This window comes from Rhinoderma darwinii, chromosome 4 (assembly GCF_050947455.1).
Source record: "Rhinoderma darwinii isolate aRhiDar2 chromosome 4, aRhiDar2.hap1, whole genome shotgun sequence".
In the NCBI taxonomy this organism is placed as follows: domain Eukaryota; kingdom Metazoa; phylum Chordata; class Amphibia; order Anura; family Rhinodermatidae; genus Rhinoderma; species Rhinoderma darwinii.
The window spans coordinates 155,350,932-155,495,110 of NC_134690.1; the positions used below are offsets into that span (position 1 = coordinate 155,350,932).

At 41.3% G+C, this 144,179-nt stretch overlaps 1 protein-coding gene across 4 annotated transcripts; it reads right to left on the reverse strand.

The window, feature by feature from the left end:
- Window positions 1-7,859: 7,859 nt before the first annotated feature.
- OPA1 (OPA1 mitochondrial dynamin like GTPase) lies at window positions 7,860-118,734 on the reverse strand. Of its 4 annotated transcripts, XM_075861755.1 has the most exons (31): window positions 118,615-118,734; window positions 115,769-116,075; window positions 114,749-114,845; window positions 110,002-110,109; window positions 108,158-108,211; window positions 104,863-104,936; window positions 100,083-100,193; window positions 97,323-97,376; window positions 94,532-94,636; window positions 92,468-92,554; window positions 92,071-92,184; window positions 90,900-90,980; window positions 88,718-88,792; window positions 88,538-88,609; window positions 88,363-88,462; window positions 80,806-80,936; window positions 80,647-80,719; window positions 79,298-79,370; window positions 73,442-73,557; window positions 72,203-72,267; window positions 67,605-67,681; window positions 58,162-58,327; window positions 57,835-57,987; window positions 57,174-57,282; window positions 56,923-57,002; window positions 55,554-55,694; window positions 45,519-45,635; window positions 42,154-42,247; window positions 40,804-40,914; window positions 10,954-11,027; window positions 7,860-10,845 (listed from the first exon to the last, which is right to left on the reverse strand). In XM_075861755.1, the coding sequence occupies exons 1-30, from the start codon at window positions 118,629-118,631 to the stop codon at window positions 10,963-10,965; spliced, it is 3,027 nt and encodes a 1,008-aa protein (XP_075717870.1). In that variant the 5' UTR covers window positions 118,632-118,734; the 3' UTR covers window positions 7,860-10,845; window positions 10,954-10,962. The 4 variants fall into 4 exon arrangements, with proteins under 4 accessions (XP_075717870.1, XP_075717871.1, XP_075717872.1 ...); XM_075861756.1 differs by lacking the exon at window positions 108,158-108,211; XM_075861757.1 differs by lacking the exon at window positions 100,083-100,193.
- Between the last annotated feature and the right edge of the window lie 25,445 nt (window positions 118,735-144,179).

Genomic DNA, 144,179 nt, shown 5'->3' on the forward strand with positions numbered 1-144,179 from the left:
GGGACACTATCTACAGGGGCTTCTATGTAGGGCACTATCTACAGAGGCTCTATGGGGGTCACTATCTACAGGAGGCTATGGGGGCACTATCTACAGGGGGCACGGTATGTGTGTGGGACACAGTGTATGGTACTAATATAATCAGGGATACAGTGTATGGCGCTATTATAGTTAGAGTTGCAGTGTATGGCGCTTTAGTATATTTAGAGGTGTTGAGAATTTTAACTTCGTTTATAGGTGCAGAAATGTTTTCTAAGTGAGAAGCTGAAGACATCTGAGCGGAAAACTGCAGAAATGGGTCATGGCCGGTAGAAATCCATCATAGAGGTCTGGACCAGAGGGAGAAGAAAAGAACTAGAATCTGAGACGTCACCGGTGAGTCACTTAATGTAAATGTTTATTCTGCTTCTAATCAGTACTGTAGTCACTGTATGATCTGCAGCGCGATGATGGGTGGTATGATTTTTTTTTTGTGAAACAGCATCTCCCAGCATATTCTCACCATTGTTCGGGCCATGCTGGGAGCTGTAGTTTTACGCCGCACAAACTTGTACAGCAGGTGTTGCAGTGAATTGAGCTGTATTTGTTCTGGTGTTGTATATATGTACTTATCTTGGTTCTGATGCTGTATATACGTATGAGATTGGTTTTGGTGCTGTATATATGTAATAAGCTGGGTTCTGGGGATATATTTTTTGTACGAAGCTTGGTTCTAGTGCTGTATTTATGTACTGAGGTTGGTTCTGGTGCTGTATTTAGGTACTGAGCTTTGTTCTGGTGCTGTATATATGTCAGAGCTTGGTTCTATTGCTGTATTTATGTACTGGGCTTGGTTTTGGTACTGTATATATGTCAGCGCTTGGTTCTGGATCTGTAATTATATAGGATATATTTATAATAAAAAAATTGCACAGCAGATAGAATTGTTCTCAATTCATTGTATATTTAATGGGAATCTGTTAGGTAGTTTTAACACCTTGAACCACCACCATGCGGTAATACATGACCTGACAATATTCCCCTGTATGTTTTTTTCAGATGCAGCAATCCTGAAGAATCACATAGTCCTGCCTCCAAACCTACCTTTCAATTTTTGAGTGAGATCTCCCTGGCTGATACAACTTTCTCGGATGCGCCATTGCCTTGAGGCACTATACACAAGGGGGGGGCTCTGTGGCACTATACACAGAGGGGGGCTGTGTGGCACTATACACAAGGGGGAGCTGTATGGTACTATACACATGGGGGAACTGTATGGCACTATTTACAACGGGGAGGGCTGTGGCTCTATCTACAGCGGGCTGAGTGTGGCACAATCTACAGGGGTCTACTAAGGGGGGCTGTGTGGCACTATATACGAGGAGGGCTGTGTGGCACTATATACAGTGGGAGCTGTATAGCGCTATATACAGTAGGGGCTTTATGGCGATATCTACAGGGGGGCTTTATGGTACTATCTACAAGGGGGAGTTGGGGCGCTATCTAAAAATGGGGCGTGACACTGTCTATAGGGGGAATATATAGCACTGTCTACAGGGGGCTGTATGGCTCATTCTACAGGGGGCACTACTTATAAGGAGGGCTGCTTGTGGCACACAGGCAGGGGGCCCGGCCAAGAGTTTGCTATGGGGCCCAGTCTTTCCTAGTTATGCCCCTGGTAGTACGCTTAGGCCATGCAGGTTGCTAACAGCGCAAGCAACATGCGTCCTGGCGTTATCCTGTTGTAAAACGGCTTCTGGGACACTTTGGCAAAATGGCCACATCACTGGTTCCACGACCAAATCAATGCAATGCCGAGCTGTTAGTGTACCTTAAATGAAGACTAGAGGGGCCCGGCTACCATAATCTTGGGAGTAGGACCGGTGTGACATTCCCTTCTGAAGGCATGGTGTTGCCAACGGGGTGGTCTACAGACTAATCTCCAGCTATCATTGCATCCGAGACAAGAGCGGGACTCATCGTAGAAGAGGATGGACCTCCATTACAGCCTCCATTGCCGTCTTGCTGTGCACTATGATAGACTTTGAGAGTGATGGCGTGTGTCAATGGAACACCCGTAGCTGGACGTCTGGCTCGTAGCACAATGTCGTGAAAACGCCTTCTGATAGTTTGTATTGACACTGGTTGCCACCCTATGCTTGGGATATGACATCCAATTTCACTTGCAGTGCAGAATTGATCACTACGTGCCATTCTTCAAATCAGATGATTGGTCCGTGCAGAGTTTCGCCTCCACGCACCTCTTGCTGTCATACCCATTTGTTATTGCTGTCCCAACCTCCGGGACATGCAATGTTGAACAGTGCTGACATCTTGGCCTAGGCACATAGCGAGTTGCCGGAGTGATAACCCATGGTCTCTTAGTTCAAGGATTCTGTCCCTCTCAGTTTGCAACAAGTCATCAACAACTGTCACGTCGACAAACATCGCACAATCACAATTTTGGCAGTTCATGTGGCTAAAAAACGTTGTTTCAATCTGGCTTTTATGCCCCTCCCATCTGCATCAGATTGGAGCTAGGTGCTTGAAAATGTGATCTTTTGCAGATCTCAGAAACACCTGCTACTTACTTGATTTGCATAATCTTAGGGCTTGCCCTTCTTGGTGTTAAAATGTCATCGTTGAGGAGTGTATGATAAAAATTTCCTGAAATCCATTTACTGCCGAAGAGGCATGTGCATTTCTTTTCTCCGAAACGGTGTCGGCAAGTGATGATGACATTCCGTTATTCCTGTTATTATCCTACGAAGAAGACATACCTCCAAGAAGGTGCCCCAGGACAACTACATTTGAAGCCCCCTAGACAAGTAACCCCATATAGACCCCCCATCTGAAAATTATCAGCCTTAGATCCCAGTGTACACGGGCAGCTTAGGGATCAAGTCTGATACAGCAGGGCACAGTGAGATACACTTTATTAAGTATTATTTCACTGATGATTTTATTGAACTAATGTTATCCCAGACAAAATTGTGTGCCCAGAAGTTTACTGCCCAAAATTCCACATCATTTTATGCCCCAATGGTGGACCCCCGCAGATGCAGTAGAGATGGGCAAATTCTGGAGCCTGAGATTGAATACGATTCTTTTAAAGAAGCTATACATTAGGTCCTACTGGAGCCCGGATATCTTGTACCACACCCTAATGTAGCACATGGTCATGTCTAGGACCTGTTTAGAGACAATACTTAGGTTCCTGCATTATAACGATAATGAGCAGTGCCCATTCCAAGTTGACCGTTTGTTTAAAATTGGGCCCCTTATAGACCATTTCCGTTCCAAGTTTGCTCAAGCATACACTCCCTCCCCCCCCCCCACCCCCACCGAGAGGTGAAATTCTATAGATGAATCCCTGGTACATTTCATAAGGCTTAGTTTCACGCCAGTACCTGCCGAATAAGAGAGCAAGGTATGGAGTGAAGAGGTACAAGCTGTGCGAGAGTACGTCAGGGTACAGAAACACATTTAGGATATATGAAGGACACCAGAATTGCTAAGAGTTACTGGGAAAATAGTGTGGGATTTGGTGCACCCACTGCTGGACCAGGGTTACCATCTCTACATGGATAATTTTAATACTAACTTACCACTGTTCAAGTTCCTCGTTTCCAGAAGTACTGCGGCACGTAGCACTGTAAGAAAAAAAACCAGAGAGGCCTCTCTAAGACGCTGCTTGGGCAAGTACTAAGAAAGGCCAAGAGCAGGGCAGCATGCAGCGACAACGTATTGTGTGTCAAGTAAAAGGACAAGAGGGATGTCTTTAAATGGAGCACAGAACATGGCGACAGCAGCACCCCCGTCCCAGTACGAGGTACTAGTATAGAAAAACCCAAGCCAAACTGTATTCTGGGATATAAGAGGCACATGGGAGGGGTTGACCTGCTGGACCAAGTGCTGAAACTGTACAGCATCATGTGGAAATCGAGTGTGTGGTAGAGGAAACTGGCTGGGCACATCAGGTGAATAATGTTTACCTGCTTCATCGATGTGCAGGCCAGAGGGGAAACTTTCTGAAATCTCAAGAGGTGCTTATCAAGGCCCTAATCTTTGGAGGCAGTACTTATGAAAGTGAAGCCACAAACATTGTACCAGGGCAACATTTTTCCAGGGAAGTTCTCCAAACTGAAAAAAAGGAAACAGTCAGAAACAGTACAGAGTATGTTCCAAGAGTGGAATAAGAAAGGACACTATTTATCAGTGTGACAACTGCCCCGAAAAATTAGAACTTTGTATGAAAGATGGATTTAGAATTTATCACACGTCTTTAATATTAATTTTCTTGAACCACTTTTATTTACCCTCATGTAATCTGCACAGTTTATATCCCTCTGTATCACCAAAGCAGGCCCAAAATGTTGCACGCCAGTCTTTTCTTTCTGAGCCCTTTCATGTGCCAACAGGTAACTGCCAGATGTAGGGTATTGCAATACCCGATAGAGCCCAAATAACAATTCATGGGGTGTGCATCTTCGGTAGCACAAGCTAGGCAAAACATATTTGGCTCTGAAATAGTATATCTGTGAAAAATTTGCAATTTTAATTCTACACCATCAGCTGAGCATTAGCTTTGGGACAACACCTGTGGGATTAAAATGCTCACTACATTACTACATAATTGCCACCATGGGTGTAGTTTACAAAATAGGGTCGCTTCTTGGGGGTTTCCACTGTACTGGTACCTCAGGGGCTTTGCAAATGCAACATGTTATCAAAACTATTCCAGAAAAATCTGCGAAATGATGCGCCTTCCCTAATGAGCCATGCCTGCCCAAAAAGCAGTTCATGACCACATATGGAATATTATAGTGTTCAGAAGAAATTTCCTAACAATTTTTGGTGTGCTTTTTCTCCTGAATTCCTTGTGGAAATAAAAAAAATTACATTTCACAGCCCAATTCTAATAAAATCTTTGAAATTACCCATGGGGTCAAAGCACTCTATACCCGTAATGTCTGTGAGGGGTGTAGTTTGCCAAACTGGGTAATTTTCAGGGTGTTTCTTTTGTTCTTGTACCTGAAGGCCTTTTAAACATGAAATGGTATGTAATGGCAGCTGCCATTTACTCACTTCTCCACGGCATCTTCTGGTAGAAGCATTCCAAAATTATTACCACAAAAATTGGTTTGTCAGACTTGAAAACTAGGTAGGCGTCCTTAAATCCAAAATAGGCTGTGTCATTGAGGAGTTGTCCTATAGGTTGTGAGGCGGAGCCTCCATGGATCAAACTTGTTTTCCAGCATATCCCAAAGATGCTTGATCGGATTGAGATCTTGGCAATTTGGAGGCCAAATCAATGAACTCTTTGTCAAGCCATTCCTGAACATTTATCGCGGTGTGGAAGGGTGCATTATCCTGCTGAAAGACGCCGCTGCCATTAGGGAGTGCAGTTGCCATGAAGGGTTGTGCTTGGTCTGCAACAATGTTTACGTGGGTAGTATGTGTCAAAGGAACATCCGTATGAATGCCAGGACCCAAGCTTTTTCAGTAGACAATCACACTGCCTCTGCCGGCTTGCAATCTCTTCCCCAGGTAAAGCTTGGTTGACACTGTGTTTTTGTCCTCGTTTAATGCAGAGGTGTAGTTATGTTATTGTATATGCGTACTGAGGATGCAGATACAATTGAATGTGGTAGTTGCTAGCATCGGGCCTCCGTACGAGAGCGTCAAGACTAACACGAGAGAAAGACAGACATGGGGAGGGGTGCCGCAAGAATGGAAAAGCCCAAGAGGATGGGACTGCCGCAGAGCAGTATACAGGGAGCTGATCAGCAGCGATCAGCTGTTTTGATAGGACTGCCCTGCGGCGCCAACCCCCACCCTACATCGTTGTAGCGCCCAGGGCACAACATAGCAGTTGCCGCACCCCTCCTAACCTACATCTTAGTTGCCCCACCTGCCGCCCCCTAGCCACGCCAGAATGTGTACTCCAGGATCATCTCCTGACTTATACGTCAGAGGCTGTGACGGATGCCGAACATTGGCATCCATCACCCATAGACTATAACGGAATCCTTTTAACAGACACATTGTGAGCTTTGTTTCATGACATATCCGTTAAACGGATGCCACCATAGCCTTGGTGGCCATAGGCTACAGTAACATCCGGTTAATGGATATGTATTAAAAAAAACATTGAAAAGCCCATGCTATATCCGTTAAACGGATGCCTGAAACTCATGTACAACGTTGGTCAACATCACCTATGGGCTAATATATTATCTGCTAAAATGGATAATTTTTCTTACAAGATACTAGATGAGGAATAGTGTGGTCTACTACTCTATTTCATACTACTTTGTGTGCCGTATATTTACAAATAAGCCACAAAGAGGCCTCTATGGACACTCTTTCCTGTCGGGAACTTTTCCAACATACACTCTAAACGGAGGACAAAAACGCAGTGTGAACCCAGCTTAAGCAACGCTCACACACATGGCTATCCACATGGACAATATGATTCATCCAACTAGACCAGCTTCTTCCACGGTTCCAAGGTCCAGTTCTGATGGTCACATGTTGTAGGTGCTTTCAACAGTAGACAGGGGTAAACATGGACCTTGACTGGTCTGTGGGTATGCAGCAGACTGCGATGTACTGTGTGTGTGTTATGACACCTTTCTATCATAGCCATAATTGAAGCAACCCTCCAGTACAAATTAATGTATAGTACGCATGCCTGGCACACTGTTTTTGAAAGCTGCTGCTGCTGCCTCCTTCGTTCTTAAACCCTGTTTGCTGGTCCGCATAATGGCCGGCAGTCTCATACTACCCTATGCATAGCCTGCTTAGGAAGTCTAAAACTGTCACTCGGATGACATCAGTGCAGTGTATATTCTGTCCTTGTCTTCCCTTCCAACAGCGACAGTTTCAAAAAGGAAAGAAAATGTTATACTTACTTCAAGATGCTTGTTGCGGATGTCCTGTTGAAGTCTTCCTCCTCTCCTCTCTCTGGTGATGTAGCTGGAACCCCTCGAAGATGTGCAGGGGAAGACACAGATGGGATGGACAAAGCGCTGACATCATCAGCGATGGTCCATTAGAAAATAGGGTAGAGTACCTTAGATGATCTAAGAAAGTTGTGCATAGGGTAGTCTGATACTCTGGCCGCCATTTTGTGGACAAGGAAGTGGAGTTCCAGATCGGCAGCAGCAGCTTTGCAAAGGAGGGCACCAAGTGTACTAACCCCTGCACACCAGCAACACCCTAAAATACCTGCTGTTTTAGAGATGCTATGACCACAGTCTAGCCATCACAGTTTGGCACTTGTGTAATTCTCCAAGATCCTTACACTTGTTCATTTTTCCTGCTTCCAACACATCAACTTCGAGAACTGACCATTCACTTTCTGCCTCATATATATCCCACCCGATAACCAATGTTATTCACTTCACCTGTTAGTGGTTTTCTGGGCCTGGATTTTTAAAGGAATGGAAAGATGTATGGATTGGGACTGCCATTCCCTCTTTCTCCAGTACAGGTTTTCTGAGTTGTCCTCAGAAATCTCAGATGAGAGCGTTGAGTGGGACATCAAATCTCTGTAGTTATTGAAGACTAAGCGTATGTTTACTTAAGTCATTTTTTTGGGGGATGTTTTGCAGCAAAATGAGAGCTGTTTTTTGTCCAAACCGTTGTGTTATTGCCACGAATACGGTGGACAATTTTTAGTTTGGACCAAATAAAGCACCTGTGAGCCTGTGAAATGTCATTGCCAACCACGCCCTACACACACCGATCTCAACAAAAGACACACACATTTAAACAATCTCTTTAACACACATCCCAATATTTAATCTAATAGGTGAACAGTGTGTAGATTATTAGACTAAAGACATTTATACAGAGTAAAACATAAAACACTGTCAAAATTTTTTTTTTATTTGCTTTCCGACAAATTACAATAGCATTTAATAAATATCTGGGGGTTCTTCTAATACATCATGCTGTATACATATGTTATGTTTCGCTCAAGACAAATTTATTACAACATTTATTTCATCCAGGAAACAACTGTGAAACATAGTAAAGCCGCCATTTTATTTGAGGCGCTAGAATATTTAATGATTGTGTTAAGACTTACGGAACTCCCTAACTAAAGGGTAACTAAACTTTCAAAAAACTTCTGTCATGCGATAGTGACATGTCAGAAGTCTTGATCAGTGGGGGTCCAAGCACTGAGACCCCCACCGATTGTTAAAGTGAAGCGGCATAAGCACTTGGGTGAGTGCTAAGCCGCTCTGTTTCTAAAGGGCTTTTCTCGGAAAGCCGAGAAATTGGTACACGGACTCAACAGAAAGTCTATGAGCCCGTACACCAACTGCTCGGCTACAGGAGAAAAGCTGATCAGAAACAAAGCGGCTCAGCGCTCACCCGAGCGGTTCTGCTGCTTCGTTTTGGCTATCGGTGGTGGTCTGAGTGCTCAGACCCATATCAAAACATGTCAGAAGTCTTTTGAAAGATTAGTTACTCTTTAATAATATTTTAGTTGCAGTTTACTAAGCAGCTGCCAAATATTTTTGGGCAAGGGATTTTGTGCTTCATTGCCAAAGTTAGTTTTTTTTCTTATTCTTTTAGTTTTACATAAATAAAAAAACAGCAGGGTTCCAGTTGATACATTTGACTCAATGACTTCTAAACATTGGAGAGTACTTCATGAAAAGACGTCCAGGACACGATAGTTTGCAGCACCAGGGATTCCAACTCACAAGGCCTGCACTTGGTTTGGGGAATTGGGAAGGGTTGTCCATAATAGCATTGCACCTCGTCCTGAGTGCTATCAAAGGGGCATCATTTTATGAAAGTGAAGGATTCCTTTATTTTTTTAAAACAATCTGCTTAGTAATGCAAGGGACGGACTGGTCTGCTGCCAAGCTGCTTTTTCCACTCTTCTGTATGCTTGACTGCTGAATTGTGTGGAAATATAATGGTGTCAAGTAAAACATTACCTGACAAAGCATTACAAGGGTGGTCAGGAAGAGAAGCAACAAGGAGGCATGGCAGTCAAACTGCCATATTCAATAGGTTTTTGTAAAAACCTATTTAGCCGAAGACCAACTTAAATGGGGAAAATAGTCACAGATAGTATACTTGAATCTAAAGAGAGGTGTTGGTTAATATGACATTTTTGATAGACTGTAAATGCTGTAGTCATTCATAAACAGGCAATTCTGCTTCTTTGGGTGCCAAATCTGTTCTTCTGAAAATGCGGACGATTCAACAAGGAACACTTTAGTTAACAGATGAACTGAATATCCAAAAATTCTAATAAAGAAACGTGTGACATATTTCAGGTTCTACTTAAAAAACATAAATAGCAAGAGTCTTGAAGACGCATGTTGTAAAAGTCCATGTGTTTAAAAAGTGTTAGGATATCAATTACTGTAAAAATGTCATTCAAATGTGTCCAATAAAGCTGTAAAAAATAAAAAAGCAAAAAAATTCAGAGAAAAAACAAAAAAGTGTTCAATAATAACTTAAGAAATTGTTATGGTAGGAATGGGTTAAAAGAGAGTTGTCCCAGACACCACAAGTAGTTTTCTCATGTACCCTCAGACCGTAGGGTATTTACAAATTAGGAAAGAAGGAAGGTGGGGTATGTTTTTTATTAGAGGAGTATGTGAAATGACTGTTGCTGTCCGCAATGAATAGTATACAGCGGCAGTCCACAACTGGCGGACCACAGTCCGAATTCCAACCAGGGAACGCCAGCTGCCCAAACTCTGCAGACATAATTTGTTGGAAGAGGCCAGCATCAGAATATTGTGTATGGTGGCGGTGCCTGAAAGTGAAGAGGACCCGGGAACACAAAGTATATGTTTTTCTTTTTTTTGTGGTCTTGGGTCTGAATTAGTTTAGGGGGCTGGTCTTGAGTCTGAATGAATTTTAAAGGCTGATCTGGGGTATGAAATAATTTCAGTGGTCTAGTTAATTTAAGGGTCTAGTCTAGTTTCACAACTAACAAATAATAATAAATCTCATTGATGCAAATCGTTCAATAAAGTTTGCGAAACGTTAACAAAATGGCATCCTTACAGTTGGTGTTCAGCTTGGACCTTTACCTGACCGCAGACCCAGGGAAGCAGACCCTTATGGTCTACATTCTGTATGTGACGGCAGTTTATATTTTATTCCGAATAATATACTCATAGGTCATTTGAGGTTTTAAGTATCTGTGACATGATTGAAACATATTTCATGTGTTTCTTTACCTAAATAAATTATTGATTTTTTTCTCCTTAAGTTTTTAAACTTATTGTTGGTAATGGAGATGACATAAGTGCTCTATAGGAAAAAAAAAAAAAAAAAAAAGAATAGAAAAACAGAATTTTGGCAAATTTTGCCCTAAACACATTTAATTTGTTCTTGCTATAAACAAGTGCAGGGGAGTACAACTTCGTACCCAATAAATTAAGCTGAACATTCAATCTCTCAGCATAGCTGAAGCTTTCAATTCATTCTGAGAATAGAATTACTTTTGCTGCTGAGGGTATTTCATATGAAAGCAGAGTTACCATAAACATGCAGACTGTATGATGGAAGGAAAAGTATGTTATTAGTGCTAAATATGTATAATACAAATGATAAAATGATGAGTTATGCCCCAGATTTCTTGCTTGAGTAAAAATGTGATCAAGGTACAGCACAAATACAGAACAGCAGCAACAGGTAGACCTCTCTATAAACACATGACATGTCTTCAAGTAACCAGTCATGAATAAAAACCCAAGACACGGCTTCCTTCTCATCCTGAAGCAATGTCTAATATAGGAGACATCACTTCAGAAGTTTGATTAATGCCGTCAATTCATGAATACCAAGATAGATGTTTCTCTTCTGAAAATTCATAATCTAAAAGGGAAGAGATATTTAAAAAAAATGTTAAACCGGAAATGAGCAGCACAACAATTTAATAAAGTATGAAACAAGCCAAAGTGGTAACGTTGGGGGGCAGGTTACCTATTCAAGCTACTTTTCTTGATGAAGGGCTTCAATAAAGGCTTCAAGTTTTTCCTGAATTTCTCGTACTTTTTCTACAGGTGGAATAAAAAAATAAAAAAAAAACATTAAAAACGGGATTCCCAAATTTTCTAAAGAAATATTCTCACCATGGATTTCAGTACGGAAAAGTTATATCATTTTATGAATTATGTTTAAGGTCCATAAGAAAATCTCTCTGCTTCTCCGAGGACAGAGACTATTAGAATTGTTTGCTGTCAAATACGTTTCATCACATGTAATACAAAATATTTGACAGTTCTGTAAAAAGGAAAAAGTCTTTTTGAAGTGGATTTTTCAGCACATTTAAGGTCCTTGGGGCTTAAACATGTGCAAAGAACAAGGGTTAAGTTTCCCTAAAATCACGTATCAGAACAGCACCTGTTCCCATACGTTACAGCACGGATGACTATCAACAATCACTAATCCTTGACTTCTCTTTTAACATAATATCCTTAATCTCCACATCAGGGGTGGAAATTCATACCAGTCAATCCAAACATAGGGTAACCCTAAAGATTTAGATTGGGAATCAAAGATCTAAACAATCCAATATTAAACCTCAATGGCACTTCAAAGACTAAAGAGCCCAAAGCACAAAAAGAAATCCTCTGGTTACAGCCAAAAATACGTGAATCTCAGTAAAATATAAAGATCGTCATAAACAACGTTAACCATGAGATTATTTCAGAACGGTGAACATTTTTAAATGTAGAGAGATATTGGCATGTTTTTTGCTTTGTTGTTACGGTCGCTTGACACCAGGAAATGTATCCATATTTGTTATCACTTTTGAATTACAGGGGTACCTATAGACAGTTAGCCACTATAGTCTATATATTGCCATGCACAAATACACAAAAAATAATCCTACAAAAAATGTGCTGGATAGGCAAGGAGTAACAAAAGAACAACTGTTTATTATTTCATAGTAAAAAAAACAATCTAAAATATATTAAAATGAAGAGATTCTCATAGGATAGGGCAGACAGTGAGCTGGCTGTGCATGTTATAAATAAAGTGCAGATATTCTTACTAGGATAAGAGAGTATCTACATCACATAACAACAAAGCACTCAATGAGAAGAATATTCACCTTCAAAAATATATACCGTATTTTTCGGACTATAAGACGCACCTAGGTTTTAGACAACAAAAAAAGAAAAAACTATTGGTTAAAAAAAAAAAAAAGTGTTCAGTTTCACCACATTTTGAGAGCCATAACTTATATGTTTCCATTGTTTGAGCGGTGTGAGGGCTTATTTTTTTGCAGGACAAGCTGTAGTTTTTATTACCACCATTTTTTTGGTATATACGATTTTTTTATCACTTTTTATTTCATTCTTTTTAGCGCTATGGTGACCAATAGACAACGATTCTGGGGTTTTAAATTATTTATTTTTTTACGCTGTTCACCGAGTCCAATAATGCTATATTGTAATAGTTTCAGACGCAGCGATACCAATTTTTTTATTTTTACATTGTGCTTAGGGAAAAATGGTTAAAGGTTTTTTTTCTTAACTTTTAAAGAAAATGTACACGCCTGAAAATTTATCTAACGTTTTATTTTTTTTACACATTTTATTAGTTCCCCCACGGGACTTGAACCAGCGATCATTAGATCGCTGGTACAATACACTGCAATACATGGATGAGTTACGAAAATAGTGTAACTCGCTGAGCTACGCTGTTTCTGTATCTCCCATAGTAGTGAATGGCAGTTACAGAATCAGCGTAGCATGCTACATGGTTTCCGTAACTACTATTCAGTTCTATGGGAGTTACGGAAACTGCATAGCTCAGCAAGTTACGCTGCTTGCGTAAGTCGACCATGTAACTAGGAAGCGGCCGGAAAACAGCGGAGTCGGGTGAGATAGATGCGGGTCCCAGAGGTGGGACCCACATCTATCTGACATTTATGACATATCCTGTGGATATGTCATAAATGTCTTTCATGGAAAAACCACTATAAATGCCGTGGTTGCTATTGACTGCGGCATTTAACTAGTTAAACGGCCAGGAACAGCGCCATCACTGTTCCTAGCCTTTAGTGCAGCGTGTCAGAAGCAGACACCTGCAGTGTATGGAGCGGGCTCAGCGTGAGCCCGCTCCATACATCATCACCTCCCCGCTTCATGATGTGGCACATCACGGGTCGGGAAGGCGTTAAGTAAGTCCCTTGACTGCCGACTATAAGACGCAAGATTTAATCTTGATAAAAACTGCGTCTTATAGTCCGAAAAATACGGGGTATATATATATATATATATATATATATATTTTAAAAAAAGAGACTCTTGATATAGCACAACACGAGGTAATGTATACAAACTAGACTAATGCCCGCAAACCACACAACACACGTTTCTTCTAAGCCGCTTCCAAGGGGGTATTACTATTAGTAATTAGTTTGGTGCGGCTGACTCAAATACTGGCCTGAAATATAGATATCAGTGGGCGGGGCACACAAATAAGCCCCTCCCAGGCTGGGAAAATGTAGAAACAATGACACTTGGAGGCTGACTGACAGAAAACATGAGGGTTTTATACATATCATTATCCAAACCACATCATCACTTGTGTCCTATTAGTGCCCTGCAGGGGGGTCGTTGTCATTGTAAAATGATGTCATCATGTTTGGACATATTTCCTATTCTGATTACCGAGCGGCTCATGACAGCACTGCTCTATTGTTATGACAGCATAGGCTTCAGGACGCCAGGGGATCTCTGTAATGGCATCATTTAAGTAAGTGAAACTTTGGGGACTTGTAGAGCTCAATCACGGATCATCAAGCTGAATGTTTTTTAGTTTTTGACTGGTGTAACCCTTTTTCGCAACAAGAAAAACTACAATATATGTCAGGTTCAGACTACGCCAGATTTCAAACACTGCATCAATTGATCTTCAGACACTTACAAATAGTCAGTCACTTGTTTCTTGAATAAAGAGCCCTTTGCTATTGTATTCAAACTTACACAATGCTATCCAAATAGAAGGAATGGAGAAGCAATAAACGGTCCCTTTCTGTACTGTGTAGGTCTTTTCGGTTATGTTGGTACATCCTGTACCTAGTCAACTTCCTATAGTAATGACAGAAAATATCTATTGCCTAATAGATCTGCACCTGAACACACATGAAAATAAAAAGCCGCCGAAGCTCCTACAAAACTATTTATTACTTCTGCTATTTAGACAGGCTAAACAGAAGAGATAAATAACGTGAAAAATTCCAGTTTAGGGGATGTAGATGAAAGAACAATGACACATCAGACTGGTGAGCAAACGTCCTATACATGCAGAAGCACCAGGTCTTCTTGCTAAAAGAGGAAGATGGATACCACCCACATGATAGCAAACAGCAGCTGGCAGGTGCGCTTATCTTATACTGGCGGAACCATGAATAGTTCTGAAACCCACGCATGAGATACAGAACCATAAGGGTGTAGGCCACCGGCACTGAATAAAGAGAAGCACCATAATATATACTGTAAACACTTGCTATGATCTACTTACAGTATAATCACTAGTAATAAACTGCTGTACAGAGATCATCCCCTGCAGATTGGTAGGAGCCCATCTCACTTCTGTGGTGGTCTAAGTGGTGACTGGAAACTGAAGATTATCAGGAAAAATCTCCCACTGCTGAAAAAGCATTAGCCGATGCTGGGACATGTAGTCCACATCACAAGTGCTGAACATTTGTGCTTATAATGTGGCTAACACAAGCTAACAATTTGATCTCTAACTTTTTTTCCCCTCTGTGTGGTTGGCTTTTAAAAAAGGCAACCTGTAAGCACGTTGATGCTGCCCTCACCATGGGCTGCATAATACAGAAACAGGCAATCTGATTACACAAAACTATGTTTTACTCTAAAGCACTGCAGTGTTTTAGAAAATACATCGTTTTAAAAAGTGCCAAGCTCAGGGAGAAGTGTCCATTAGGTGGCTCCCCTCCGACTTCTCCCAGCCCGACTCAGTTTGATTGGCAGGTCTCGCTCTAAAACACAAGTAGGGACAAGTTTTGTGTAATCAGGGCACCTGTCACTATTATCATGCTGCCCGTGGTTAGGGCATGAATGTGCTGACAGGTTCCCTTTAAACTATTATACAGTGAAACCTCTTTAAGACGACCACCCAAAACTGCATAGTATATGATGGATCTCCAAATCTGTCAAATAAATCTGTAGATTCATTGCATTACTTTTTTAGCAGTGATCCTAATAACTTACAATTCTCATGGTTGACACTGGAGACGCTCCACAAGCTTGTTTAAAGCGCATCTGTCATCAGTCTATGCTCCACTCGTGAATACCATAGACTCATAATGGAGTCCCCTCCACTGCACGATTTAATCGTTCCTATTAGCTAAACGGCAGTATATTTTTTTTGTGCCCTGTTATAGGGCAGCATAGTCTGTTGACAGGTCCACTTTAATAATTTAGCTAATCTCCTATAACGCAGTAGGACAGCTAAGTTTTCCGCCATCAGATTTATGTACAGTACAGTCCCTGGTGTAAAGAAAACACTTCTCTAGCATTGACCGTTTTTCAACAAAATTGTTGGTAAATGAAAAAAAGATGACGACGCTTTCAAGAATGCAAATCAACAGAGCTAGGGACGTCCTAACACTGATCCTACGAGGACTACTGAGAAGGAACTCCGATCTGAAGCCTGCAGAACTATGAATAGAGCTCTGGACTATAATACAGGCTGTAGTTCAAATGCCTGGCCACCTGCAGCTTTATGATGCGACAACCCCTTTAACCCCTTCAGGACTGAGCCTGTTTTGGCCTTCAGGACGAAGCCGATTTTTCAAATCTGACATGTGTCACTTTATGTGGTAATAACTCCGGAATGCTTTTACCTATCCAAGCGATTCTGAGATTGTTTTCTCGTGACATATTGTACTTTATGTTAGTGAAAAAATTTGGTTGATAAATTCAATATTTATTTGTAAAAAACACCAAGATTTGGAGAAAATTTGCAAAAATTAGCATTTTTCTCAATTTAAATGTATCTGCTTGTGAAACAGATAGTAATACCACACAAAATAGTCACTAGTTAACATCACCCATATGTCTACTTTATGTTTGCATCGTTTTTTGAACATTGTTTTATTTTTCTAGGACGTTACAAGACTTAGAACTTTAGCAGCGATTTCTCATATTTTCAAGAAAATTTCAAAAGGTGATTTTTACAAGGACCAGTTCAGTTCTGAAGTGGCTTTGAGGACCTTATATATTAGAAAGTCCCCATAAATCACCCCATTTTGAAAACTGGACCCCTCAAAGTATTCAAAACAGCATTCAGAAAGTGTATTAACCCTTTAGGCGTTTCACAGGAATTAAAGCAAAGTAGAGGTGAAAGTTACAAATTTCATTTTTTTTTTACAAAATTCATTTGTAATAAAAAAATTTCTATACCACAGGAGGTTTTACCCGAGAAATTTAACTTATTATTTATTGCCCAGATTCTGCAGTTTTTAGAAATACCCCACATGTGGCCCTAGTGCGGTCATGGACTGAAACACCGGCCTCAGAAGCAAAGGAGCACCTAGTGGATTTTGGGGCCTCCTTTTTTTTAGCATATATTTTAGGTACCATGTCAGGTTTGAAGAGGTCTTGTGGGGCCAAAACAATAAAGACCCCCAAAAGTGACCTCATTTTGGAAACTACACCCCTCAGGGAATTTATCTAGGGGTATAATTAGCATTTTGAACCCACAGTTTTTTTTGCTAAATTTATTTGAATTAGTTTGTGAAGGTGAAAATCTACTTTTTTTCTGAAAAAACGTAGAAATTTGTAATTTTTTCAAGGAATAAAAGAGAAAAAACACCCCAACATATGTAAAGCAATTTCTCCTGATTATAGCAATACCCCATATGTGGTAATAAACTGCTGTTTGGACCCACAGCAGGACTCAGAAGGGAAGGAGCACCATTTGGATTTTGAAATTCTGATTTTGCTGGTATAGTTTTCAGTGCCATGTCGCGTTTGAATTGCACTGGAGGGAACAAAATAGTGGAATCCCCCGGAAAGTGACCCCATTTTGGAAACTACACTCATCAAGGAATTTTTCTAGGGGTAAAGTTAGCATTTTGACCACACGGTTGTTTTGCTGAATTCATTGGAATTATTCTGTAAAGGTAAAAATCGACTTTTTCTGAAAAAAGGTAGCCATTTTTAATTTTTACAAGGAATAAAGGCGAAAAAGCACCCAAACATTTCTAAAACCATTTCTCCCGATTACGTAAATACGCCATATGTGGTAATAAAGTGCTGTTTGGACCCACAGCGGGGCTTAGAAGGCAAGGAGCGCTATTTGGCTTTGGGAGCTCAAATTTAGCTGAAATGGTTTTTGGGTGCCATGTTGCATTTGCAAAGCCCCTGAGAGGCCAAACAGTGGAACCCCCCAAAAGTGGAAATTACACCACTTAAAGAATCTATCTAGGGGTATAGTGGGCATTTAGACCCCACAAGTCTTTTGCAGGATTTATTAGAATTGGGCCATGAAAATGAATATCAACATTTCTTCCACTAAAATGTTGCATTTTTTTCAATTTTACAAAGGATAAAGGGGGTAAAAGCTGCCCAACATTTGTAAAGCAATTTCTCCCGAGTACGGCTATACCCCACGTGTGGTCATAAATGGTTTTTCATTAGAAAGTAATTAACCCTTTCTGGACTGATCCATTTTTTTCTTTTCATTTTTAGTTTTTTCCTCCCCGCGTTCGAAGAGCCACAACTTTTTTATTTTTCAGTCAATAGAGCGGTATGAGGGCTTATTTATTGAGGGACGAGCGGTCGTTTTTATTGGTACCATTTTTTGGTACATACAACTTTTTGAGCACTTTTTATTACATTTTTAGCTAGAGCGAAGGTGACCAAAAAAACAGCGATTTTGCCGTTTTAAATTCTTTATTTTTCACGTGAGATGCTCCATACATCACCCCCCACACTAAGACATGCTATGTTGTGGTGCGCGAAGGGGTTAATGCGCAGCGCATGGTGCGGAGTGAAAATTAAAATTTTCCACTCATATGCCACTTTAGTGCACTATATGTTATGCCCAGTTTGTGCCACTGAAGACAAATACCTCATAAAATATTAACCGGGTTCTCCCGGGTATGGCGATGCCATATCTGTGGACGTAAACTGGTGTTTGGGCACGCTGCAGGGCTCAGAAGGGAGGGAGCGTCATTTGGCTTTTGGGGCGCAGATGTAGCTTGGTAGTTGTTCTGTTTGGGGTTTTACTGGTGTTTCAGTTTGTAATGTGGGGGCATATGTAATCTGTGCGGGGTACATCAGGGTACATGTTATCTGTGCGGGGTACATCAGGGTACATGTTATCTGTGCGGGGTACATCAGGGTATAATAAGAGGGTATAATAATGCAGTAAATAAATAATAATCCGCAGATATGTGACCGGTGTCGCACTGGTAAATGGCGCCCAATCTTATCTGCTTTTGGAACACTCCGCACATTTTGCATCGCCATATTCTGAGAGCCAGAACGGTTTTATTTTTTCTCCACCGGAGCTGTGTGAGGGTTTATTCTTTGCGGGACAATCTGTAGTTTTCATTGGTACCATTTTGGGGTACCAGAAATTTTTTTGATCACGTTTTATTCCATTTTTTGGCAAGCAAGGTGACCAAAAACCATCAATTCTGACAATGTTTTTTATTCGTTTTTTTATGGCCTTCACCCTGGGCTATAAATGACCATTATACTTTATTCTGCGGGTCGATACGATTACAGCGATACCAGATGTATATAATTTTGTTATGTTTTGCAGCGTTTGTGCAATAAAATCACTTATTTATAAAATAAATACATTTTTGTGTCACCATATTCTGAGAGCCATAACGTTTTTATTTTTCAGTCAAAAAAGCGATGTAAGGGCTTGTTTTTTGCGGGACGGGATGTAGTTTGTATTGGTACCATTTTGGCGTACGTGCGACTTTTTGATCACTTTTTATTGTATATTTTGGGAGGGTTGGTAACCAAAAAATTGTGATTCGGGCACTGTTTTTTTTTTTTTTTTTTTTTTGCGGTGTTCACCGTGCGGGAAAAATAATATTACAGTTTTATAGTTGGGGTCGTTACGAACGCGGCGATACCAAATATGTGTACTTTTTTTAACGTGTTAATTTTTTTCCTATAATAAAAGACTTATTATAGGAAAAAAAGCATTCTTTGTTTATGTCACTTCTAACTTTTATTTTTACACTTTTTAAAAACATTTTTATTATCTTTTTTTTACTTTTTTTACTTGTCCCACTAGGGGACACTTAGACTGGCAGCTCTGATCGCTGCTGGAACACATTACACTACACACGTAGTGTAATGTGTTCTAACTGTCATTGTGACGTGACTGTCACACTGACAGGAAGCAGAGGAGGAACGGCCGGGGGCTGATCCTCCGAGGCTTCCGTACATGGCAACCCGGAGGTCATTGTCTGGCCTCTGGTTGCCATGATAAGGATCGCCAGCCCCCGCAAATACATGTGGGGGGCTGCCGATCCGCTGTAAACCTCTTCGATGTGGTGATCGCAATCGACCACCGCATCGAAGGGGTTAATTGCCGATTTCAGCGGCGACAGGCCGCTGATCGGCAACGGGGAGAGCAGGGCTGACACCCTGCACAGTTAACCGCCGCTGCGGTGTAGCGCCGCGCGGCGGTTAACTGTTAAAGCGCGGACGTAACTGTACGCCAAGGTGCGCAAAGTTACTGCTCACCTGGACGTACAGTTACGTCCAGGTGCGGGAAGGGGTTAAACAAAAAACATACAGCAGTCATAATAAAATAAATAAACATTGAATTGGCAAGTGGGGCCACATACACACAGAGGTCCTTCTCAATGAAATAGAATATCAAAAAGTTAATTTCAGTAATTCAATTCAAAAAGTGAAACTCATATTATATAGATTCATTATACACAGTGATCTATTTAGAGCATTTTTAACCCCTTCCAGTTGTAAACAACTTTCAGATTTTCATTTTCGTTTTTTCTTCCCCACAATCCAAAAGCCATAACTTTTTTATTTTTCCGTCCATATAGTCCTACAACGGCTTGATTTTTGCGGGACAAGTTGTAGTTTTTCGTAGGGCCATTTATTGTGCCATATAATGTATTAGGACACGGGGAAAAAATTTATTTGTGGGGTAGTAGAAAATGAAAAAAACCCAGCGATTCCGCCATTGTTTTTTTGCGCTTCCTTTTTACAGGATTCACTGTGCAATTAAAACATGTTAACTTTATTCTGAGGAGCAATACGATTATGGCAATACCAAATATATAGATTTTTCTATGTTTTACTGCTTTTACAAGGAAAAAACTAAGTGTAAAAATTTAAATTTATTTTGTGTTGCCATAACAGTTATTTTTCGGTCGACTGAGCGGTATGAGGGCTTATTTTTTTGCGGGACAAGCTGTAGTTTTTAATGCTACCATTTTGGGGTACATGCGAGGTTTTGATCAGTTTTTATTCAATTTTTTGTGGGAGATGAGGGGACCAAAAAATAGCGATTCTGGCGTTTACATTTTTATATATTTTTTATGGCGTACACTGTGCGGATTAAATAACGATATATTGCAATAGTTCAGACTTTTACGGATGCGGCGATACCAGTTATGTTCATTTATTAAAATTATTTTTACAATGCTCTAGGGGGAAAATGGGAAAAGTTTTTTTTTTTTAACTTGTAATATTTTTAAACAACTTTCTTTTTCCAATTCTTACTTTTTTTTTTTATTAGTCCCCCTAGGGGACTTCAACCAGCGATCGTAAGTCGAGAGCCCGCTCCATACTTCCCCTACCCGGTTATGACATAGCCATATGTCAAATGACGGGAAGGGGTTAATGTTGAAGTTTATGATAACAGTTAATGAAAACCTAACATTTAGTCTTTTAGAAAATTAGAATATTGGGTAAAAGTTGAAGATTGTAGACTCATGGTGTCACACTCTAATCAGCTAATCAACGCAAAACACCTGCAAAGGTTTCCTAAGCCTTTAAAAATGGTCCAACAGTCTAGTTCAGTAAGCTACACAATCATGGGGAACACCGCTGACTTGACAGTTCTCCAGAAGACAGTCATTGACACCTTCCACAAGGAGGGTAAGCCACAAAAGGACGTTGCTAAAGAAGCTGGCTGTTCACAGAGTGCTGTGTCCAAGCATATTAATGGAAAGTCGAGAGGGAGGAAAAAGTGTGGTAGAAAAAGGTGCACAAGTAACAGGGATAACTGCAGCCTTGAAAGGATTGTCAAGAAAAGGCCATTCAAGAATCTGTGGGAGATTCACAAGGAGTGGACTGCGGCTGGAGTCAGTGCTTCAAGAGCCACCACACACAGACGTATCCAGGACATGGGCTACAATTGTTGCATTCCTTGTGTCAAGCCACTCATGACCCAGAGACATCAGGGGGGTCTTACCTGGGCTAAGGAGAAAAAGTACGGGTCTGTTGCACAGAGTTCCAAATTCCTGTTTACAGATGAAAGAGAATTTTGCATTTCATTTGGAAATCAAGGTCCCAGAGTATGGAGGAAGAGTAGAGGCATCAATCCAAGTTGTTTGCGGTCCAGTGTGAAGTTTCCACAGTTAGTGATGGTTTGGGGAGCCATGTCATCTGCTGGTGTTGGTCCACTATGTTATGTCAAGTCCAAAGTCAACGCAGCCGTCCACCAGGAAATTTTAGAGCACTTCATGCTACCCTCTGCTGACAAGCTTTATGGAGATGCAGATTTCACTGCCAAAAGTACCAATACCTGGTTTAATAACCACAGTATCACTGTGCTTGATTGGCCAGCAAATTCGCCTGACCTAAACCCCATAGAGAATCTATGGGGTATTGTCAAGAGGAAGATGTGAGACACCAGACTCAACAATGCAGACGGGCTGAAGGCCGCTACCAAAGCAACCTGGGTTTCCATAACACCTCAGCAGTGCCACAGGCTGATCGCCTCCATGCCACGCCACATTGATGAAGTAACTCATGCAAAAGGAGTCCCGACCAAGTATTGAGGGCATATACTGTACATACTTTTCACTAGGACGACATTTCGGTTTCAAAAAGAATTTTTGAAATTGGGCTTATATAATATTCTAATTTTCTGAGAGACAAAATATTGGGTTTTCATTAACTGTTAGCTATACTCATCAGCATTAAAAGAAAATAAAAAATGTTGGAAATAGATCACTCTGTGTGTAATGAATCTATAGAATAAATTAGTTTAACTTTTTGAATTGAATTACTGAAATAAAATTAACTTATTGATAATATTCTAATTCACTGAGAAGGACCTGTAGACCACCAGTAAATACAAAAACAGATAAAATGAAACATTTAGTGTTTAACTGGTTGCCGACACAGGACGAGTATGCTCGTCCTGAGCGGCGAGCACTTCGCTCATTAGGACGAGCATACTCGTCCTGTGTGACAGCCGTCCCTGCGCGCGTCTGTGCGCGCGATCGAGAGCGGGGCAACGGCTGTAATACACAGCCACAGCCCCGCTCTGACAGCGGAGAGGAGAGAAACATCTTCTCTCCGCTGTTAACCCTTTGAACGCCGCGATGACAGCTGATCGCGGCGTTCAAAGAGAGGGGACTGCACATTGATCGCGTCACAGAAAATAACTGTGACTCGATCAAAGCCCACAACTAGTATGGCCAGACAGCCCAGGGTCCAGTGAAGGACCCCAGGGCAGTCTGAACATATTTCCTGTTAGGGCATACTGAGGTATGCCCTAACAACTGCCTGTGTACAATCAGTACACAGGCTAATGTACTGGCATATAGATCTATGCCAGTACATTGCAGTTACAAAATAAAAGTCAAAATCATAAATCCCTTTATAGGATTAAAAAAAAAAAAAAAGTTAAATGAATGTAAAAAAAAAAATAATGGTAAATAAATAAATAAAAAGTAAATAAAATACACAGAAACACAAATTTTTTATAATAAATCAACTTTTTAAAATATAAGTCCCAAAACATGAAATAATATAGACATATTTGGTATCACCACGACCGTAACAACCTGTACAACAAATGTATGACATTATTTATGATGATCGGGGTATGGTGTAAAAAAAATAAATATTAAAACTGCTGCGCAACTGCTTTTTTTCTGCATTTTAATCTAATTACAAATTTATAGAAATTAAACGATAATGTATTTGTACCAAAAAATGGTACCTACATAAAGTACAACTCGTCCCGCAAAAAACAAACAAAGTCTCATACAACTACGTCGTACAGAAAATAAAAGCGTTATGAGCGTCGGGATGCAAAGAGGGAAATGTAAAAAAAAATGCTCTGTCCTCAAGGCCAAAATTGGCCGTGTCCTAAAGGGGTTAATGACCAGTTAAATATTATCCAGAACATTACAGTGCTGAGAACTTAGGTATCAAGAAAGAAAAGAAACCACCCAGGTTGCAGTCAATGAGACAGAGCGTCAATTATCACCTGGAAGGAAAGATTTATAAAGAGGAGGGCATCTACTGTTCTCTAAGTAAAGTATACCAGATGGGGAGCGAATGGACAGTCAGCAGGTCAAGAAAACACAGCACAGAAGTCCTTGTCTCAAGCATGCATGTTCACATCACAAGAAAAGGGGTCAAGATGGTAACAGCATGGCTAGGTGCTGGAGAGAAGCTTTCTTCCACACTAATAGCTGCACTGCTCTATCTTTACAGACAATGACCACATCGCACACTGCTACTAAACGGCTATAAGTATTTGTCTCCTTTGTGTCTTTAGTGCCCACTCCAGGGAAACACCAACTATGGTCAAATTGGGGCCATTTATATGGTCTGTCCACAGAAATAACGGTCAACACAATTATTCATATTTTCCACTTTTTAAATACTCCCCAATTAAAAGGAACCATTCAGTGACGGAAAAAAGAATGGGCAAAAGGGGCAATTGCCATGGAGCTTCTACTACCCCTCTCCTATCACAAGTAGCCTGGTTTAGACTGGGATCCTCTGTTAAGCAGCCAACAAACATCCTCACAGGGCTTGTCTGGTTTAATAAACCCATTTTCAAATATCCTATTAGGGAAGGAGTTAATAGAGGGGACCCTCCGTTCAGGAACTGCCTCTATTCTTCAGAGCAGAGAGTGACCTCAAAGAGTCTCCTGATCTGGAGGACCCAGCACATCTAAGGTTACATGGACAAGCTACTGATATCAACAGGTACGGTGTACATCCTAATTTCCCCAGTGGTAGAGCTGTGGTGGAATTGAACACTTGCTGCCGGATACGCCCACAAATTACAGCTGATCACGGAGGGTCATAGCGGCAGGACGCCTTAAGACCAGGGTATCCTCCTAGCAAAAATCAGACACTTTGATTGCTCACAGTGACCTTTTTCAACTAATTATGGGACTCCTGAAGTCAATTGGTTTGACCAAGTCTTATTTTAGGGGTTTCATAGCAAAGGGACTGAAATACATATCCACTCACAACTGTTCCGTCCAAAGTTTTTTTTTTCATTTTATTGTTACAAACTATTTTGTCAGGTCCATTGCATAAAATTTCATTTAAAATCTATTTTAATTCCAGATTGTAATGCAACACAAAACAGGTAAAACACAGAGGGTGAATACTTTTGCAAGGCACTGTATAAATCTAGCTATAGTTTCTCATTTTCATTTGTGAAGCCAGCAATGTGTCAGGTTGGGAATGACCTTTAATGTGAAGGAGATGGTCTGAAGAGAAAGAAACATGGATACCAGCTAGAAAACACATGTTATATATAACATGCATTCCCCGGCCAGCTGACACCCTGTGCTTACAATCCTTAAGATCCTATTACACAGTCCGACGAGGACTGTGTAGACGAGCGACGATCAACGAGACAGATATGGGGACGAGCGGTCGTTACTCCGATCGCTCGTCCCCATACATTTCTATCATGTTGGCAGCATGTCCCCCTGTTTACACGGGGAGATGTGCTGCCGACAACGATAACATTTTAGGCAGCTAAAACAATAATCAGCCGATGAACAAGCGTTTGCTCATTCATTGGCTGATCGTTGACCTTTTTACACTGGCCAATTATCAGGAACGAGCGTTCTGTGAATGCCCGTTTGCCCGATAATTGGCCAGTGAAAAAGGAGTCACAAGCTGGTCGTCAATTGTAACGTGTCAGAATGAGCAGTTTTCTTGCGCTACCAGCATGTATTATGACTAGTGACATGTCAGAAGTTCTGATTGGTGGGGGTCCGAGCACTGAGACCCCCACCAATCGCTAAAACAAGGCGGCAGAAGCGCTCGTGTGAGCGCTCAGCCGCTTCGTATCTGTTCGGCTTTTGCCGGAAAGCCGATGTATCGGAGTACGGGCTCATAGACTTTCTATTGAGCACATACACCACTGCAACGATTTCCGGAAAAGGCCGAACAGAAACAAGGCGGCTGAGTGCCCACACGAGCGCTTCTGCTGCTTCGTTTTAGCGATTTGGTGAGGGTCCGAGTGCTCGGACCTCCACCAGTCAGAATGGACAACATAGAATTGGTCAACATAGAATGGACACAACTTTTTCTTACATTAAAGTAAAGCCCCACTTAGTGATGTTTTTTTTTATTGAACTCATGACTATTTGACAAATAAGGTTATGATTAAAATCACTCCTTTTACAAGAGTCAGCAATTTAGATGTATTTCTGCAGCACAGAGGAAGTTCACACTTTCTGTGGTTGCCTTGCAGAGATTGTCAGCACAATAGCAGGCACGGTTTACAGCATTCTGTATGGTCAGTGCAATGCTGAATGACATTGTGACATTCCTCAATGACGCCTCTGTCTGCACTGCATTGTCAGACAACAGCCCGCCATAAAAAGACCTTCAGGTAATAAGCACGTTAGATAACCCAAGTGACAACAATGTCAAGACACCATTGAGGGAGGCGCCACTCCACTACACACACCAAGGAATATGCATTATGTACACCAATTCCGACAACAGGCATCGGATACTATAAGGCCGGGTTCCCACGGGTCGGATACGATGCATAAAAATCACGCAATGTGTCCTACCTGGAACCCGCAGTACATTCCGTCTGAAAAACAGCACCACATTGTGGTGCGGTTATTTAACAGAATTTCCGCTCCTGAAGACAGTGGTTCATTCTTACCCCCTCGGTCTTCTCTGCGTGTAGTCCGGCCCCCTATGATGACGTTGCAGACCATGTGACACTTCAGCCTGTGATTGGCTGCAGCGGTCACTTGGGATGAAACGTCATCCCAGGAGGCCAGACTGCAGGAAGGAGGAGAGTGTTCTGGGTTAGTATGATTTTTTTTTTTTTTTGCCTTCAGTAGTTGCAATTATCGCTGCATAATCGCTGCGAATACGCCACAAAAGCCACAACACTTGACTTACTGTTATGGGATTTGCATCCCCATGGAATTCAATGCGGGAAAACCCGCAACGGGAAATCAACTAAAACGCAGCATAAATGGACATGCTGAGGAATTTAATTCCGCACTGAAGGTCAGTTTATTAACGTTTACACTGAGGTTTTTTTCCCGCAGCGTGGGCATGAGATTTTCTAAATCTCACCCACTTTGCTGCTACTGTAAATGCTGCCGAATTTCCACACAGCATTCAGTTGCGGAAACTCCGCAGCGTTTATGCTATGTGGGAACCCAGCCTAAGGCTACGTTCGTTCACACAGGGCGGATACGCTGCATAAAAAAGATACACAGCCCATCCGTCCTCGCGGACGCAAGGAATTCTGGTGCAGTTTTTCAGCTGGAATGTCCACTGCGGAAAACTATGTAAAAAACAAAACAAATAAAAAACCCACATACTTACCTATGACGTCCTGCATACCAGCCTCCAGGGATGACGTTTCATCTGAGAAGACCGCTGCAGCCTGTGATTGACTGCAGCAGTCACATGTGATTAAAGGTCATCCCAGGAGGCCGGCCTGGACAAAGAAGCACAGAATTCTGGGTAAGTATAAGATTTTTTTCTTTCTGAGTTGCGTCTTTTGCGACAGAATCGTACATTTTCCGCCGCAAAAAACTCAACATCTGCTATTTGTTGCAGGTTTTTATCTCCCCATTGATATAAGGGTAATGCTTCCTGGGAAAAATATGCAAAATAGCTCTCTATGTCCAAATTTGCCCAAAAACCGCAAACTGATTACGACGAGTGAATCCAGCCTAGGCTCTGCAGTCTTCAACATAGTGGTCAGATCTATTATAAACTGAAGCCATGACTAATGTGAACACAGCTTAAATGATGGTGTAGTCATGCACTGAACAAGCCATGGAATTGCTACGTGCACCATTGGGTATCAAGGACTGGACAAGGTTTTCCATAAAAATATTATAATTACAGCTAGGATATTATCTGCTTATCATTACAAGCAATGTGTGAAGTAATAGTGATTTTCCAACATATCAGTATGAACATTTGACACTATATTGACATGGTCGATCTGTTTGATGGTAAATTGGTCCATAAGTAGTAAAAGATATAGCACCTGCTCTTGGACTGTATTGTCTAGTCCGCTATTGTTCATGCAGCAATGCACATAAAGGATATCTGAAAGTGATGAAGTGGCTTTACCCAAGGAAAACAATTCCTATAGCTGCAGATATCTTGCAATGGATGCCCCTTTTGTGCTCGAATAATGAAACATATTAGAATGCTGGTCTTATCTGGGGCAAACTGTGGCATGTACTGCCAGCTTTACCCTCATTGACAGGGGTTAACAGAATGAATGAAATAGGGAAACCTGGGCCGCTCATAGTTCATTTTCAGCATTAAGATTTTGTGTTTAACATCGCTCAGCAACAGCTGATAAGTTGTGAACTGCCTCTTAAGATACAGTAAAAGTTGCTTTTAAAATAAAGGAAGGGAGAGAAAGAAAGAAGAAAAATGAACGAACATGTCTGAACAAGTGTGCCGTGCGCTCTGAATGGAGAGCTGATCGTACAAGACAAGGGCTGCTGCCTGGGTGATGTCAAGGCATCCGCTAGGAGGGAATGGTAAACAGAGGCAGGAGGTGAGCCACGCTGCTCTCCCACAGCCTGCTGATCCCTCAATTCAGGCCCTAGCTCAATGCTGCCATCTTGTGCACTGAAGCGGAACACGGCGATACAATTATTGCTAACAGTAATAAAGCAAATATTACACACAGGCTCTAGTCATTTCATGTAGAAATACTAGGATAAACCAAAAAGTGCACACAACCGTCTGCAGAATGCAAACTTTTCTTTACATAGATAAAAGGGCATTATCTGTCATTACCACATTTAAGTGAAAACCTCAGAACAAAATCGAGATAGCGGAATTAAAGGGGGATAAACGTCTGACCAGCCCTCCAATTTCGGTGGGATTGGCAAACAATCTAAAGGCCCTATTATACCGGCCCATTTTGGCCGATGCTCCGATCAACGAGCCATTGTTAATGAGCGCTCGTTTGCTCCTGTCACAAGGAGCTGTGTATGGGGAAGAGCGCTCGTTACTCAGATCGCTCGTCCCCATACATTATCATCATGCCGGCAGCGCCTCTCACTGTTTACACAGGGAGATGTGCTGCCGACGATAATATTTCACTTTTTTAAAACTATACAATCAGCAGATAATTGAGCGTTTGCTTGTCCATCTGCCGATAGCTCCCCTGTTTACTCAGGGCAATTATTGGCAACGAGATTTCTATGAACGATCGTTTGCCCGATAATTGCCCAATGTAAAACCCCGTTTATGTGAATGGGACAATCTTAACTGTCCACCATCTTCTGCTGTCGAAGGTTTGAGTCTATTGGATTTCAACATGTCCGATCTTTTGTTTCCAAGGAAGATAAGCAGATTCAAGACATATCTTACCCTCTTCTGATTGAATTAAACATGCGTGCTCAGCTCCCAGCCAGGAGAGATTGCGGTCGGCTGAACACGAAAACAGTCGCACACAGCTTCTCCTGGCAACAGTGCCTGGTCGCCGGAGGATCCAGAAACCAGATCCCAGGGGCATAGCTAAAAGCTAAATGATAGCAATTTAAATGACAGCAAGCGTGATCTGGAGTAATTGACACACATTAACGTTACCGAAGTGTCGGGAGTGTTTAATAGACATCGTGTCCTGGTTACTCTCAAGACACTTCTGTAACGTTAATGTGGGTGTAAGTGACAGCACACGCTGTGCTGAGTACAAATGGAATGAATGGAGAGAAGTGTATGACGCTGATTGATTACTGATTGGTCTACGTCATACACTTCTCTCCACAACACCCACTTGGTCAAAAGTAAAAACACACCCAGTTGGGCATTAAGAAAGTAATTAGCATAAAGCTAAAATAGGTCATAACTTTAGTGAAAATTGATTGTTTTTCAAAATAAAAACCACTGCTGTTCTCTACATTCCAGCGCCGATCAGATTATGTAGGAGATAGGGCATTTATAATCTGGTGACAGAGCCTCTTTAAAGAGGCTCTGTCACCAGATTTTGCAGCCCCTATCTGCTATTGCAGCAGATCGGCGCTGCAATGTAGATTACAGTAACGTTTTTATTTTTAAAAAACGAGCATTTTTGGCCAAGTTATGACCATTTTTGTATTTATGCAAATGAGGCTTGCAAAAGTACAACTGGGCGTGTTGAAAAGTAAAAGTACAACTGGGCGTGTATTATGTGCGTACATCGGGGCGTGTTTACTACTTTTACTAGCTGGGCGTTGTGTATAGAAGTATCATCCACTTCTCTTCACAACGCCCAGCTTCTGGCAGTGCAGCACTGTGACGTCACTCACAGGTCCTGCATCGTGTAGGCACCAGAGGCTACACTTGATTCTGCAGCAGCATCAGCATTTGCAGGTAAGTAGCTACATCGACTTACCTGCAAACGCCGATGCTGCTGCAGAATCATCTGTAGCCTCTGGTGCCGATGTGTCCTCGCTCGTCTGACACGATGCAGGACCTGTGAGTGACGTCACAGCGTGATCTCTCGAGAACACGGCTGTGTCTGCACTGCCAGAAGCTGGGCGTTCTGAAGAGAAGTGGTTAATACTTCTCATCAGAACGCCCAGCTAGTAAAAGTATTAAAAACGCCCCGATGTACGCACATAATACACGCCCAGTTGTACTTTTACTTTTCAACACGCCCAGTTGTACTTTTGCGAGCCTCATTTGCATAAATACGAAAATGGTCATAACTTGGCCAAAAATGCTCGTTTTTTAAAAATAAAAACGTTACTGTAATCTACATTGCAGCGCCGATCTGCTGCAATAGCAGATAGGGGTTGCAAAATCTGGTGACAGAGCCTCTTTAACTCCTCTTTTCTACTCCGGTTTTGTAACTCCACTTGATCTACAAACCACTTGTTTAGCAAGCCAAAACGGAGCAAGATCTACAGAGGCCTGAGGGCTAATTTATACCACCTGGGAGCAGTTAACCCCTCCCCCTAGTCAGCTGCACAGCAGGACAGAAGCGAAGAAGGAAAAAAGGGGTTTTAAATTGTGTCAGTTTTGCAAACTTTTTAGCAAGCACTCAATTCATATATCACACACAAGAACACAGCAAGTCAATCCAGTTTTGTAACTCCACTTAATATACAAACCACTTGTTTAGCAAGCCCCAACCAGAGCAGAAAAGAAAAAAAAATATATCATGTCTGTGTGATACACGCTTTGATACTGCGTATGATTCAGCGTTTCAACCGCTTTTTTTTCTAACTACAGCCAAGAAGAAGACAATGCCTCTATACATGTGACCATTATTATTGCAAAACCATCGAGCAATGGCCTTTACACACAGCGATTTGCAGATCACAATATCAAAATTGTATCACTCATGAAATAGTCGTCTGGGAGTCCTTACGTATTGAGAAAATAGTGATCGAATGTTAAATTTGTGAAAAAATGACAGGTCGTATACTCGAACAGGAAATAAACAAGTGTAGCAATAAACGAGCAAAGGGATTGTTTCAATTAGGGAAACAATTTGTCGGAGCCCCTTTGGCAAACCTGTGTTGTGTGAACATGGCCTCAGTCCACATGCAAATGCTGCGTGGGTTTTTAGAAGATCCACGGCTAAAACATGGATTTCTGCCGCAGGCTAGCCACTGAATCAGTACATGGATTAGTCCCATTGCAATTCAATGGAGTTACTCTGCTGCTTTTCAGCGTGGAAACCGCGGCAAGAATGAGCATGCTGAGGATTTTAAAATCTGCAGCACGTTCATTGTTCTGCGCAGATATTTTACGGAGTGTGTGAATGGGATATAAAATACACTATTCACATGCATTGCCAGTGGAATGTTACAGGATTTTGTCATGATTTAGAAGCGTTATCCGCACCTAAATCCTGGAAGAACCTGAACATGGCCTTAAAATGCTTTGCTTTCATTCAGTATTATTGCTAATTTTAACATATCAATAAGCATAGGCAGTATTTTTATTTTATAAGTAGACCGGGTCTAGGTGACATTAGTTGGGTGACAGAACACTCCATGAGGCGAAGGGCGCACATGGCAAAAACATTCTGCTGCATATATGGTCTTAAAGAGGCTCTGTCACCAGATTTTCAAACCCCTATCTCGTATTGCAGCAGATCGGCGCTGCAATGTAGATTACAGTAACATTTTGTTTTTTTCAAAAACGAGCATTTTTGGCCAAGTTATGACCATTTTTATATTTATGCAAATGAACCTTTCTTAAGTACAACTGGGCGTGTTTAAAGTAAAAGTCCAACTGGGCGTGTATTGTGTGCGTACATCTGGGCGTTTTTACTTGTTTTACTAGCTGAGCGTTGTGACTAGAAGTGTATGATGCTGACGAATGTAGTGACTAGAAGTGACTAGAAACGTTGTGACTAGAAGTGTATGATGCTTACTAGCCCAGCTAGTAAAAACGCCCAGATGTACACACACACACAATACACGCCCACTTGGACATAACTTTAAACACGCCCAGTAGTACTTAAAGAGGCTCTGTCACCAGATTTTGCAGCCCCTATCTGCTATTGCAGCAGATCAGCGCTGCAATGTAGATTACAGTAACGTTTTTATTTTTTAAAAAACGAGCATTTTTGGCCAAGTTATGACCATTTTTGTAGTTATGCAAATGAGGCTTGCAAAAGTCCAAGTGGGTGTGTTTAAAAGTAAAAGTCCAACTGGGCGTGTATTATGTGTGTACATCGGGGCGTGTTTACTACTTTTACTAGCTGGCCGCTCTGACGATAAGTATCATCCACTTCTCTTCAGAACGCCCAGCTTCTGGCAGTGCAGATCTGTGACGTCACTCACAGGTCCTGCATCGTGTCGGACACATCGGCACCAGAGGCTTCAGTTGATTCTGCAGCATCGGCGTTAGCAGGTAAGTCGATGTAGCTACTTACCTGCAAACGCCGATGCTGCTGCAGAATCATCTGTAGCCTCTGGTGCCGATGTGTCCCCGCTCGTCTGACACGATGCAGGACCTGTGAGTGACGCCACAGCGTGATCTCTCGAGAACACGGCTGTGTCTGCACTGCCAGAAGCTGGGCGTTGTGAAGAGAAGTGGATGATACTTCTCATCAGAACGGCCAGCTAGTAAAAGTAGTAAAAACGCCCCGATGTACGCACATAATACACGCCCACTTGGACTTTTACTTTTAAACACACCTACTTGGACTTTTGCAAGCCTCATTTGCATAACTACAAAAATGGTCATAACTTGGCCAAAAATGCTCGTTTTTTAAAAAATAAAAACGTTACTGTAATCTACATTGCAGCGCCGATCTGCTGCAATACGAGATAGGGGTTTGAAAATCTGGTGACAGAGCCTCTTTAAATCCACAGCAAATCTGTGTCAAAATTGGTGGTGGATGTTGCTGTAGATTTGCGGCACATTTTGAAAACAATGCTTTTTATGTGTGCACGATCAATTTAAAAAAAGGAAACCATACAAATCATTACAATTGATATATGTTAAACTGCTTGTTCCATCATTAAAAATCATATTCATTGAATAGATCATTAAAAATTAACAATGTTTGCCATTTACATGATGTTAAAAAAAAAAGCATAGTGTGAAGAACTGTGACATTTACTTTCATAGTATGGCGCTACCTGACATTCAAAGTGTATAGCAATGTGCACGTTCTCCTAATAAGGACTGGCGGACATGCATGCTTAGTCAATCTCCTCACAACCAGTTCTCGGTGTAGTGATCCTCTGTCCATTGTAGAGCAGCTAATAGAAATAGCTTTCTGCCCTGCTTGTCAGGGAAGGAGCAGAGCCTCCGCATTAGAAGAGCAGTATAGCTCAGTAGAATCCATCTCAGCTTGTTAGAATTGTAAAGTTCTGCCTCCGGACAGCAGATATGAACCCTGCACATGTCCACTCAGTCTTTGTTTTATTTAATTATATTTTCACTAGAGGTCACACAGTATACAGCTTCACTATGCTAGATCTCATGTTAGCTATCTGCAGGGGTAGTAAGAAGGGACTATAATGTCAGATGCCAGAGGCTGAAGCATACGGATTCTGCTCGGACCCTGCCCCAAGCACCGTATACTAGCAGCAGCACCAAGGGGGACACAGGGAATTAAAAAAAATGAGAAAGGTATTTTTTTTATATATGCTTGAAACACTGCAATTTAGTCTAAAACAACTGTTAACAGCATTTCGGGACTTTTAGTATAAAAGTAATTCATAGGACAACGCCTTTAAGCCATAAAGGGCATGATTTGTGACTCAATCCATCTGCGACATGGGGATGCAGATGGATTTACACCTTGGGTGTGACTTACAAGTTGTGTAAAACAGTAAAAGAGGATTGCTATGTGACCTTCTCATTCACTTTAATTTTTGTGAAACTCAAGCACAGAAAAGCTTGACTACTGGAATCATCGCACGATGCGATTCAGGTTAGATAAACCAACTCTGTATGGGATTGTGCAGCGGAGGTCGTAGTCTAGTCCTGGAGGTGTGATGGGAACGCTGTTCTTTCCCAGGAATAATTGATAATCCCATTGTTGCAAAGCAACTCTTTGTGTAAATGCAAAGATCAGACAATTGTTCTGATAATGAATTACCAGTACGTCAGTCTAATGAAGAGAAGAAATTGCACGTTAATGGGGTTGTGCAGAATTAGAAAAGCCCGGCTACTTTTCGCGTTTTTTCTGTTCCTGTATAACCTCTTTGTTGTTTCATATTCTTCGCATGCATTTTAAATTACAGTGGAAGGACTTGTATAATTGGAAGGAATAATAAATAACCTTTCTGTACCGAGCATAAAAAAGCCACATGAAATAGCATGCTCGTTCGGTTAATAATACCAGACTATATCTGTGGCTAATCAAAGACATGGCTTATGAAAAACTAATTCTTCAAATTTCTCCCCTGCAGCTTGGATAACGTAAAGAGTATTTTGTATAGGAGAACAAGACGAGATATGGATTTCCTGCCTTTATGATATTAAACAACCCAAACAAAACCACAAACATTCCTCCTTTTCAACTCTTGAAGCTGGGGAAAGCCTCTGGCGAAAGCGCTGCTACTTTCTTAATATAGCAGTGAAACAGATCCAGGGGCTGATTAGGCCCCGACGTCTGCGCCGAACACAAAGCTCACACTTCCACAACTTCAAAGCTGTCCCCCGCCACTGAGTGATTTGTATCTATACACTACCTCCAAGTGTTCAAATGGCTGGGTATCACATTTACACTTTTCATCTGAAGTGACTTATTTACTTACTTGCCTCTTGTTAACCCTGCACTGACTGGAAATAGCACTTAGAAGCAAAAGAAAAAAAAATTACTGACACACAGGTGCTGGGATAGTTGGAAGACACAGCTCTGATACACATACTGAAACCAGCCATGAACCGGAGTGTCCATCACATGACCATGGACATTTCACACTAGAAGTAAACAATAAATGTTCCTACTGAATAAACAAGCAGAAATCTTGAAAACGGAGTATTTAAAACCAATAGCATATTAGAAAATTGTAATGATACAAAAAAATAAAATAAATTTGCTTAAACCGGACAACCCATTTAACTTTGCCACAAACAATGAAGTAATTTCCGTAGACAAAGATAAGGTTATAATGAACAACACTACATCATTTCTGTAACACTTAAAATATTTATTTGGGCAATATCTTTGTCTACTGTTAAAGAGGCTCTGTCACCACATTATAAGTGCCCTATCTCCTATATAAGAAGATCGGCGCTATAATGTAGGTGACAGTAATGCTTTTTATTTAGAAAACAATCTATTTTAAACCAGTTTATGAGCGATTTTTAGCTTTATGCTAAAGATTTTCTTAATGCCCAACTGGGCGTGCTTTACTTTAGACCAAGTGGGCGTTGTATAGGAGTGTATGACGCTGACCAATCAGTGACCAATCAGCGTCATACACTTCTCTCCATTCATTTACACTGCACTAGCGATATAGTTATATCGTTATGTGCAGCTACATACACAAACACTAACATTACTAGTGTCCTGATAATGAATATACATCACTATCAGAATCCTGACTGTAATGTAATGTTAGTGTTTGTGTAAGTGACTGCACTAGCGATATAACTATATCGCTAGTGCAGTGTAAATTAATGGAGAGAAGTGTATGACGCTGATTGGTCAGTGATTGGTCAGCGTCATACACCCCTCTGTACAACACCCACTTGGTCTAAAAGTAAAACACGCCCACTTGGGCTTTAAGAAAGTCATTAGCATAAAGCTAAAAATCGCTCATAAAGTGGTCTAAAATAGATCGTTTTTCTAAATAAAAAGCATTACTGTCACCTACATTATTGCGCCGATCTTCTTATATATGAGATAGGGCACTTATAATGTGGTGACACAATTTTTTACCCTACTGGGACCCCAAGCTTGTAATCTGTGAGGAGACAATAGGTGTTCAACTTCCATGCAATGCCACCACAGGGAAAATTAAGACAGACAGACCGAAAAAGAGACACACACACAGAGCGAGCGAGAGAAAGAGAGAGAGAAAGAGAGAGAGAAAGAGAGAGAGAAAGAGAGAGAAAAAGAGAGAGAAAGAAAGAGAAAGAAAGAGAAAGAAAGAGAGAAAGAAAGAGAGAGAAAGAAAGAAAGAGAGAGAGAGAGAAAGAGACAGAGAGAGAGAGGGGTAGAGAGAGAGAAACAGACACACACTCACTATCTTTGTATCCGGTCTCTACTCTAGCTAAGAGATGAGGATCCCGGTGATCCCCCTCTTATTAATTCAGAACACTCTAAAAGGGTATAGGACAATGGGTTTTCTAAACTGGACAACCCCTTTAACCACTTCCATACCACCCATTGACTATAAACGTCCGGACGGTCCTTAATTAACTCTGCAAGGCCGTTCCAGAACGTCCTGCAGAGATAGCCTGTTTGCCGGTCTGAAGCAGCATTTAGCGCCGTGATACAGCTATCTCTAGACAGCTGACATCACAGAGTTCTGCCAAGAGAATAATCAGCGAGGTCTCTGGGCATGTGATCATTGTGACAACTGTCACAATGATCACTATACTTTCCCCATTGTCGCGGCACCCCCTCCACCTCACGCCCCCCCCCTCTAACTTCTCCCTCTCCTGACAGGCTGTCAACAGAGGGAGAACAGTGTATAATAAAGAATTCTATCCATCCATGTCATATCCATGCATGTCATATCCATCCATCCATCTTAAATAGATAGGAGAGATATTAGACAGGTAGATAGGTATATAGATAGATATGAGATAGATATGACAATTAGAAGATAGATAGATTGATAGATATGAGATAGATCGATATTAGATAGATAGAGATATTACATAGATAGATAGAAATGACATAGATACAGGGCCGGCTTCAGATTAATGTGGGCCGTTAGGCGATACAGACTTAGTAGGCCCCTTTGCGCGTGAACTCACGGCGGCAGTAAAATGGCAGAAAACGTCACTTTGTGCCCCAATATAGACGTTGGACCCTGTTTATGCCCCCATATAGAAGTTAGGCCCCCAGTTTGTACCCCCAAAAAATTTATTGCCCTCTGTAGATCGTGCCACACAGCGTCGGCAATGCTCTGGCTGGGGATTCCACACTTAGAGGGAACCCCAAAGGCACTACCTACAGGGAGGGTGGCTGTGTGGCACTACCTGGGAGGTGGGGGCTGTGTGGCACTACCTGGGAGGTGGGGGCTGTGTGGCACTACCTGGGAGGTGGGGGCTGTGTGGCACTACCTGGAAGGTGGGGGCTGTGTGGCACTACCTGGAAGGTGGGGGCTGTGTGAGGCTGAACTCTTAATGGTTGGTAGGGGATCAAATACTTATTTCTCTGTGCACAATGCAAATAAATATATATAATTTTGACAATGTGATTTTCTTATAGTAGACTGAGGTCTCTTTAGATACACACATACATATTTGGCATTCTAGTACATATTGTCTTCCTGTATTAAATAGGATTGATAAGGATTTCCCCCTTCACTCGTAAAATTCAATTTCTCATTGTGGATTTTCTTCGCATGTCTATGATTGGCGTTCCCTTCGTGACATGCGCAGCACGAATACTAATGCTTCTGACAGCTCGACAATGGTGATTGCAGCACATGTTTTGTGTTTACGTTGGAGCCGGATCCTTACTCTCGGTGAGTCTCAAGTGTAGTGATATCTACACATGTGCACGATCCTATCTAATTATATACAATTAAAAGATTGTTAGCCTATATAACTTTCTGTAATGTATTATGTTATGTATTTATGTTGCATATATGAATTCACTATGCACCTTTTGGCAACCTTATATGTGTTGTTGCATTTTATTGGCACTACTTTTTTATAATATTGGTTCTCTTATAAATGTGTGGTCATGACATTAATCTGTTCACTTGAGAAAGGCTCCTGCGTTGAGCTGAAACGTCGTGTGTATATGGACCAATAAAGCACCTTTTTCTACTTTGCTTATACCTTGGAGTGCTGCCTGATTTTTGGATCCTACTACAGCAAGTCTGTTATCCCTGACCCGGGCAGGTCGGCACCCATCCATGATTCACAAGGCTGTGCGGCTGACATTGTATTTTACTATCTATCTATCTATCTATCTATCTATCAGATAGATAGATATTAATTGAAAGTTAGATAATATGACATTGATTGAAAGATAGATAGATAGATAGATACATAGACAGACGATAGATAGATAGATAGATAGATAGATAGACAGACGATAGATAGATAGATAAAGAGCTATGAGATAGATAGATTAAATTGCGATTTATTTTTTGTTATACGAATAAAGATTATTATTATTTCTATCTACCTATCTCTATCTTTCATATCATATGTATAGATGTATTGTACAGTTTTAGGTTGGGGCTACACCGCGACATTGGCCGCGACACTGGTCGCATACACAAAGATCGCTATGGAACCAGCTTTGGAAAATTTGTTCTCCAAGAGCCAGTTTGCACCATTCATTGTAAGCTCCGCCTTGCGCCCAGCGTGGCTGAAATGCACACATATTTGGTATTGTTGAAGTTGGCAGAAGTTGCCAAGTATGTAATTAGGTGTGTTAACCCAGTGGCATGCACCAGGTGTAAAAAAAAAAAAAAGTCACCTGAATTCACATATTTGGGGAAAAAAATACCAGTTTTAATTTTTTCCATCAAAGTCAATGAATTGTCTGTAAAAAAAGAGAGCGCTAAAATCTCCTATATGTCACGAAACGAATACCTTGATGGGTCTAATTTCCTAAAAAAGTCATTTGTGGGGGTGTTGACAGTGTTTTGGCTCTTCACAACATCTGTAATGGTCGTATGGTGTCCGAAAATCCAGCTTTGGAAAATTTGTTCTCCAAAAGCCAGTTTGCGCACCATTCATTGTAAGCTCCGCCTTGCGCCCAGCGTGTAAGACATACACACATATTTGGTATCATTAAAGACGGCAGAAGTTGCCAAATATGTATATAGGAGTGTTTACCCATTGGCATGCACTAGATGTAAAATGAAAAAAACATCACCTAAAACTACATATGCACATTTATTTTTATTCCTGTTTTTCCTTTTACATTTTTTAAAAAGTAAAATATATCTATTATTTTTTTTATACAATATGGAAGCCCAATATGTTCTGAGAAAAACAAGACCAAATACATGTAGATTGGAAGAGTAATAGAAGAACAATTTGCTTTTAAATTGGCTCATGGCCTGGTCAGGAAGGGGGGTAAAGTCTCTGGTCAGAAAGTGGTTAAGATATACTGAACCTACTACATGGTACTATATAAACCACAAAGAATCAATACAGGTACTACATATACCACACAGACATTAGTTCACATCTGCGCTAGTGCTCCGTTCCGTCGGAACGGAGCCCTGACGGGCACAAACGCAAACCATAGGTTTCCGTTTCCATCACAATTGATTTTAATGGTGAGGGATCCGATCCCAATGGTTTCTGTTTGTCTCAGTTGGGCAAGGTTTCCGTTGTTTTGACGGAATAGCGTAGTCGACTACGCTATGGATTCCTTCAAAATGACGGAACCCTTGCCCAACTGAGACAAACAGAAACCATTGGGATCGGATCCCTCACCTTAAAATGAATGGTGATGGAAACCTACGGTTTCCGTTTGTGCCCGTCAGGGCTCCGTTCCGACGAGAAGCTCTGATGGAACGGAGCCCTAGCGCAGATGTGAACGAAGCCTAACACAGCAACTTTATCCTGAGTCATACACAGTATAGTGCATGCGCCTACTATACGAAAGGTGAAGATCAATACTACAAAATAATTTCTTGTGACGGGCAAGAAAATGTTTGCCTGGGATTGGGAAAACAATGCTACGCCTGATGGAATCACTTAGCAACAAACACATTATAAAAACTTTTACACTAAAAAAAAAAAAAAATGAATAATGAACGTCACATAGCAACCCTAGTGACTATCATCAGCAGGGAGTTCAACACGTGGCAGACATGTCTAGACAAGTGTGCGAATCCACGCTACATTGTGCTGTAAGTCACTACCATTCTGCACTTGCATACCAAGTCACTTGCATTGTAATAAGGAATGAAGGCGATTTCAAAACTCGTAGTAGTTTTGTTGAGCTGCCCAAAATGACCCCAGTATCGCCAATGAAACACAATTAGGCTGAAGAAATGAAGACAGTGTCATGTATGTAGCGTTTTCAGGAAAGGCCGCAGCGGACATCACAAGGCCCTGTTCACACCACGCATGCCTTATATGGCAAACATACATATTTGTCCAAATATTTATACTGTAACACAGCCATAACTTCTATGGAATAAATGTATGCTGACAAAAAAAAAAAAAAAGGATAGTGTTGCCATTTGTTTGACAGGATTGTGTTGGGATACGTTTTTTTTTTTGCTGTACTATAAATGACAAAGTACTTTGACAGATTCTGAAAGACTCCCCCCAGCATGGTCACAGGGAGATTATGTGGATCTTAGGCTAGTGCGGTGTATGTAGACTTTCATAATTCACTACAGACTTTTATACCAATATCTGGCCACATTGTTCCCCCCCCCCCCCCAACATGACACAGGTTTACAAAGCACTAAGCGTTACAAGGACACGCATCTTCACAAGACATGAATGACTACCCTGTATGAGGCACGCTAGTCCAAAAAGTACTAGTGCATCTGTAGAACATCTGCCAAAATTTTTATCTCTACAAATGCATACTTCAGTTTACACAAAATCTTACAGAAATCAATAAGTGCTGTGTAACATTTCCCCCAAAACGCAGATGTATTATTTGAAACAAAAGTAATTCAAATGCTTCGTCTGCAAAAATGTCAGTTAACATAGGTCAGCCGTGCATTCTGGATGAAGCAATACAAGGCTAAAATATTGAACTTACTAAGATCTTCTGCTAGTTGGACCCTCTTTCCTGTTAGTAGGTTAACCTTTTTATCACCGTCTTCCGCAAAATCTTCCAAGACCTCCTTTACATTCTTCTCTAATCTTCTTACTGTAAAAAAAAAAAAAAAAAAGTATAAAATATTAAGTGAACTGGTGACCATATAGTGCATGGCGACATGTGGACAGGGGTTCTACTGAGTGGACAACCTCTATAATGGGCAATAGTATCCAGACAATCTACGTTCTAAAGACCCTTGTACAAGGTCTTAGAAAAGATCTACAAGTAGTAATAAATGAAATGATTTATAGTGCACAAGAAAAATGTTATCAGGCCATAGGCATGAGGATGCACTTCTGCCTGGGTCTCATGACGTCTTCTACCTTTACCCTGTTCTTGTTTAGCCTTCTGACTGAGTCTAAGGGATTATTCAGACGAGCATATTATATTAAAATACGGACAGGGCACGGACCCATGCAATTTAATGCTGCTATTCCCATGTCCGTGTGTTTTCACACAGCATGTGTCCGCTGCGTGAAACTCACTGCACGTCCTATTTTGGTTAGTTTTTGCGGACCCCAATGCCCATTGAAGTCAATGGGTACGTGAAAAATACGGAGACAGCACACAGACGACATCTATGTGCTGTCTCCGTGTTTTTCATGCAGCAGTTGCTAAAGAAATGATGAGAAAAAACAAAAAACAGGGACACGGAGAATGCATGAAATACGCTTCTTTCTTTGCGAACGCAAAAAACAGACACGCTCGTCTGAATAAGCCCTAAATCACATTCCACATCAATGTTTACATTCAAGCTGGCTAGTGGCAATGTATGTGTGGACATTGATCTGAATAGTGATTGAGATCAACACAATCGATATTGTTGTAGAGTGCAAACATTTGTGAGTCTGCAAAAATGGCGCAAGATGCACCATGATCAAAATAAAGCACGCGTTATGATTGATTTGGTGCAGCTTGCTAGATGCTCGATTTCTTGTTCTTACACCAACTCTTGACATAGACGCCATTCAAATACCCCAAACTCCTCCGCCCCCCCAAAAATTTACATTTTTAATAAATTTGCTGTTTTTTATGACTCTTTACTCCCCTTTTCTGGACACTTTTTAAAACTATTAAGGCAAAAGTGTCTAAAACGCATAATAAATTTGGAGTTGGTTTGTCATGCATTATGTTCCTTTTATTCAATCTCATCCTAGAACAGGATTTCAACTTGTTGAGGCCTCTGTTGCCATTACATTACATGAGAAGATATGTAAAGAACAACATAAAATTTCCTCTCAGGTCATTGAAATGAATATCTGTCACCCCGTCAGATTTGTCATGTCATACCTTCAGAATTTGTTAACTGTTGTCTCAAAGTGTTCGCGGTAATTCCCAACATCCGCTGTATTCTCCAGAAAAGAACTACATCATTGCACTCCAACTAAAATATTAAAAGACGATATTATGAAAAATACCTCATCTATAGAAAAAAAGTAGTCCATTAAATATATATTCTGTCATTGTGTAAGCATGTTCAGTTTTGAATGAAGATTTTAGGCGTGTATATACTTTTAACCAAAGAAATAAAAAAAAAAAATAGAACGTTGGCACCACCTATGTACCAATGTTAAAGTAAAGGATGGCACAAATAGGAAAGGATTTGTTTTGGTCAAGTTTTTCAATTCCAGGGACTTCAGCAAGTTGAGCCTAGCCCAAGAGGGGGAGAATGGGATATATAAAATGAGATCAGTCACCCCAGAGGGTATCAATGATAATGTAATCTGTGCATGTTTTCTGTAAAGCCACTCAACGGTAATGTAAAAGAATACTAGTTAAGGTCAAATTCAACCTAGAGAAGATCTCAGGGGTTGTGACTAATATATTTTTTCAGAGTTGTATTGTCATGACAAGTCTTTCAGATCTTTTGTATCCTTATGACTAATGTTTATTCGAAGAGAATCTATAGTACGATATTATATCCCCCTCTATAATGAGTCTTCTTGAACTTATCTTAATCTATATAAGAATGTATTGAGCCAAGATGGCAGCTAGATATCATCACTAACGTTGCTCATGAAAACCGTTAGGTGTCTATTATAACTGTTCCACTGAGGAGCTAAACATGGATACAGGAGATATTATTGTAGCGGCTAGATATTTGTCTCAGATTTGATGATTGAACTTACTGCGATAATATATTACATGGGAACGAATACTGAGAATCGGCACAGTGACCGACAGAGCTCTAGACCAATAGGGATGATGCATAAACATCCCATTGATGACGGAAATAGAATCGGTCCAATGAGATGCTGGGAACCAAGAAGGGTGATGAAGCCAGTGATTGGCTATCGGACGGCCAAACCTCCAGAAGGTGAGGGTCTTACTGATACACAAAAAGACTCGGAAATGAAGCGTTCGCTGCCACTGCCAAACACCAATGAGTCAGATTACATATAATCCTGACATCTCCTTGACGAACCCAGAATAGGGTGAAACGCGCAGGAGGTGGAGTTGCTCACTGCACTCAGAATTTAATTTAGGCAGACTAGGTTATCCGGCTTTGAGATAGTCTATCAGATCTGAATGCAGACCTGATCATAGATAGAACAGATATAGTGCACAGTAGTACTACAAGACTAAGCATGCCAGATAGCAATACTGTCCACAAAGCCTAGTGATATATACCACTGCCTCATCGACACTTATAGGTTTGTATGTCAGTACATGTTTCACTATAGGACATGTGATGTTCCATGTTTTATTCAAGCTTAATAAAAGCTAGGTTTTATAATTAATACTTCCTCCATATTATACTATAATTTAAATTGGAAGTAACTAACGGGAACCAGCCCGTCAGTCGAATACTATATTAGTATAACAATACTACACTATTTGTAATTCCAATGCTTCGGGTGTGTTCTAGATTAACGGGCAGAGAATAATGAAAAGGGCCAGGGCATGTACAGATGTGTCCTCTCATTTTCTCCTTAAATCGGACAATCAAAACATATGGCGTGAGATATTTTTGACAGATGCCATCCGTCAGCCTTAGACACCCATGTTAAAAAAAAGTATACGTTAATACTTTTTTACTGGATTACGCGAGATTGTATTGAATTGGTATCATAAAAAAAAAAGTATAAACACTTTGATATGTTTTACTATGTCTTTGCAAAAATGTAGTAAAAACGTTATTTACCCAAATTTTTTTTTTATAACAGCGCAATTTAAAAAACAAAAAGGAAGGGTGGACACATCTGTATTACATGTGAATCTGCGGCAAGTCCGCCACATCTGAACGTGGCCCAAATAGTCTAGGAGTGATGTAGTTTCTGCTACCTATGTTCTTGTGATCGGCGGGGGTCCCTAGACATATGTAATCAATCCTTAACAGTATAAAACACCTTTATATTTCACAGTTAAATTAAAGTTTAACGCAACCCTCCAGTCAAAAACAAAACATTAACTGCAAAATTATAGTTAAAGGAACAGTGTCATCACAAATTATTTTTTTATATGTTAAAGATGTTAGTGCTTTATTAAAAACGTTTATATTTATTTGTGTGTTTGTGTTTTACTTTTTCTTATTTTTACACTTTTTCTTCCCTATGGGGGCTGCCATTTTTTGTTCCATTTCTGTGTGTGTCGATTAACGACACATACAGACATGGAATACGGCAGCCACAGTCCCATAGGGACTGCGAACGGCTCCCGTCCCATTGACTTCCGTGTACGGCGTCTGTGTGGGAACTGCGCATGCGCCGCTCCCACACAGTCCAATTCGAAATTGGCGCCGTCCGGCGCCATTTTCCTGTGGACCGGAAGTCGCGGCCGGACAGTAATATTACTACTTCCGGTCGCGGCTTCCGGATTTGTGCACTTGGACCAGCGGCAGCAGACGGAGCGGACGGGCCGGAGCGGCAGGAGCAGGTAAGAGATTTCAATGTATGTTCGTGTTTGTGTGTGTTTACTACTGTATGTAAACCTACTACACTGTGTGTTAGCTCAAAAAATGGCGACACACAGTGTAGGAGGTTACACCGTTCAAACCCCTCGTTTATCCCGGCACTAGCCAGGATAAAGGAGGGGGGGATGCTGAGAGCTCACTAGAGCGAGGGCTTTTAACCCAATGTTGCAATGCTGCAATTTTGGGAATAGCTCCATCTAGTGACCAAAAATGGGTAGTATTATAAATTAGAATTAATTTATAATATTTCGTGAAAAAAATAAAAAAAATTTGAACAATGTTTAATCACCCACACACTAAATGTTTAATTAAAAAAAAAACAAACATGTTTTTCTGGCAACACAATGCCTTTAACATACCTGGTGGCCTTCTCTTGCTAGTTCCTGGCTCCATTCCTGTATTCCGGTCCACGTTGTCCAGTATCTAGGATGGCCGACGCGGTCTCAGACTTGCATAAGAGCATTGTATGCAAGTCTGAGACATGCCCCAACCCTCTCCACTGTGCTCGGACATAGCGCTGAAGAGGGGGCGTGTCTCAAGAATTTCAGACAACGCCCTTCATATGCAAGCCTGAAACAACGGCGAACGGAACGGTGTTAGGAATAAGCAGGAGAAGGCCACCAGGTATGTGAACTATAATTTTTGTAGTTTATAGTTCAATTTTTCTTTTTGACTGAAGGGTTGCTTTAAAAGAACCCCCCCCCCCCAAAAAAACAAAAAACAAAAAAAAAAAACCACTTACCTCAGAATCTACAAAATGCCTCTGATAGTAATAGAAACCTCTTCTACAAAGATTACAGTGACCGAGAGCAGTTTTCAAGAAATGTCTTCTGTATACCTGGTGCCACGTATCTTTGATCTGGAGAATAACACACATGATGGGTTACCTCAGACATTGATTACAACCAATCTTCAACAGTGAAAAACCTTTTCTATTAAAAATATTATTACTCAATAACCAAACTGTTGTTGTTTTCCAACATAGGGGAAGAAGGGACATAGGACCCATGTCGGAAAACAATAACAATTTCGTTATTGAGTAATAATATTTTTTAATAGAAAAGCTTTTAGAACAAGAAAAATACCTTGCTATTGAATTTCTGAAATACTATCCTAAAAATGTGTTCTATTTTCTCTCTTTTTTTAGAGAATCATGTTCTCGAGCTTCTTCTCTGGGATCGGCTGAAGACGTATGTGCACTGCCTCGGATGTCCCTTGGCTGCCTGTCATATTTTGACCCTTTTTTTAAAAAAAATCCTACAATGTGTTGTTCTCTCTCCCTCTTCTTCATGATAATATTGTCTTGTATATATCTATATATTAGAGACTCTATGTATGTGCCTGATTAATTTGGTACAACTCTAAGACATTCTATTATATTCCCTTATGTAGGGGTTGGTGATAGGAGTTAAATCTATTTGTCTGGGGAGCAGTTCTACAGTTTTATGGCGGATTGTCTTTATGACCGCACTGAAATATTATCCTCAGTTTACACATTAGTTATCCTAATTCTTCACTTGATATCTATTCTTATTAGGCTAGTAATACTTTTATTATATCCCTCCTTTGGAGGGATATATCTCTTAACCAGGCTTTGGCAGTTTAAAATAGATGTAGGATATGGTAGCAGCGGTGCCCTCTCTCAAGATGTCAGCCACTGCATCATAAGTGAGAATCGCGCATGTGAAAATCGCGCATGCGCAAACGGATGTTTTACGTCATGACGCGCATAGACAAGAAAATGGATGTGATGTAATCTATGGACACACGCAGTGGACAGTGCAGGACGCTGACAGCCGACCCAGCGATGTTAGAATAATTTGCTTTTCATTTTTGGTATGTTTTATACACCTTATGCGATAACTTTCACATGTTGTCACAGATCTGTTGCCAATCCTATTGATTGACCCTATTAATATAATATGAGTATTACACGGTCTACACTTACCACTTTGTTAATAAATTCCTATATATGTATGAATATACCTTCATAGGATCTTATCGATGTAATATTTTAGTGTGATTTCTACATTATCACTATTTTGAATGGAATGTCTTCATTAGATTTAGAATTGTAAAATGCATATAAATGTGCTTACTATTTTACACAGTTATGCTTGAGAAAGGCTCACACTGGCCTGAAACGTTGCATTTTTTCACTCATTAGGTAGTGCTGTCTCACTTTCCTCTATCTGAACTTAATAGTGAGATTAACGTTCCAGATTGAAGAGAGGTTGTTGCTATGCTTTTTCATCTTATGTGACCTAAGCATTGCTTCAAGGATAACTATAGTTCTTTTTTGGAGGACAGAGATGGCTTCTACATTGAAGGTTCGGTTCTCACATCCAATCATCTAGTCCTACCTCATGTTTTGGTTTAACCCGTTAGTGACCGGCCCATAGTGTTTCTACGTCGGTCACTAACGGGTCTTATTCCGATGCCATAGCCTTTTTACGTCGCGGCATCGGAATAAGTAAACAGAGCAGGGAGCTGTCAAATCTCCCTGCTCTCAGCTGCCAGAGGTAGCTGAGGGCTGGGAGCGTCCCTGCTCTGCCATATAAGTATCGATCTCACCCGTTTAACCCTTCAGATGCGGTGCTCAATAGTGTGCACCGCATCTGAGTGGTTTTAGAGAGAGGGAGCTCCCTCTCATCCAACTGACACCCGGCGATAAGATCGCCGAGTGTCTGTTTCTCCGATGGCAGCCGGGGGCCTAATAAAGGCCCCCAGGTCTGCCTGTAGCGAATGCCTGCTAGATCATGCCTCTGGCATGACCTAGCAGATGCCTGTCCGTTTTACACGGACAGGCATAATACACTGCAATATAGAAGTATTGCAGTGTATTATAAATGCGATCGGACCATTGCATAGTGAAGTCCCCTAATGTGACTAGTAAAAAAAAAAAAATGAAAAACCCAGTTTTTCCCCTTACAAATTGCTTTATTATTAACAAACAAAATAAAGTTAAAAAAAATTACACATATTTCGTATCGCCGCGTCCGTAACGACCCCAACTATAAACTTATTACATCATTTAACCCGCACGGTGAACGTCGTAAAAAATAAAATAATAAAACATGCAAAAATTGCTGTTTTCTTTGAATCCAGCCTTAAAAAAAAATGTGATAAAAAGTGATCAAAAAGTCGCATCTACTCCAAAATGGTACCGATAAAAACTACAAGTCGTCCCGCAAAAAAAAAGCCCTCCTACAATTGCATCGGCGAAAAAATAAAACCGTTACGGCTCTTCATATATGGAGACACAAAAACAAATAATTGTGAAAAAAAAAAAGTGTTTTCACTGTGTAAAAGTAGTAAAACATACAAAAACTATACAAATTTGGTATCGTTGCAATCGCAACAACCCACTGAATAAAGTTATTGTGTTATTTATACCACACGGTAAACGGCGTAAATTTAGGACGCAAAAAAGTGTGGCGAATTTCAGATTTTTTTCTATTCCCCCCCAAAAAAAGTGTTAATAAAAGTTAATCAATAAATTCTATGTATCCCAAAATGGTGCTATTAAAAAAAACAAGACCTTATACAGCTATGTCGATGCAAAAATAAAATATAGCTCTTTGAATGAGATGATGGAAAAACGTAAAAAATGGCTTGGTCATTAACGTCTAAAATAGGCTGGTCATTAAGGGGTTAAGACAGACAATAACAAACATCAGATCTTTTGTTGATGAATGGCGAGTGTGACATAACTGTCATAATTGACATTTGTCAATGTTGCTTGTTATTAGCCAATATTCCTGTGATATTGCTGCTGCAATAAATTGCCACAGAGGCCAGATGTAACACTAATGAATAGTGTTTTGTGAAATCCCTTATATATACACACTGCAGTCAAAACCTGTAGGGTTTTCAGGGCATGTTTTGTTTTTAAAACCGCAGCATACTCTATATTGGGAACGGCCTTACACTATTGGTGGTGGTTTTGGCGCAGATTTCCATTTGACTTCAGTGCAGAAAAGATAGATTTTTGTTACTCACCATAAAATCCTTTTCTCATCACATTTATTAGGGGACCCAGTTAACCTTGGGTACAAGTGCTGCCACGATGAGGCAGACACGAAGTAAAAAATGTGTTCGCTCCTCCTACCATGCTATACCCCTCCTAATCACTTTGTACATAAGCAGTGGAAGACCCAGAGAAAGCCTTTGTTACAACAAAGAATGAGATCAAAAATGTCCCTTGTGGAGAACAGTTACAGCACCTAAAGGAAAAATTTGGGCAGGTGCGGTGTCCCCCGATGAACGCGATGTGAAAATAATTTTAAAGGTAAGTAATAGTGTGTTCATTTTTCTCGTCTGTATCATTGGGGCAAGGATGACCTTTCAAAAGCAGTCCCCGGGGTGGGAAAAAAAAAGCGTCATCCATAAAACCATGCGAAAGAAAAAAAGCATCAGAGGACGCAAGGTATGCACCCCATAGAGCATAGTAATGAGCTATGATTCAGGAAAACAAGAGCTCTGCCTATAACGCAATATGTAGCTAAAAAGGACGTATCAATCCCTAAAAATATATTCGCCTTGAATGTCATCTGGGGAGATGAGACAGTCGGACTGGCAAAAGGTGATTCAAACACACCCAGATGGAGAAGAAAGCATTCCCTAGATCGGGAAAGACCTTCTTTAGCAGGGAAGATGGAGCCGGATGGAGGACAGCAGGAAGAAATGGTCAATGCAGACACATGTCAGGTGCAAGAAACAGCCATCACCAAAAATGATACCTACCAAGTAGCTGAAGAAAGATCTCACCAGGTTCCAAGACCAGGTTAAGGATATGTGAGGTAAACACAGGTGGAGCTGCATGGGCAACCCCTTGGAGAAAAGTCAGGATGTCAGGGAGGAAACTAAGGCCAAGCCCCAGATCCAAACTCTGCTTGAGAAAAGATCAAATCCAGGACAATGAAAAAATGAAGAGGACAGAGTTGCTCCTCGCACTAGTAGAAGAAAGACTTGTAAGTCCTGTGCGAAATACTAGTTAGTAAGGACTTTTGGCCTTCAGCATAGATGAGATCATCTGTAAGGGGAACCACAGGACCTCTAGACTGTGGTTTACACAGTCCTGGCGTCAAACTTGGGGACACTAAAGTGCTGGCCAAAGACTATAGCCTGAGAGAGCACGGTTTAGTCTTTCGCTAGTTTCCACTGCACTAGCCAGTGGGTTCAGAAACCACTCTCTTGGGTCCGAATTTCTTTTGCTGGGGAAGTCTAATATCTAGTAGCCCACTCCCAGAATGCATGCCGCAGACAAAGCTGTAATGTGGCTCTCAGCCCACAATAGAATCCTGACTGATTCTGGCAAACTGCTGCGCTGCGTGACCCCCCTTGAGGGCTGAAATCGGCAACCACAGTGAATTTATCAGACAGGACATTTAACCCCTTCTAGCAGGAAGGTCCAGAGAAGTAGAGATGGTGCAAAATCGTGTAGTTATCAGATGTTAAGTCCTCTGGTCATTAAATGATTCCCATCGAGCCCAGAAGACTGGCATCCATTGGGAAGCCTGACCAGTGGAGCAGGGGAATGGCCCTGAGGAAGGGTTAGAAAGGAGAGCCTCCTCCCGGGAGGATGATGTACCACCAGGGTAAGAATAGGCTGATCCAGTGAGGCTGGAGGTTGATCTTAGCGGGCCAGAATAGCCTGATGGAGAAGGAGTCTGACACTTATCGTAGGTGATGGCCTCCATGACGGTGGACCCAGCATGACGCTGGAATGAGTACCACGACAAGGAAGCTGGATGAAGAATAAAGAAAAGTGCAAGGGTGTTCAGGGTGAAGCACCTTTGTGAGGATATGAGGGGCAGTCATTAGGCCTCAGGTAACGGCTACGAACTAGCCGCAGGAAGTGAGGGAGGGTTGGACTGTCTTAGATATCCACCTGAGAAACTTGATCACGGTCTATAGTGACTCCATCCAAAAGTGTCAGATTAAAAAAAAGCAGACCCATGCATCTGAGTTTAGGAGTCCAGAATAAAACCGCCTGACCAATACTCAAAACAAGGCACGAATGAGGGCTTACCTACATGACAAGAGGGATTCTGAGGAATGTGTTTCTTGAGCACATGACGCCTGGGAAAACATGGCAAGAAGCTGCGTTTCTCCGTCGAACAGGAGCTGAAAAATTGCTAGATATCTTGGGAGATACTCGGCGTTGTAATTACTCTGGCACGAGGTAGAAAACTTGTTGCCAGTAGGTTCAGAGAGAGCGTTTGGATCTGGACCAGCTGCCCCAACTTTGAGCCAACGAGCATGATGCATTGACACTGTAGAACCAGTAAAGCGTGTCACAGTTTTCCTGTGACCAGAGTAGCCTCTCTGGAGAACTGTCCTGCAGAGAAAAAAAACAAAAACTTATAAGCCAGGTTTGCCAATTTGGCTTTAGAGAAGATGCCCTAGCTATTCCAAAAGAGGTAGCGTCTGCCCTAGGAATAGAGGTAGTCTTTTTCAGACAACAAACCATCTGTCTACCCTAGGCGAAGCTGCCTGTGGGCGAGGTGGACTTCAGACCCTGTGTTTGTAGCAGGAGAAAATGCAGTCTGGTGTTTCCACTCTATGAGAAGACTGTGTCTAATACAGAGTATAGGAAGAAGTTACAGTAATCTGTGATCGCACAAGTAATTCACCTATAGAAGGGTGGATTGTAATTCTTTGGTGTTCACATTAATCTCTGTCATAACGCAAGTACTCCACCTATAAAAAGGGGTAGCGTATCTCCTTGGTGTTCAAAGTAATACATGATAGCACAAGCACTCCATCTATGGCACAGGGTGTGACGACACAAGCTCTCCACCCAGAAGGGGTAAACTTGCTCCCTGGTACTCACAGTAACTACTGCTGCAATGTACTACTGGACTAAATAAATGACGGGAGAACAGTAGGAACAGAAAACGAACAACTGGACCAGGAACAACAGAGATGAGAGGAAAACACAATTCCTCCATAACTAAGAGCCTGTCCTTCTGCTCCTGGTGGAGGCCAGTGAAGGGGGCCAGGGTGAAAAATAGAAATCGCACTAGCAGAGGAGGGGTACCAGCAAACTATACCGGCCAGAATGAGGAGATGGGGACAGGAGTAACGCTTTGCTGATAGCCCCAAGAGGATAAGACCACGTTATAGAGCTAGACATCAGAAGTGAGATGGAGCGGAGAAAGGAGGGACATACTTACCTAGTATAATCTCAATGGGAAAATATTTTTTCTATAATTCCTCAGACTCCAGCAGGGTCAAATCTTCTTTGTTCCCAGCCCTTGGTGAGGGAGGAGTTGCTTGGAGGGATCAGGCGGACATGTTAATTGACCCCCATGGCTGGCAGGATGCAGGGGATTTGGTGGTCCACTGTGCCACCTCGTCTTCAGGAGGTAGAGCAAGCAACAGTGGGGTTAGGCCTCACTGTTCTCTCTCTCCTCGGATGGGGGAACACAGAGTTCCAGTCAGCCCTGTATTGCCAACCTAAATGGCAAAAATAAAAAATAAGAAACATGTACCTGCTAAGTGGGTAGGTCTGCCTACGGATACCAAGCTAATACGGATTAGCTCAGTGTCTACAAAAGGGGTAAAGAAAGGTAGGTGGAGCTAACACTTTTTTACTTAGTGTCCGCCTTTGAGTCATAGCAGCTTTGCCATAGCTCATCATCTGTGTCACCCAATCACACAGATGAGAAATTGCATGTATTTACTTGTAATTTTTGTGGTGCAATGGTGCCACTCTCTGCCCTTTGGGGCTCTGTCACATGTGATTATACCCTTTAGAATATATATTTACACATACCAGTAGCAATGCAGCAAGAAGCTACAGCACATCTAAAAAAAAAAATGCGGTAAGACCATGTTTTGGTTTTTTAAAGAGATTTTTTTTCTAGGAAAGTTCTCTAGAATAGTTATTTGTAAAAAGAAAAAATGATTACTACTTACCGGTAATTTGATATACATACCATTTATTTTTTTTTTAAGTTTAACAAAACACTACAGCAGACAGATGTTCATTTTGAGTCACCCTATATTGAAAAATCCATTCATGCAATGCAAGCAAAAATGGCTCCAAGGGACAGGAAACAACAGGAAGCAGTTTAAAATTCCCCCTCATCCTTACCCTCTCCAGTTAGTACCTGAGACTTGATAAATATGCAGGCTAAGGCCCCATGCACACGACCGTGCCCGTAATTACGACTCGTAATTACGGGCATGGCCGGGCACGGACTTAGACGCTGTGTCTCCTGCCCAGGAACGAAGCCAGATAGCTCTTCTGGCAGAATTGGAGAGAGTGGCTGTTCTAGCATTAAGCCTGACAGAATCGGCCGATGCATCAGAAATGAAATCTACTGCCTACTAAAGTACTGGCATGGAGGTTAAAATCTGGTCTCTTGAAGTCTAGGATCTTAGATGATCTTCTAGCTGCTCCATCCAAATCTTTAAAGATCTTACCGTACATGTCACAGCAATACTTGGTGTAAGAGCTGCTGTACTGGCCTCCCATGCTCGTTTAAGGATACCCTCTGCCTTCTTATCCATAGGGTCCTTTAATAATCCCATGTCCTCAAATGGCAGAAAGTGCATTTTGAAATTCTGGCTACTGGGACATCAATCTTGGGGGTTTTATCCCATTTCTCGGAATCTTCATTCGCAAATGGGTATTTACACTTGAAGTTTCTGGGAATAAATAACCTTTTCTCAGGGTCTGTCCACTCTTTTAATCAAATTCTTAATATTTTTGTGGACTGGGAAAACTCATCTCCTGCTAGAATCCAGTCCCTCATACATCTGATACTGTACAGACCAGGGCTCCTTGATAACCTCTATCTTCATCGTGGCCCTGATTACTTTGAGGAGCTGATCTGTGTCCTCTGCTAAAAATAAAGGTCTTCCACTATTATCATCTGATGAATCATCAGAATCTAGTTCCCCCTCTTCCTGATGGATATCAGAGTCCGACATTCCCTGCGGGATAGAACTAGAATTGGAAGGCATGGGAGATGGTGGGCGACTCAGAGACAGCGCTGTATCCACCTCCTCTCGTATCATACTTCTGATATTTTATAGAAGCGATGGGAACTCCTCGCTCACAACCTTCTCCAAACATTTCTGGCATAGCGCTTTCTTACGTGTCATAGGAAGCGTTTTTTTGCAAATTCCGCCCTTCTTAATAGGTCAGATCTTTTTAATTCCCTCTTTACCTCCCAGAAAAATAAACATAAATACGTTTTTTCAGTCAAATATTTTGAGGTTTACAGAGGGAGGGAGTTATATAAAAATATAACCACATTCTTACTAAGCTAGGGGCTCTGGATGGGTCAGCAGACTCTGCACGGACATCTCGGCTGAACTCATAATGAATTCAGCAAGTAGCAGCCCTGAAATAACTCACAACTACTACCCAGATCAAATGAGCAGTACTGTGTTTTAAAGAGCTTTTGGTGCCAAAAATTGCTGGAGACGCCGGCTCTATGTGCAGTAAGGGATTTCCTTGCCCAAGGGAAATCCCTGAGTCTAGTGCTGCCAGGTTAGCGCTGACCCCTGTTACCTGTAGGAGATCGGTCCGAAAGCCCGGGGCTGCCCGCACTGCAGGTCTTATGCCAAGGAAAAAGAGAGGAGGCATCTGCCGCTCTGAGCCCAGTTCCATGCCCCGATCCTCCCTGCCGAAACACTGCTCGTTCGTCAAGGGGAAAAGACCGGGGCGCTTGATGAAAATAACCTACTGATCCCACGGAGCTCCGTCCAGATCCTGCTTCCCGTGTCCCAAGGGACAGGAAACAACTGGAGAGGGTAAGGAGGAGGGGGAATTTAAACTGCTTCCTGTTTTCTGTCCCGTGGAGGCAGAGAATCCCTCCTGGTGGTGCAGTGGTGGAGGTGTAGAGGGAAAATGTGCATTTTTGCTTGCATAGAATGAATAGATGAATAGGATTTTTTCAAAATCAGGTTACTAAAAATGAACATCTGTCTGCTGTAGTGTTTTGCCAAACTGCAAAAAAAAAAATGGTATTTATATTTAAAATGGTAGGCACATACTTAATTCTCTTAATTTCAAATTGCATCTAAAGGGTTAATTTTTTTTAACAATTTTCAAAAAACTAAAGTACTATGCAAAAGAAAATAGGATTTTAGGGTGTATAAAAACCTGTGATTCAAATGTAATATGACCCCTCTATAAATCCTTTGTAAGAACTGGAGAGGGTTCAAAGGCGGATGACTAGATTATTAAATGAGATGGGAGGTGTCGCTTACAATGAAAGGCTAGAAAAATTGGGATTGGTTAGCTTGGAAATAAGACGTCTTAGAGGTGATCTTATTAATATGTATAAGAATGTGGGTGGTCAATACAAAGAACTAGCACATGATCTGTTCCTTCCAAAGACCATACAAACGACCAGGGGACATCCGTTGCGTGTGGAAGAAAGACGTTTCAGACATCAATATAGAAAAGGGTTCTTTAGAGTTAGAGTGGTCAAACTATGGAATGCCCTACCCCAAGAGGTAAACGGCTAGATGATTATTTACTGACAAATGGCATTGAGGGTTATAATTAATCAAGCAATGAATGACGGGTAATTTATTGAGAAAGGTTGAACTTGATGGACCGGTGTCTTTTTTTCAACCTATGTAACCTCACCACGATATTGCTATGTCTTAGACAAAAATAAATCTGAACAGACAAATGAAGCTCATCGATGTAACATCATATATAGTGACTACACAGTCTATTGTTGCACAGGTGAAGATTCAAAGTAACTATTATTTATAATGATTTTCATACACATCTGGTGCTCACCAAAACTGGATCCACTTCTACTCCGCGGGTTTCCAGATTCTTTCTCACAGTAGTTACTTCATCACTTGCAAGATATGCAGGATGGTCTTCATTTACCTTCAGCATCTTTTCAAGCTCATTTTTTGTTTCATTTCGTGTGTTCTTTAATGGAGAAATAAAGATCTCAGATAAGGTCTAAAGTAAGAGATTGAGTTAAAGAGGCTCTGTCACCAGATTTTGCAGCCCCTATCTGCTATTGCAGCAGATAGGCGCTGCAATGTAGATTACAGTAACGTTTTTATTTTTAAAAAACGAGCATTTTTGGCCAAGTTATGACCATTTTCGTATGCAAATGAGGCTTGCAAAAGTACAACTGGGCGTGTTGAAAAGTAAAAGTACAACTGGGCGTGTATTATGTGCGTACATCGGGGCGTGTTTACTTCTTTTACTAGCTGGGCTTTCTGATGAGAAGTATCATCCACTTCTCTTCAGAACGCCCAGCTTCTGGCAGTGCAGACACAGCCGTGTTCTCAAGAGATCACGCTGTGTCGTCACTCACAGGTCCTGCATCGTGTCAGACGAGCGAGGACACCGACACCAGAGGCTACAGATGATTCTGCAGCAGCATCGGCGTTTGCAGGTAAGTCGATGTAGCTACTTACCTGCAAATGCTGATGCTGCTGCAGAATCAACTGTAGCCCTTGGTGCCGACACGATGCAGGACCTGTGAGTGACGTCACAGATCTGCACTGCCAGAAGCTGGGCGTTCTGAAGAGAAGTGGATGATACTTCTCTTCAGAGCGCCCAGCTAGTAAAAGTAGTAAACACGCCCCGATGTACGCACATAATACACGCCCAGTTGTACTTTTACTTTTCAACACGCCCAGTTGTACTTTTGCAAGCCTCATTTGCATACGAAAATGGTCATAACTTGGCCAAAAATGCTCGTTTTTTTAAAAATAAAAACGTTACTGTAATCTACATTGCAGCGCCGATCTGCTGCAATAGCAGATAGGGGCTGCAAAATCTGGTGACAGAGCCTCTTTAAAGGGAATCACAGATTGCCTTTAAATCACCAGGTTTATGCTACCCTACCTGAGGGAAGCATAAGTAATGACAAAAAGACCCGGATTCCAGCACTGGATCACTTACTTTTCAATAATCAGCAGCTTTACTAAAATTCACTTTATCTCCTGCATCGCTTATTCATGACTTGAGACTCCACTGGATTTTTGCTGATGACGGACAGCTTTCCAAGCCCTGAAATCAGGGTCTCTGTCGCTACCTTATGCTGTCGGTCTCTGTCACTATCTTATGCTGTCCCTCACATACGGTAGAATAAACCTGATGACAGACTACCTTTTAAAGGTTCTGTTTTAAAAACTTTTACCTGTTCTGAAGTCCGAGTGATCCAAGAAAACCATCTCTCTCTCCAGTCTGGACCCACCATATCATGAATGACCGATTCAGCTGCAAAGGAAGATTCATTTTAAAAAGCTGTGCTTGTCAGAAGATTAAGTTATTTGCCAAAGGAAAAAAATAAAAAGGTGCCAGATAACTTTGCAGCAAAAAAGGCTGAGCAAATATGATTCTAGTTAGCACAGAAGGGAACTATACAGAAAAACAGGTCTAGCAACTTACTATCCTTCAAACGACTCTGTAAGGTATCCTCCATAAAATGGATTGCTGCATCCCACTGTTGTTTGTCCGAGATGGAACGGTCTTCTAAAGCATTGTGCTGGATAACTCTCTGAGCAGAAACAATGTAATGCAATTATTAAGGGCTCATTCAGAAGGCTGTCACAACAGCCGTCACTCGGACTCATGTATTTCAATGGGGCCGTTGACACGACTGTTGTTTCAACGGAGCGTGTGAAGGGTTCGTGAAAAAATAGGACGTCTTATTATTTTTTTGCACTTCACGCATCCCTCCAGACTCTAGTCTATGGGGGATGCGTGATAACGCGTCCCACATGGGTGCAGCTCGGACGCGAAAAAACTGCAGTTTTTCAAGTCCGAGGTTGGCCACGTTTGTGTGATTGTAGGCCAAGAGTAAAAGGAGAAGGTATACTAGAACATCACTATTTCTACGTTTTTATTATATTAACATAGATATATATTGGAAAACATCCTAACTACTTTCAATATTCCCTGGCATTATTGTCAGTCAAGTACATAAATTATATCTTCATTACATCAACAGAAAAAAAAAAAAAAAACTTTTAAAAAATACACCATTGTCCTAAACATAGAACGTAAAAGGCTGTGGCTACTCATGTAAATAAATGAAAACACAAAATACCAAACTATCCTCTGCTTGCTCATTCCATTTATGCCTCTTGATGCTCTCTTCTTTCACGGACTCCTTTAACTTGTCAAATATGTCATCATGTAGTTTGCCCTTCTGTTCAGTCATAAACCGGGAGAATTCCTGCTGAAGGGTTTCCCACGCCACCTAAGAATGGAGAGATAACGCTAATGAAGGCAAAACATGCTCTCATTGTTCAGTTTTACGTATATCCTTTCCATTTAGAAGTCCAGTACTGCAACAGAACATTATATAGAAATGCCTGGCAGAGAACACACATAGAAAGGGAGAGAGAGAAAATGATCAATTCTATGTATTAACCTCCACTGCTTTATTAGGCAGCTGCTTGTCAGTCCATTGCTTCAACTTAATGTCTACGGTGGTATTAAAAGTTCCTGAGTTCATGGTCTGTGCTGCTGGAAGATAGATGTTCTCAATCACATGAGTAGACACTCGTTCCCATAGGGTCTTCTGGAGAATCTCTTCCCTATTGGAAATAAAAGATTCATATGGAAAAGTTATATGAATTCTACCTAGACAACCAAGTATGGAGATGTGTGTTTTCCTCAACCACCATTTGACCACATTAACACTAACTCTCCATCTTCCAATTCTGAATGTAGGTAAAGGAATCTATCATACATGAGCTAAGACTGTACATAAAAAAGTAAACAGACTACCCACCGTATGACAAAATGCAATATAAGATCAAAGTAACATCATATGTCATCGTGTAAATGTGGCAATAAGTTAGTGATACAGATATATTACTTTATAAATTGAAAACACAGAAAATATTTTGGGCAATAAAGCCAAGAACTCAAGTTGGAGAAGATACATATAGAAATTTTTAGCTTTATTATTAAAAATTCATATTAAAAATGGAACCTTATTTATCAAAAAAGAGAAGTGCACACATTATTCCTACAAACCCACTACAGAAAGTCACTGGACTACTAATTTACATGATCTAATAAAATACACATGAATGGATAGAACATACATGATTAAATAACCAGAGCTATATAAAATATAATCCAAAGTACAGAACATAAATGTCATCTATGTATAGCCCTGCCAAAAATTCATACAATAAAAACGGTATAAAATATTCGTAACCATCGCAACAGCCAGGTCAATTCATAACAATACCAGATGAACAAACAAGGCCTTAATATAATTACAGTGGTATAGCAGGGGTACCCCTTGAGAAAGCTGACGGCGAAACGCGCGTCGGGGGCGGTCAGTGAGGAGTTATTTCGTGCATGATCCACTATGCAATCCATGGGTTTGTACAGTTCTCTTAGCCCATGAAGTAGGGCCAGTATTGGGCTTAATTTTCTAGCCCTAGCCTTGTATTTTGTATGGGTATGCACAATTCTGTGCCTTGTGGCTAGGTGTATTAATATATTTACGGCTTCTTCTTCGTGGTTTATAATTTGGCTTATGATATATCATCTTTTGATTTCTGTACTGTACCACATCACATGATGTTTACATTGTGCTAGCACCTTATATGGATTATTTACGATGTCTCTCCACACTTTCCTTTTAAACGTGTGTAATTCTGTTTTTAACTTATGATGGCCAATTTGCTGTTATGTGCATTATAAATAAAGTTTGTTTTATATTATCATAGGCACATCATTTGTGCTATGTGTTGTTTATTCTTTGGATATACTATTTGTCCATAGGTATTGAGTTTCGTTTTGTGATTTGTGTGGACGCATCATTTTTCGGCGTAAGCCAAGGGTCTACAAATTTGTATAGGTATTCATCAACTTTATCAAAGAACCTGCTCACTGCACGATCAATATATTAATGGCGGAATCACTGTATACACACATTACTCATGTGGATATGACTTGTATATAATAAAACCTAAAGCTGCCTGTGCAAAATACTCTCTTAGCCAAGTGACACTTAACGGCCGTATTTGAATAATAAAATATTGCTGATTCAAGAATATGACGGGTATATGCAGATAATTATGATGCCTTAGTGATGTGACGTATTTATATACACTCATACATTATGTATACCAGATTGAACAGCTCACCTGTGGAGTTCCATTCACTTTGCCATACTGCATGAATATGTTGGGTGCTTTGCTCCCAAAATAAACATTTTGTGATCTCTCCAGACCCTAAATAGCTTGACATCTTTGGCATGAGATACATTCTTATATTTGCTGATATACCACTATAATTTTATTAACCACTTAACGCACCAGGATGCACCGGTACGTCCTGGTGCAGGGGGAGAAGTACATAGCGCGCTCACACTTTGAGCACGCTCCATACGCTGCGGGTGTCGGCTGTGTTTTACAGCCGACAACCGGGACTAACAGCCAGGAACAGCGATCTCTCTGTTCCTGGCTGTTTAACCCCTCAAATGCTGCGGTCAATCGCGACTACAGCATCTGAGGATTTGAAAAGAGTGGGGCAGTCCCCTCAGACAGCTCATATAAGTTTGATATCACCGTAATCGTATGGAGCCACAGAATAAAGTTAAAGAGGCTCTGTCACCACATTATAAGTGCCCTATCTCCTATATAAGAAGATCGGCGCTATAATGTAGGTGACAGTAATGCTTTTTATTTAGAAAAACTATCTATTTTAAACCACTTTGAGTGATTTTTAGCTTTATGCTAATGAGTTTCTTAATGCCCAAGTGGGCGTGTTTTACTTTAGACCAAGTGGGCGTTGTACAGAGGAGTGTATGACGCTGACCAATGAGCGTCATACGCTTCTCTCCATTCATTTACACTGCACTAGCGATATAGTTATATCGCCATGTGCAGCTACATACACAAACATTACTGTAGTGTCCTGATAATGAATATACATTACCTCCAACCAGGACGTGATGTGTATTCAGAATGCTGACACTTCTGAATCTTTTCTGTGAGATTCCAGCAAGGCAAGCGTAATCTCGCGAGATTACCATGTAACCTGTCATTTCAAACGAGATTACACTTGCCTTGCTGGAATCTCACAGAAAAGATTCAGAAGTGTCAGGATTCTGAATACACATCACGTCCTGGTTGGAGGTAATGTATATTCATTATCAGGACACTACAGTAATGTTAGTGTTTGTGTATGTAGCTGCACATAGCGATATAACTATATCGCTAGTGCAGTGTAAATGAATGGAGAGAAGCGTATGACTCCTATACAACGCCCACTTGGTCTAAAGTAAAACACGCCTACTTGGGCATTAAGAAACTCAATAGAATAAAGCTAAAAATCGCTCATAAAGTGGTTTAAAATAGATAGTTTTTCTAAATAAAAAGCATTACTGTCACCTACATTATAGCGCCGGTCTTCTTATATAGGAGATAGGCCACTTATAATGTGGTGACAGAGCCTCTTTAAGTTGCTGTTTTTACCGCATGGTGAAAGACTTAAATACTAAACCCAAAAAAGAATGGAGGTAATCGCAGTTTTTTACATTTTCGGACTGCAAATATTTTTTCCCAGCTTCCCAGTACATTATATGGTACCAATAGAAAATACAACTCCTCCCGCAAAATAGAAGCCCTCACACCACTCTATTGACGGAAAAATAAAAATGTTATGGCTCTTGGAAGGCGGGAAGTGAGAAACGAAAATCACAGATCGGCTGTGTCCTTAAGGGGTTAAGGCCTTGTTTGTTCCTTGATATTTTTATGAATTGACCTGGCTATTGCAATGGCTTTAACCCCTTGCGTACCTTCGCCGTAATAGTACGTAGCTGGCCGCTTATTCCAGCGTACCTTCGCCGTACTATTACGGCGAAGGATCAAACTGTCACTATGTGAAATCACATAGTGATAGCGACATGGCGGCAGCTGTCAGTGATAGCTGACCGCCTCTGTTGCCGGGCTGGGGACAGATCTGCATGCCCCGATGTCGGCGATTGCTGTGATTGGTCAGTCTTTAGAGACTGACCAATCACAGTTATCTATGACGTAGGAAACCGGAGAAAGCTTCTGTCAGCGTCTCTGATCTCCTCATTTCTGTGAGAACTGTGAGGAGATCGGAGAGTGACAGAAATACAGTGGAAAAACAGCGTTTTTAGTGCCCATCTGCCCTTTATAGTGCCCATCTGCCCTTTATAGTGCCCATCTGCCCTTTATAGTGCCCATCTGCCCTTTATAGTGCCCATCTGCCCTTTATAGTGCCCATCTGCCCTTTATAGTGCCCATCATCCCTCAGAATATAACTAATAATATTCTTTAGTGCCCATTAGGGCCCAGCAGCCCTCTCCAGTGCCCACCAGCCATTTTAGTGCCCACCAGCCATTTTAGTGCCCACCAGCAATCTTTAGTGCTCATTATAGTGCCCATCAGTCCTCCCTAGTAACAATCAAACCTATATAATACTTTTCTTTAGTGCCCATCAGTATATTAGCCCCCTTTAGTGCCCATCAGCCCTCTTTACTGCCTATCCTTTAGTTCTGCTATAGATCCTACCAGCACCTTTTATCGTCCACCAGCACTGTTTACTGCCCACCCTTTAGTGCCAATCAGCACTAGTTCAACCTCGCCCACTACTACCATATATTTGAGTAGTAGTTTTGTGGGGTTCTACATTTTATCTTCATAAAAAAAATATAAAAAAAAAAAAAAAAAAAAATACAAAAAAAGTTTTAGTAATTTAGTAGTAATTTTGTTTGCTACTTTTGCACGTCACAGTTTCCTTGCAAATACTGTTCCTGAATTTAGTTTTGCACGTCAGGGTTAGTGCAGTGTTATTACACACCCATAATGTCTCGTCTATTTAGCGTGGAGGAGGCATATGCCATTTTATGTTCAGATACAGAAAGCGCCAGTGAGGGTGGATCTGAGTTTGTGTTATCCTCCTCCAGTGATGAGGAACCCCCTCAGAAACTAAGCAGGGCTAGTGATCCGAATGAGCCCAGCACAAGTGACCCCAGCACCAGTGACCCCATATGGCTACCGCCTACCTCTTACACACCTGAAATTCCTGCGTTTACCTCTGCCCCTGGCATAAAAATAAATCCAACTGACTTTCAGGAAATAGATTTTTTTAAATGTTTTTTTTCGGATACTTTAGTTGACCTAATGGTTGTGCAAACAAATTTATATGCACAACAATTCTTAGGCAAAAATCCGACATCCCATTATGCCAGAACCCAAGCTTGGCATCCAACCAATGCAAATGAAATTGCAACCTTCTGGGGGCTCTTGCTCCACATGGGCCTTGTAAAAAAGCCAACCATCAAATCATATTGGTCCACAGATGTTTTGTATGATACACCTGTATTCAGTGCTGTGATGCCGCAAAAACGTTTTGAGGCCCTTTTAAAGTTTTTGCACTTTGCTGACAATGAGCAGTGCCCCCCCCCCCCCCCCCGGATCATCCAAATTTTGATAGGCTGTTCAAAATTAGGCCCATCATCACATATTTTAATTTGGTTTTTGCAGAAGTTTATGTTCCTGAAAAAAACCATAGCCATTGACGAATCTTTAGTCCATTTCAAAGGACGGCTTCATTTCCGACAATATTTGCCAAACAAAAGAGCCAGATATGGCATAAAAATATATAAACTGTCCGAGAGCCAGTCTGGATACACACACTCCTTTCGTGTGTACGAGGGGAAAGACAAACAGATTAGTCCCCCAGAGTGCCCCCCAGTTCTTGGCACAAACGGTAAAATAGTGTGGGACCTGCTGCATCCTCTGATGGTTAAGGGGTACCACCTATACCTCGACAACTTCTACACTAGCGTTCCGCTTTTTAAGTGCCTTGTTGAAAGGAAAACAATGGCCTGTGGCACTGCTCGCAGGAATCTAAAATACCTCCCAAAGCCTTTTCTTGCTGAGAAACTGTCAGTTGGCGAAACCAGGGCACGATATGATGAAAATGTGCTCCTGGTAAAATTCAGGGACAAAAAAGAGGTCCTCATGCTTTCCACAATACATGGCAACACCACAAACCCAGTTTCAGTGCGTGGAACAAGCACCACTGTTTCAAAGCCTGTATGCATACAGGCCTACAACAAGCATATGGGAGGGGTGGATTTGGGAGATCAACTAATGAAGCCATACTGTGCCATGCGAAAGACGAAAGTATGGTACAAAAAAACTGTCCGTATATTTAATTGAAATGGCCCTCCTCAATTCTTTTATTTTGTACCGAAGTGCTGGCAATCGTTCTAGGTACCTAGAGTACCTTGAAAAAGTAATTAAAAAATTAATTTTTAAAGACCAAGAGGAAGGAGCGAGTAGCAGGGCTTCAGGAAGTGAGGCAAATAGAATTGTCCCTGGCCAGCACTTCCCCAGTGAAGTCCCCCCAACGGAAAAAAAGAGGCATCCACAAAAACGATGTCGCGTGTGCGCGAACAGGGGTATCCGAAAGGATACGATATATCAATGCAGCACTTGCCCCTCCAAACCAGGGCTTTGCATGAAAGAATGTTTCAGAATTTACCATTCTTCAGTGGACTACTAATTTTTTTCATGCCATTTTCAGGATGTCCATATAAACTTCATCTTAAATTTTATGTCACCTTCATTTAAAAATTGTCCACTTGTGCACCAATTGGATATATAAAACAAAACAAAAAATCATTATACCCCTAGATGAATACCACCATGGTGGCCCAAAATCACCCAAGCAAAAACTAGGCCTTGAAGAGCCTCATGGTACACCTTCACTTCCGGGCCTCACCGTGTGCCTCAATACGAAAAGGTCCTATATAGGGTATCAATGAACACAGGAAAAAAAAGTGAATGAATTGTGAGTTCTTTTTTTTCTCTTTGGTGCTTGATACATCCCCAAAATGTTTCATCAACCTCACGCGTTTGTAAAATAAATAAAAAATAAAATTCTACCAATTTTGTTTTAATTCCTAATCTGAAAAGTAAAATTTATCACTATACCCCTAGATGAATACCTTGAGCGGTGTCGTTTTCTTAATTGGGTCACATCTTGTGAGTTTCCTCTATATTGGTACCTCATGGGCTCTGAAAACACAATATGATGCCTGAAAAATATTCCAGCAGAATCTGTGATCAAAAACCAAATGGTGCTCCCTCCTTTCTGACCCTTGCCATGTGCCCATATAGCAGTTTACAGCCACATATGGGGTATTGCTGTAATCAAGAGAAAATGGGTAACAAATTGAGCAGTGCTCTTTCTCCTATTGCCCCTTGTATAAATGAAAAGTTTGGGGCTTAATCGACTTTTTATTGGAAAAAATGCAATTTTTCATTTTCACTGCCCAATGTTTATGACTTCTATGAAACATCTGTGGAGTCCAAATGCTCACTACACCCCTAAAACAAAATCCTCAATGGGCGTAGTTTCCAAAATGGGGTCACTTCTTGGGGGTTTCCACTGTACTAATACCTCAGGGGCTCTTCAAATGCAACATGGTGCCTGAAAACCATTCCAGCAAAATCTGCGCTCCAAAATCCAAAAGGTGCTCCTTCCCTTCTGAGCAGAAGTTTATGACCACATATGGGGTATTTCCGTAATCAGGAGAAATTGCTTTACAAATGTTGGGGTGCTTTTTCTCCTTATTTCCTTGTAAAAATTCTATGTTTTTTCAGAAAAAAAGTATATTTTCATCTTCACAGACTAATTCCAATAAATGCAGCGAAAAACCTGTGGGGTCAAAATGCTAACTATACCGCTAGAAAAATTCCTTGAGGGGTATAGTTTCCAAAATGGGGTCACTTTTGGGGGGTTTCCACTGTTTAGGTCCCTCCAGGGCATTGCAAACATGACACGGCACCAACCATTCCAGTAAAATCAGCACTCCAAAATCCAAATGGCGTTCCTTCCCTTCTGAGCCCTGCTGTGGGTCCAAACAACAGTTTATTACCACACATGGGGTATTGCCGTAATCGGGAGAAATTGCTTTACAAATGTTGTGGTGCTTTTTGTCCTTTATTCCTTGCAAAAATTCAAAATTTCTACGTTTTTCCAGAAAAAAAGTAGATTTTCATTTTCAGAGACTAACTCCAATAAACATAGCAAAATACCTGTGGGGTCAAAATGCTAACTATACCCCTAGATAAATTCCCTGAGGGGTGTAGTTTAAAAAATGGGGTCACTTTTGGGTGTTTCCACTGTTTTGACACCACAAGACCTTTTCAAACCTGACATAGTGCCTAAAATATATTCTAAAAAAAGCAGGCCCCAAAATCCACTAGGTGCTCCTTTGCTTCTGAGGCCTGTGTTTCAGTCCATTATCACACTAGGGCCACATGTGGGATATTTCTAAAAACTGCAGAATCTGGGCAATAAATATTGAGATGCGTTTCTCAGGTAAAACTTTCTGTGGTACAGAAAAAAATGTGTTACAAATGAATTTTGTAAAAAAAAAATGAAATTTGAAAATTTCAGCTCTACTTTCCTTCAATTCCTGTAAGACGCCTAAAGGGTTGAAACACTTTTTGAATGCTGTTTTGAATACTTTGAGGGGTGCAGTTTTCAAAATGGGGTGTTTTATGGGGGTTTCTAATATATAAGGCCCTCAAAACCCCTTCACAACTGAATTGGCCCCTGTAAAAATAGCCTTTTGAAATTTTCTTGAAAATGTGAGAAATTGCTGCTAAAGTTCTAAGCCTTGTAACGTCGTAGAAAAATAAAAGGATGTTCAAAAAACGATGCAAACAAAGTAGACATATGGGAAATGTGAAATAGTAAGTATTTTGTGTGGTATTACTATCTGTTTTACAAGCAGATACATTTAAAATTTGAAAAATCATAATTTCTTCATATTTTCTCTAAATTTTTGCGTTTTTCACAAATAAGCAATAAATTTATCGACAAAATTTTTTCACTAACATAAAGTACAATATGTCACGAAAAAACAAACTCAGAATCGCTTGGATAGGTAAAAGCATTCCAGAGTTATTACCACATAAAGTGACATGTCAGATTTGAAAAAATGGGTCTGGTCCTCAAGGCCAAAATGAGCTGGGTACTCAAGGGGTTAAATATTTATACCATTTTTATTGTATGAATTCTTAGAATATTTGGCAGGGCTATACATAGATGAATTTGTGTCCTGTACTTTGGATTATATATTACATATTTCTGGTTATTTGATCATATTATGCAAAAAACAGGCAGCACTCCTGGATATCAAAGTGAAATAATGGTGCTGCCTATTTTTTGCATAGTATTACATGGGATATGGCCTTTATTCTTAGGCTTGCACCCATCCATTTCTTTTTTACATGGTGCTGCTCTGGACTTTTTTTCCTTCTATGGTTATTTTATCATGTATATTATATGCAATCGCATATTATAGTCAATCATGTATATTAGAATTACTGGCCAGGGAGTTTCTGGGAATAACGTATGCACGTTTCTTTTTTCATAATCTTCGGCTGAGGATCCATTCTTAATATGAATTTTTAATAATAGAGCAAAATATTTCTATATGTATTTTCTCCAGCTTGAGTACTAAGCTTTATTGCCCAAAATATTTTCTATGTTTTTGAATGTTCATGACTATTTGGGCACCGATTACCGAAATTAGACTCTCTCTGTATATCGTATAGCTGGGAGATATGTATTGAGGTCTAGTTTTTTTAAATTATAATACCCAACAATCTGCCTATCCGACTCCAATGCTGCACCAGCAATGATCTGATTAGACCCACCCTTAGATTTGCAATGTTAACGGCATTGCACCTGGGTGCGAGCTGAAATGCATCCAGTTAAACAACATAGGTGGTTTCATAAACTCATAGGGAACCGAATTTCTGAATAAAATAGCACGCAACACTGAATGCATACCAGTGTTTTGGAGTAACTTGGGTAAGGCTTATTACTTCATCAAGGATTTCATTTTTGGCTTTTTCAAATAGTTCATTCTGAGAGGGAAAAAAATAAATTGTTAAAAACACATTTTTTGGTAAACTATTTTGGTACTTCCTCCCTTAATAATAATTGTCTCCAGTGGGTGGTCCTGATTTAACGCTACAATCAAACTTAGTTATCTCATCCCATCCTTTTTATTCTGGCTTAAACTCATAAGTTGGCCAGACATAAAATAAGCGTTGACAGAATGATCTGTTCAGCCAACAGGTGTCTCAGAAGTATTAAAAAAAACTACTAATAATATTAAATGACAGAATTTCTTTCACTGCACAAGTAATTTGTTGAAAAATTAACTGTAAGGCTGGGTTCACACGAGCACATTAACGTCCGTAATGGACGGACGTATTTCGGCCGGAAGTCCCGGACCGAACTCAGTGCAGGGAGCCGGGCTCCTAGCATCATAGTTATATACGATGCTAGGAGTCCCTGCCTCTCCGTGGAACTACTGTCCTGTACTGAAAACATGATTACAGTACGGGACAGTTGTCCTGCAGCGAGGCAGGGACTCCTAGCATCATACATAACTATGATGCTAGGAGCCCGGCTCCCTGCACTGTGTTCGGTCCGGGACTTCCGGCCGAAATACGTCCGTCCATTACGGACGTTAATGTGGTCGTGTGAACCCAGCCTTAAAAAGGAAAAAAGTCATGAAAAGTACTGATCCTCCACGCAGAGATCCAGCTGATAGGGAGTTTGTAAGGTAATGCAGGCACGAAACAAAATGTTAAAAAGAATGTGTCATGTACTTAATTTTACTGTAATTAGATTTATGTCCGTTGAAGAGTAACTTTCTTCTGTTTAAAAAAAATAAAATCTAACACACACACACACACACACACACACACACACACACACACACACACACACACACACACACACACACACACACACACACACACACACCCTGTATGGTCTGTATAGAGAGTACAGCAGGGTGCGTGTGGTTTATGGCAGCTGAAATAAGTGGCATTTTTCAGGCATGCAGCCTCCTCCCCCAGCGACATGGGAGGGACAGGGGATATCTGTGTGGTTTTCATTTTGATCCCAATATATTTTTTTATTATTGTTGAATTATACCAAAGTACTCCGTGCTAAAGAACAGATAAAAAAGTAGTGTCAAAATTAACATTATATTCTAGCAAAGTGTTATATAGTGCAAACATTATCCCCATAGAGATCCCAGTGAAACAACTCTGAATAGCCTGCTCATGGGGCACGCCAATATCTATGTAATTTGGGACATCGCCACAACAAGTGGATAAGATCCGCTTGGTGAATTTTGCATTTCTGACAGTTATCGTTATTCCTTAACCCCATGACCTTTAACCCCTTCCCGACATTTGACGTATCCATGCGCCAAAGTCGGGTATAGGAAGTATGGAACGGGCTCACGGAGTGAACCTGCTCCATACAATGCCGGTGTCGGCTTTAACAGCAGACACTTCAGAGTACCGAGCAGCATCGCGCTCGAGCCCGCTCGTTTAACTCGTTAAATGCCGTGGTTAATAGCGACCGCAGCATTTAAATAGTTAGAAAGAGGGGGCGACCCCCTCTAACAGCTCATCGCGCCCCCTGCAACACAATTGTGGGGGGCGATTGTTGCTATGGCTGCCTGGGGGCCTAATGAAGGCTTAATAGATGCCTGTCAGAATCACTATATACTGCAATACATTAGTATTGCAGTATATAGTGCAAGTAACCATAGATCGCTGGTTGAAGTCCCCTAGGGGGACTAATAAAATGAAAAGTAAAAATGAGTTAGTTTCTTTATGTAAAAAAATAAAATAAAAAAAAATTAAAAAGTTCAAAAAACCCCATTTTCCCAATTTCCCCCTAGAGCATAGTGAAAAAATAAACATAATTGGTATCGCCGCGTCCGTAAAAGTCTGAACTATTACAATATATCATTATTTAACTCGCGCGGTGAATGCCGTAAAAAAGAAATTGTAAACGCCAGAGTCCCTATTTTTTGGTCACCTCATCTCCTACAAAAAATTAAATAAAAAGTGATCAAAATGTCGCATGTACACCAAAAAGGTATTATTAAAAACTAAAGCTTATCCCGTAAAAATACCACTTAATCGACGAAAAAATAAAAAAAAGTTACGGCTCTTGGAATTTGACACAAAATAAATTCTCTTTTTTACACTTAGATTTTTGCTTGTAAAAGTAGTAAGATATAGAAACAAACGATATATATTTGGTATCGCCGTAGTCGTATTGACCCACAAAATAAAGTTAACATGTTTTAATTGCACAGTGACTTCCGTAAAAACGGCGCGCAAAAAACAATGGAGGAATCGCTGTTTTTTTTCTTTTTCTACCCCACAAATATTTTTTTTCCGTTTCCTAGTACATTATATGGCACAATAAATGGTACTACGAAAAACTACAACTTGTCCCGAAAAATCAAGCCCTCATAGGACTATATCGACGGAAAAATGAAGAAGTTATGGCTTTTGGAATGTGGGGAGGGAAAAACGAAAATGAAAATCTGAAAAAGGGCTGCGGCGGGAAGGGGTTAAAAGCTCCGGTGTATAATAAAGTCTATGATTAATCATAAAACAAATAAAATCTGAGTGCTCAGTGTTGCTATCCTGCCTTATCTATGTCTCAAGCAGTGCAATGGAGTTGTCATTAAATACCCTTCTCTTTAACCCCTTAATGACCAGCCTATTTTAAACCTTAATGACCAAGCCATTTTTTACGTTTTTCCATCGTCGCATTCCAAGAGCTATAACCTTTTTATTTTTTGCGTCGACATAGCTGTATAAGGTCTTGTTTTTTGCAGGACAAGTTGTACTTTTTAATAGCACCATTTTGGGGGACATATTATTTATTGATTAACTTTTATTAATTTTTTTTTGGGGGGGGGGAATAGAAAAAAACCTGAAATTTCGCCACACTTTTTTGCGTCCTAAATCTACGGCGTTTACCGTGTGAAATAAATAACACAATAACTTTATTCAGCGGATTGTTACGATTGCAACGATACCAAATTTGTATAGTTTTTGTATGTTTTACTACTTTTACACAGTAAAAACGCTTTTTTTCAAAATTATTTGTTTTTGTCTCCATATTTGAAGAGCCGTAACATTTTTATTTTTTCGCCGATGCGGTTGTATGAGGGCTTTTTTTTTGCGGGAAGACTTGTAGTTTTTATTGGTACCATTTTTGAGTAGATGCGACTTTTTGATCACTTTTTATCACATTTTTTTTAAGTCAGGATTCACAGAAAACAGCAATTTTTCCATAGTTTTTTATTAAATTTTTTACGGCGTTCACCGTGCGGGTTAAATAATGTAATACATTTATAGTCAGGGTCGTTACGGACGTGGCGATACCAAATGTGTGTAACTTTTACTTTATTTTGTTTTTTTAATAGTAAAGCATTTTGTAAGGGGAAAAGCTGGGTTTTTCATTTTTTTCACATTTTTTTTTTAATTAACTTTATTAAACTTTTTTTAACTTTTTTACTAGTCCCATTAGGGGACTTTAATATGCGATTCTCCGATCGCTATTGTAATACACTGCAATACTTTTGTATTGCAGTGTATTACTGCCTGTCCGTTTAAAACGGACAGGCATCTGCTAGGTCATGCCTCCGGCATGATCTAGCAGGCATTCGCTCCAGGCAGACCTGGGGGCCTTTATTAGGCCCCCGGCTGCAATTAGAGACACAGACACTCGGCGATCGTATCGCCGGGTGTCGGTGTGAGAGAGAGGGAGCTCCCTCCCTCTCTCCAAAACCACTCAGATGCGGTGCTCGCTATTGCGCACCGCATCTGAAGGGTTAAACGGGTGAGATCGATACTTATATCGATCTCACCCGGCAGAGCAGGGACGCTCCCAGCCCTCAGCTGCCTCTAGCAGCTGAGAGCAGGGAGATTTGACGCTCCCTGCTCTGTTTACTTTATCCTGATGCAGTGCCGTAAAAAGGCATATGCATCAGAATAAAGCCCGTTAGTGGCCGCCATTAAAAGGCGTATTGGCGGTTACTAACGGGTTAATGATAATGAGATGACTCAGTTACTTCTCTTCCAGTCTACACAGAAAAGCTGACAAGTGTGGAGCAGAAAACAGGAAGTGTCAACCTATTGTGTCTGCTCTAGTGGCTAGTGAGGAAAATTTCAAGAAGATTATAATAATTAAAAAACAAAATAAAATAGGTTTATAATAAAAAGTGGAAATATGCTAATTTCTGATACATTCCCTTTAAGAAAGTCTGCAGTCTGATGACCTTGCAGGCAGCAGCCCACATCTCAGCTTTCTAGACCTCTGTGATTATGAAGTGGATGGAGGAGATGGGATTCAGATAAACTGCACTCCATTCCAAATTTTCAAGTTTACGGATAGGCTTTAAAACAAATATGGCTCTGCCGAAAACAACAGTAAGCCACACAAAGTTCAGTAGTTTTGATTAGCAAAAACAGGAAAGATACATCTTATATTTTATGGAGGCTGAATGTGCTGATGTAATAAACATAATGCTTAATAAACACCACAAATGTTACCCTGTCAAGTTCCCGCAATCGAGGATAGTTATTCTTCCACTCTGTCTCAAGGTTGAAGCGAGTTGCTACAGATAAATGGAAACATACTGTAAACTTACTCAAGTCAAATGAAAATTAACACTTTAAAAGCAGAACAGACACAAATTGTATTGGAAGTATAAAAAGTATCACTCAGTCTGAGCATTTATTCTAAATAAAACATGACTGACACATGTTCTTTGCGTGTGTGTAAAAGTAAATCATACAATCATATGTAATAAAGTTATCTACCACAATCTTCTTTCTAAAACTATAATGATGGCTAGCTATGGTATAATACAGTACTTGCATCTAATAATGTTTTTAGAAATTGTTTCATTCTAGTTTTACGGAGGGCATTTGTTAATTAATACAGGTTTCAATTACGAACACATTTTTTAGCGGTCAAGATATGCTAGATGTTATCAAAATATAGATATCAATTAATATGCATAAAGATCATCAGAAGAAAGAACATCGCAAGAAAGAAAGAACATCGCAAGAAAGAAAGAACATCGCAAGAAAGAAAGAACATCGCAAGAAAGAAAGAACATCGCAAGAAAGAAAGAACATCGCAAGAAAGAAAGAACATCGCAAGAAAGAAAGAACATCGCAAGAAAGAAAGAACATCGCAAGAAAGAAAGAACATCGCAAGAAAGAAAGAACATCGCAAGAAAGAAAGAACATCGCAAGAAAGAAAGAACATCGCAAGAAAGAAAGAACATCGCAAGAAAGAAAGAACATCGCAAGAAAGAAAGAACATCGCAAGAAAGAAAGAACATCGCAAGAAAGAAAGAACATCGCAAGAAAGAAAGAACATCGCAAGAAAGAAAGAACATCGCAAGAAAGAAAGAACATCGCAAGAAAGAACCTCACATATACGAATATGTACTAGCAGTGAATATAGGATCAGGAACTTTTTTGACATCCTCTTACATATCTAACAATTGCTGCTAGACCGCATCACAAAAAAAAGAGAACCCCTCAAAAATGTAAAAAAATAAACCTGCGACATAGAAGAGTTCTTAAAAGTAAATGAGTACTGATGAAAAGATGTGTATTTATATTACAAATAATATGGTAACATAAGGGAGTAAAGAACCTTAATTAGAATATTCCCTTTTAGGATCGATAAGTAGCATTTACCGTTAGAGGTGATTTATTTCAGGCACCCCAAACTTTAGAGAATTTAAGTGAACAACCATGGTTTAGGAATGTTACCTTTAAAAGCATCAGCTTGTTGTTCAACTGACGCACGGACCATTTTCCAAAAACAATCAGAAACGGCAAGGCTTAAATTCTTGGTAGTCACCTGATGAGCCTTAAGCATCCCTTTCCTATAAGGTAAACCACAACAACGTCACTTATTACAACGATAATATTCACCCAAACCTCTGTACTTTGTTTTAAGGTGTACCCGCAACACAGTAAACTTAATTAGGTTTTCTGATGCTGGTCAACTGAAAAATACTGTAATGTCAAAGAGAAAACAAAACTTTATAAAAAAGGATATACATTACAATTAATAAACTTAAAATCTATAACTATTCCCACTCTTCAAGTCACCTTCCACGATGGACAGCATCGAGTCTGTGTGGGTGGATCTTTATCAGCATTGCATACTGCAAATTTCCCTATTCTTCTTTGCAACTGTCAGTAAACAATCTATCATCAAGTCCAGTCACAAATTTTCACTGGACTCTGGCACCGCAGGGCATTAAAATGATTGCCAAAAAAAATTATGAGAAATTTCGGTGCGGGTTTGGGTTTTTGTTTGGAGTTGTTATCTTACTGAAAAACAAATCTTCTCCCTAGACTCCGTTCTCCTGCCACAAGATTTTTATTTTTGCTGGATTTAGTTTTCATCACAGTGCTTTAGGCTGGACTAGTGCGTTTTTGATTTGAGAGTCTACCAGATGCCTTTTGGCTAAATCTAGCTAAGATTTTGTATAAACTTTTTCTTTGCCACTCTCCAATAAAGCTGTTGCTGGTGAAGATGGGTAACAGCTGTGTATTCAGCCTCTGCCACGGAAGCTTACAACTCAGCAGCGGAAACCCTGGCGAACATATGGATAGGGATTCCGCTACTGAAGAAGCCCCTGGCATCACTATCCATATATGGACAGAGACGTCAGGGCTCCCTCTAGGAGCGGAAACCCCAGCCAACATTCTGAGCAGGGACTTCGCTACTGAAGAAGCCCCTGGCGTCACTATTCATATATGGACAGAGACATCAGGGCTCCCTCTAGTAGCGGAAACCCCGGCCAACATTCTGACCAGGGATTCCTCTACTGAAGAAGCCCCTGGCGTCACTATCCATATATGGACAGTGACGTCAGGGGCTACTCCTGGAGCGGAATCCCCGGCCACAGCGCTGCCGACGCTCAGACAAAAGACTCCGCTTTTAGAGTTAGCCCCTGATGTCACTGTCCATATATAGACAGAGATATCAGGGGCTCCCTCTAGGAGCGGAATCCCAAGCCAGAGGGATTCCGCACCTACAGGGAGTTACGGGGGTGCTATTTACAGGGGGGTAGTTGGAGTCATCTCCAGGGGGGGTGGCACAATCTACAAGGGCAATGTAACATTATATCGGCACTACCTACAGGAGACACTATTGCGCTATCTACATGGACACTGTGGCACTATGTGGGCACTCGGTACCATTTACAGTGGGCACTAGCACTATCTACAGTGGGCAATGTGGCACTAACTACAGTGGTAGTGTGTCTATCTACATGGGCACTGTGGTATTTTCAGGTGGCAGGGACAAAAAAAAAAAACCTAACGAATAAAATTCATCTATTTTTTTTTTTTTTAACGTCCATGTGGATGTCAAATGGCGGTGAAAATTGGTCAGATGGCTGGGAAATGGATTCAAATTTTGACACACATTGATGCAAAACAGCCATGAAAAACGGACAGTTGACGGTTTTTCACGTTGTATGAATATAGCCCTCTTCACTCCCCGCTCACAGCGACCCAGGGTGACGGAGAGAGAAGACGACTAATTGTTACAGAGCTGTACAGTGTACATGTATCTATATACATATAAGAGCGATATATAAAAAAAAAATTACAAAAAAAGTGTTTTTTCACCTTTTTTGTGATTTGTCTTCAAAACTTAATCAAACTAGTATAGAAAATGAAAGCCTCATAAGTCTTGTAAAAAAACAAAGTAAAAATAGTTGTGATATTTAAAGCGGTTCCAACGATATTGTTTAAAGAAGTGCATATCAAAAATGGAGAATTTCACTGGGACACAGGGGCATCAATGACCCTTGGTCGTGACAGGGTTCATAATTGTAATGAATATAAATAACTTTGTAGATATTTATTTTCATGTGGACATTAACCCCTTGGTGAAATGCCACGTACATGTATGTGGCAGCTGCCAAAGGGAAGTATGGAGCGTGTAAAAATCACACTATAAGGCAATACATTAGTATATTGCAGTAATACAACAATCACTGGTTCATGTCCCTTAGGGGTACTTATGGAAAAAAAAAAGTATTTAATGTCCAAAAAATGTTTTTAAAACTAAACCAAAAAAAAACCTTTCCCTCCCCTAAAAGAATGTTAAAAATAACTTAAAATAAACCGGTAACGCCGCATCCGTAATAGTCCAAACTATTTTAATACAGCATTATTTAACCCGCACGATAAATACAGCAAATTTTTTTTATTTTAAATGCCAGAATTGCTTTTTGGTCAACATGGCTCCCCAAAAAAATGGAATAAAAAGTGATCTAAAAGTTGCATGTATCCCAAAATGGTAATAAAAACTACAGTTCGACCTGCAAAAAACAAGCCCTCACACTGCTCAAATCAACGAAAATTTTGTTTTAACAAATAGATCTTACTTTGTAAAAGTGGTAAAATGTTTAAAAAAATTAAAATACATAAATATATATTTATATATACACACACACAAATTTGGCATCGCCGTAATCGTATCGAGCTGTAGATTAAAGTTAACAAGTCATTTTTACCACACTGAACGCCGTAAAAACGAAACCCTAAAACAATGGCGGAATAGTTTTTTTTTTTTTGCCCACAATGAATCTTATTTCAGTTTCCCAGTACATTATATGGTACATTAAATTGGGCTATTAACCCATTAATGACCATCCTATTTTAAACCTTAATGACCAATCTAATTTTTACGTTTTCCATCGTCACATTCTAAGAGCTATAACTTTATTTTTGCGTCAACATAGCTGTATAAGGTCTTGTTTTTTTGCGGTACAAGTTGTACTTTTTAATAGCAACATTTTGGGGTACATATAATTTATTGATTAACTTTTATTAACTTTTTTTGGGGGGGGGGGAATATAAAAAAACACAGAAATTTCATAACTCTTTTTTTGCGTCCTAAATCTACGCTGTTTACCGTGTGGTACAAATAACACAATAACTTTATTCGGCGGAATGTTACGATTGCAACGATACCAAATTTGTATAGATTTTGAATGATTTACTACTTTTACACAATAAAAACACTTTTTTTCAAAATTATTTGTTTTTGTGTCTCCATATTTGAAGAGCCATAACTTTTTTATTGTTCCGCTGATGCAGTTGTATGAGGGCTTTTTTTTTGCGGGACTTGTAGTTTTTATCGGTACCATTTTGGAGTAGATGCGACTTTTTGATCACTTTTTATAATTTTTTTTATTTTTTTTTTAAGACAGGATTCACTGAAAACAGAAATTTTTCCATTGTTTTTATTTAATTTTTTACGACGCTCACCGTGCGGGTTAAATAATGTAATAGCTTTATAAATGCGGTTGTTACGGACGCGGCGATACCAAATATGTGTAACTTTTGTTTACCTTATTTTGTTTTTTTAATAGTAAAGAATTTTGTAAGGAGAAAAAGTTTTTAGTTTTTTTTAACTTTTTTCTTTTAATTAACTTTATTAAACTTTATTTTAACTTTTTTACTAGTCCCACTAGGGGACTTTAACATGCGATCATCTGATCGCTTTTATAATACACTGCAATACTTTTGTATTGCAGTGTATTACTGCTTGCCCGTTTAAAACGGACAGGCATCTGCTAGGCCATGCCTCTGGAATGACCTAGCAGGCATGCACTACACGCAGACTTGGGGGCCTTTATTAGGCTCCCGGCTGCCATAGAAGACACAGACAGCTCCCTATCTCTCTCCAAAACAACTCAGATGCGGCACTCGCTATTGAGCGCCGCATCTGAGGGGTTAAACGGGTGAGATCGATACTTATATCGATCTCACCTGTTCGAGCAGGGATGCCCCCAGCCACCTCTGGTAGCTGAGAGATTTAACGGCTCCCTGCTCTCTATTTATTCTGATGCAGCGCCGTGAAAAGGCGTATGCATCAGAATAAAGCCCATTAGTGGCCGCCGTGAAAAGGCGTATTAGCGGTCACTAACGGGCTAAAAACTACAACTCGTCCCGCAAAAAACAAGCTTTTATACAGTTATGACTATGAAAAAAAAAAAAGCCAAAATAAAAAGCCAAAAATTAGCTGCGTCCCCTAAAGAGTTAAAAATAATTTTGCTGCTTATTGGTGTCAGGAAATCGAATTAAATTCAAAAAAAGGCTGCCTGCCGGCAGAAATGAGCCCTGTTTTCCAACTATTATTTAAAGAGTAAAAATAAAAAAGTCTTTATTCGATTTGCAACAAGGACAGACTACATGAAATTTAAAAGTTAATGTCCATTTCTGACAGCAATTAGCACAGTGGCAGACGTGAGAGCTCTGTCTAGAATGGGTTAAGTACCACAGCTACAGAGCGCTACATACAGTTGGTTATTAGTTAGATTCAAAGATGTCAATAGGACAATTATTAAAATAAAGGTAGAAGCCCCCCCCGTTATGTTTCGCTACGATGTAGCGTCTTCAGGGGTATCGGGGCCAATGACAGCGAGCGGCAGAATCAGCCTCATTAAATATTCACTGCACATAGCTCACACCTGTCCACAATCAGTCGATAGCCTATCTCTAGAGGAATAGAGGAATATATGGACAATCCTGTTACGCCATCTTAGTACATCTGTGCGTTTGTATCTCTGCATGTACACTCGTATACTTACCTGTAATGTCTACTATGACTCTACTCATTACCATGATTGATCTGAGCATAGTAGAGCATTGATCCAAAAGCCCACTGATGGCTTTTTTGGATTGCAGTGACATCCCTGTGCTGCTCACAACGACTATAGTATTGCCCTTGGTTGTTGCACTGTGCCTGAGTGTAAGGTTGTGTCATTATAGATTGCATTCGTTATTATTTATCTTTTTGTTCACTTTGTGCATTTGAGCACTGATCTACAATCTCGCTGGTAACCTTGTGTTTGCACTATAGCATTGTCATAATAATGTGCACAGCAATGGTTTCTGTTATCTCCGGGCTCCCTATTGTGCCTGTGCACCAGAGTGTAGCTCATTGGTTGCACTTGCCTAGCAAGTGATTGGTGGCAGCGTCTGTCAATCAACAGAGGAGGAGGCTCGGTCCTCTATTCCTCTAGAGATAGGCTATCGACTGATTGTGGACAGGTGTGAGCTAGGTGCAGTGAATATTTAATGAGGCTGATTCTGCCGCTCGCTGTCATTGGCCCCGATACCCCTGAAGACGCTACATCGTAGCGAAACATGTCGGGGGGGCTTCTACCTTTATTTTAATAATTGTCCTATTGACATCTTTGAATCTAACTAATAACCAACTGTATGTAGCGCTCTGTAGCTGTGGTACTTAACCCTTTCTAGACAGAGCTCTCACGTCTGCCACTGTGCTAATTGCTGTCAGAAATGGACATTAACTTTTAAATTTCATGTAGTCTGTCCTTGTTGCAAATCAAATAAAGACTTTTTTATTTTTACTCTTTAAATAATAGTTGGAAAACAGGGCTCATTTCTGCCGGCAGGCAGCCTTTTTTTGAATTTAACTGTTTCACGCCCACCAACTATTTAGGTCCGCTCCATTGTATTTATTAGGAAATCGAATTAAACACAATGGCCTGAAAATAGTTTTTGAAGGCACACTACATACTATGATGCATGGAATTTGAAACATGACTGCTGCAGAACAAAACTCACTTCAAAAGAGTTGACCCTTGAAAGAATTCCTCTTCATAGTCTTTAATGGAGTCAATACTTTCATTGCTGTTGCCTATCAAAAATAAAACAGAATATAATTGTGCATTTCTGAAAATCATCCTCTGTTCATATCCATTACCCATTAATATTTCAAACAACTATAAACAAATCTAGATTGTTTTATAGACTATCCTACACTATACGATACCGGAAGAGTACAAATACCTAGCTAGGCTCAAAGCTTAAAAAATGCTGTAGCTGTTAAATTAGCACAAAATTGGTAACCATGTCCGATTATTAAATCTGCGTTCCTGAATTTTGGTTTTTTTGTAACCTAAGCTTCATAAACCCCTTGGTGCAAAATGCCATACATGTATGGTGTATGGATGGTGCGGGAACAGGAGTTCTCACGAAGCTCTGTTGACAACGAAAAAAAAATTTTTTTACGGCTCAAGTTGTGACAAAAAAAATAATAAAAATACATTTTAACTGTGCAAAACTAGCAAGACATAAGTAAAAAAATAAAAAAAAACTTAAAAAAAACTTTATTAAGTGGGTATTGCCGTAATCACAAAGATCCGCAGAATAAAGTTAACATATCATTTATACAGAACATTAAATGCCATAAACAAACAAAACCCAAAAAACAATGCTGGAATTGCTGTTTTTTTCTATGAATAAAAGTTTTAGATACATTATATGTAAACCAAAAATGGTGGCATTAAAAAATACAACTTGTCCCTCAAAAAATAAGCCCTCAAATGGCTCTGTTCACATCTGTGTCGGAGACTACATTAGGTGCATTCGTCGCAGATCCAGCAGGGTTTACCGGAGACAACAGCGCAGATATCCCGACGGAACCTATTAAAAAGTCAATGGGTTCCGTCGGCAACTGGCGGTGTCCATTGTGCAATGGAACCGTTGGTTCCGTTATTCCATTGTTCTGCTCCTCTGACGGAGCTGAACAACGTAACAGCATAATTCAGATGTGAACATATGGAAAAATGTAAAAGGTGGGGCTCTCTCTGTGCTGAAATTTTTTTTAATAAATGAATCACTGTATCCTTAGGGCTTAAAATAATTGTGTCCTTAATCTGCTCTGGGCTCCCGACCCGCCACACTCTCTAAACGCTGTGGGCGCAGCACAAGTACACCATATAACTGCGGGTGACACCTTGTCCGTTGTGACATCAGAACCTATTGGAAGTGCTTCAATTTGATCTAATTTAAACATTTATTTAGGAAAAGCAAAAAATATAAAATCCCCCAAAAAGACTAAGACCTAATATATAGGTCAGGCAACTTTTCTGTTAGCTAAAATCTAAGAGAAACAACTGTACTTTTCTTACCTTTCCCAGTTACAACAGCAAAATATCCAAGAGCTTTCATTGGGAAGAGTTTGCCTTCAATTATCTGTTGGATCTTTAAGGACCAAAATAAGAATTAGTAAACATTAGTAAAAGAAGAAGTACATCATAGTAAATAAATGGACACAAAGCTTCACTTACTCGATTGGGGCTGGCTACATTTTTCTCAGCAAGATCTACTTTTGTTAGAACAAAGATCGTCCGTCTGCCCTGTGGATCCATTTGACTCACAAGGTCAGTGACAATACTCCTCTCTGCATCAACAGACCCATCTGTTAAACAAAAATAACAGGATTTTTTTTGAGCATTCACCGTAAAATCCTTTTCTCGTTTATTCCATTGGGTAACGCAGACCGTGGGTGTATACTGTTGCCACGAAGAATAAAATTGTTGGCCCCTCCTACATTATATACACCTACTACGGGCACTGAGCTAGCCAGTCTATACAGAAGCAGTAGTATTAGTAGTAGTATTAGTAGTAGAAGCAGAACCCAAGGTAACAAATAATAGTATCAAAACAAAACAAAAAAACATGTTCAACGGACAAACTTATCAACTTCATAATAAAAAAAGGGTGGGAGATGTGTCCCCCACTGGACTGGAAAAGAAGAGGACTTGACGTGGAGTACTCAAAAAATCCTATTTACTCGTTCGACTTATTGGGGTACAGAGACCCTGGGACGTCCCAAAGCAGTCTACATGGGTGGGTACCAAAGAAGAAAGGATGGGAATAATCTGCAAATGCAAAAAAGTGTGCACCCTGTAGAGATTGGTAAATGTGTGCAAGGACGGCCAGGCAGCTGACTTGCACAGCTGAAGAGCAGAAGCTCTTCACAGCCCTTGGAAGCATCAACCGCCGTAGTGGAATGGGCCTTAATCCGAAACGTGCGTTCATTCCCCTTGACCCGGTAGACCTCGTTAATAGCCAACCAGAGCCATTGAGCGAAGCCGCCAAACCCTTTCTCAGACCCTCTGGAACCAAGAACAAGGAGTCGGAAATACCTCCAAGGCATGGACAACATCTAAATTGTGAAGAGAGCCTTCCTTAAAATTCACCGGAGTCTAGCAGGAGGATGGTAAAACGATATCCCCGTTAAGGTGGAAGGAGATGACCACATTTTGCAAAAAGGAGGAGGGCACAGAGCGGAGCACCACCTTTACCTTATAAAGAGTTAAATACTGCGTATGACAAGACAGGGCCATCAGCTCAGAAACCCTCCGAATGGAGATCACAGCCACAAGGAATAACACCTTCAAGGTGAGCAGATGCAACGAGGTCTCACAAAGAGGTCCAAGCTGAGCCAACTGAATGGCAGAGAGAACGAAAGTAAGATCCCAAAGCAGAGACCGCTTACGTGGGCAACTAAGCAAGTCTGGACTTTGGATTTAGACGCTAGATGTCTGTTGAAGGGAATGGACAATGTGAATACTTGCCATTTAAGAGAGCTTAGAGCAAAACCATGATCCAGACCTATCCGGAGGAATGCCAGCAGCCTGGGGAAGGAGAAAACCAAGGACAAAAAAAGGACGATAGTCACAAGACCGCAGATAGGTTTTTGAAGTGCAATGATAAAAACAGGCCAAAGATGGCTTTCGAGCCTTCAACATGGTGTGTATAACATGCTGCGATAAGGCTTTAACAGCATCAAAAGCCACACCATTAAAAGTAACGATTGTAAATTGAGGTGGAATAGAGGCAGATCATGTCAAAAAGGTAAGCACCAAGGAAGGTTAGCCAGTAGAGCCAACATGTCGGTGTATGAATAATGGCTGGAATCCTTCCCAAGCTCCTTGAAAATCAAGGCCGAGAGAATAGGGAAATAGGGGGATAAATAAAAATCAGGCTGCAGTAATCCCTTTGGGTCATCAGAGCGTCGACAGTGTATGCCTCAGGACCCAGAGACCGTGAAATGAAAAGGGATACTTGGCAATTGAGTCAAGACGCCAGCAAGTCCACATTCGGAAGGCCCCACCTAAAGCAAATTTGTTAAAAAAAAAAAACTCATGATGAAGAGCCCACTACTCTGGTCTGGTTCGGTCCACTCGTGACGGAGTTAATCAGCGACCCAATTGTCGACACTGGAAATGGATATAGAGCCACCATAAGAAACCAATGGATGATGGAGGGAAGGATTCGGCTGTTCAGAGAATTTGGAGAGCGGTTCCACTGGGAGAGGATCGCTCTCTTAAGCAGACAAATGCCAAACTGGGAAAAGGGAATGACCTCAATAGAAGCCACCCTGGTGCCCAGAACCATCAAACAAAAGCAATGCGCTGCAGGATGGACAGTTTTTCTGGAGGAAGGTACAACCGAGCCGCCAAATACCATTGCCAGGAAATTAAGTCTCAGACAAGAAATCCTGACAATCCATCTGAAGTGAGCCAGGGTATCCAGAGTGATTTGTAGACTGGCCAAATTGTCCTCCTAGGATGCGGACTTGATAAAAAATATTGTGCAGTTATGTGGACTACTGAAATTCCCCTGAAACAAAGAAGCACCATTACCACAGAAAGAATTTTCGGAAAAACCTACAGGTAAAAGCCGATCAGCACAGGAAGCGCAGGTGGAATGGGCAAATGGGGTCGTTTACCCAACCATGATGTCCACTGAGGAGAGGAAGTCCCCTGTTCCATGAAGACAATCATTGTCGAAGGAACTCCATGTGAAAAAAAACCTTATTATGACAAAGGTGATAAGCTCTATTCTGAACTGGAAGAGCATGTCAGGTGGAAGTTGTACAAATTCGATATTGAACCCTCAAAAGACAACCTCCTACACCCAGATGTCCGAGATGTGAAAGTGAGACATTCTTGAAACGTAGAAGTCTGCCCAACAACTGAGACCTAAGTGGTGGGCACATTTTCAGGCAGAACTGGTCTTACCTGCTGCAGGCCTAGTGACCTGAGGTCGGGTGCGCCAAGAGTAACAGGGCAGGAAAGAAGGTGGGTTCTTGGAGTTCTGGTTCGACAGATGTCTGGATGCCAGTAGACCGAGGATTTTGCGAAAAGGATGAAAACGAAGTCAGAGTTTCCCAGGAGTAGGAGAACTACAAGCCTTAGTTTTAGGCGAGTGCTTTTCCCACCTGTTGCTTCTGAGAGGATTTTGTCCAGGCAGGTCCAAAAGAGACAGAAGCCAGCAAAAGGTAAAGCGCCATCAGAGAGCATTTAGAAGCAGTGTCGGTGGAACAGTATTTTAGCCATGCTGTCCGGCAATAATGGAAGAGTGGACTCATGCCCAAGGCGACCTGCATCCAGGGATTATTCACACAGAAACTTCAGATCTTCATGGGGCACCCAGAAACGCCATTACAAAGTTGGCAAGCTTGTAGAGGCTCTGCTGACCCAGGCGGAAGCAAATATAGGCCACAATGCCGAGCCAGCAGCTTCAAAAGAGGACCTGGGGAATGATTCTAGTCGGCGGTACAAGGATGAGGTGGAGTAGTAAGAGTAATGGTCTTAGCCAGACGAGAGACAGGAGGATCCACAGCTGGAGACTGCCATATAGTGGAAACATCCTCTGGAAAAGGATATGTGACATCCAGACGAAAGAATGTCAAGATTTTTAAACTCTCAGAATCAATCTACTTGAAACTTCGAGTGAGAGGGGAAAGGTTTGTAAATTTGCCTGGGACGGAGTAAAGCGATAGTCTTCTACTGGGGAAAATGGGTATGCATTCATAAGGTGTAAGGCGTTTCTGACCATGGTGGGAAGAATGTGTACCGTAGTGGACAATTTGGAGAATTGCTCTTCATTCAGCTCTAAATTGGAATCTGACATTTCACCCTCTGACAAGGGTTCCCTATGAAGGAAAGAAGCAGCAGAGTGCTCCCCTGGAGGGTAGAAAGATGAGGTGAGAGATGCTGAGGGGAGGGAGGGGGCGAGACCGCGCAGATCTGACCAGTTTTGTTTAGGAGCCCTGCCACTGGAAGAAGATGTAAACGAGGAATCCCCAGAAGGTTGGTCAGAAAGGCAGACCAAAATGCCTATCATGGACAGGGTAACATTAGAGAGGTCACCGATGGAAATTAGCCCATTGCAGTTCAGCTTCAAGCACTAAGCATGTACAAAGCTGGAGATGGCAGGGCCACAGGGTGGGTGTACACAGATGCTTGGCCTGGAGGCCGGCATGCATCAGAAAGAGGAGTAGTTTGACCACATGAGAATTATTGGCCACTTGTGGAAGTGGCAAAGTTAATTGCATAAGGTACCTGTCAGGAGGTTTCTCCTCTGGTGTCTGAAATGGCAGCATAGGGGTCACCATGTTCCTCAGTAACTACTAGGAAAAAACTAGTACTGAGCCCGCTCCATACACTGCAAGTGTCAGCTGTGTCTTACAGCTGACACGCTGCTCTAACGGCCAGGAACAGAGATCGCGCTGTTCCTGGCTGTTTAACTAGTTAAATGCCACGGTCAATAGCGACCTCTGTATTTATAAGGGTTTTCCCATGAATGGCATTTATGATCTATCCACAGGATAGGTCAGAAATGTCAGATAGATGGGGCTCCTACCTCTGGGGCCCGCACCTATCTCTACAACGGGGCACCCTAAACCCTGTTCTATAAAACTCGGCTCCGATGTCTCCCAGCCACTTCCTGGTTAGGTAGTCGGGAGTTATGGAAACAACCGAGTGCTCGCTGAGCTACGCTGTTTCAGCAACTCCCACAGAAGTGAATGGGAGTTACGGAAACAGCATAGCACCGCAAGCTACGCTGTTTTCGTAGCTATCAAGTTCCGGAAATATCGCAACTCCCATAGAACTGAAAAGCAGTTATGGAAACAGCGTAGCTCGCATGCTACGCTACCTATGTAATCGCCATTCACTACTATGGGAGTTACGGAAAAAGCGTAGCTCAGCGAATTACGCGGTTTCTGTAAATCATACATGTATTGCAGTGTATTGTACCAGCGATCTAATGACTGCCGGTTCAAGTCTCCTAGGGGAACTAATAAAATGTGTAAAAAAAAGTTAGATAGATACATTTTCAGGAGTGTAAAAAACTATTTAAAACCCTTTTCCCATTTTTCCCCAAGCAAAATGTAAAAAACAATAGAAATAAAAAAAAATTGGTATCGCTGCGTCCGTAAAAGTCCGAACTATTACAATTTAGTATTTTTGACTCGCATGGTGAACATTGTAAAAAAAAATAAAAAGAAAGAAAACCCCAGAACCGTTGTTTTTTGGTGACCTTAGCGCTAAAAAAAAAATAAAAAAAATCGTATGTACCAAAAAATGGTGCCAACAAAAACTATAGCTCGTCCCGCAAAAAATAAGCTCTCACACCGCTCAATTGATGAAAAAAATATAAAACGTTATGGCTCTCAAAATGTGGTGAAACAGATATTTTTTTTTTTTTTTTAACAAATCATTTTTTTCTTTGTAAAGGTAGTAAAATATGTTTGTTTTTTTTCCTATATTCTGTTGTCTAAAACCTGGATGCATCTTATTGTCAGGTGTGTCTTATAGTCCGAAAAAAAACGGTATTTTTAATTGTCAATTTTCCCTGCGGACACTAGCTATGTGCTGTTTATAGTCTACCATACACAGCCCACAGAGAAAAGAAGAGATCCTGCTCCCCTAACCCAAGGCGATACACGGTTTAATTTTTTTAAATGAATGGACTGCCATAGGTGGCAGGTTCCTGGTTACTTAACCCCTTAATGACCGGGCCATTTTGCACGTTAATGACCAAGGATTATTTTTTGTTTTTTCACGGTCGCATTCCAAGAGTCGTAACTCTTTTTTTATTCCGTCGACATCGCCGTATAAGGGCTTGTTTTTTGCGGGACGAGTTGTATTTTGTAATTGTACCATTTTTAGATGCTTATAACATATTGATTAACTTTTATTAACTTTATTTTAGGAGAGAATTGAAAATAAGCAGCTATTCCAGCATTGATTTTCACGTTATAAGTTTACGCCGTTTACTATGTAGCGTAAATAACATGTTAACTTTATTCTGTGGGTCGGCACGATTACAGGGATACCAAATATGTAAAGGTTTTATATGTTTTTTCTACGTTTGCACAATAAAAACCCCTTTAGAAAAAAATTACTTGTTTTTGCATCGCCGTATTCCAAGAGCCGTAACGTTTTTATTTTTCCGTCGATGTGGCCGTACGTGGGCTTGATTTTTGCGGGACAATGTGTAGTTTTTATTAGTACTATTTTGGGGTACATAGGACTTATAGATTAACTTTTATTTTATTTTTTATGGGGGGAATGGGAGAAAAGAGAGAATTTTGACGTTGTTTTTTGCGTTTTCTTTGGACGCCGTTCATCCGGCGGTTTAATTAATATGTTCATTTTATTGGTCAAGTTGTTACGATCGCGGGGATACCATATATGTGTATGTGTGATTTGTTTTGACCGTTTTACTAAATAAAACCACTTTTTGGGCCAAAAAAGTAGTTTTATTTGACTTTGACTGTAATTATTATTATTTTTTTTTCACAAACTTTATTTAATTGTTTTACATTTTTTTTTTTAGTCCCACCAGGGGACTTCACTATGCGATGTGCCGATCGCATATATAATGCTTTGGTATACTTCGTATACCAAAGCATTATTGCCTGTCAGTGTAAAACTGACAGGCAACCTGTTAGGTCATGCCTCCGGCATCGCCTAACAGGCAGATGCTGAAGGCAGACCTGGGGGTCTTTGTTAGACCCCCGGCTGTCATGGAAACCCGACGGCGACCCGCGATTTGTTTGCGGGGGCGCCGATCGGGTGACAGAGGGAGCTCCCCCCTCTGTCAAACACATTAAATGCCGCTGTCACTATTGACAGTGGCATTTAATAGGTTAAACTGCCGGAATCGGCGCGCGCTTCGATTCCGGCAGTTGCAGCAGGAGCCAGGCTGTGTATAACAGCCGTGCTCCTGCCGCTGATCGCGTGGGTACAGTCTCAGTACCCGCGCCATCACAGGACGGATATATCCATCCTCCTGCGCGAACTAGCAGCTGCTGAGGACGGATATATCCGTCCTTCGGCGTTAAGGAGTTAAAGAAGACCTCCAGTGGTAACACAACTTTCCATGTCTGCATTCCTTACCTGACTGTATACCACACTACACTCTTTATGTATACTGTACTTACTTTTTGAACTGTAGCTTTGTCTGAGTTTTCAAAAAGCCTCCATCTTGAGTCTTACATTTCCCCAGCTTGCTCTTCCTCTCTGCTTTGCTATAAATCCCATGATGCTTCAGCACAGCATCACATGACCAGCTAAAGACCATACCATTTCTGCATGCTGGGGGACACTGTGATTATCATTCTCTCTATATTCTCCTAAATAAGCTGAGAAACCATAAGTATACAGACAGGGAGGCTGCACTATATTCTTCCACATTATACCTGTGTAACAGGAACCTGTCTAAGTATCAGTGGTAGCTGATAATAGAAGTTTCTGCCCCCCCTGTGGTACTAGTGTGGTACAGGAACTGCTGAAGCCTGTGATGTTAAGATGTTAAGTATTATTATAAACATTACAACCTACACAATAAAAATTGGATAAGGATATTTACTCGGTTACTTCTACTCATTTTCACTGGTATATAAAAATGACAAAGGCATATTTACTGCAGCATACTATTGGGATTTGAAATAATGGGTTTTATTGAATTACAAAGAAAATGTGTCAAACGTTCATTATCATTAAGGTCTGCGTGTTGGACCCGCGTGGGACCAAGCCTCCTACCTTGTATACAAAGGATGATGGCGTTTGGATTCTGCATATAGGCTTTACTGATGCTGAAGATAGTTTCCTTGGTATCTGGAGCCATGCCAGATGTCACAGTCTGTAAAAGAAATTAAGTAATGCTAGCGATATTATGTTTATGATCAGAGGAATCTTAAATATTTGTGCCACTTACACTGATAACTCCTGGCAGATCAACAAGCACCATTCTCTGTATTCCAGGGCCCTTTACACTTAGTGAGATGGTCTGCAAATTATACAGAAAATTACGTTTTAGAAGAGGTCTACATAAGAATGTAAAATGTGTATTCCAACAATACTACTACAGGTAAACCGTGTATGTTTGTGTAATTACCTCTGGGCTAACCGTTTGTCCATTCTTGACACTCTTCCTCATTCGCACCTCGATTTCATCTCTCAAAGCTGCAAGCTGTCAAATACAAGCATATTTACATTTCAAAAAAAGTTCATGAAGGAGAAAAAAATTAACGTAGTGTTAACATGGGATGACCAAGAAAAAACTTAGATCTGTTTTAATATTTAATTATTTTGGCTATGATATTGAACATGATGTCCTATCTACAAGCAGTACCTTAAAGAGCTGAGAAGATTGATATAACGGTTTGTGGAATAGATCCAGGATAACTTGTAGTCTGGAAGTTTTTCTCACTCAACAATTTACAGCTTTCCCTGTGTGGCCGTGGATAGGGCAGTGTGTTTAATGTGACTAAAGTGCTTAAAATTTTCACAAACACAACCCCTTTTCTCTATATAAAAAAAAAAAAAAAAAAAAAAAAAAAGATAGTCACAGGCTCAGGTACTAAAAACCTCAGAAATATCTGGCCACACGTAGTATTACATGATGCCAAATCAGATGTGATACATAGCTGGGCCAAGTCCATCTTAATGAGTGGCTCTCTGCTCCGACTAATAGATCGCGGGACTCTCCCCCCTATTACATCCATATGCCAATAGGGGTTGTCTCATCAAAGTTTACCAGTTATAAAACAATCTTTGCTGAACAGAAAAGGAGACATACGCTCCAGAAACCTAGGGCCCTGTGTTTAGAATGTGGACTGTGATATTAATTTACTTATTTTAATATGCATTTCAGCAAAAGCCCCTTAACTGAATGCGGAAACCTAGGAGGCCGTTGTATGCCTAGTCTTGCTTTATTGTTAATTAATTAATCCCTAGTTTTATTTTGGTGTCACAAAGTCCCCTCTTGTAAAAGAACCTGAAGATGGCTTTAAACAGACTTCTAAGAATATAAACCCATCTTCAGGCTGCTACCAGTTGTGACAGCCGTCTTCTCAACTTCTCGAAAGAAAACCACCCTGGTGATCCGGCAGTAAGTAAAGCATAGAATATTTTTCTTTTACAAGAATAGACAAACCAAAAGAACAATAATATACATACATACAATATCACAGAAACTTCAAATAAAACCAAAATAAAATTCATGCTTTGCAGTTAGTCCCAATACTCACAAAGCATTCTACTCCCAGAATACCTGATCAATTATATTTTTTCAAGATTAAACTTAGTATTTTTGGACAGATAAGGTTGCGTGTCAAGTGTTTATTAGTTTTAAATTTTTTACAATAATTGTAAACTTATTTTCTATATCTCAACATACTTTCTTAAACGTTGTCTCTACATATGGCTGTGACTAATTATTTTAAAGGGAAATATAGTCAAACTGGTCTTCTAATACATGTGATTAGATCACGTTGGTGAAGTCTGATCTTAAACCACCACCGGTTTCTAGAATTAGAAGGCTCAATAGAGAAAACTCTGGCCAGGGATTCTGGCATCTCAAAGCCCATAACGTCACTTCCCATATATGGATAGTGACGTCAAGGGCTTCCCTGGCTTCAGAGCTTAAAAAAGCACTGTGCCCTGGGAGTCCTCTTGGCCAGGATCAGTTTTAAACAGCTGTCATAAGTATTGATTCCTGAAAAATGTCTGTTAAAAACTGATCCATTGAGTTCTATGGGGGCCTATTTTTCGACGGCCAGCATACTCGAGCCATTAAAAAACACAGCCGTCACAAGGCCGTTTTTCCCTGTTGTGTGAATGTAGCCTAAGATGGTTGTTTTGGCCTTCATTTATGTGTTTATTTTGGTGCTAAAAAAACACTTTACTCTCTACAAATTGCATCATGGTAATATTAGCAGCACTTAAAAAAACTGGACAATCCAGCAAATGTTTTTATTGTGGCCAGTTCGTACAGTACACCTGGTAAAAGGTAGGGCAGGCCATCCTCTTACCGGGCGATTTGTTGAAAAATATGCTGCCCACAATTACTTTACGGAACTGAACTGTGACCAGCCAATTCCTACACAGTAGGAATCGGCCGGACACGTGACATAATTGCGGCCGGGATATTTCTCCAATAAAGTGTCCGGTACGAGGATGGGCTGCCCAACCATTTAGCAGGTGTACTGTACAAATGAGGGAACAATAAAAAAAATTTTTTGCTGGAGTGTCTCTAATGAATAGTTAAGCAATGGGATTTAATTATGATTGCCTACATCCAACTCTTTGGAGAGATCAAACTCCCGAGAACTATCTTTAAATACAGCAACATGGTGAGGACCTTCACTTAAGGTAACCTGAAAAAAACATGAAAACAAAAGAAGATTTAAACACAAATTCATTAAATAAACATTGTACTTTTAAAGTGTGGGCTCACCATTGGGAACCTACACAAATATACTGCATACACAAGCAGAATTCGTTACTATAATACAGCAGGGAAACTGTAGGGAGTTCAAATTCCCAAAGACTTTCCTGTCAGCAGAGATAGACTATAGTCAGGCCTCATGTACACGACCGTAAAAACACCCGTTATTGCGGGTCGTAATTACGACCCGCAATAACGGGCCCATAGACTTCTGTTAGTCACGGGTACCTTCCCGTTTTCTCACGGGAAGGTGCCCGTGCCGTTAAAAAAATAGAACATGTTCTATTTTTTCATTTTACGGGCCGTGCTGCTATGCTTTATAATGGGAGCACGGCTCGCAAAAGCGGCCGGCTGCCCGTGGCCGGCCGTGCTCGTAATTACGAGCACGGTCGTGTGCATGAGGCCTTATAGTGGGGAATTTCAATTGAGCACAGACCTATAAACATTATCAGAATGCCTGTAAGGGCGGTAACTCCACCAATAACAATTGGTGTTTCTGTAATGCTCTATCAAATAAATCCTCTAGAGGTAAAACTAGACTAAGAGTATTGCAGTATTATTTTTATACAAGGCAACACAAGTACATTTACACAGTGTTAAGATGTGTTTGAGCTGTGTTCACATGAACTATGTTTCTGTATTTTGCATCAGCTTCCCTTTCTGTCTTCCCATTGAATTTAATGTATGGAAAACATCAATTTTCAGACATGGACACCTTTGAACTTTTATTGCATTTGAGCTATTTTAGGCTAAATAACATGTGTACGATTGCATGTATTGCAATACATAAGAGGCTGCTCAGTGCCGTTGTGTGTAAATTCCATCAAACAGGCCCTCCGACGGTTCACTCTCTAGCATCTCCTGAACGCTCATCTAAGTCCAATTCTGATCAAATGAAAGTTGATAAACTGGAACGTCCATATCCCTCTGCTTTTTCCATGTTAATTATGGCATTTGGGATTTGGTCACTAATGACCTCGTGTATTACATTTATGTTAAATAGTTGTCATTATAAATACCTTAACTGGCGAACGAGTCATCATCTCACCAGATCCTCGAGGGAAGATTCGAGCCTGTGCTATCATTTCAAGAACACTTGTCTTCCCTGAACTTTGGTCACCAACCACAACTACCTTCAGGACAACAGACAAATATGTTAACATGTTGTTGAATTAATCATTAAGACTAAGCAGGGAAGTCATTCTTTAAGTGACTTATTCCCTCAAAGGTAACCCCTTAAACTTATAAATAGTGTTACGCATTCCTCTGAGACAGAACATCATGGTGGCTTATAGTCAAAAAAGGAAGACAGATTTACAATAGCATAAAAATACCCATGAAACAGTAACAAAGACAAACAGCAGTCCCTAATATAGATCTAAGAATTTGTATGAACTAGGCCTACCACTAACATACCCTTGGTAAATGGTCTTGTGTGTTGTAGCTGGCATCGTAGTCAGACAGGATGTCTAGTACCTCAGAATACAGATCAATCAGGGATTTCTAAAACAGAAATGATGAACGTGATCAATGCTCAAACCTGGTGTGCACGTGTGTCATAGATATTTATATATATGACACACACATATTTATACACAAACACATACATACGTATACAACGATCAGCCATAACATTGAAACCACCTTCCTAATATTGTGTAGGAGGCCCTCATGCTGCTAAAACCGCTCTGACTCATCTAGCCATGAACTCCACAAGACCTCTGAAGGTGTCCTGTGTTATCTGCACCTAGACATTAGCAGCAGATCTTTTCAGTCCTGTAAGTTGTGAGGTTGGGGCCTCCATGTATGAGACTTTCCATCACATCCCACAAATGCTCGATCGGAATGAGAACTGGGGAATTTGGAGGCCAAGTCAACACCTTAAACTCTTTGTAATGTTCCTCGAATCGTTCCCGAATAATATTTCATTCCCGAACAAATCCAGCTGAAAAAGAGGCCACTGCCATTGGGAATACCATTGCCATAAACATTTGTACTTGGTCTGCAAAAATGTTTAGGTAGGTTGTAGATGTCCAACTAACATCCACATGAATGCCAGGACACAAGGTTTCACAGCAGAAGGTTGCCCATAGCTTCACACTGCCTACCGCCGGCCTACATTCTTCCCAATGTGCATCCTGGTGCATCCTCTTCCCCGCGTAAACGATGCATAAACAACCGGCCGTCTACATTACGTTAAAGGAAACAATTCATCAGACCAGGCCACCTTCTTCCATTGCCCCATTGTCCAGTTTTGATGCTCAGGTTCCCATTGTAGGCGCCTTTGGCAGTGGACAAGGGTCAGCCTGGGTACTCTGACTTGTCTGTGACTTCCCAGCCTCAAACACAGCAAATCTGCGATGCACTGAATGTTCTGCCAACCTTCAATCATGGCCAGAATTGAACCCTTTCGGCAATTTGTGCTACAGGAGCTGGGCGCCCATGAAACCGGTCACCGGCTGTCCTTCCTTGGACCAGTTTTGGTAGGTACTAATCACTGCATACTGTGAACTGCACACAAGAACCACCATTTTTTAGATGCTCTGACTCAGTTATTTAGCCATTACAATTTGGCCCTTGTCAAAGTCACTCAGATCCTTACTCTTGCCCATTTTTCTTGCTTCCAACAAATAAACTTCAAGAACCGACTGTTCACTTGCTGCCTAATATATCTCACTGCTTGACGGATGCCATTGTAACAAGATAATGAACGTTATTCACGTCATCTGCCAGTGGTTTTAATGTTATGCCTGATAAGTGTGCAAATATAACAGACCACCTAATTAGGTCCCTGCCTGCCAATACACAATTTATAACACAACAGCTTGCACACCTCAGTCCTGTGAAGCTCTAAAAAAGCGGAAATATTCCAAAATGGTGAAATGTGGCAGGTCAGGGAAGGACAGAACCATTTGTGACAAAAAAAAATTAGGTTTAAAACAATAGGTGCATTTACTTTTTAACTAGATTTAAAGGGGGGGGGGGATTTACGAACACTGGCGCACCTTTTGAACGTACACTTGATTCATCAGCATGGCGAACACCATGCGGATGAATCTGTGATAAGGTGAAAACAATGCTGATCCTAGCATTGATTTCGTGTGAGAAAACGTTAATGAGACACCATCAGTGCAGCAGTGAAGCTCTACCCACTTTCTAGCCACTTGTCTTGAATGCCATATTTTTCAATGTGTTTACACTTTAGAAAACTGGCATAAATGCATTGATAAATCTGCCACAATTTCTTGCGGTTGCTCATTTGTCATCTACTGCATTTGTTTACCATGGACAGAATTTGCCAATTGGTGGCAAAGTTCCAAAAGTCTGCAAAAAGTCAACTCAACAATGAATGGGTCCGTAATTACGGATAAAATCTATAGACATGTGCATGGGGCCTTAGTGCTGCGTTATGTCTGAAAAAGTGACGAATATAACATGCTCATTTACATATTATATTGACTCGTCTCTAATTTACATTACCTTAAGTTTTCTCTGATGAATTCCTTTATCATCTCTTTGTAGCATCACTTTCCGTAGATCTTTGTTTTCTTTCTCGAGACGTTCAAGTATACGCTGGTACTTTAACTAAGACATATAGACAACAAATGAGAAGAGTCTGCGATCTGTTACGCCATCACGTGTACCAGGGTTTTAAAAAACACCGTAAAATAAGCGGGTTGAGGCAAAAGTAGCAGTGAATTAATATTTTGTAACTGGTCTATATTCAATATTCTCCAGTAATGAAACCCTACTGAAATACATGAGCCAGTACTGAAGTAACTTGGGTCCAAGAATCGTTGGAAGTAGGACAGTGTTAAAGAAGACCTCCAGCAAAGACACGACTTTCCATTACATCACCCTCCACCAAATCGTATATCAAGCTCCGACGTCTTATAAATACTCTATTTTTTAGCACATTTTTTGTGTTTGTTTAGAACTTTGCAGCAACCAGATAGTGTGTCTTTTAGTCCGAATGCACACAGCTTCCAGCAGCGGCCGAGCTGAGAAGGAGAATCTGAGCTCCGTGTGATTCAAAGCTCCTGGAAGCAGCATGTCCTGTGCTATGAAACTGAATCTCTGTATTATCTGCTCACTGAGCAGTCACATCTTACACACAGACTTCTGTAAAGTGTGACTTTCAGTGAGTGTATAACAGATATTCGTGCGCACAGCGCAGTAAACATGTGCAGGTATTGCTCTGCCCAGACCTTCTGGCCATGCTGATCCCTGTATGAATGAGCAGCAGCAACTCATCAATGACCCGATTCATCTGGGTTATCCAGAATTGTAAAATTGATGGCCTATTTTTAGGATAGGCCATTAATGTTACATCGGTGCACCACCAGCGATCAGTTGTTTGAAGGGGCCGCCGCGCACATGCATGCGCTGCAGTCTCATAATTGTTTAAATAGATTTTACTCTGGCTCGTACCATTACTATCGGCTGCGCATGTTAATGCAAGTACGAACCAGACGGAAAGCGATGTAAACAATAAAAGGAAACTGCAGTACTTGCATGAGAACCACGAAACACAGCCGATCGGCAGGGATGTAGCAAGTAGGACACTCACCCTTCTAATATTGATAACAAACAAAAGGATAAGCCATGAATTTTACAATTGTGGATGATCCTTTTAACCCTTTGCCTCTGCTGTCCGGTAAAGACAGGGGAGGATAAGAGCACTATAGCTGGCAATATAATATATCTGTACCATATCAACTATATATTACCAGTAGGAAATATATATATATATATATATATATATATATATATATATATACATACACACACATATATATATATATATATATATATATACATATACACACACACACAGGATATGTAATGGCCCCAGTTTGATACATAGTGACAGAGGCAGGAAGAAAAAGAACAGGTAAAATACCGACATGAAATTCCTTAATGCAACACATCGGAAACTTTTGTTTTAGCTGGACTGTCCCTTTCAGGATTAGATTCCTCATCACTGCTGAGTGTATACCACTTTAAAAAGGTCATATCCCTATAACAAAGACTCTTTAACCTCTTAAGAGCACGGCCAGGGCTTATTTTTTGTGGGGCGAGCTGTAGTTTTTATTGGTACATGCGACTTTTTGATCACTTTTTCACAGCGTTCACCAAGAGGAGACAGGGCTTCAGAACAGTACACAGATGGAAGCCCTTGGGGCCTTCATTAGGCCCCCAGCCTGCCATAACAACCATCGGCACCCCACAAACGCGTTACGGAGGGGGGAGGGGTGATGATCTGAGTGGGCCGTCGCCTGACTTAAACAGTATAGATGACGTGGTCGCAATTGACCATGGCATCTAAGGGGTTAAACAGGTGGAATCAAAGTGATCAGTTCCAGTGAGGTGTCGGCTGTATTACACAGCCGACAGCCGCGAGGTATGGGGCGAGCTCAGCCCGTGAGCTTGCTCCATACTTCCACTTAACGGCTGTCACGTACATGTATGTGGCATGTCATTGGGAAAACTTCATAAAGTGCACAAGTGGAAAGAAGGCAGCTTCTCTCAGAACCGATTTTTATTTTCCTAGAGGGGTCAAGGAGGTAAAACAAAAACAGACAAAACCCACAGTTCAGTCAATAAACAAATTATTAATTCAAGATACATTTAATACCACATGTGAATACGTGTTAACATGGGCTTTGCAAACAATTTGGAATTAAAGATGAATCATTGCATAATAAAAAGTGATGAAACTTTCTAAGACTTTTTTTCAATTCTTCACAAATTTGAATACGTCTACTTGCTGATAATGAATGGGAACATCCTTGTTCAAATCCAGAGGTTGAAAACCTGTTGTGATCGTGTTCAACTGATACAGCAATGTGGCATATGGATGTCAAAGAGGGGGTTACCGATCAGAATCCTCCTCCTATTAGCGTCTCCTGCTCTAGAAGGCTTATAAAGCTCATGTATTACATAGTCTTCCATCTAGTTAACATATAATAATCATATAATACTAGGATTCCTCGGCAGTGGCCACATGCATAATGGGCTCATCAACAGTGGGTCTCTATTTGGAAAAGGGAATGGCCTTATAGGACAAAGCTTTTAAGTGTATCAGAGCTTTCAATTATAATGCGCCATGCATAGTCGGTTGGAGACGATAAGGACATGTTTTCAGTCTATGGATGTAAAAAAGAATGTTCCAATTCATAGAAAGCAAGCAGAAATCTTGAAAACTAACCAACCACATACAAAAGAAAAAAGGCCTGAAAACCTGCAGTAATAAATGCAGAATACCCACCTGGGTTTGCAAAAGTTCTTCTTGCAGTTGATCAACTTTCTCCTTGTCCGTAGCCTTAAACAGCAAAATTGTGATAACATTAAGATTGCATTTGTTATGAAATTAGCCGTAAACTACTTATAGACTCCAAAAAATACCTCAAGATCTTTGCGGAGCAGGAAAGATGTTGATAAGACCTTAGGAAGAATATGCACATAGGGTTGCATCTAAATTATGGTCCATCCACAGCATTACTTTTTTCACTTCATGGGACTTAAAACTGCTTTAGGCTAGGTTCATATTTACTGTAAATAGTTGTGTTGTCATTTTTGTGGACTGGTGATGGTATTTTTTTTGTCCAGCACAGGGAAGGGTCTGGTGTCATAACTGATGCATCAAACTGCCCCATAGGGAAGTATAGATTCATTTCCCTTCCAGCGTGGTACAGTGCATGGAAACAAAACTGGATCGCCAGATATATGTGAATAGGGCCTTAGTTACCAAACATCTAGAAGGCTTGCAATAGACATATTCCACTATTTTTTAGGTTTACATGGAACATTTTATTTGCTATTTTTTTGTGACTTAAACCCACATCTATCCAATATATTGCTACATATTTCAGCAACTTGCATAAGAAATTTTAAGCGCCGTAAATCCAGATTAAACTATGCCAGAGTGCGATATCCAACATCCGCTGGTCTGTCTATCATTGCAGTACATAATAACAACATCTGACAACATATGGTCCCTTTAACAGGTAAAGCCCCCCACATGACTAATGTTTTCAGATTTCTACATAGTGCAAATGCAGCAAGATAGGAACATGATTTTACTTGTTAACATATGTATTTTTGTTCATAGGGGGCAGCATTGTACTTGTCAATGCTCATGTACAATAGAGGTTTGTTTTATACTTTCATTTATTTTACACTTTCACTATTTTGATAGTACCCTGTAACTATTCCAACATAAGGAGCCATCAGATTGATTACCATTTACATGCTATGAATTCCCCTTTGGCGGAAACTTTTTCCAGCATGTACAATAAATTTTTGCTCGCTCCTTTACCACAGCTGCATGGATTACGGACATAAAAGTTCAAATTATCTGCAGGTCTATGACAACTTTAGTCCCATAAAAGCCATAGAGAACGAACAATAAATAGATCTTCCTCTACAGCACTAAAACCATGCAACCACGTGATCATACACCCAACTTCTGAGATGACTGGCTACACCACCTGTAACGTCTACAAGGGGATTACTATTTTTATTTTATGGCCATAAATTGCCATTTACTAGAAATCAAACAAGTTGATAAATGATCACGAAATAATTCTCCTTTACAAACTTGTTTAATTTCTAGTAAGGGCTTGTCCACACGTAGCAGACTTGCTGCAGAAAATATCTGCAGCATTTCCGCATCAACTAGCAGATAATTTGCTACAGAAAATCCGCATAATTTCATGCATTTTTAACTGCAAAAAAATTGTGCCCATTTTTGGTGCGTTTTTTTGGTGTGTTTTTTTCAAAGGCTATGTGATGGTGATATTTCTTCTTCCTGTGATGACATTTCCACCCCCTGTAAGAAAATCTGCAGCGTTTCTGCAGCAAATTACGCAGTACATCAGAAAACCGCAGGAAATCAGTCCACTTTATGCAGCAATAATTGACATGCTGAGGAACCAAAATTACGCACCGCAAGTGAATTTCTGCACTGAAGTTATCCGCAGCGTGTGGATGAGATTTGTTAAATCTCACCCACTTTGCGTCTACTGTATTCCGCTGCGTATTTTTCCGTCTGCAATTCTGGACGGAAAATACGCAGCAAATCTGTTACGTGTGGATTAGCCACACGTAAAAATGGTCATTTTTGGCGAAGAAAAAAAAAAAAGATAGTAATCCCCAGCAACGATAAGTCAAATTTCCTCTTAGGCCTCATGCACACAATCTTATTGGTGTGCATGTGCCGTGAATTGCGGCTTGGACAACCGCGTAGTGTCACCCACGGCCAGCCGCAAATCGCAGGCCATGCACATTGCCGTGTGCATTCATTTCAACTAGCCTGGACCGCAAAATGAAGCTGTAATAAGACATGTCCTATATTTTTGCAGTCCAGGCTGCCGGGCAATGCACGGTTGCGTGCATGGGCCCATTGAAATTAATAGGGCCGCAATTCACCCGCAGATTTTGCGAGTGAATTGCGGCCGCAAAAATACATTCGTCTGCATGGGGCCTTATAGTCAGACGTTAATATAATCTTTGTCTACATGTTTTACGTCCATAAGAATGTCTAAATTATTTAAGTGGAACTGCAAAACTTTTTTTCCCCTAGATGCAACTAGATGGTACAGTGATTTGAAACAGTTTGTTTATTACTATCCCAACGAGTAATAGAAAAGTTGCGTGTATATGTGTTTTTAACGGATTTTATACAACAAAATGTCACTTCCTGCAGGAAAAAAAAAAAGGCAATTACAGGTAATGGGAATAGTTACAGGACTGAAATTGCGTTTAAGACAAAGCTTGGTCACACAGTGCAGATTTGCTTAAGATTTTGTATGTATTTTTTTTCTTTTTTTAAGAAAAACCTTAACAGAAGACATATATAAAGCAAAGCCTTAAAGTGTCCCGCCTCCTGGATCCAATTCTGGTTTGCGCTTAAAAAAAAATATGTATAAAACTTGCACTGTGTGAACAAGGCCTTACACAGTGTAGTCCTAGTCTAAGACTTCTACATCGAACTTGTGATTGCATCCAATGTCCTAAGACCCATCACCTTGCGCTTCTGCTGTGAGTTGCCCGTGTTAATGTTTCCAGCTGCCCTGCGTGCCTCCTCTTCATGCTGCTTGAGCTGCTCTTGTAAAAGAATGAGTTCACCAAGCATACCCTGCCATGAGTTTACAGAAAGAGAGATAGAGACGGGGTGAAGGTGAGGGACAAAAACCGTGATGGGTGCAAAATTAAACGGGTGTATAAACGAAGGCAAAAACAATAGACAAATGTATGGAAGCAAAACGGACACAGAGCCATAAAAAGCGTAACATATACCATAAACTACTGCTAGAAAGACAAGATGAGAGAGAGCATGCTGGAATTCGTAAATAGAAGGCAAATAAGCCTAGTTATACAGGGATATATCCCCTGATCCCATATCACTATAGAAATAGAAAGATGTGCAATTCACGTATCTAAAAATTAGGGTGATAACCCAATGTAATGGCAGACCTATTAGTGGTCACCCAACTGTTCCACAAAAAGCTGAATGGAATTTTTGACATCTTGACGATTCAAAGTTTTATTTTAGGGCAAACAGAAACTTTAAACCAATGGCAAATTGCTAAATGCAATGTGATGAGCTGAAGTTGGAACTGAAGTACCTAAAATATTTAATAAAATAACTTTTTAATGTGGAATTGTAAAATTGAATGCGTGTATGGAGGTACCTCCACATTATAATTAAGACTCCAGAAAACAACTAATACACTATGTTATGCCTGGTGCAGAACCTGAGTGGAAGTGGAGAACTTTGCTTGAAATGAATTGGAGCGAGCATCAAAATTAGGGGTTGGTCACAGGGGGACAGGCTACAATTCTGAAATAAGTGTAAGGCAAAATAGAGGAGCATGAACATAAATGGCACTCAAAGTACAAATCCACTTTGGGTATCACAATTTGAAATTTTAAAAAGATGAAGGGAAAAAAATAAATCAGTGGGTGGGGTGTACAAACCACATTATGTCGTTTAATGTCAAGTAGGTTGTTCTTTTTTTACCTAGCAGAGCACTATCTTGTTAGTCAGGGAAAGATATTTAATGGTGACCAGTGTTCCCTTTAAAGCGCAACTGTCATTTCGTAAAACTTTTGACATTTCATAGTAACATGTCAGAAGTTTTGGTCGGTGGGAGTCCAAGTGCTAAAACCCCCACCGATTGCTAAAACGAAGGGGCAGACGCGCTCAGCCGAGAGCATAACCCCTACGGTTGCAATGGTACAACTCCGGTTCTTCTATAAGCCCGCCTTCAGCTAACTCCAGGTTTCCAAAAAGAGCCAAAAAGAGCTGAAGTCATACCACTACAGCTGAAGGGGCAATGCGCTCGGCTGAACGATTCTGCTCCTTCGTTTCAGTGATCGGCGGGGGTCTCAGCAACCGGACTCCCACTGTTCAATAACTTCGGATAAATCACTAGGACATGTCAAAAGTTTTATGAAACGACAGCTACTCTTTAATGTTATAGGCACAAATGGGTAAAGCTAAACCAGCGGTAATGATTCAAGGGAGAAAAAAAGAGGGTTGGCACTGCTCCAAGTACAGGGCAAAACAGACTCACATATGCAAGTAGTGTGGCTCAAAACACATGGGATACAGCTGTCAGGATTGTTGCCGGCAGGGTGCTCATCGATAAGAAATAAAGCACGTATGCAAAACTTGATGATGAACAGGAGAAATATACGAGGCACTCACCGCAGTGGCAATAGAAAGGATTTATTTGAACAGATCTCGGTCAATGATGATGTGAAGGATGCCAACGACCGTTTCACGCTGAGAGCGCTTTGTAAAGGCTGACACGTCACTTCCTCATTGCTCCTTTTATAACACGCCCCATGAGAGCTTACAAGTGCAATAAAGGAAAAACATAAAAAGGAACACGAGTGCACAGAGAATAGGTAACAAGATACTTAAAATCTAACGATGTGCATGTAGTACAAAATGTATTCAACAAATTGAAACAATGATTACATTAAAAAGGAACTAAGATCGTTGCGGTCATTCAGACCCAGCGGTCCCAGTGCCTCCGTTTTTAAAATAAATTCAGCCTCTTTTCTTAATAGGGTGCCATGCCAGTCTCCCCCCGATGGGGACAATTTAATCTGAGTTAATCCTGCTTTTAGCCCAATGAGTGAAGTAATACGCTCGATTATTCACAATAATTGGCATCTGGTCGAGAATGATCCTTTACTCACGGACGTCTCGACCAGACGCCCAATTGTTTCTTTCCGTCGCAGTCAGAATCTGAGAGACGTACTTGTTAAGGAGAGGTTCTCTTCCGAGTCAGGAGATTGGCTAACAGCATCTTTACCGAAAGGGAATTATAGATGTGGCCAATGTAGGTTTTGTGATCTGCTTTTGCGAACAATGTACCTAAAATTCGGGGGCTGTTCGTTCTACGTAGATGACATGATTACCTGCAAATCACAATTTGTGGTCTATGCGATTTTCTGTCCGTGCAAAAAATTCTATATAGGCAAGACAATACACCAGATGCAGATTGGTGAACATGTGAGATCCTTAGACACAGGAAAGGGCTGCCCAAGATTCATGCAGCATATGAACGAGTGCCATGGTAACAATTAGAGGACACTGCGTTTCGCAGGATTAACTCAGATTAAATTGTCCCCATCAGGGGGAGACTGGCATGGCACCCTATTAAGAAAAGAGGCTGAATTTATTTTAAAAACGGAGGCACTGGGACCGCTGGGTCTGAATGACCGCAAAGATCTTAGTTCCTTTTTAATGTAATCATTGTTTCAATTTGTTGAATAAATGTTGTACTACATGCACATCGTTAGATTTTAAGTATCTTGTTACCTATTCTCTGTGCACTCATGTGTTCCTTTTTATGTTTTTCCTTTATTGCACTTGTAAGCTCTCATGGGGCGTGTTATAAAAGGAGCAATGAGGAAGTGACGTGTCAGCCTTGACAAAGCGCTCTCAGCGTGAAACGGTCGTTGGCATCCTTCACATCATCATTGACCGAGATCTGTTCAAATAAATCCTTTCTATTGCCACTGCGGTGAGTGCCTCGTATATTTCTCCTGTTCATCATAAAGCTAAACCAGCACTGCAGCTCAAATACCCTGCAAAATTATGCATAATTCAGAGCTTCGTAGAACCCCTTATGAACAATTTATGAGTATCCGGATATTGACAGGGTTTTCCTGGGACTAACATTGATCACTTATCCTTAGAATTGGCCATCAGTATCAGATCGGTTAGGGTATGTCTCTGGCACCTCAGCTGACTGAAGCGACCGCCGCGTCCCTTTCATTGTTTTTTTATTGGGCACAGCGCTGTACATTTGGTAGTGCCTGTGCCTGAAACTCCAGCTCAGTCCCATTCGAATGAATAGGACTGAGCTGTAATACCAGAAACAGCCACTGCCAAATGTACAGCGCTGTGACGAGTAAATAATGGAGACGCAGCACTTCAGTCAGCCGATTGCCGGGGCTGCATATATTTTATTAAAAATATTTTTAAAAAAAAGTCACCATTCACCATAAATTCCAAAATTGTTTGTTACATCTAGGATTGCAGGCAGGGTGCAGACTTCAATAAAGTGATTAAAATAACACATTTCAGAAACAATGCAGTGTTAAAGGATTTTGGTTCCAGTTTATTTTTGCAGTTTGCTTAGTAGTTTGTCACGGGCATGCAAATCTATCACCACAGAAGGAGCGCAGGATGTAAAAATTTTAAGCATAGGCAAAACACAGAAAATCCCCTCAGAGAGCACGCAAAGAATCTGATGGATAGATTGAGATTAGCAAAATGCAAATCACGGTGGCTGTCATGACAAATTAGGCGTCAAAAAGGAACAGGTCATGACCACAACAAATAGGCACAAATTCATGATTGACATCTTAAAAATAAGATTAGATTACATAGTATATGTAGATCTTTACACACACACACACACACACACACACACACACTAAAGAGCCAGACACCACCCCCCCCCCCCTTAACTTCAGGCATCTAACAGGTGCCCTAAGAAGAATAGTTGCTCCTCCCCCCAAAAGTGACACCCGCTCCCCCAAGCAAAACCCTGCCTCTATGTAAATTGAGCATCACACTACGTGGCTGTATCCATGCCCTCTAACATATTAAAGTCCCCTGTAAGCGACCCCTGAGGATGCTCAATTTAGACAGAGTGCAAGCTTTCTTGCTGCGCACTTAACAGGTTATCTGACCCCTCTCCCCTGGAAACACTCCTCATGACCAGGCGCGCAGCTATAGAGGGTGCAGAGGTAGCAGTCACACCTAGGCCATGGTGCCTGAGGGGGCCTCTCTGACATATAAGACCACACCACAATTATAAATGATAGATGGTAGGTGGGAGGCCCTGTTATAGATTTTGCATTGGGGTCCAGTAGCACCTGACAAGCATCTGATTAATCACACTATCATTCTGTTGCACTATGTTTTAGATACGACTTGACCTGTCTATAATGTATCTAGTGACCTCACTTATATTTTGCTGCATGCATTTACACCCAATAACAATTTTTGACCAACTCTAAGAATCTGATTTTAGTGTATGCCCACAAATAGGATTTTTTTGCTGGTAATGTTTACTTGGAGAATGGATCCATGAGAGGGCACTTCTCAAAAACATTATAATCACATACTGCCTTTCTCCTAAATATAGAAACACTACCATGAACCAGGCCTAAATGTATAAAATGCAACACAGTAAACTACCCCAAGGCAACATGCAAGCCCGTAGGAAAACACTTTGTATTTAAACAAATGTGGCCGGGGTAACACTGCATCTCACCTTCTTGTATTGCTTGTCAGTGCTTTCAAAACTTTGGCTGTCAGTAGCTTTGAAAGCAGTCTCGCCTCCAGAACCTGGTAGAAAGAGACCACCACAAGTATCATTATATGAACCAGGCTAGTCATTCACAATGTAATAGAAATAAAATAGCTAAACCAGGTGTTTGACACAAATTTGTGCCAACACTCATCGATTTGTACCATAATGAATTTATGTTAATGCAGTTAATGGTGGTTGAAGTTCCCCCCCTTCATGCATTTAGCAGCTGGGTGCTTCCATTGGCTGCCCATATCTCCCAGCAGAAAAAGCACACCGAGTCATATAGTGACATCGTCTGCTTCTGCCCCTTCCATAGAGTTTGAATGGAGTGGCAGAACGGATGCTTGACCACCGCTGGGGAGGGCCGTGGGACTGGGGTCTCCTGTTCTAGTAATCTGTGTAGGTCCTATTGGTTGAACTCCCACCAATCTAGCATTTAAAACCTACCCAGGAATACTCTCCTTTAATGCTAGCTCTTCTACTGGGCTGTTTCCGCTATCTGTTCGCTCCATGCCTCCCTACTTTCCTCACATCTTGTGCATAGGTTTGTGTGATGAGCAGGTTAAAATCCCTTACACGCGTATAGCCTCAGACACGACAAGTCTTTGGTGCAGAGTCTTCTCGAACAATGTATCTGATGCAGTGTGAGGGATTTACAGCTGCTCCTCACACATACAGGTTCTGTGACAGAATATCACAAGGCTTCCCCATACAAAGTGACTGTCACAAATTACAGTCTCCTCCCACATGTTGCAGTCACGCGCTGGCAGCACCGATGATCTGACTGGGCCTACGGTTCACAGGACCTTCTGGGACGGGACAGTGGACAATACGGTTGAATCCAGGACACTAAGGGTATGTTCACATGGCCTATTTTCAGACGTTTTTCGATCCGTAAACGCTCAGAGAAACGTCTAAAAATACGGAGGCTGAACGCCTCCAAACATCTGCCCGTTGATTTCAATGGGAAAAATGGCGTTCCTGTCAGACGCAACATTTTTTTTACGCAGCCGTCTGAAAAACGGCCCGTAAAAAAAAATAAAAAAAACGCCTCGTATAAAGGAGTGCATGTCACTTCTTGAGCCATTTTTCATTGTGTCAATAGAAAGACAGCTCTAAAAACGCATCAAAACACGTTTGATGCTTAAAAAATGGGTGAAAATCAGAGGCTGTTTTCCCTTGAAAACAGCTCCACATTTTACAGCTGTTTTTTTGTTTTGTGTGTGAACATACCCTTAGAGGTTATGGTGCACGACCGTAGATTTTGTCCATAATATGGCCGAGGGACACCTTCCAGTATATTTATGGCACGTAGAAAGGCTTCGCAAAAGAAAGGACGTGTCCTATTTTTTTGCCTTTTACGGACCATGCTCCCATATGGAAGCATGGCCCGCAAATGCAGGTGGCTGTCCGCAGCCAATGATTATGGGCAAGGTCGTGTGCATGGGGCCCTAGATATGGTGTTTTTGAGGGTGTTTATTTGCCCATAGACCTTAATTTTTACAACCACATATGTGAAGGAGGAAATAATCTGGATTTTTTGGAGTGCCCCCAACAAGTAGGGGTTATTACACTGTAATTAAAAAGTTTTAATATTTCCTATATTTGAAAAAAATATATATATTTCTCTGTTATAACTTCAGTAATATTTCCTGGGAAATTCTAAAAACGCGAGACATTTTAAAATAATACGCTCATGACAAAATATTGTAACATACCATTGACGGTAACAAAAAACGGAGACAGGTGATCATTAACAAAGAAATGTGATAGATTGCAATCTCATGTAAACCCGGCTTCCTCACCAGGAGTAGCCAAGAGACTTCCATTTAAATAGACAAAACTGGGGACAAAATGCAAAGACCACTTTGCTCAGTTCTCCATAGCCACAAATCAGGAGTCCATTTTCTGTTTTCTCTACTGCACTAGATAAAAGGGGTTGTCGAGGACTTGAGACTATAAAGTTTCAGCTCTTTATATCACCAAACTAGTAAATGATAAAGTATCTTCTCATATATATATATATATATAACTGGAAGCTCCTGAGCTCTCTGCCAAACCGTCTATGACTCTACATGTACTGTATATGCTATATACATCAGAGCGCATAAGATCTATGTGTAGTGTGAACAGGATTACTCCATTTGTACAATGGGATAGCTTTATCAAGTGTCATCACTATGCAGTTCAGTTCTTTACATAGTCCCCGTGTATTGGGATCCCAGGTTTTGTTATAAATACTACTACTGTAATGATCATAGCTCCTGCACTGTGTACCCCATAACATCAAGCAGAGATCTTGAGGACCACTGCGTAATGACATGAAGGCTTGTTTGTATATGCATTTGTACAGCAATTCTTTGGACGATGTGCATACATAAACCTTTACATGAATCATTCATAGAATCACTGTAGGGCTATGTACACATTACGTTTTTTGACCTACGTTTAGCATATACATTGGGAAAAATAAACAAATGTATACGTTAAACCAAGGCTGTGACGGATGCCTAACAGTGGCATCCATCACCCATCGACTATTATGGGATCTGTTAAACGCATACATCATGCACTCTCATTGTCTTTTTAAGATGTAGCATATTCCATGTAATGAATTCCATAATAGGCTATGGATAACGGATGCCACTGTTGGGCGTCACGAGCTTCCACCCCCATAGACTATTAGGGCATCTGTTAAACGTTTGGGTTATCGAAAGCTGTTGAAAAGCAAATGATGTATATGTTTAACAAATGCCTGTGACGTATGCCATACCACGGTATACCTGAACCCAACGCTCACATGTTAAAAATGTTTACCACGTTTTTTTTACGGGATCCTGCTGTATGGAGTAGCCAAAAGGGCAATCTTTTGCCTTCCGCCAGGCTAATAAAGCCCTATGGACACATTTATCGTGTACGTTGTAAGCTTTCCTGGCGTACGAGCTAAATATACGGCAAAAACGCGATGTGAACGGGGCATAAGGATGTCCATGTGTAAGCCCATACAAGTCCATACACAGATCTTAGCTTGGAGGACTTACAAGACAAAGTTTGAGCATTTTACACTTTGAACTAATAAGGTCTCAGACATTTGCCTAATCATTAAATTTGCTTTGTTAAATGTCAGCCATGTGCGCTCTCTCTATATCTTCTCATCTTATTGCCCTCCTAACTTCTAACTTTAATTCTGCATATCGATATGCAGTAGAATAGAACTGAATGTGTTTGCATTGGCGACAGAGATGGCATTACACACCTAACAACAGAAGCAGATCAGAAGGTCCTATGACTTCACTAACCAAATTGTGACCTGTGAAAAACCAGCAAAAAAAAGATGAAAAATATATTGTGAGGCATGAAAGCATGTAAAACCTGGAAAGGAATCCCACCTCCTGATGTTCTCCTTATTAATGGAAAGTATACAACTAAAACAGACATGCTGGACAAAGTACAGTAAGAAATACAGAGAAACTATTAGTATCACATAATAATTAAGTCAGGCAGTAAAAAAATGTATTATACCCCACGTCAGATAATGAACATGCAAAAAAGGTTAAGTGGATCTTTCTATAAACCACAATACACATCAATTAAACACGCATACCCACCACCAGACAGGTTTATTAAACACGCATACCCACCACCAGACAGGTTTATTAAACACGCATACCCACCACCAGACAGGTTTATTAAACACGCATACCCACCACCAGACAGGTTTATTAAACACGCATACCCACCACCAGACAGGTTTATTAAACACGCATACCCACCACCAGACAGGTTTATTAAACACGCATACCCACCACCAGACAGGTTTATTAAACACGCATACCCACCACCGGACAAGTTTATTAAACACGCATACCCACCACCAGACAGGTTTATTAAGCACGCATACCCACCACCAGACAGGTTTATTAAGCACGCATACCCACCACCAGACAGGTTTATTAAGCACGCATACCCACCACCAGACAGGTTTATTAAGCACGCATACCCACCACCAGACAGGTTTATTAAACACGCATACCCACCACCAGACAGGTTTATTAAGCACGCATACCCACCACCAGACAGGTTTATTAAGCACGCATACCCACCACCAGACAGGTTTATTAAGCACGCATACCCACCACCAGACAAGTTTATTAAGCACGCATACCCACCACCAGACAAGTTTATTAAGCACGCATACCCACCACCAGACAAGTTTATTAAGCACGCGTCCTCAGATTGGCCTAGTATGAATGGTTACTGCTAGAAGGAAAGGGTAAAAGCCGCTGCTAGAGCTCCCAGAAGACCACAAATCGCAGGCACGATCATCTAACATTTGTCTAATATGTATTGCCAGATTAAATATAATACATCTTTTCATTTCGTTTTAACAGTACAGAATTTGTTTAAAAGTCTAACAATTTGCAATTGCAAAAGAAAGCGGTGTCAGTAAGTATGGTTTATACACCAATATTTAGCAAAGTATTACTCATTCATCATATTGGAGACTGAAGGAGGACGGCCAATGATGAAACCTTTATAACCTATCAGATCACGTCAGAGGAGGATCTCGAGCGGCTCTCACTCATGCAGACCCAGCCCGTCCATGTATTATGTGGTTGGCCATTAATTTGTATGGATGGCATGTAATACTACATTTCCCCTGCAGTGGCCTTAGGAGAAGTGTGTGAGAGTAGCCAAGCTTACCCTGGCGAGAATAGTTGATCAATGGGTATTAGAGAAGCCAAATTCTTTTTACAAAGGGGTTTGTGTTTGCAAGATGTCACTATATATCAACATACGCATTTACATATCCTCATGTGCGCTGGTTTTCAATGCTAGGATAACCACTGGCTTGCACGTGTGACAGCCTAGAACCGTTGTAGATTTACTTCTCTGCAAGCTGTAATAAATGTATCACGTGTCATCCAATATCAGGTTTCAGATTCCCAGGCAATAGAATTAAAACAAGTGTGCCATACAAATAACATTATTGATGCATGGCCCCAATTGTGTTATATAGGAGACATTCAATTCCTTTAAGATAAAAAAAAATGAATTTCTGCAGGATAAATCATGGATAGGCTTACAAATCTTGCCCACCTGACGATAGCCATCCTTTTAATGAGCTAAAGCTTTGTCCTAGCTTCTCAAAATCAGGCAAAAGCTTAGCCAGCTCCTCAGAATCCGGAAGAGCTTTACTGAGCTTATCTGCAAAGAAGAAGACAAGGGTTAAAATGTTCCAAAAACCTGTCAAGTAGCATTGGAAGCTCATATACAAAAACGGACAGTACATAGAGAGGAATTGTTACAAATTAAAAGGGGTCCTCTAGAATTATATGCAATTTACCGGGTTTTTACCAACTTTTTCATAATGACCTACAAAAAGCACTACAGCGGTGGAAGGTAGACTAAGTAACATCGAAAATACGATTTCTCCTATACATGGAGATATCCAGAAAAACAACCAGCATGTGACTGCGTTATTCACTACAGCAGACAGTCTTGAAAATCGACTTTGGTAAAATAACGTCTACTTGGTGGGAGTCCCTGAGAAAGCTGAGAGGTGGGATTCTGATACCTTGTTTGAAACCTTTGGAAAAGAGACATTTATTTATTGTGGACTGAGAGCACTGGGTCTCCGGGCATAGGGAGGCATAGGGCCCTAAAGAAGATTTTGCACTACAAAGATAAAGATTTGATATTAATTCCATTAATGGAACGAAAATATGAATCTCTTCTCATTATTCAGTGGACGTACAAAGGAGAAGGGCACAATTCTTGGATATTAACCCCTCGCACCTGGACGTAATAGCACGTCCTGGTGCAGGTGGCGGCGTATGGAGCGGGCTCGAGCTCTGCGGGGGTCAGCTGTATATAATGGTTGACACCCGAGACTAACTGCCAGGAACAGCGTTCGCGCTGTTCCTGGCCGTATAACCCCTTAGATGCCGCAGTCAATCGCGACCGTGGCATCTATGGCATTAGAAAGAGAGGGCGGGCCCCCTCCGACAGCTTTTGTCCGCCGGGGATGCGACCGTGAGGTGCCGATGGTTGTCATGGCAGCTCAGGGGCATAATGAAGGCCTTCACTCTGCCTTTGTTAAACCTTGCATCTGGCAGGGCTTAAAAGAAGCCTGAAAAATGAAAATATACTGCAATACATTAGTATTGCAGTGTATTGTACCAGCGATCGCTGGTTCAAGTCCCCTAGGGGGACTAATAAAATCCATTAAAAAAAAAAAAGTTTTATAAAGTTTTAGTAGTGAAAAAATATATATATTAAAAGTTATAAAAATAAAATATAACTTTTCCCATTTTTCACCACATTATTTAACTTGCACGGTGAACGCTGTAAAAAAACAAAAAAAAAACAGAAAACAAAATCACTGTTTTTTGGTCACCTTAGCACTAAGAAAAAATGCAATAAAAAGTGAACAAAAAGTTGTATGTACCAGCTCGTCCCGCAAAAAATAAGCCCTTATACCACTTAAAGGGAAGGGGTCATTACATTTTGTATTTTTTTTTATTATATTGCTTTTAGTATGATATTAACATAAATTTTATTTATTTGTGTTCTACTTTTTACTTTGTTTTTTCTTCTCTATGGGGGCTGCCATTTTTTTTTTCATCTCTGTATGTGTAGATTAACGACATATACACAGATGGAATACGGCACATACATCCCCATAGAGAATGCGAACGGGAGCCGTTCCATTCTCTGCAGGGTACGCCGCTCCCACACAGACCAAAACTAAGCTCGTTCGCAGAGCGAAATCCGGCGCCATTTTCAAGTGGACCGGAAGCCGCTGCCGGACAGTAAGATGACGACTTCCGGCTGCGGCTTCCGGCCATATGTTCAAGGAAGCGAAGGCGCAAGGAATAGGAGCGGAGGCGGCAGGAGCAGGTAATTAATGATCGTGTATGTGATGTGTGTATTATGTGCGTGTATGTTCATCTGATAGGGTCTGCTTAGCACTGTATCTAATCCTCCTACAATGTGCAGTCGCTCAGAAAATGGCGGCACACAGTGTAGGAGGTTTGAAGATTCAACCCCCTCCTTCTCCTGGCACTAACCAGAATAAGGGAGGGGGGATTGTGTGGGGACACTAGAGCGAGTGTGTCTACCCTAAATTTCCAGCATAAAACAATGAGGTTGCTTTACCACATTGACCATGCTGCAATTTTGGGAACTGCTCCCTCTAGTGGCCAGCACATGGAAATTTTATAAATTAGAATCTAATTTATAATATTTCCTGACTTGTGAAAAAATTAAAACAATGTGTAATCACTCAAATAATAATAATTAACAAAAAAAAAAAAACATTTCTAGCGACACATTCCCTTTAATCGACGAAAAAAAAAAAAAAAAAGTTATGGCTCTCAGAATACGGTAATACAGATTTTTTTTTTTTAACAAATAGGTTTTCATTTGTAGAAGTAGTAAAATATAAAAAAAACCTATATAAATTTGGTATCACCGTAATGGCATTGAGCCCCAGAATAAAATCAAGTTGTCGTTTTTACCGCAAAATGAAACCTGTGAAAACCAAACCCAAAAAACAATGGAGGAATCACCATTTTTTTCCTATTTCAGCCCCCCCCCCCCCCCATTACATTATATTTTATTTTAAAATAGTGCCAATAGAAACTACAACTCCTCACACCACTCCATTGACAGAAAAAAAAAAAAAAAGTTTATGGTGGGGAGTGAAAAATCTAAATGAAAAAGCAAAAACGCCTCAGTCCTGAAAGGGTTAAGAAACTCCGCTAACTCGAAGCTCCCTATTTAATGATCTAACTGGCAAAGCTAAAAATAGCGGCTTTAGGGACTACTATGTTCCTTGACTCTCCCAAGGATGCCCTGAGATGGCTGGATACTAAAGAAGCCAAAATGTCAGGAACTGATCCATTGAAAGAAAATCTCTTGCTGTTGAGACACATTTGAAATAAAAGGGAAACAGAGTTTTTTGCTGTTTGTCATGGTTTTTCGGGTCCGAGTATATGGGTCGTAACTGGTTCCTTTGCAGGTTAAAAAGTTAGAATGTCTTTTTCCTCCCAATAGAGCAGCAGAGCTTCCTATCACGATACCGGCCACTACAAGAGTAATGCTGGCTGGTGTGTAGAGTATGCACTCAATCTGTAGAAGATGTTTTGCTATATTTTGTCTGGGTGCTTTGCTATAGCTCCATCTCTCTTCGGAGAGTAAAATGGGTATTTGTATGCCGTATTGTTTTGAAGGAGTGGTAAGGAAGAGTTGGGAATTACTCATGCAGCCAATCTTTACTTGATACTATTTCCTTATCTGTTTATCTATACTCTTTGGATGTAATTTTCCCATATTAACGGTATCCTGTTTAGGCATATAATGGTGTCATGGCGGGAGCTGTGGACCTGATGTTGTGGAATGCCAGAGTTATGCGGAAGCCCACTAAGAGTTTTGCCATCTTTGAATATATTAAAAATTAATGCCCTCCATAACAGGGTTGCAGAAAACACATATAAACCCCAGACACTAAACATTTTCTCCAAAAAAATAGATTTGGTTAGACTATTATGAAGTCTTTTCTGCTTACTCCAGAGGGGTAGGTTTGCTGATACATTAAGATATACAGTTTAGGCATACTCATTCCATAGTGGGCAGAGAGGGTACATATGTGGGAGTGCATTGCAAACTGTACTCAGTAGAACATATATTAATTGTAATATATATTTTCCCTCCCTACTTCAGTGTGGTCCTGAGCAAAGCATTAGAATTTGCTTAAAATGCCCCAAACGCCCCGTGAATCATAATGGGTGACTTTAATGACTATATAGGGCAAGCATTAGATACATTTGCGGTGCAAGCACCTGTATCTTTAACTACTCATGCTACCTTTGGAAGACTTCTTGGTGACCTTGATTGAACGATGTGTGGCAAACAAAATACCCTGGGATACAGAAGAATTAACGTGCTTCTAGAACGTATTCGTCCCTAATACAGATTTGCCTAGGGGTATGCAATTACTTCATGCGGCCATATATCTCTGAGATATACTATATGATCCTTGTCAGATTATTCCCCAATATCCCTACACCCCCAACTAATAAATGCATCCCCTGGGCATGCATTAGGGTGGAAACTCAACCCGTTTTGTTTGAAATGACTGGATACAGCCGATGTTCTACAACAGTTGAGAGAATGCTTCCAGTTTCACGACGGCTTGGTAACCACAGGCTTATGGGATGCAATGAAAGCCTTCCTTGATAGATTACTGTCTAGAGTTCATGAAATGACATATGATCGATAATAGGTGGATCCTGCGTGTCAGAGACACTCGGGACCCGCTGTCACTGAGGCAGTCAGTCCTGCTGACCGGACAAGAGTCGGCTCTGAGCACAAGATACAGCTTCTATGTATCCGGGATACATAGAAGCGGTTTCTCAAAAAGTAAAAAAACTATTAAATAAAAAAAAACTATTCAAAAGTTGTTTAAACATCATAATACGTTAATGTATTATATATTAAAAAAAAAGTGTGCAAGGGTTTAAATGGCCTTTAAAGCGGAAATATATGCTGCACACATTCTGAATGGAAAGTCAAATACAGGAGCCTGTTGCCTGTACTCCGCTCCATGGATGTTGAATGGAGCGCAAGGGTGCATGCGTGACCACCGCTCCGTTCAAACTCCTCCTCACTGCGGTCATAAGGAGGCGCTTAGGACCCCCATTCTAGTGATCAGTGGGTCCCCCAGTGATCAGATATTTGTCACCCATTGTGTAGATAGGAGATTAATGTCTTTCGTGGGACAACCCATTTATATCGCAGGCGGATCCAACCTTGCTTACAAAAGATCACACAAATTACTTACCAAAATTAATATGTTCATCCAAATCCCATACAAAATCTGGCACAACCCATTTGTATTCACTGAGATCCGGGAACATATCTTTCCATTGGTCGAATGTCTGGAAGATCAAATTGATAAGCACAAAATAAACGACAGTTTTTAAACCATAACAGTCATTTTATCTACTAACAGCCACGGGTTCTGCCATTCGTTACATATATAACCCATTTCTTTGTCATAAAGAGAGACCGCTGTGATGGATACATTTTCATCAAATCAAATCTGACACTGACCTAATTGACTTTAACGGGGTCCTTTAGGGTTTTGGTCTTTTTGACAGGGTGAATAGAGTTGCAAACTGGGCTACTTTTACCGTCCAAAATACCGGAAAGTTTGATGGAAACCCAAATGCAAGAGTGAACAGAGCCTTAATATTAAATATGTTCATCTGCTGTAGGCTGCAACACTGGAACAAAGTGTTTCTGACTAAACAGGTAGATAAATATCCGACATCCTCTGTGCATGTGGAAGTACAATTAAATTGATTCACTGACCTGGGTCATTCCTATTTTCAGAATATTTATAATGCCACAAATTTTTCATACCATAGGATAGTCAAGGAGACGGAACCTCAGCAATCCTGGGTCTTTAAAGAGGACCTGTCACGAGGTCATGTAAGTTGAATTGGTTGATCGACTTGAATAGTGCGGACTCCCTGATTCCATGGCGGTGTTTTTCTTTTTCCCTGGCGCCCTTAGTCACCCCACCCCGGTTCCAGAAATATGGCCCACTGTGGTGTTGGCTCCCTCTATGCTAATTTGCTGTAGTTAGCCAACAGGGCGTTAACTACCCATAAGCTGCCTTGGGCGGATTAGTCATTATTAGAGGCAAGGAAGCTGGCTCCACCTCGTTGGCTAACTGCAGAAAATGTGCATATAGAAAGCCAACACAACAGTGGACCGTAGGTCTGAAATGGTGGGGGGTATGGTCCAAGGAAAAAAAATTAAAAGTAAAAAAAAAAATTAAATACAAGGTACATACCTTTTTAGCGGTATATCCACCACCAACAGCTGATCCTAACACAAGATATCGAATTTTTAACAGCCTTGATGCCAACCTGGCAACCCAAAAGTTCCGCTGAGTTTGATAAACCAGATTCAAAGGCAAAAGTTTGCTCCTCCGTAGTGGGAGGCGAGACAAAAAAGTGTAGCATCTTACTGATGGACGGGGTAAAGGCCGCGGAATGCGCACTCTTGAAAAATGGTGAACGCTACGAATAAACAGGTCCTGTATTGGTGATTTGGCTTCTTTTACAACGTGTTTATTTATCGTCCCTCTGCACACAACGCTGCAAAATAAGAAAATGTTTTATAAATTCTGCTATAAACATTAATCCTACAGAAATTACCAGCAGCATATAACGTTATGTTGCTTTGTGCTATACATGGCATCTTAGATGGGTTGTCCAGAATAATAAAAAAAAACGGCTGCTATCTTTCTAAAACAGTATCCACGTGCCTATGGTTGCACGTGGTATTGCAGCCCGGCCTCATTCACTTGGGGCTAAGCTGCAATACCAGACACAACCCATTCTAACGGTGTGCCAGTCTATCCCGCAGTGCTGCCTATGCCCGTTTCATCAACAGGGCAAACACCCAGCTGATGAATCTAGCATAAGATAGAAACAATGCCAGATCACACATGGCATTGTATTATACAGTAGTGTCAGAAAATTTTGATAAATGAGACTCGCTTGTTGAGACTATGAAGCAGCACTTCATAAATATGGCGTTTGGCCCGAACAAAATTTTTTCAATGTATTTTCGGGCACAAAAACGGCGATATAAAGATACAAATTGAACCAGGAATACAAAGTTGTATGTTGATTGGAACTCATAAATTTCCATATACTCACATAGGTAACATTTATTTTTACAAATACAAATCAACAGTAGCAAAATACCACAAAAACATAGTGGGCCCCTTTATCAATTCAATAATGCCAGTTTTCAGGCACAACTATATTGAAAATAATGGTGTTTACGCTAAGCCCCATATTTACCAACCCCCTAAACCCAACACAGTTTTTCGACTAACTATGAGGCTGGGTTCACACGACCTATTTTCAGACGTATACGAGGCGTATTATGCCTAGTTTTACGTCTGAAAATAGGGCTACAATACGTCGGCAAACATCTGCCCATTCATTTGAATGGGTTTGCCGACGTACTGTGCAGACAACCTGTCATTTACGTGTCGTCGTTTGACAGCTGTCAAACGACGACGCGTAAAAATACAGCCTCGTCAAAAGAAGTGCAGGACACTTCTTTCAGACGTAATTTGAGCCGTTCTTCATTGAACTCAATGAAGAGCAGCTCAAGATTTACGGCTGTCAGAGAAGCCTCGCAAAATGCGAGGAGCTGCATTTACGTCTGAAACGAGGCAGCTGGTTTCTCCTGAAAACAGTCTGTCTTTTCAGACGTAAAAGCCTCTCACCGTGTGCACATAGCCTTATACTTTTGCACGTGTACAACTCATTCATTTGGCTTTTTGTGCAACAGATTTGCTACCGTATACCTCAATAGGAGAGTGAGATCTTGGAGAACACAGAATACTCTATCCTGTAATTGTATACTGGTGTACCGCTCAGCTGTCAGTATTAGTAAGTGTGCCCAAGATGGACCTTCCCATTATTAAAAATGCAGGACTTTTATGGTTAATTCCTTAAAGGCTATGTACACCTTTTAAATAAATATATATATATATATATATATATATATATATATATCAGTGTGTTTTGTGCAACTTTCTAAAAACTGATATTAAAAAATTATTTTTACTTTTTGAGATACAGCTGCTTTATATCCTGTATACAGAGCAGCTATATCTTACTCTGAGACCTGAATGTGCCAGGTCAGCGGCACTGACTGATTATCAATTTAGATGTGATCTGTAACAGCTCGATCCTGCGTGTCAGGACCTGCTGCTGCTGACCTGATAGATACAGGTTTCAACGCTACATACAGCTGTTCTGTATACAGGATGCAAAGCAGCTGTATCTCAAAAAGTAAAAATTATTTTTAATATTAGTATTTAGAAAGTTGCACCAAACAAACATTTTAAAAAAAATAAAAAATGCAAAAGATATAGCCTTTAATATATTTTTATCTATGCAGCTTATTTGTCACCTATACTTCGTATGGGTAGCCTTGCTATAAAATCCCATTAATATAGCCTGCAGTTACAGGACATAAGGGGTCATAGGACCAAGGTGAGTAAGCTGTTCCCAGGTGTCACCTAGCACTACCGCCATACTGTTTCATTCTGTAAAATGGCATGTTGGTGTAAAGATTCCCACAGATCAGACAAATTAAGTCTCGCAAGTATTTATAATAGTTCAATAACAGACGTTGAGCGGCAAAGCTGCCATGCAGAAAACGGGCACACAGAACACAGCGCTCTAATAAGTGTGCAGCACCCACCTATATATAGATATATACACATAATAGAAGTAAAGATTCACAGCAGATCAGGTAAATAATCATATATATATATAGATAGATAGGATTGTTTGTCTCATCTGCAAGGAATCCTTACATCTATTCCTTTCTTTACACTGGCAGATATACGGTTACACCAATATTTATACTTTCATATTGAAAAGAACCTATAGTGGTAAATAACTGGACTTCCGTGATTCTGTCACCATGTCCTGTGAACGAGACGTGGGAGAAGATGCAGCACATCCAGTCAGCTGTCACAGTACCAGGCAGGATCTTCCTATGTACCTCCGGGGGCTATGAGCTCCACATGTGACACTTGGGCAGGCCACTGTGGAGCTGGTACACAAGGACGGGGAATGATTGGTAACGAAGCTTTGTACTCACCAGGCGGCCCGCAACATTATGTGTGACCGGGAAGCCGCGCCTGCTCCCTCACATCCAGCTGAGCGACCAAACAAGGGCACCCGAAGCTGTCACTGGCTACACTTCCGGAATAGAACGGAGTGCAGGCGTAATTGGGTTCGTCATGGAATAGACGCCGTGGATACAAGCTTCCGGGGTATAATGGTTCTGGCGCGCAGGAAAAGAACTGTGTGTTATCCGATGTGTTCTCAATGTATCATATGGAATATATAAATTAGTATTTAGTTAGCTAGACACCTGTCATCAGCCATACCAGGCTGGACGAAGATTACTGATTACTGACAAGAAGGCCAGAAAAGTCTCTCTGGTATAATATAGGTTTTACCAACTTTTTCGCCCCAAAAAGAAAATACCACCCAGGTTTATAATGTATGAACATGTGCCGGTTTTAAGGCGTTTTTTTGGCTGTCATTTTGTGCAAATCAGGGTATGTTCACACGGCTTATTTACGGACGTAATTCGGGCGTTTTCCGCCTCGATTTACGTCCGAAAATGCGGCTCGATAGCGTCGGAAAACATCTGCCCATTCATTTGAATGGGTCTTACGATGTTCTGTTCCGACGGTCATTTTTTTTACGCCCCGCTGTCCAAAGGCGGGGCGTAAATAGACGCCCGCGTCAAAGAAGTGCCTGTCACTTCTTCAGACGTTAAATGGAGCCGTTTTCCATTGACTCCATGGAAAAACAGCTCCATTTACGTCCGTATTTGACGCAGCGAAAAAGCGCCTCAACATGCCACGACGGCTGAAATTACGGAGCTGTTTTCTCCTGAAAACAGCTCCGTAATTTCAGCCGTAACGGACGCTGCCGTGTGAACATACCCTCACAGTAAAAAAAAAATGACACAAAACCAGCACATGTAAATATACCCTAAAAGTGTGGGTGATTTTGGGGACGTGACTTAAAAGTCAGTGAGGTTTGGGAGCTTCTCAGACAGTGGCCCAAATTTACGAAACAAATTACGACTATTTTTGGTGTCAACTGCATGATGCACAACAATTGTACCTGTTTCAAAGGTCAAAATGCACCAAATTTATTTAGAGCGTGCGCCTTTTTGTAAATTTGGCATATATCACTCCAATTTCCCTCTCTTTGACAGACGTAAAAAATGCCAGTTTTAGCATACCTCCCAACTTTTAAAGAGGCTCGGTCACCAGATTATAAGTGCCCTATCTCCTACATAATGTGATTGGCGCTGGAATGTAGAGAACAGCAGTGGTTTTTATTTTAAAAACGATCACTTTTGAGCAAGTTATGAGCAATTTTAGCTTTATGCTAATGACTTTCTTAATGCCCAACTGGGCGTGTTTTACTTTTGACCAAGTGGGTGTTGTGGAGAGAAGTGTATGACGCTGACCAATCAGTGACCAATCAGCATCATACACTTCTCTCCATTCATTTACTCAGAACATAGTGATCCTGCGTTGTTCACTATGTGCTGTCACTTAGGGCTCATTTACATGAGCGTATGCGTTTTGCGCACGCAAAAACACGGCGTTTTGCGTGCGCCAAAGGCACATAACAGCTCCGTGAGTCATCAGCATATGATGCGTGGCTGTGTGATTTTCGCGCAGCCGCCATCATTATGACACTTTGGATGTTTGTAAACAGAAAAGCACGTGGTGCCTTTCTGTTTTCATTCATCCTTTTCAGTGCTGTTGCGCGAATCACGCTTGTCCCACGGAAGTGCTTCCGTGTGGTGCGCGTGATTTTCACGCACCCATTGACTTCAATAGGTGCGTGATGCGCGAACAGCGCACAAATATAGGACAAAATCACGCACCTGTCTGCACGGCCCCATAGACTAATATAGGTCCGTGCGACGCGCGTGAAAATCACGTGCGTTGCACGGATGTATAACACGCTTGTGTAAATGAGCCCTTACTCACACGTTAACGTTACTGCAGTGTCTTGAGAGTTAATTGACATCACCTCCAGCCAGGACGCCATGTCTATTCACATTCCCGACACTTCGGTAACGTTAATGTGTGTCACTTACTCGAGATCACGCTTGCTGTCGTCCATATATGGACAGTGATGTCAAGGGCTTCCCCGAGCACAGCGCTTAAAGTAGCTCTGTGCCCGGGGAGTCCTAGGCGAGCGGAGGAGCTCCCTTTGCTCCTCCGCTCTGAACTAATTCTGAAGCAGAGAGCTGGTGGTTCCCTGCTTTAGTATTGAGTTCAACTGTATCTGTGTCCTGAGGATGCAGATACAGTTGACAGCGGGACATACCCCCGGCCGCCCGGGAAAGCGGGACACCACCCGGAATTCAGGACTGTCCCGCTGAATCCGGGACGGTGGGAGGTATGGTCTTAGTGATTGAGGGCTAATAAATCACTGTAAAATTGCTCTTCCCAAATAGAAAGTAATCTGACTGTGCACCGAACATGCAAAATTACTGCATTTGGTATTTCCGGCCTCCCAGTGTAAATACCGGCTCGGCTGGTAGTTTAGCGGCCTGGTGACAACCCTAGTGTGTATGCGTGTCGAAAGTTCCCCCTGTTATATAATAAATGTTCCCAATGCCTGCTTGCGGCCTTCTATGTACTAGCTGCATTACGCTTCACTACTGGTCTCTGTCTTGTGCAGGCAATTGTAGTCACGAAAATGTATTTACAGATTAGTGTAGCAACATACTGACTTACCCAAGAGGAGATCTCTCCCCACCCTTATGCTATATAGTGATGGAAGCAACCATAATAAACACGGACCCGTAACACAGACATACAAACATGAGGCATATTCCGCTCTTGAAAAAAACGCTAGCAGATTTTACAGATCAAAAAAAAGGGTTGGAATATCTTGAATGTTCAGAAAGAAGCCATTAACGGCTAACAAGCCACAAGCAGCTCCTCTTGAATCCCCTTTCCCTGAATGTCTTCCTCAACAGCACCAGCAGCCTCCTTCACGGCAGATATAAGTATTGCTATATTCACCTCCTATACACATTTGGCTCACAAAATAAGAGCAAAAGTGTTCTCTACAAATAGTATGTATAAAATGGCACATGGGAAAAGGATGGATAGAGTTTTCTTGGCCCAGTGGGATAGTTCAATCTCCAGTGGGCTGTGTTTAAAAATCTGCCTAAAAAAAACGCAGAAAAAAAATCTGCATCAAAAACCGCCTGCATTTTAAAAACCACCTCCAAAATCCGGAAAGAAATTTGGAGGCAGAATTTTTCTGCTTGACAAATAACGCTGTGTGAACATACCCTAAAAAAAGGCCTTTGAGTCAGGGCAGATTCACACGAGCGTTGCGTTTTTGCGCGCGCAAACAACGCAGCGTTTTGCGAGCGCAAAAACCATTTGACAGCTGCGTGTGTCATGCGTGTCTGATGCGCGGCTGCGTGATTTTCGCGCAGCCGCCATCATAAAGATGAGGCTTGTCGACGCCCGTCACTGTCCAAGGTGCTGAAAGAGCTAAATCTTTCAGCACCCTCGACAGTGAATGCCGAACACAACAGCGAAAATCCTGTAAAAAAAAAAGATAAAGTTCCTACTTACCGAGAACTTCCCGGCCGTTGCCTTGGTGACGCGTCCTTGGTGACGCGTCCTTGGTGACGCGCCTCTCTTGACATCGGGCCCCACCTCCCTGGATGACGCGGCAGTCCAAGTGACCGCTGCAGCCTGTGATTGGCTGCAGCCTGTGCTTGGCCTGTGATTGGCTGGAGCTGTCACTTGAACTGAAGTGTCATCCCGGGAGGTCGGACTGCAGGAAGGAGACAGGAGTAATCGGTAAGTTAGAACTTCGTTTTTTTTTACAGGTTAATGTATTTTGGGATCGCAAGTCACTGTCCATGGTGCTGAAACAGTTTAACTCTTTCAGCACCATGCACAGTGAATCTCTCCCGACGTCGCGGACCGGAAATTTTTTTGCCGGGTTCGGCCAAAACGAGTTTGGCCGAACCCGGTGAAGTTTGCCTCGGTTGTCGGGGTTCGCTCCTCGCAAAGACACTCCGTTTGGATGCTTGGAAACAGAAAAGCACGTGGTGCTTTTCTGTTTCCATTCATCCTTTTGACAGCTGTTGCGCAAACACGCAGTTCGCACGGAAGAGCTTCCGTGCGACCTGCCTGGTTTTCACGCACCCATTGACTTCAATGGGTGCGTGATGCGTGAAATACGCAGAGTTATTGAACCTGTCGCGTATTTTGCGCAGCGAACAAACGCTGCGCAAAATACACGGACTGTGTGTACTGCCCCATAGACTTCTATAGGGCATTGCGTGCCGCGCGAAAACCACGCGGTCTACACGCTGCCAAATCACGCTCGTGTGAATCCCCCCTCAATAAGAGAGGCTTTTAGAGGCCTGGATGTTGTTGTTCCAGCTGGACCGACCAGTGGGGTTTGGTTTGGATCTAGGGCACTGTGAAAGTGATTAAAATAATGTTTAAATGAATCCATTTTGAGCAGCAGCCATCTTGTCTGGAGTCTTTATCTTGGTTCTTTTGTAGTGAATAAGAAAGTCATTGCTCCTTTAAGGCAAGTATATTAATGCAGAGTTTGTTATATGTCTCTCCGAGTTGTTATCTAGAGTTATACGGAGAACTGTGTGTTTAACCTTGGGGGAGTTGCAATTGTATGAACAGACTATTCATAACAAAGTAGGGGAGTGAGATGAGAATAAAATAGACACTGATGTGGCCTCTATGGGAAAGAACAGCTAACACCACTCTATTGTATGTGTGTCTCCAGGTGTTACCTGATGTCAACATTTTAATGAAGAATTATAATACTGCATTTGAAATATTCTCATGGTATGCTATTGGCTAAATAAGCGTTATTGTCACATTGCCTCTGATTGGTTAACCTCAAGCCTACACCCCTTTTGAATGATATTATTGTAATTGAGTTTGGCAATAAACCTCAGAGGAGTATTTTGAGCATACCAGCAGCGTCTGTGTGTTATCCCTCTCTGATATATCGATAAAACATGATTTGAAGCTGGATAAATCACTGGGCGGCGGGTATCGGTTGACATACCCATTACAAATTTCAGTCTAATATATTTTGGCCCATGATTGCGTTAACAGGCACCATGTCTGCCTGTGCTATAGTGACATTTTTTAGGAGTTCATCCCGATCCACATCTCCATGCATTGCCAGTTGCAGTTGACGAGGTACATTGCAGTGGCTGTTCCAATACGATGCCTCGTACCCAGCCGAGAACAGGAGCTCCGCAGTCATATACTCCATCACTGCAGCCAGGAACACTGGAGCATCGACACTGAAGCGTCTGCCATAATTCCCTTTCTTCAGAAAGTGGTGTATACGGCCAACTGTAAACTTCAGGCCCGCTCTGAATGTTCTGCTGCTTCTGGCTGTGCCTCTGCTCTTCCCTTTGCAACTTTTTCTTTCTGACATGTTCACAAGGAGCAAAAGACTACTGCATCAAACAATAACCCAGAATGAGCAGAGCAGAGGGCTGCTGCTATTTATAATGTAATGCTCTCTGATTGTTGGAAATCCGAGTCAGCTTCATGACCTCATATTTAGGAGGACTATTACCTCATGATTGGTTCCATTTGGTTCTTCTGGGCAGTGATGCATTTTGATTGGTGGAAATTCAAGTCAGTTTTATAATATTACAGTCAGAAAGAACACTAACTAAAGGCCTTTTTACAGCAGCGAGCACCGATCAACGAGAGATCGTTGATCGACAAGAGATCGTTGATCGACACTCGTTTTCTCCTGTCACATGGAGCTATGGATGGGAGCGAGCAGTCGTTACTCCAATCGCTCATCCCCATACGTTACAAGCTTGTCGGCAGCGCGTTTCCCTGTTTACACAGGGAGATGTGCTGCCAAATACGATAATATTTTACTTTTTTAAAACGATACGACCAGCAGATAATCGAGCATTGAACGCTCGACTGCACGATAATCAATTTGGTTCTTTTAAATGGCCAGCACTGATTGGTGGACATTCAATTCAGCTTCATGACAACATAATCAATTTAGCTATTAGCGCAGGAGGTGCAAAATTTTCTCCTGAATGGCCTGACATTTAGGATATTATCTGCTATCTGGTGCTTCAGCAGATACTGGGTTTGCCACCATTTCCACCCATAAAACCCTGCTAGCTTCAGGGTATATTATACATGGTTCACTGTCAAGTCCAAAGTGTGTATACATTCACAATTATAGAATATTTACACCTACTAGTTTTGTGGTAATAGATCACATCAATATTAGGTACAGACATAACAGGTGTTTATAAACAAATAGTAGTATATAGTCAACACTTTTCTGATGCTGTTTCTTTATCCTGATCTACTTGCTTGAGCCAGTTATTAGACTTATTGGCTACAAGGCCCACTTTTAATAAATTACAATCCAAGGCTATGTAAACCTTTGAAAGTGATTGTTTTTTCGAATAAAAAGGTCAATCAGTGTGTTTTGTGCAACTTTATAATTAGTTTTTATTATAAATTCGGTTTAGTTTTTGAGATACAGCTGCTCTGTCTTATGTATATAGAGCAGCTGCACTAAGACCTGAATCCGTCAGGTCCGCGGGACTGACGTGTTCAGTGTCAGCAGGTCCTGCGTGTCTCTCACACACAGGATCCAACTGTATTCGTTCACATTATGAACTTAGATGTGACTGATAACAGGTGGATCCTGCGTGTCAGAGACCTGCAGGACCCACTGACACTGAACCTGTCAGTCCTGCTGACCTGACGGGTACAGGATTCAGCTTAAAGAGGCTCTGTCACCAGATTTTGCAACCCCTATCTGCTATTGCAGCAGATAGGCGCTGCAATGTAGATTACAGTAACGGTTTTATTTTTAAAAAACGAGCATTTTTGGCCAAGTTATGACCATTTTTGTATTTATGCAAATGAGGCTTGCAAAAGTACAACTGGGCGTGTTGAAAAGTAAAAGTCCAAGTGGGCGTGTATTATGTGCGTACATCGGGGCGTTTTTACTTATTTTACTAGCTGGGCGTTCTGACAAGAAGTATCATCCACTTCTCTTCATAACTTGGCCAAAAATGCTCGTTTTTAAAAAATAAAAACGTTACTGTAATCTACATTGCAGCGCCGATCTGCTGCAATAGCAGATAGGGGTTGCAAAATCTGGTGACAGAGCCTCTTTAAGATACAGCTGCTCTGTATACAGAATACAAAGCAGAAAAAATAATTTTTAATAGAAAGTAAATATAAAGTTGAACAAAACACACTGATTGACCTTTATATATATATATATATATATATATATATATATATATATATATATATATCTTTTAAAGGTTTACATTACCTTTAAATAAATTGAAATCATTCATTCAGGCAGTGTATATTTATACATGCTAGTTTTGTAGAGTTTCTTTTCTGAAATTTTTTGCAAATCACAACAAAAAACCCAACCATCTGTAAAAAGGGGGTGTGGTTTTGGAGCGTGGTTCACACTTAGGCTGGATTCACACAAGCACATTACGTCCGTAATGGACGGAACGTATTTCGGCCGCAAGTCCCGGACTGAACGCAGTGCAGGGAGCCGGGCTCCTAGCATCATAGTTATGTACGACGCTAGGAGTCCCTGCCTCTCCATGGAACTACTGTCCCGTACTGAAAACATGATTACAGTACGGGACAGTTGTCCGGCAGCGAGGCAGGGACTCCTAGTGTCATATATAACTATGATGCTAGGAGCCCGGCTCCCTGCACTGCGTTCGGTCCGGGACTTGCGGCCGAAATGCGTTCCGTCCATTACGGACGTAATGTGCTCGTGTGAATCCAGCCTTAGTCTGGGAGCCTCAGAAATGTAAGATGTGGTAAACATATTCATGGAAAATGGGGCCGTTGTATTGTATTAATTGTATACTGTGCCTTTAAATTCTATCAGTGGAAATACTGCATATTTGAGATGTGCGGTCCTATAGTTTTCTCCCACTATAGGTGGTACTGGTATGTTGGATTCACTGGCCAAGATCTGGCAGTATGGAAAACAGTTGCACACACATAGGGGGTTTCCAATTGCCCAGAACCCCCCTGTGACCAGGGCTGGGAGGCCTTCACATACAATTAAACTCAATTGTGTTCACACCCTGGAGTGCGAAGTGGGAACTGGGCTAGGGTAGTGTGGCACTATCTACATCTATGTCATTATCTACAGGGGCACTTTGGCACTATCTACAGGGGACACTGTGGCACTATCTACAGGAGACACTGTGGCCCTATCTACAGGGGACACTGTGGCACTATCTACAGGGGACACTGGCACTATCTACATGGGCAGTGCGTGGCACTGTCTACAGGGACACTGGCATAAGCTACAGGATGCACCGTGGCACTACCTACATGGCACAGTGGCATCATCTACAGAGGGCAGTATGTGGCACTGTCTACATGGTACTGTGGCACTATCCATGGGTCAGTGTGTGGCATTATATACAGGGCACAATTTCACCCTTTCTACAGGGGCACTGTGACCCTTTCTACAGGGGCACTGTGGCACTATCTACATGGGCACTATGTCACTATTTACAAGGGGCAGTGTGTGGCACAATCCACATTGGTACTGTAGCGTAGCACCATCTATGGGGGCAGTGTGTGGCACTATCTTGAGGGAGCAGTGTGTGGCACTATCTACATTGGCAATGTGGCATTATCTACAGGGGGCAGTGTGTGGCACTATAAACATTGATGCTGTGGCAAATGACGCAGTGTGTGACATTATCTATAGGGGCACTGTGGCACTATCTACATAGAAACTGTGGCATTTTCTACAGGGGGCAGTGTGTGGCACTATTTACAGTGAGCACTGTGGCATTGTGTACATAGGCACTGTGGCATTATCTACAGGGGAATGTGTGGCCCTATCTAAGGGACAGTGTGGCACTATCTACAGGGGCTCTGATTGTGGCACTATCTTCGCTGGTTTTTACTCTACAAGTATTGGTCAGCACATATCTTCTACCCTAGTCCTTTATATTAGAGCTTGTAATATAAAAGGCTAGGCTGATTGATACATGCAGACCAATACTCGTAGCGTAAAAACTAGAGGGTAGTAGGAGCATTGCAAAAATAATAAAGTATGCATTTGGAAACCCCCCTTTAAAAACATATTACTGTGACTCGATATAATTGTTTCCGTTCCGTTAAATTGTAAATTTACTGCCTGGATAGAACGATTTAAAATACATTTTAATAAAGAATTGTTAAAATGGGCTCACATAGCCAAATTACAACAGGCTCAGCAGGGTGGTCAGCAGCAGAGACAGGTCTATTGCAGTGATAGGTAAAGTTCACCCCTAGACCAGCCTCTCCTATTATTTTATAATTGCTGAACCCAGCCTGCTGAATGATTCGCGCTACTTTGCGCTAATCCGCGCTAATCCAACGCGTTTCTGCACCCACTCGTATTTGTGGGGCATCATCAGGGATTAATTATGTTGTTTCTGCCGGCTCGCACAGTTTAGTGCTTAGTACACCTCCCGGCCCATGCACGATTAAGATAGTAACATCGCACACGAGCCGGAGAGGTGCCGGTCTTTTAACATGCTCCAGCCCTCCCCCTCTGTTGACGTGCCCGCGGCTCACCGCCAATCCTGATACAACACGTCACTCATGACGTGTCAGGACTGCGGCGCGCCCCCCTCCTTCGGCAGCCAATCAGAAGAGGTTAGGACGCACTGCTTCCCTGGTAACCTTAGAGATCCGAAAAGCGGATATATCAACAGCTTAGGGATATAATATTATGTATTGGACACAGATCAAAGTAAAAGCGTCACTGTTACTGAGCGAGAGTCGATCCATTAGTTATAACCGGAGTTATCAGGTATTCACATCTCAAATAGTAAGGACGCACATACGTCCGGTCGTCATGGAAACATTGTAAACTTCCTTCAACATGCATTAACCCAGTGTATGGCTGCCAAAGAGCAGTCTATATCGCTAGGGAGTCCTTTATTATTATTTATACCAGACAGACTACAGTTGATAAATTAATCTGACAGGCATTTCCAATGTGAAAAGTAGGGTCACCCTTCAAGTGGCCCTAATGACATCATAGAATAAAGGATTTGAATCACAGCAGACACACCAACTTTGAGGAATTTATCTGGGGGGGGGGCATTCAAGATGTAAAAAAGAGGCCACACTTCAGGTGAATCCTAATGAAGTCATAAAAAACATGCATAGGAGATTTGTTCATTCAAACCAAGTGGGTTCATAGTTCGCATCCGGAAAATCCATTGTGCCTCTTTTTGTAGGATTATTTTGTTAATATCACCACCTCTAGGTGTGGATCTGATATGTTCAATACCTTGAAATTTGAGACACGAACTATCCCCACTGTGACATTCCCGGGCGTGGCGTGATACCGGAGTATCCTTTTTCCTCCTACAGTCCCCAATATGATCCCGGATTCTCCTTCTGAATTCTCTAATGGTTTTACCAATATATTGTTTTTTACAGTCACATGTGATCAGATATACAATTCCCTTGGTTCTACAATTAATGTAGGTTCTATTATCAAATACCCTTCCTGTGGTCGTACTTTTAAAACTGCTGCTACATGCAATGGACACACATGCCTTACATGAACCACATCTATAGCTCCCCTTGAGGTTGCTGCTTAGCCAAGTGGTGGGTGAATCCTGCCCACTCATGTGGCTATGTACAATATGATCCTTGACATTTCGCCCCTGTCTGAATGTTATCAGGGGGGAATCACCTACCAGGTTCCCTATGTCAGGGTCAGCTTTTAGGATCCCCCAGTACCGTTGTAAAATTGATCTCACCTCTGTACTAGCAGAGTCAAATGTCCCAATGACCCTGATGAGATCATCATCTTTTTGCTTTGGTCTGGGGTTCAATAAATCATCCCGATTGCACCCCAAGGCATGCTGGTAAGCCTGTCTTAGGATGTGTCTAGGGTATCCTCTATTCATGAATCTATTCTCTAATTCACGTGCTGACGTTTGGAAGTCAGATAGAGTTGAGCAATTCCGTCGTGCCCTCAAATACTGACCCTTTGGGATCCCCCGTTTCAAGTTAATCGGATGGCAACTCTCCCATCTCAGTAGACTATTAGTAGCCGTTTTTTTACGGTGCATACTAGTTTGAATATTGCCCATAGCAGTTTTAGATATTGATATGTCCAGAAATGTAATTTGGTTAACATTTATCTCTGACGTAAAAAATAGACCCTTGTCATTCACATTTAGTATTGCCACAAATTCCTCAAATTGACTTTTGGTCCCTTTCCACAATATCAAAATGTCGTCAATGAATCTAATCCACAAAATAACGTGAGATGTCCAGTGCTCCATCATCTCACAGAAGACACATTCCTCTTCCCACCAACCCAGATACAGATTGGCATAGGTGGGTGCACATGGGCTCCCCATCGCCACTCCTCTGAGTTGGTGGTAGTATTTCTGGTCGAACAAAAAGAAGTTATGCTCAAGAATGAATTTTAACAAGGAGACAACAAACTCATTATGGGCTTTAAATTGTGTTCCTTTCCCTTTCAGGAAGTGTTCAATCGCCATACACCCCTGATCGTGAGGGATCGAGCTGTAGAGTGCCTCAACGTCCAAGGATGCCAATAGTACATCATGATCACATCTTATGCCATCCAACCTTCTAAGAGCGTCCATCGTATCCCTAATATAGGACGGAAGAGATATTACAAATGGTCTAAGAATCTTGTCTATGTACACACTCGCATTCTGCGATAGACTATTGATTCCAGACACGATGGGCCGACCCTTTAGTGGAGAGGTCCCCTTGTGAATTTTCGGCAAACTATAAAAAGTCGCAATTTGAGGGAATTCAGTCAATATGAAGGTCATCTCCTTTTCACTAATAAGATCCAGAGATCTTGCTGGACCTAAAATCCCCTTTAGTTGGTTTTTAAAGATAACAGTGGGATCCGATTCTATTACCCTGTAACACTGTTGATCATGCAGAATTGCATAACACATTTTTTTATATATCATCCTGTCCATGACCACGATATTGCCACCTTTATCAGATGGTTTGATAATAATCGTGTTATCATTCTCAAGAGAGCGTAGGCCTACCATTTCCTCCCTAGTTGTATTGAATTCAACTAGCCTAGAGTCCTCCAGCAAACGAAGTTGGTCCTCCACCACCTTAACGAACACGTCAATCGGGGTGTTATCGTTTAGGGGTGCAAATTTAGTAGATGGAACCCTTAAATCAGTGAGAGGACCTCTTCCTTCCTCCCTCTGACCTTCCTCCCAAAGTCCCTCAAGCAGTCTGAGATCAGGCAGATCTTCTTCTGATATACCCAACTCCATACATTTACGTCTATCATGTGTCTTAAATTTTTTTTTCCATTTTAATTTCCTCGCAAACAGATTCACATCCTTCACCCATGTGAACAGATCGAATCTGCCTGTAGGGACAAATGATAGACCCCCTCCTCAGGATGTCAACCTCTTCTTTCGATAAGAGACGTGAGGACAAGTTGATCACCTGAGATTCCTCATCATCCCTGAAAGACCTAGAGGCTACATGTCTCTCCTGTCCCTCAGGAGGTATTCTGAGATGGGATGGCTTTTGGCTAAAAAACCAGCCCCTCGTGTGGGACCCTTGCCTCTCCCTCTCCCTCTTTGATTAGACCGAGTGGGATATCGACTCTGTTCCCCTCTTTGTCTCCTTGGGTGATTCCTTCCATATTCAGAATCAGAGTACTCCTGTTCTGATGATGAAATATCTGTGTCAGGTTCATGTGAGGTTGTCATTTTCGTGCTATAATCAAACACCCTCCCCTCTTTAAAGTCTAGAGTGTCGCGCACAAACTGGAAGTGATTCCTTTCCTTTATGTGTCCTGTGAATTTTTCCACTGCTGTTTGTAAGACACTTTCTTTCCTCTCATATTCTACATTGCCTGAGAATCTCTGTGCAGATGCTATGTTGTCTTTTAATTCTTGGTTAGTTCTAATCAAACACTTTTTCTCCTCCTCTAATAATATATTCATGAATCTGAGGGAAGATTCTATTGACTCCTTTTCCCATTTTTTAAGGAGCTCAGGTGATCTAATTCTTGCTGCTGGTGTTAAGGAGATTCTCAGGCCCCTCGGAACAATTTGATTTTTAATATATGTCTCCAGAATTTGAATTTCCCACCACGATCTTATGTGGTCTTTGTAGATTTTGGTTAACTGACGAAAAGAGGTAGTGATGCTCATATTTTGAATGGAAGGTGCAATCTCATTCTCTGAGAACACCTCCTTTGCATCATGCATCCACTTATCTGTGTTTATATCCCCTGTGAGGAATCCTGCCATCTCTAATATGAGATAAATTTTCTTGATTAATAGAATATATTACTGTGACTCGATATAATTGTTTCCGTTCCGTTAAATTGTAAATTTACTGCCTGGATAGAACGATTTAAAATAAATTTTAATAAAGAATTGTTAAAATGGGCTCACATAGCCAAATTACAACAGGCTCAGCAGGGTGGTCAGCAGCAGAGAAAGGTCTATTGCAGTGATAGGTAAAGTTCACCCCTAGACCAGCCTCTCCTATTATTTTATAATTGCTGAACCCAGCCTGCTGAATGATCCGCGCTACTGTGCGCTAATCCGCGCTAATCCAACGCGTTTCTGCACCCACTGGTATTTGTGGGGCATCATCAGGGATTAATTATGTTGTTTCTGCCGGCTCGCACAGTTTAGTGCTTAGTACACCTCCCGGCCCGTGCACGATTAAGATAGTAACATCGCACACGAGCCGGAGAGGTGCCGGTCTTTTAACATGCTCCAGCACTCCCCCTCTGCTGACGTGCCCGCGGCTCACCGCCAATCCTGATACAACACGTCACTCATGACGTGTCAGGACTGCGGCGCGCCCCCCTCCTTCGGCAGCCAATCAGAAGAGGTTAGGACGCACTGCGTCCCTGGTAACCTTAGAGATCCGAAAAGCGGATATATCAACAGCTTAGGGATATAATATTATGTATTGGACACAGATCAAAGTAAAAGCGTCACTGTTACTGAGCGAGAGTCGATCCATTAGTTATAACCGGAGTTATCAGGTATTCACATCTCAAATAGTAAGGACGCACATACGTCCGGTCGTCATGGAAACATTGTAAACTTCCTTCAACATGCATTAACCCAGTGTATGGCTGCCAAAGAGCAGTCTATATCGCTAGGGAGTCCTTTATTATTATTTATACCAGACAGACTACAGTTGATAAATTAATCTGACAGGCATTTCCAATGTGAAAAGTAGGGTCACCCTTCAAGTGGCCCTAATGACATCATAGAATAAAGGATTTGACGACCGGACGTATGTGCGTCCTTACTATTTGAGATGTGAATACCTGATAACTCCGGTTATAACTAATTGATCGACTCTTGCGCGCCGCAGTCCTGACACGTCATGAGTGACGTGTTGTATCAGGATTGGCGGTGAGCCGCGGGCACGTCAGCAGAGGGGGAGGGCTGGAGCATGTTAAAAGACCGGCACCTCTCCGGCTCGTGTGCGATGTTACTATCTTAATCGTGCACGGGCCAGGAGGTGTACTAAGCACTAAACTGTGCGAGCCGGCAGAAACAACATAATTAATCCCTGATGATGCCCCACAAATACCAGTGGGTGCAGAAACGTGTTGGATTAGCGCGGATTAGCGCACAGTAGCGCGGATCATTCAGCAGGCTGGGTTCAGCAATTATAAAATAATAGGAGAGGCTGGTCTAGGGGTGAACTTTACCTATCACTGCAATAGACCTGTCTCTGCTGCTGACCACCCTGCTGAGCCTGTTGTAATTTGGCTATGTGAGCCCATTTTAACAATTCTTTATTAAAATTTATTTTAAATCGTTCTATCCAGGCAGTAAATTTAAAAATTCCCCCTTTAAAAACCTTGCGTTTGCCCTTGTGATAGAACAGAATATGTGGAGAAGATGGGTTCCTGTCTGAAAATGAAAAAGGCATGTGTAATGACTTCCGTGGCGTTGATATAAATAAAGGTTAGGAGAATGCCAGCTTGTTATATTTAAACACTGGTGCCGGGATATATGGCCCGGACACCAACTGGACTGCATTTGCAGTTCTCCCAACAGTAATTGTGCTCCCTTACAGTGCCCCAGAAGTAACTGTGCCAGAGTGCCCCCATAGTATTAGTGCTACACCAGTGAGCCCCCATAGTAATAGTGTTTCCCCAGAATGCCTGATTAATAATAAAGCTTCCCCAGAGTGCCCCCATTAATAATACAAATCTACCAGAGTGTCCTCATTAGTAATGCAGCTTCTCCTAGGTCTAGTCAGAACCACAGCTCTGCAAAAACTTGATGACAACATCAGTTGGCAAAAAATGAAGTGTTTATTAACACATCCCAATAACAGCAGCTTTTCGACTCACACAAGAGTCTTTTTCAAGCATACAAAAATGTAAAAAGTGCATATATAGGGCCATAAATATAAAACTAGCCAATCAATGTGAGCAGTTGCCTACCCCTGCACTACTTCATAGAAAAGTTTTGCCACAGTTGCGTTCACCACTTTCTTAGAGATATAGCGCTAGGTAAATGTTTCTATGAATATTTGTATCACAATTCCACAGTTGGCACAATGTCCCTGAGAGTATGCCACTTAAGTTAACAATGTGTGCCCCAGAGTACCAGAAACCCCTATTCAAGCCACTCTTGAAACCTAGCTCATGCATACTTACTGCAATGGACTGGGCTTCTGTCTGCTCAGCTGCTATGTCAGTTAAAGTGAAGAGACGAGGTAAGCAAGCCGCAACCACATACCTCCCAACTGTACAGTTTTTGTGGGATTATCCCGCGAAACGGACCTTGAGGGTGGTGGTGCTTAGGCAAATGAGACCTAAAATAGATGTTTCTGAGATGATTTGTGGGTTTTCCCAGGCACATCAGGGGTGTGGCTTAAAATGTTGTGTTAATGGGGAAGGTTGGAAGGTATGCAACCAGTAAGTTACTCCTGCTTCCCTGTATTTTTTTTTATTTATTTTTTTTATCGATTCCTCTATAAGACAATTTGTTACATTTCTCAAATGCTCTGAATTATTTTACACTATAACCTAAAAATATAAATTCAAATGTACTGTATTGTGAAACTCAAAATGAAATATTATTGCATTTAAATAATCCAAAACAATTGAAATAGTTTACATTTTTTTTGAATGTTCATTACTTGCAGTTGCACTACTTGATGGTAACCACCAGAGGTCACTGTTCAGCTTCTTTATAAAGACATTTTCAGAAAATGTTCCTCTCCTTGTTCATCAGTGAAAACTAATGTATATAAAATTCATAGGTATGCCCTAACAATCACTAATTCTATACAATTAGACTAGACTAATATTAGAACCAGGACCAGGGCTGTATTTCCCAGTCAGGCCTGGTAATAGTGTTGCCTGGGATGATAAGGAAAGGACAAAGGGAGACCCTCTACTGTGCACCAGAGGTTATACGACCAGGATTGGAGGTTTCTCCCATCCTGGCAGTTACTGCGGGAGAGTGCGTGCTGTTGTGGAAATCAATGGCTCAAAATATATTAGACTGAAATTTATACGAGTCCAATAGACTCTCAGGCCAGGCCCCATTATTCAGCATCCTAATCAGGATATTTCACCGATATATATCGAGAGAGGAGAAGAAAACACACAGACGCTGCTGATATGCTCAAAATACTCCTCTGAAGGTTTATTTCCAAACTCAAACTATAATAATATCATTCAGAAGGGGTGTAGACTTGAGGTTAACCAATCAGAGACAATGTGACAATATTTGTTATTCAGTACAAAGCAGATCATAAGATACATTCCAGATACATCATTATAATTCTTCACACATCAGGTTTCCAGGTGGCCTTATCTCTCTTGGACAGAATGTTCTCGTGGAGATGGGGGAAGGCTCTCGGCACACACATATTTGCCACCCTCCCATCTCACTCCCTGTGCCTTCTCTGCAAGCTTCGTATGGGAGCTAAGGTCAAAGATAAAACATATGAAATCAACATTACTTGTGTTAAAGGACAGTGACTTTCCTATTCACTACAAAAGTACCAAGATGGGAACTCCAGACAAGATGGCTGCTGCACGAAACGAAATCATTTAAACATTATTATAATCACTTTCACATAATACATATCTTAGTAATTCGGCATCCTGCTTGATAATTCATAATGTAATTTCATACAGAGAATATAAGCAAATAAACCATCCTTCACGGTGCGAATCACAGCTGTTGTGTCCACACAATCAACATTGTTGTACATGTATGGGATTGTGCGGGAACTACATCACACCGATGACATACATGTAAGGAGTTTAATGTCCAGGAAATAATGAACTGCAGCCTCCACTAGAGGGAGCTTAGGAGCTTACAGCAAACTGTTAGGCTATGTTCACAAGGCATGGATTTGCCATAGAAATCTGATGGAATCCTAAATTCTGACAGAATTTTGAGTGTGTCCGAACATGGCCTTATACACAGTCGAGTCACATTATTATGATCGCCTTCTACTTTCGACATCGGCAGTGTGTAGCCCATGAAGGAAGTGGTGTGTCGTGGGCTGGCTTGGTCGGTATATAAGGTGTGGGATAGGCTGTCTGAACACATATCACTAATTGTTGCCACAGGTAAAATGGCCGATTTATTAGAGTTGCAAAAAAGGGATGACTATTGACTTTCGGGCCAAGGATGGCAGTATTTCTCAAACAGCGCAGTTTGTGAACTATTCGCGTGCAGCTGTGGTGAAAGTGTGTCGTCAGTGGACAAATGGCACCAATGGGAATAAGCAACGTGGAAACTGCAGAGCACCACGTACCATTGATATGAGAGGAGAGCGTCGGCTACAAAGGTGTGTGAGGGCCGATTGACAAGCTACAGTGGAGCAGCTCACTGTGAAAATCAACCAGGGGGCTACCAGACATATGTCTAAAACAACAGTTCAGGGAAATCTACTGCGTATGGGGCTCCAAAGCAAACGGACGGTCACTGCTCCTATGCTAACAAGGGTACATCGGAAAAAAAGGCTTCAATTTGCACGGCAGTATCGGTATTGGACCATCGCTGATTGGCAAAGTGTTGCCTCCTCTGATGAGTCATGTTTTCTACTTCATAGAACGGATGGACGTTGGCGTGTCAGGCGAGAAACATCAGAGGAGAAACACCCTGCAACCATTGCTGGAAGAACACAAGTTGGTGGCGGCAGCGTTATGGTCTGGGGAATTTTTTCATGGCATTCTCTGGGCCCACTCATCCATGTGGAAGGCACTCTGAACCGATTTGGGTATGAGTCCATCGTTGCAGATCACGTCCACCCATACATGCTGTTTGTCTTCCCTGGGGCAGATGGAATCTTCCAGCAAGACAATGCGACATGGCACACGGCTAGAAGTGTCTGACAGTGGTTGGAAGAGCACGACCAAGACTTACAAGTACTTCCCTGGCCCCCTTATTCGCCAGACTTTAACCCAATTGTTCATCTATGGGACCAACTCGATCATCTTGTTCACTCTATGGATCCTCCCCCTCACACCCTCCAGCAAACGTGGGATGCTCTGCAGTCACCATGGCTACAGATACCTGAGACAACCTACCAGCACTTTATTGAGACACATTCCCATACCATCTAGCTGCTGTCTCTGCTGTACACGGCGGTTACTCTGGATATTAGCTGGAGATCATAATTATGGGACTCGACTGTGTACATTGAACACTATAGTAAGTCAGAATCAGAAGACTCCCACGTGCCCTCTAGTGGCAGCTGTAGGTAATTATTAAGTTATTTTTAAATCTATGTTTATGCAGAAGAGTTGAAGCTCTGCATGAGAAAAAGTGAGCCACAGTAAAGATACATTAACCCCTTCCCGCTCCTTGACGTACTATTACGTCATGGCAGCTGTATCGTTCGCGCTCCATGACGTAATAGTACGTCACGGGAGTAACGGCCGTTTCGGCCGTCCTCCCGACACATACAGGAGCTGTGACGCTGCTGTCTTGTTCAGCAGCTGTCACAGCTCCTACAGCGGGGACCGATCGCTGTGTCCCCGCTGATTAACCCCTTAAAAGCCGCGTTCTATAGAGATCGCGGCTTTTTAGGGGTTAAGCTGCCATCGCCGGCCTGCTACGCGATAGCGGCCGGCGATGGTGACTATGGCAACCGGACATCAAACAATGGCGTCCGGCTATGCCATAGACGGAAGCCTAGTGGGTCCTGACAACGTCAGGACCCACTATGCTTGCTGTCAGTGAGTAGCTGACAGTTCTAATACACTGCACTACGCATGTAGTGCAGTGTATTAGAATAGCGATCAGGGCCTCCTGCCCTCAAGTCCCCTAGTGGGACAAAGTAATAAAGTAAAAAAAAAGTTAAAAAAAGATGTGTAAAAATAAGAAAATAAAAGATTTAAAAGTAATAAAAGTAAAAATCCCCCCTTTTCCCTTATCAGTCATTTATTATTAATAAAAATATATAAACAAACAAATAAACTATACATAATTGGTATCGCCGCGTCCGTAACGGCCTGAACTACAAAATGATTTCATTATTTATCCCGCACGATGAACGCCGTAAAATAAAATAATAATAAACCGTACCACAATCACAATTCTTTGGTCACTTCACCTCCCAAAAAATGGAATAAAAAGAGATCAAAAAGTCACATGTACCTAAAAATGGTACTGATTGAAACTACAGTTCGTTACGCAAAAAATAAGTCCTCGCACGGCTTTATTGATTGAAAAATAAAAACGTTCTGGCTCTTAGAATAAGGTAACACAAAAAGTGAATGATTGTTTACAAAACGTATTTTATTGTGCAAACGCCATAAGACATAAAAAAAAACTATAAACATCTGGTATCGCCGTAATCGTATCGCCGCGCAGAATAAAGTGAATATGTCATTTATAGCGCACGGTGAACGCTGTAAAAAAAAAAGAATAAAAAAACAATAGTAGAATTGCTGTTTTTTAGTCACCACACCACCTAAAAATAGAATAAAAACTGATCAAAAAGCCGCATGCACCCCAAGAAAACTACAATGGATTCCTCAAGGGGTCTAGTTTCCAAATTGGGGTCACTTTTGGGGGGTTCCCAATGTTTTGGCACCACAAGACCTCTTCAAACCGGACATGGTGCCTAATAAAAAAGAGGCCTCAAAATCCACTAGGTGCTCCTTTGTTTCGGAGGCCAGTGCTTCAGTCCATTACCGCCCGAGGGCCACATGTGGGATATTTCTCTAAACTGCAGAATCTGGGCAATACGTATTAATTTGCGTTTCACTGATAAATCCTTTTGTGGTGTAAAAAAAATGGTATAAAGAGGATTTTCTGACAAAAAAAATAAATGTAAATTTCACCTCTACTTTGCTCTAAATTCCTGTGAAACACCTAAAGGGTTCATAAACTTTCTAAATGCTGTTGTGAATACTTTGAGGGGTCTAGTTTCTAAAATGGGGTGTTTGATAGGGGTTTCTAATATATGGGCCCCTCAAAGCAACTTTAGAACTGAACTGGAACCTAAAAAAATAAATAAATGAGGCAATACTTCGCTTCTTACATTATACTGATAAGGAGCCGTGCCCACCCCGAGATGACCACAGTTTTGACCGTTTGTATAAACGGAAACCCCTATTAGACCGTTCCAGTGCCCGGTTTTCCCAAGCATACACCCCGAGAAGTGTATTTCTATAGATGAGTCCCTGGTACATTTTAAAGGGAGGGTTCAATTCCGCGAGTACCTGCCGGGTAAGAGGGCAAGGTATGGCGTGAAGATGTATAAGCTGCGAGAGTGCATCAGGGTATACCTACAGGTTTAGGATATATGAAGGAAAGGCCACCCCCAAACCAGACTGCATCCTGGACTACAATAGGTACATGGGAGGGGTGGACTTGTAAGATCAAGCCCTGAAGCCCTACAGCGCTATGCGGTGTGGTATAAGAAGCTGGCCGTGCACATCATACAGATGGCTTTGTACAATGCGTACGTGCTACGTCGATGTGCAGGCCAGACGGGAACTTTCCTGGAATTTCAAGAGGTGATTATCAAGAACCTAATCTTTAGGGACCAAGAAGGGGGGGCACCCAGTACTTCTGGAAGCGGGGCCACACGCATCGTACCAGGGCGGCAACACTTTCCAGGGGAAGTTCCCAAAGCTGGCAAGAAGGGAAAAAGTCAAAAGAGGTGTAAAGTCTGCTATAAGAGGGCGATAAGGGATGACACAATATATCATTGTGACACGTGTCCCGAATAACCAGAGCTCTGTATGAAAGAGTGTTTTAAAATTTATCATACATCCCTTGGTTTATAATTTACCCCAATTTTACTTACCCTGATGCCCTCCGCACAGCTTATCCCCCCTCGTCTTTCCCCTCTGAGCCCTGCTGTGTGCCCAGGCAGCTGATAACAGCCACATGTAGGGTATTGCCATACCCGGGAGAACCCACATTACAGTTTATGGGGTGTAGGTCTCCGGTCAAAATGCTCACTACACCTCTAGATGAATGCCTTAAGGGTGTAGTTTTTAAAACGGGGTCACTTCTTGCGGGTTTCAACTGTACTGGTACCTCAGGGGCTTCTGCATACATGACTTCGCACTAGAAAATCCCCAGTAGGCCAAATGGTGGTCCTTTCCTTCTGAGCCCTCCCATGGGCCCAAACGGCAGTTTATCACAACAAATGGGGTATTGCGGCACTCAGAACAAATTGCGCAACAGAATGGGGTATTTTGTTTCTTGTGAAAATAAGAAATTTTCAGCCCAAACTACATATTATTTGGGAAAAATAATTTTGTTTTCATTCCCAGCCCAATTCAAATTAGTTCTGTGAAAAAACTATGGGGTCAAAATAGTCACAACACCCATAAATGAATTCCTTGAGGGGTGTAGTTTCCAAAATGGGGTCATTTGTGATTGTTTTCTATTGCTTTGATAGCTCTGGGGCTCTGCAAATGCGACATGGCACCCGAAAACCAATCCAGCAAAATCTGGACTCCAAAGAACACACAGCGCTCCTTTCCTTCTGAGCCCTCCCATGGGCCCAAACGGCAGTTTATCACCACAAATGGGGTATTGCCGCACTCAGGACAAATTGGGCAACAAAATGGAGTATTTTATTTCTTGTGAAAATAAGAATTTTTGAGCTAAAATGACATATTATTGGAAAAAATATATATTTTTTTAATTCCCAGCCCAATTCAAATAAGTTCTGTGAAGAAACTATGGGGTCTAAATGGTCACATTACCCATAAATTAATTCCTTGAGGGGTGTAGTTTCCAAAATGGGGTCACTTCTGGTGGGTTTCCATTGCTTTGATACCTCTGGGGCTCTGCAAATGCGACATGGCAGCCGAAAACCAATCCAGCAAAATCTGGACTCCAAAGAACACACAGCGCTCCTTCCCTTCTGAGGCCTCCCATGGGCCCAAACGGCAGTTTATTGCCACAAATGGGGTATTGCTGCACTCACGAGAAATTGGGCAACAAAATTGAGCATTTTGTTCCCTGTGAAAATAAGAAATTTTGATAAAAAATTACATCTTATTGGAAAAAATGTCATTTTTTTAATGTCACAGCCCAATTGAAATAGGTGCTGTGAAAAAACTGTGTGCTCAAAATGCTAACAACAACCATAAATGAATTCCTTGAGGGGTGTAGTTTCCAAAATGGGGTCACTTTTGGTGGGTTTCCATTGCTTTGATACCCCTGAGGCTCTGCAAATGCGACATGGCACCCGAAAACCAATCCAGCAAAATCTGGACTCCAACAAACATATAGCGCTCCTTTCCTTCTGAGCCCTCCCATGGGCCCAAACGGCAGTTTATCACCACAAATGGGGTATTGCCACACTAAGGACAAATTGGGCAACCAAATGGGGTATTTTGTTCCCTGTGAAAATAAGAAATTTTGATCACAAATGACATTTTATTGGAAAAAATGACATTTTTTTCATTTCACAGCCCAATTCAAATACGTGCTGTGAAAAAACTGTGCTGTCAAAATGGTAACACCAACCATAAATGAATTCCTTGAGGGGTGTAGTTTCCAAAATGGGGTCACTATTGGGGGATTCCTACTGTTTTGGCACCTCAACACCTCTTCAAACCTGGCATGCTGCCTAAAATATATTATAATAAAAAAGAGGACTCAAAATGCACTAGGTGCTTCTTTGCTTCTAGGGCTTGTGTTTTAGTCCACGAGCGCAGTAGGGCCACATGTGGGACATTTCTAAAAACTTCAGAATCTGGACAATACATATTTAGTAGTGTTTCTCTGGTAAAACCTTCTGTGTTACAGAAAAAAAAATGAATAAAATTGAAATTCCCCAAGAAAAATGAAATTTGCAAAGTTCACCTCCACTTTGCTTTAATTCCTGTGAAATGCCTGAAGGGTTAAAAAACTTTCTAAATGCTGTTTTGAATACTCTGAGGGGTCTAGTTTTTAAAATGGGGTGTTTTATCAGGGTTTCTAATACATAGGCCCCTCAAAGCCACTTCAGAACTGAACAGGTACCTTAAAAAAAAGGCTTTTGACATTTTCTTAAAAATATGAGAAATTGCAGTTTATGTTCTAAGCCTTGTAACGTCCAAGAAAAATAAAAGAATGTTCAAAAAACGATGCCAATCTAAAGTAGACATATGGGAAATGTGAACTAGTGACTATTGTGGGTGGTATAACCGTCTGTTTTACAAGCAGATGCATTTAAATTCTGAAAAATGCAATTTTTTCAAAATTTTCTCTAAATTTTGCAATTTTTCACCAATAAACACTGAATATATCGACCAAATTTTACCTAGAACATGAAGCCCAATGTGTCACGAGAAAACAATCTCAGAATCGCTTGGGTAGGTTTAAGCATTCCGACGTTATTACCACATAAAGTGAAATATGTCAGATTTGAAAAATGGGCTCTGAGCCTTAAGGCCAAAACTAGGCTGCGTCCTTAAGGGGTTAAGAAATACTTTTTTCTGACTAAAAGTTTTTATTCAGTAAAAGTAGTAAAAAATGAAAAAAAACTATAAATTTGGTATCAGCATAATCGTACTGACCCGCAGAATAAAACATTTACAGTAATTTTTACTGCACAAGGAATGCTGTAAAAATGAAACCCAAAGAACTATAGCAGAATTGTGTTTTTTCCATCCTCCAATTTGCGTGGCAGACACATTCCACTAAGATAAGTAAAGTCAGGGGCGGATTACCATGAGGGCAATCTGGGCAGGGGCCCGAGGTTGGAAGGGGGCGCAGTTCGACTCGGTTTTCCCAAACCGGTTGTTAAAATTACAGCCGGTTTAGAGAACCGGGGTGAAGAGGGACCTCTCACCCAATTGTATCCGCGTCCTTAGGACGCGAATACAATTGATTACTATTGTGCTGGCGAGACGGAAACTATCAGTTCCCACTTCGCCATTCGTCGCTTTAACAATGACGCTTTCGGCGTGATTACGGCGCGGGAACGGAGACAGATGGAATGTTTTGTTTTTTTTCCTTCTGTGGGCATCGTTGGGGGCAATATCTACAGGGGGCACTATCTACACTGGGCAATATCTACAGGGGGCATTGTGACTGGCATTATCTACAGAGGGCATTGTGACTGGCACTATCTACAGGAAGCATTGTGACTGGCACTATCTACAGAGGGCATTGTGACTGACATTATCTACAGGGGGCATTGTGATTGGTGATATCTACAGGGATCAGTGTAACTGTCATTATCTACAGAGGGCAGTGTAACTGGCATTATCTACAGAGGGCAGTGTGACTGGCATTATCTACAGAGGGCAGTGCAACTGGCATTATCTACAGGGGGCATTGTGACTGGCATTATCTACAGAGGACATTGTGACTGGCACTATCTAGAGGTGGCATTGTGACTGGCGCTATCTACAGGGGGCGTTGTGACTGGCGCTATCTACAGGGGGCATTGTTAGTTTGTGGTGCTTTACTTTACAGTGTTTGCCACAATTTAATTCATGGGGACAGAGTATGGTGCTATTATATTCAGGGGCACAGTGTGTAGCACCAGTGGTGTACCTACTGCTGTAGAAGCCATAGCGGCTGCTATGGGGCCCGCGGCATGGGGGGGCCCGTGACGCCCCTTGGCACGGCCCCCCATGAAAGGTGGTGCTGCTAGCAGCCGCTATGGCTGCTACAGCGGTAGCGAAGTCACGTTCAATGGAATCTGCAGCCTTAGGACGCAAATACTATTGAACACTATGTCAGAGCAGGGAGGTATCTCCCTGGTCTTCCATTTACTAGGCTACAGCCTAAAGGCCATGTTCGGCCTGCAACCTATCAGGCGCAGGGACTGGATCTGGATTATGCCGGCCTATGCAAGGATCCCGTCGGCGTTGAAGATTATTTTGGAGAAGCTCAGTTCGTCAGGGGAACGTGGCGTAGGTGAATATAATTATTATTTTTTTATTTGTTTTCGGGGCACTATCTTCAAGGGCGAGGAGTGGGGTGCTATCTACAGGGGGCTGTATGGCGCTATCTACAGGGGGGCTGTTTTGCAGAATCTACAGGGGGGCTGTATGGCAGAATCTACAGGGGGGCACTATCTACAAGAGGGG

Excerpts from the sequence above, each read along its gene's own strand:
- OPA1 (XM_075861755.1), bottom strand. Across the intron at positions 92,185-92,467 it reads CACAAGACCATTTACCAAGG|GTAGTTGTGGTTGGTGACCA; the intron begins GTATGTTAGTGG and ends GTTGTCCTGAAG. Across the intron at positions 11,028-40,803 it reads CCAACTAGCAGAAGATCTTA|AAAAAGTACGAGAAATTCAG; the intron begins GTAAGTTCAATA and ends TTCCACCTGTAG.